The sequence below is a fragment of the Diospyros lotus genome, chromosome 5 (genome assembly GCF_014633365.1).
Source record: "Diospyros lotus cultivar Yz01 chromosome 5, ASM1463336v1, whole genome shotgun sequence".
Taxonomy (NCBI): domain Eukaryota; kingdom Viridiplantae; phylum Streptophyta; class Magnoliopsida; order Ericales; family Ebenaceae; genus Diospyros; species Diospyros lotus.
The window spans coordinates 33,151,814-33,295,992 of NC_068342.1; the positions used below are offsets into that span (position 1 = coordinate 33,151,814).

Consider the following 144,179-nt stretch of genomic DNA (forward strand, 5'->3'; position numbering starts at 1 on the left):
CTTTATCAATGTTAGAGTTGAATTTACCTTTAAAATAATGAATGCATTCAAGTTGAAATTATTTATCGAATGGGAAGAAAATAGTACTTTTGAGAAAGAGGGCATATTTTATTAAAATAAAGCAAGAATGCAAAAGAACAAATCTCAATTAGAGGATATCGAATTATTGATAGGGAGTTTTGAGATTACCTGATATCCATATGTGAGATAGATATTCCTCTAATCTTTGGAGCTTATAGAATTCTAATCAAACCATGTAAGTTATGTAAAATAAACCTCCCATTTAGCTCCCAATTTTCCCTTTTCCTCTACTTGCAAGGAGATCCTAACTTTTTTCAAGACTAGATCACCTTCTATAAAATCTCGCCCATGCACTTGTTTGTTTTGATATCAAGCCATTTTTTGATGATATGTTATTTGGTGAATCCCTACAACTTTTCTAATTTTTTCAATGAAATCCAAATTTACCTAGATCAAAAGTGCATTCTTTATAGGTGAAAAAGAGATGATCCTATGGCTTACTACCTCGATTATACGTGCACAATTTTTTGAAAAATTGTGCACGTAAGGATTTTAGGTGCCCTCATGGTCGACGCCAAGTGAAGAAGTATAGAATTTGAGTTAATCTGAAGAGTTCAATCCACGATTAACTTAGCAATTTCACTTTTTCTAGTTGTTGAATTCTTTTTTTTTTTTTTTGCCCTTCTCATTTTGTTCTCTCTTATAGCATTTTTTTTTATCTTTAAATGATTAAAAGATCCCTAATGACGACTTAATTAATGATTGCCCTTATCTTTTTGTGATGGAATTCTTATTCTTTTCATTAATATCTTCCAAAAATTTGTACAGAAATATAACAAATAAGGCATAAGCACTCAGCAAACATGCGTCCACTACAGATTTACAACCAAAGACGCTTCCATTTGTCTTCATTTCATCCCCCCCTTTTTTTAATTTAATTTAATTTTTCTTTTTCGGCTCGAAGTTTTTTGACCCGATTCTATTTGCAGTGGGGTCGGATATACCAGCCACGGCGAGAGGGGAGAGGGAGGAGGAGTAAAGGGGTTTCGGCCGGCGGCGAGGATCCTTCGCCGTTGAATTCGACACGGCCGCGCACCGTCTGTGAGTTCAATGATCTCTCCCTCCCTCTCTCTCTCTCTCTCTCTCTCTCTCTCTCTATGTATATATATATATATGCATATTTTTTTTTCTTTCTCTTCTCCGGCGAGCTTCTTATCTTTTCCAGCGAGACCTCATGCTCGCGCACACGGAGCACCTGTTTATAGAGCTTAGTTGGCCGCCTAATGGGCCATTAACGCTGCCCAGAGTCATGCCCCAACCAGTGGCTGTACTGGTGATGGCCATACCCATTTCATTTCGTCCAAGCAACCTCTGCAATACAGAGGATTGTGTGTGGCCGGTGGGGCTAGGGTTTTCTCTTCTGCAACCCTAGCGTTGTTGAAGCCTTAATCTGCCGGGCTCTCTGGGTTGAACCCGTGCTTTTGGGTCTTCTGTTGGTGTTGGGTCAAGGCTACAGCTTGTAGTGGTTTGGATTGAATACATTTCGTTGAATTTAGTTGGGTTTTGGATAACGAGATAAACAGGATTCTCCGTTTTGGTTCTGGTGCTCACTATTAGAAAATTGAAAAAGAATGTGAAGCAATACACCACAGTAGGGACTTTCTCACTTTGGACTTCATTATCAAATGGAAAGAATAAGGGGTTGAAGAAAAGGAAGCGTAGCGAAAAAGGGACAGAATATAGCTTATCAGAAATTCAACTTTCTGAAGCTTTTCTTTATCTAGAAGCAGCAATAGTCCACTACTAATAGCAGTTTCTAGTGGTAACATACGCTCAATTCCCTCCATCCTGCTCCCTCTCTTTTGACGCATTGCTTAGCTTTTCCTTTTGTGTAAGGTGGAGAACGGGTGAGCATCTTCTTTGAATTTTTTTGTTCTCAATTTTCTTATGGCCTCCGACTCCGAGGGTGACCCGACCAAGTTGCACAGGTAAAGTTGCTCCTTTTTAACTAGAAGGTTATAGGTTGGAGTTGCAGAATCAGTCTCTTTACAAAGCAAGGGTAAGTCTGTTTACAAAAACGACCATCCCTCGTCTCTTAGAAAGCAGGGAGTCTTGTGCACTAGGGATGCGCTTTTCCTTGTTCATTTGCTGTGTTGTTATTCTTTTTGCAAAGTTTAATGGTATCCATTACTTGATTTTTAATGTTTAATTGAGAGGCAAATAGAGGCTCATTAGCTCAAATATTTTGCTTAATTATACAACTATATAGTGACACTAGATGAAGGTAAGTTAATATGTAAATTAGTATTTTTAATAGAATGTGTAAGCCCTATCAAGAATTTTAATTTGCTAGGAACATAATCAATTTGGAAAAAGAAAATAGATATGGTGTGTGGTCAATAATAGTCTCATTAGAGTGGGAATAGAACTTTTCTTTTTGTTTGGAAAATCATTTGCAAATGTTGATATTTTAATTCAATGGTGTTTAGGCTCGGTACTTTTTTTTTTCTGTGGTAATAGTTTAACTGATATCTCTGCTTTTAAGTTCATATTACCCTCAATTTGCATTATGCTTTAGGATGAATTAATTCTGTTTCTATATTTTTTTAATTAATTCTGTTTCTATCATTTAGCCTTTTTTGTTACAGGAAATTTCTTTCCTTTGCAGACTCAGCCAGTAAATTGAGTAACCTCCTCAACACTTTTTACTGTTTGAGAGTATTTCTCCTGTTCAAAGTTGGTCCAAAGCCTAATTAGAGGGGGGTTGCGTTAGGCAGCCAACAGCCAGCGTAAAAAATAAAAATAATCAAACCTTTGATCATAAATTCTAGACAATGGTTGGAAAGCTAAAATTCCTATAACCAACCCACTTAATAGGATTAAGGCTTGTGATTGTTGTTGTATTATTGTACAGGGAATTTCTTTTTGCAATATAGGTATGCCTTGTTATCCACATTTTGGCCTGGCTATATGATTATTATCCTTTTCTAATCTTTATGATCTTTTTACACACAATGGATTTGTTTTATCATAGAAAGATTCCATTTGATATGTAATGCAATTGATTATCATCAAATTCCCACTAGGGAAACATTTTTATTATTTTTTCTTGATGATTTAATGAATTAATAATTTGGATTATGTTAGGGTTCGTTGGTGCCCTTTTCAATTTCAGCATTTTTTGTTTTTGCTTTCAAGATAGCATTGGATATCCTGTTTTTGGTTTTTAAAATTTTGGAAACAACAAGAATGTTTATTCACATTTTTCATTTCATTTTCATTTTCATTTTCTTCTCATTCCCATTCCTCCTTGTTGCCAGTGGTTCTTGGTGTCCAATGACCTGTCTCTGGCAAGATGCTGAACTTTGGGTGATTCCTTTAGCAGATCAGACCAAACTTTGGCGATTCCACCAGCAATGGGAAGGATGAAAGAAAAATATAAAAGACAAAATAAAAAACAAGTGCAAGTATTCAAACATGTTTAGTTTTCTTGTTTTAAATGAAAATGAAAACAAAAACTAAACATAAAAAAATAAATAAATAAATAAAAGAATGAAAGAGAAGAAAACCAAAACTGAACTCTATTAAACTGTTTGTTAGCTTTTGTTTGTTCCTTATCTTTCCTTTAGCTTTTATTTGCAATGTTCTTCTAGCATCAAAATAACGCTTCCTCATACATCAAAGTTTTATGAGTGTATCTCCTAACATTATATTGTGCTTCTAATAGATCCCAAGAATGTGGATAGAAAGTCTTTTCTTCTTTATCTTTTTACTTTCTTCGTTCTTTTATTTATGAAACTTAACCTGCCTCTTATGTTTTTGTTGATAGATCTTAAATGAACCTTGAATTAAGATGGAAACTATTTCTGGGTTGACGGCATGTTGTTCAGGTTCTGCTAAACCCAATTTATCTTTGATTATGTTTTAATTTTTCACACTTAATTACGTATGTTTTGTTATTGGTAGGCTTAGTCCATCCAAAACTACCATTCCAGATTTGGAAATGTAACAGAAGCACACCTAGAGATTCCAAGGCCATCCCACTGGTGTCTAACAAGGTAAGTTATTACTTATTTTGCTTTGTTTCTAATATTAATTGTTGTTGGTAGGCAAATGGTGCCAACTTTGAACATATATTTGTGAATAATCAGCAGATTCCTAGAGCAAAGATTCATTATTCGCTTGCAGCATGTACCTCCACCAAATATGTCTCCTATGCAGGGAGAAATCATCATAATTTGAGTTCTGGTGATGACTTCCTTGAGGAGCCATTTTGGTTAACTTTGATAAAAGAAGCTATTTGGTACGTGCTTATACAATTGCTATCTAGAATGGAATTGATGGATATTGATTTTTTCTTATAAAATGATTTATGATTTCTCTTCTTTTAGGACCTTGAAATCCTTATTTCTCTTCCTGCTTGAGCAGCCTAGCCAACTGAAGTACATAGAGTGGCCTGGCTTCCAGAGCACGGTTAGCTTCTTGAGTTCTACCTCTATTTTCAACATGTCATTCAACGCCTATTTGTCCTCTAAGTTCTTGTCTTCTTGGTAGAAAAACTTTCCACCCTTCTGAATGGAGACTTTTATAGATTGGTCTGCTGGTTCTAGATGCTTTAGGATTTTGTATGCACCACATGGATAATAACCATTTCTTGTAATCTGTTTTTGACATGCATGTCCTAATCTCTCTGACCTTACTAGTACCTGGTGGAAAGGAGATTTTGGGTTGAGCAAGGCATGTCATTCAACCTATTTTCAACATGTACAAACTATGGGCGTATATGAGATGAAAATGTTAAGGTGAATGTGTGAGTATACAAGAAAAGACAATAAAAAATTGAGATTATATGAAGCTATTGTGACTATGTATGGTAAACTGTCAAATGTTGCTCAGTTTTTTTACTGGAACTTCAAAGTTGACTGGCTATTTTACTTATTTATCCTTTGGGAGAGGGGTGAATGAATAACAGCCTAGTGCTCTTGTTGGATGACTCAGCTTTGATGACTTGTAAATTGTTTGAAGTGCGTCTTAGAGAAATAAGATAGACTATCAATTTAGGATATATGCACGTTGCCATTGTCATTTTGATCCCGTTGTTAGAATGGGAGGTCTAAAGTGTTGCTCTTTTTTTTTTTATCGAATGGTAAAAATTAGATAGATCAAAAGAGAATGTATAAAGTACTTTGGGCATACCCAGGAGAAACATACAAAGAGGGCCAAGACTGATGGCCCAAGGCATAAGAATCCAAATGGACTAAAACTTGAGGATAAAAGTGTAAATGGCTCTGTATACACGAGTTTTAATCATGAAAATAATGCTTGGAATACACGGCCTTGAGCCTTCAAAAATCATGCTAGTCCTAGCAGTCCATAAATGGTAAATAGAACCTGCCAAAGCAATCTTCTTAGCTTTACTTAGCCAAGAGGATCCCCTAACTTCCTTTTTAATCCATTTTATCGCACTAGAGATAGTGGACATAGCACGTGAGATACCCAACCAGCTCCTGATATTGGACCAAACAGCAGCACTAACTGGGCACTGAAAAATGGTGCTCTTGTTTGGAGAAGAGCAGGTTCAAACTCTTGCTCTTGGTGGGTTGCAGGAGCTGAGAGTGAGTGTTTTGCCATTTTGTGTGTTGAGTGAGTTGATATTCTTCCCTCATTTTCTTCTATGTGCGTGCAGCTGAAAACAGCTTCTCTTACTCTGGTTCTTGTGGCGCTTCTTATAGTCGCACTGGCATCGGTTGATTCTGCCCTCTGCTATCTTCTGGCTTTGCTTATACGTAAAGCCACCCCCTGAGCAGCAGTAGTGGTTCCTGAAGAAGCTGCACTGCACTGCACTGCCCTTCCCTGCCCTGCCTTGAGTCATCTAATTTGCTGGCTGCTGAATCTTTCTGGTCGATAATGTATTATTATGCCAGCCAAACACTTAGGCTTTGGGTACTCCAGTTGTATGTATCTGTCTCTATCCATCTTTCTTTGTTCTTTATTCTGTGCTATTTTATATTTTTATTCTGTAAGCTGATAGAACTAGGACTACTAGTTGTTGACTATTTGGGATGAGTTACTGTTTACATAATAATTTATTTGATAATTTAATGGTTGCTTAGCATAACATATTTAGTTTGATTTCTGGATTTTGAAATGGTGGAGACCCCTTGTGCAAAATGACCAAAACATCCTTGCATTTTGATGAGATTATGCTCGACTGTAGTTGTTGACCACATGGGACAAAGACTGCCTACAGTTTGCTCATTTATAGGTTGGTAAGCCCATATGACCCTAAATATAAATATAAATATAAATATATATTTTGTTATGCCTCGATGGGGCCCCTACCAATAAGCCTAAATTTTAAAGAAGCCTCTCAGGAACTGGCAGACCATACTGTGAAATATCGAAAGTGTTCTACATAATGCCATTGCTAGAAGCTCTTTTAATTTAATTTTCTTACCAAAATATACAACCACTAGAACCACACTTCTGATATTATCATCTTATTGAAAATTAAACTGTGTTCTTTTCTTAAAAAAATGTGTGATATCCGCATCCCCAGTGAAAAGTAGACCACGACATCATCTATTGCACGATATTAGAAAGATTAATGAACGACTTTATTTGTATAAATGACTTAATAAGAGATGATTTAGCTCACTCATCCATGCAACATTCCCTTTCAAATTAATAACCATTTTATCCAATTATTCTTCTTGTCACATCATTGCATGGACAAAATTAGTACGGCAGCCTAGAAAAAATACTCAAAGATTCACATGGAATATCAAAACTTGAATTAATACAACTTAAAAGATATAATTATTACTAAAAGACAATATTTAATCGAAATACAGTAATAAAACTAAAAAACAAATCCCACATAAACTGTGTCAGTTATTTAACTGTGTCAATTATTTAACTCTAAGTATGTATAAACTGTCATCGCATTTGATTTTACTCAAGAAATGCATCATGAAAAAAGATTTGTTCCTGAAAATTAATCGAACAAAACTTGGACATGTCAAGTGAATCAAAAAACAAAAAAAAAAAACCATTCAAAAAAAAAAAAAAAACATTGAATGTTTCTTATAACGTGCCCCGTAGAATAGAATAGAAAACCCCAAAAAATGATTTGCCTCTTAATAAACCACCACCACCATGTAGAAGAAGCTGCTGGCACATGCTCTCACCTTTTGTAACTTCATTACCGGATAAAGGGAGATGGAATAACAAAAAGATTTTTAAGAGTCATCATGACAATACAGTAAAATTCTTAAAAGTGTATTTTTTAGCACCCCAACTGAAGAGACTTCTGCTCATAAAAACTTAAATAAACAAACCAACCTAAGGAACCCAACCTACCTTATTGGTTCCACCAAGTCCTAATTCTAACAATAATTACCTCCCGACCATAAGTAATGTTCCACATACCCCAATGTCAAACGCGTACATAAAAATCTAATAACAATCAATATTTCAATCCTCGAAACAAAATCTGTGGAAAATCACAGACAACACTGACCCAGCAAAGACAAATATAAATATATATATAAATCTAGGGCTTGATTGGAATGAGATAATAATAGTTGACCCTGTCCTTAGATTTAAAACCTGGAGAAGGGGAAAAAGAATACCCTTTGAAACCACAACCCTGTACACCATACCTAAATCCAAACCATCAACTTCTGCTTTAACTTCCAAACCCATTGCCACTATGACACCTAATCCATGGACAGCCTCGAAGGCTACAAAAAATCAGGCTTCAAGCTTCAATAAAAACTAGGAAGCAATCTGACCCCTGTCGTGCTAGTGAAAATGCCGACAGCCCTTCGGTCTTCCAAGCTCGAATGAGACAGCTCCTCTATATATAATTGGACAATGCACGGAATGACAACAATACAAAGCAGGTATTCAGCTCTGAGGTAGCATGGTGGAGACAGCATGCCAGCGTAGGGGGCGACTCCAAGAAATCTTCTTTCAGAGCTGATATTTTGATAACTTGTCCTTCACTGGGGGCTCCAAAGCAGACATGCACTTGTCCCACGCTCCATCTAGCATCTGGATAGATATTGATTGATGTGTTCAACATCAGTACTTTGCTGTCTATGTCAAATTCTTATTAATTTTGTTACCGTAGATGAAAGTCAGTGCAGCTTTCACTATGCAACTATTTATATACTAGTTGATTCTTAGTTTATAAACCCCAGGGCAACATCGTAACCCACTATAAGATCTGTGGACCGAAAGGAAACTGAAGGATGGAATTATACTGAAATTAAACACCACCAACCTGTTTATAACCGTGCAACACCTGGCAAACTTCTTTGTGTAGATCCTCACTCCTTATTTCCTATTAACAGATTAAGGACGCAGACATAAGTAACTTGACATTTTTTTATTTACTTTCTCAATGTATCCAATAAAAGAAAAATAATGGATCACTTACATGCCAACTTGCAATAGCTTTGCACATGAAAACAAGTGAACTCAAAGCCCCAGACGGGTTTGCTCTAACCTGCAAGAAATTGGTAACATTAGAAAGCACGAATCGCATTTCCAATCTCAATATAACTGGAAGATGGAGAAAGGCATAAGCATACCAGAGCACATAGACCTCGGAAGGCATCTTCCTTCTCAATATCATCCCGTATCCTGTAACAATTTGCTAATCATAAATGGCTACTAGTGATACAGAAAACGCAGAATATGCAGAAGGCAGGTCATATTTAAAAACCAACAAATAAATAATCTAGAGAGGATTTTCAATTTTAGCAATCCACATGAGCATGTATTATTTCACTCCAAACTCTAGCTTCAGTCAATATAAATGTATTTAGAGCATAGTTGTTAAATCGAGATTCGAATCGAGAATCAAAATCCTTATTTTATGAATCGTGAATCGAGAATCGAATCGTAAGATTCGGTACACATTCTCAATTTCAACTATAAATAATATATATCCATAGAAAATAAATAATGTGCCCACCATGATCAATTCTTTTAAATATAAATAGATAAATAAACTTCTAAATATATTTGCTAAGTTTAAAATTATACCAAAAGGCAAAAGTATATTCATGTTGCCTTTAAATTCAAATTACACCAAACCAAACCACTTTCAAAATAACAAGCTAGAAGGAAAAAAAAAAAAAAAAAACTACAACTATAAGGTTACTAATAAACTCCATTGTCCATAATCTTTACTAGTTATCAATCATCTTCATCTTCAAGTTCAAGAGCATCATCATCTTCATCATTTTCATCATCTTCTTTGTTTTCAAAGATAGCCAAATCAAATGAATATTTGATTAAAGTGCACATGCAGACGAAGTCACACGAATCAGATGAATCGTGCTATTCATGCGATTCACGATCGATTCGTCCGATTCATAATTGATTCTAAGGGATTTTCGATTCATTCTATAAATTCGACTCGATTTCTATATGAATCGAGTTGAATCGTGAATCGTACGATTATAAGGGATTTTATATTCACCTTATAGATTCGACTCGATTTCTATATGAATCGAATCGAATCATATGATTCGAATCGTGAATCGTAAGATTCTAACAACAGTCATAAAGGCTCATAATTGCCCACAAAATTTGACATCAACATATGAACATAAGCATTACAAGATATATTCTATCAATAAAATTCAAAACAAAAGACACTTCATACCAAGACAAGAAAAAAGGATTATTTTTCTCATTCTCATTCATATTATGATCAATAGTCAGACTCAACCCCACGTGCCTCCCAACCAAAGAACCTAAGATCCAAACCAGCTTCACAACCAGAGTGCTAAATTTAAACACATTGTTGGAAAGCTAATGGAAGCACCACACGGGAGCTACAAGCTGACACAAGGCGGTAGAACAGGATCAAGTGAATCTTCTATCAGCCACATAGTTCTCAATTTAGGAGGGTCAATGATGAAGACCACTTGGGTAGAACCAGAACATGCAGGGGATAGATCATTTTGATTTCGTCCATCCTACTTTTCAGAATATAGGCCACCAACCATGATTTCTCCTTTTAATAGACATACTAATTTGCTAATCCAGAGTTACCCATTAAATACCCCCCCCCCCCCCCCAAAAAAAAAAAAAAAAAAAAAATACATAAATAAATACCACTACTATGTAGTTTTACTATTACTGAGGTTAATACCATTACTTGTGAAATCCACTCTCCACCATTTTACTTAGAGATCATTCCTAATTTCATTTCATTAAGTAAAAACTAAATGTGTAAATAACAACATACACCAAATGACAATGAAATATCGCATGCAAAAAAGACAGTGCAAATAACCCACAAAAAAAGATATATTTCTTGAATCTCAAATCTATACAAGATTGAAAATTAAGGTAAACACCTACTACCCTGATTAATGCCTTATCTTTTACAGTAATTTTCACAAGTGCTAACCCAATTTGGAAAAAGAAATAATGTTGTAATTAGCACATGGTCACATAAAGCTGAACTGCACACCTAGGAACATATATTTTGAGAACTTGCAGCACTGACATTCAATTCTTGGGTAGTTTGTAAAATTCAATAGCCAATATGGCTACTGGGATCATTGTGTAGTTTCTTTTTTTATTTTTCCAAATGCTAATATGTTTTGTCACATGATAAACTGCTTATCCAGGCTCAGAAGAGGTTAATTTACCCTTTAATAGGGAAGGAGATACTAACTGTAGTATTTTTAATTGGGAAGGTAGCAGAAAAGAGAGAAGCTGCAGCAGGAGAAAAAGTGGGTGGGGGATAGAATGTTAGGAATGATAAATTAAGATTGAGAAGTATGCTAGGCATAGACTTCATCTAAGTTCCCATGCATGCCATAAGCCTCTTCTGACAATGCTACAAAATAACATGAAAGCATGCCCTTTTTCCTCAGCCAATGAATCAAACTTGCTTAGTTTTAAAACCAAACCATGCCTAGTCCAATTTGATGTTAGTGTGTGGAGCCTAATTATCACCTTGGCGCATATTACCCTTACGCATATCGGCCTAATTTTGCTTATATTGGGGTGGTTATTAGAGAGTGTTTGTGTGCGTTCTTGTAATCTCCAATTTGGTTATAGTGAAAAACTTGCAGTGGCGGCAGTGGACATAACTCTCACATTGAGAGTGAAACACTATAAACCTCGTTTGTTCTTCGTGCTTGCTTTGATTATTTCTCTTATGCTATTTAGGATTAGGACTTTAATCCTAACATTTGACTCTTCAAGAACAAGAACCTCTTATTTTCTTCTAATAAATTAACATTCAGGCTTTTGCTTGTTAAAGCATTTGTTCTAGATTAGAGCTTGTAATATGAGGGGTATTTTATGTAATATGTTTGCTGTTATGTTTCTAGAAGGATTTTATTATTTTTCTAGGGCTGACCGAAGTTGTTGTAACTGCTCTTTGGGCAGTCGGTTAGGTTGAAGTCTCCCGCCTTATATGCTTATATATAGAGGCCGTGGGGAAGACTTTATGGTATGCTTTTCTTTGTGAGTTAGCAAGCTGTCTTGGGATAAGATTAAGCAGTGAGGAAGAGGATATATCTTTCTTGTACCAACTCTATATAGCTTTCAGGTTTATGGGCTAGGTGAGAGTTGATTTTCGAGTGCTTTGTAATCTTGTATTAACTTTCAAGATAGTGGAAAAGTGGGGGCGAAAGCCAAGCTGGATGTAGGTCTTCTTTAAGACCGAACTAGGGTAAATTTCTTGTGTGTTGTGTGTTCTTGATTGGTTCTTGTTTTGATTTCTGATTACTAGTCGTTTGCGAATTAAGGAGAGATTTCATTTGAGTGTTTTGAGTGATCCTATAAGGGTGAGATCTTGGTTAACAATTTGGTATCAAAGCTGGTCACCTCTGGATTGGATCAACGCCTAAAGAATCTCAAGTCGCAGAAGGCAATCTTGGAGGAAAATCAAGAAATGGCGTCGATTGCCTCTCAGTCAGATATTGACAAGTTCGATTGGAGCAATGATTTCGGCCTTTGGAGAATCAAGATGGAGGCACTACTTTGCAGTCTTGGACTGGAAGATGCGCTGGATCAAGAAGAAGCAGAAAAGGGAGAATCAACCGGGAAAGAACTTCAAACCCTAACCGCAGAACAGAGTGAGGCGCGGGTGCAGATCAAGAAGAAGGCCTATAGCCTTCTTATTCTGAGCCTTGGAGATAAAGTGCTCAGGGAGTTATTTAGGTTAAAGTCTGCGGCAGAAGTTTGGAAGAAATTGGATGATCTATACCTCAAGAAGACCCTATCTAGCCGGTTATTTCTCAAAGCCAGGTTTTTCAATTTCAAAATGCATGAAAACCAGAAACTCCAGGATCATTTAGATGACTTTAACAAGCTATGTTTAGACCTAGAAAACATAGATGTTAAGTATGAAGAAGAAGACAAAGCCTTAGTTCTCCTATATTTTTTACCCAAGTCCTATGAGAATTTTGTAGATATTCTTCAGCATGGTAGGGATAAACTATCTTTAGAGGATGTTATAGGGGCTTTAAATTCTAAAGATTTGAGGATAAAGATGGATAGTAAATCATCTCCAGCAGATGCATTAACTGCAAGGTCTAGAAATCCTAAGAAAGACTCTAAGAACAAAGGTAAATCTAGATCTAAATCTAAGAATGGGAAAGGGCCGATTTAAGTGTTATTATTGTCAACAAGAGGGTCACATTAAAAGGCATTGTCCTAAGAGGAAAAAGGACTACGCCGAAAAGGAAAAATCTGAAGGTGGGGTAAATATATGTAATACCGGTTATGATAGTGTTGATGCACTAACTGTTAGTGACAATTATGACAGCCAAGATTGGGTCTTGGACTCAGGCTGCTCTTTCCATATGACTCCTAGAAAGCAATGGATCCAAAATTTCAAGGAAATTAATGGGGGAAAGGTTCTATTAGGAAATGATTTTGAATGTAAGGTCCAAGGGGTAGGAGATGTAAAATTAAAGATGCATGATGGGACTCATAAAACCCTCACTGTAGTAAGGTATGTCCCAGAACTTAAGAGAAACTTGGTTTCTCTTGGGGAATTGGATAGATGTGAATATAAATACAAGGGTGAGGGTGGAGAAATTAAAATTCATAAAGGCTCCCTAGTATGCATGAAGGCTGTTTTAAGAAATGGAATTTATTTTCTACAAGCAACCACTCTAAGTGGTGAAGCTGCTAGTGTAAGTTGTAATTCCTATGATAAGGCAAAGTTAAGGATGCAAAACATTAGTGAGCAAGGGCTCAAGGAACTTGCCAATCAAGGGATATTAGAGATAGGTCAGTCCCTAAACCTAGGCAAATGTGAGTCCTGCATTTATGGGAAGGCAGCTAAGGTTAAATTCAGCAAAACAGCCATCCACTCATCAAAGGCACCCCTAGATTACATTCATTCAGACCTATGGGGCCCAGCTCAATCCATGACTCATGGGGGCTCTCGATACTTCCTATCCATTATAGACGATTTTTCAAGAATGCTTTGGGTATATGTTCTAAAGTCTTAAGGATAATACCTTTGAATCCTTTAAGACTTGGAGAAAAATGGTAGAAAATCAAGTTGGCAGAAAAGTAAAAGTTATTAGGACTAATAATGGGCTAGAGTTTTGCAATAGGGACTTTGATCAAATGTGCAAGGAGGGAGGCATAGTTAGACATTTGACAGCCCTTGGAAACCCTAAGCAAAACGGATTGGCTGAGAGGATGAACCGCACCTTGCTAGAGAGAGTAAGATGTATGCTCTTTCATGCAAGTTTGCCAAAAGCATTTTGGGGTGAGGCTGTGTCTACAGCAGCCCATATCATTAATAGATCACCCATTGCAGCCATTAACTTCCAAACTCCATATGAAAGGTGGACAGGTCACAAACCTAGCTTATCACACCTTAAAATCTTTGGATGTTTAGCATACGCCCATATAAAACAAGGAAAACTAGAGCCTAGAGCCAAGAAATGCCTATTTATAGGCTATCCCTCAGGGGTTAAGGGTTATAAGCTTTGGAATCTAGAATTAGATGGTCCTACAACTATAGTCACAAGGGATGTGACATTTGATGAGTCTTCTACCATTAAGTTTAGCAACCTTAAATCTCAGCATAGTGAAGAAAAGGATAAGGAAGCTGTCCAAGTTAAAATCCCAGGTGTTAGCCCAATAGATACCCCAGAACCATCTGAAACTACATATGAGTTTCAGGAAAATAATCCTGAAAATGATCAGGCTATTGATCAAGCCATAGAACCTTCCCATCATGATGAAGATGAGGAAGACAGTGATGCAGATTCCAACTTAGGTGATAAACCTAATTTTGACAGATATAGTGTTGCTAGGGATAGGCAACCTAGGGTCCGAAAACCTCCCAAGAGATTCGATTATTCAGATTTGGTAGCTTATGCATTTACCAGTGCAACCGAAATAGGAGGGGAAGAACCTCTTACTTCTGAAGAGGCAATGTCTTCTAAGGATGCTGGAAAATGGCAAGGAGCCATGAAGTCTGAAATAGATTCTTTGAATAAGAATCAAACTTGGAAATTGGAAATTGGTTGAAAAACCAAAAGGGCAGCGCATAGTAGGCTGCAAGTGGTTGTTTAAAATCAAGGAAGGAGTTGGGATTAACCCTAAGCCTAGGTATAAGGCTAGGCTGGTTGCTAGGGGGTTTACCCAAGTTCAAGGCATTGATTTTAATGAAGTTTTCTCTCCTGTTGTGAGGCATACATCTATAAGGGTTCTTTTAGCCATAACAGCCCACTTAAATCTAAATTTAGAACAGATGGATGTTACCACTGCTTTCCTCCATGAGGACTTAGAAGAGAAGATTCTAATGGATCAACCTAAGGGTTCTGAAGCTAAAGGAGAGGTGGAGAAGGTATGTCTGCTTAAGAAGTCCTTATATGGACTTAAGCAGTCCCCAAGGCAATGGTACCGCAAATTTGATACGGTTATGATTAGCCAAGGGTATTTGAGAAGTTCCTATTGTAGTTGTGTGTACTATAAGCATGTTTCCCCTATCATTTCAGTGTATTTACTCCTATATGTGGATGACATGCTTATTGCAAGTCAATCCCATCAAGAAATCCAACTTCTAAAGAAAAGATTAAAAGCTGAATTTGAAATGAAAGATATACCTATCTCATAGAGACACTCAACATAGGAAGATATACCTATCTCAAAAGTCCTATTTAGCTAAGGTGTTATCCAAGTTTAAAATGTCAAATGCAAAGGCAGTTGGTGTGCCTTTTGCACCTCATTTTAAATTATCTTTAGATCAGTCCCCTAAAAGTGAGGAAGATAGGAAGGAAATGAGTCATATCCTATACTCTAGTGCGGTAGGAAGCCTAATGTATAATATGGTATGTACTCAGCCAAATTTAGCTCATCCTATGAGTGTTGTGAGCCGGTTTATGGCAAATCCAGGGAAAATTCACTGGAATGCAGTGAAATGGATGCTTAAATATCTAGTTGGAACCCTAAATCATGTCCTAACATATGGTGGTGCTAAGATAGGAGTTCAACCTAGTATCCTAGGCTATTCAGATGCAGATTATGCTGCTAATATAGACAATAGGAGGTCCACATCTGGTTGGATATTCAGATTATGGAATTCTACAATTAGTTGGAAATCAAGTCTCCAACATGTTGTAGCTTTGTCTACAACCGAGGCAGAATATATAGCCCTTTCGGAAGCTTTTAAAGAGGCTATATGGCTTAAGGGTTTAGTTAGTGAACTCCAAGGTTTAGATGTTAAAGCAACCTTGTTATGTGATAGTCAAAGTGCCATACATTTATCTAAAAATCAGACTCACCGTGAAAGGACAAAGCACATAGATGTTAGATTTCATTTTATAAGAGAAATGATTGAAAATAAATCTGTTTTCTTATCCAAAGTGGCAGGTGAAAACAATGTAGCAGATATGTTTACAAAACCAGTTCCAGCAGCCAAACTTCATCATTGTTTGAAGATTCTTCAGTTGGGGCAAGCAGGAAACTGAAGTTTGTAGGAATTGGGAGAAGCCTAATCAAGTCAAATGGGTGAAGAATTTGTTAAAGCATTTGTTCTAGATTAGAGCTTGTAATATGAGGGTTATTTTATGTAATATGTTTGCTGTTATGTTTCTAGAAGGATTTTATTATTTTTTTAGGGCTGACCGAAGTTGTTGTAACTGCTCTTTGGGCAGTCGGTCAGGTTGAAGTCTCCCGCCTTATATGCTTATATATAGAGGCCGTGGGAAAGACTTTATGGTATGCTTTTCTTTGTGAGTTAGCAAGCTGTCTTGGGATAAGATTAAGCAGTGAGGAAGAGGGTATATCTTTCTTGTATCAACTCTATATAGCTTTCAGGTTTATGGGTTAGGTGAGAGTTGATTTTCGAGTGCTTTGTAATCTTGTATTAACTTTCAAGATAGTGGAAAAGTGGGGGCGAAAGCCAAGCTGGATGTAGGGCTTCTTTAAGACCGAACCAGGGTAAATTTCTTGTGTGTTATGTGTTCTTGATTGGTTCTTGTTTTGATTTCTGATTGCTGGTCGTTTGCGAATTAAGGAGAGATTTCATTTGAGTGTTTTGAGTGATCCTAAAAGGGTGAGATCTCGGTTAACAGCCCACATACAAATACTAACATCAAGAAGCCATACACTGATTTTCAGTGAAAAGGTAAGAACTTACATTGATAAGGCAATACACCATGGTTTCATGAAATGCTCCATATGTGGAGATACAAGTTCTGGACAAACCCAGGCAAGTCGTCCAAGTGTGATGGCACTATTTTCTATAAGTGACTTGTTGAGCTCCTGATAGAGCATAAACAGTTGTAATTAGAGACAATGCAATCCACTAATATACCAAATACCACAAGCATGTGCATGCACATCAATGCAAAAAGCAAAAGACAGACATTTACCTCAGCATGTTGAAGAATTGGGACCAAGGATGAAATGACTGTCAACACTATTGGAGAAACTGCTTGCCGAACCTGAGATGTAGTAACTACAATACGTCAAATACTTCTGGTCCATGAAATGTTACTACTCAATAATCAACTCACCCCAATTCTTGTTGATTCAAAAAAGAAACCAACAATAAGCATATATATGCAATTAATAAACATGGAACTGAAATGTGCATCTCAATCTGATTTCAGGTTAACATGCCACATTTGCATATCAGGCATTGTCAATGGGCAGTTGTTTTACTTATTTGTGTGTGTGTGTGGTTGGGGTGGGGCGGTGGTTCCAATAGTGATGGGGTACACAACATACGTAATTCTTCAGACCCCAATGAAAGCAGAATTAAGTCCCAGGTCTCTCGCACAATGGTTCCAATAGTGACGGGATGAACATGGGCAAAATTCCCCCAACCCCAATAGGGGCGGAAGTTAAGCTAGCTGGTAATTCTAAAACAAAGGATGACTACGATCTTAAACCAGAGATATATTTATATACATACCCCACATGGTTAAAATGTAGATTAGTTTCAGACATATTTTTAAAGAAAAAAGTATACCGTGTAATGTTGTTTCTTTGAAAAAAACATACATAAACCCTCTCAGATTAAATCTACCAGCCTGATTCACTAGACTTTTATGGCAAAATTTATGGTCATTCCTGCAAATAATTTATGAATCACATTGCCTCTTCATAAAGAAAGAGAGATTACTGAGGATTTCTGTCAGGAAATCAAGGCAGGATATAAGGTTTAAGAAGTACCTTGAGTAATTTATGTGATAGTAAATTCCCTTTAAAGCTACAAGAAATGTTTTATCAACCAGTTATACAAAAAAAGAAAATTAAAAATAAAATCATATATATGTGAAGCCTTGAAGGTGGTCAACACATATGAAATGAAGACAAATAGATGCACTTGTGAAGAGAGTGGATGGAATGAAAAAAAGATCGTAGCAAAAAGAGGTAGGAGGAAGATCAAATAAAACTTGGCAACCCCAGCTACTGACGGCTAAGGGTTGTTCTATTGCATCTCCAAAACAAATCATTTACTACAGTATGAGTGTTCATCGTGACATGTATAGCTTTCGAGAAAATAAATTTATTGACTAGGTTTCACCAATGTCAAGAAGCAAATAATGTAATACACCAACTTACATTATTTAACAAGAATCAGCAAAAATAATGAACCATAAAACGCATCCAAACTTCTCTGACTGAAACTATGTTTTAAGCCAGAATTAGCCAGCTCAAGAACAGAGAATACTGCATTGAATGGTAATATTCATCATAAAGCAAACAAAGAAGGATGAAACTACCTTAATTGCTAATTCTCCAATTGCCCAACATGCATTGTTTGCAACGGAAATAGTTTCCTTCAGCCTACGAGTGTTCTGTACGAATACTCAGCTATGTAAGTAATAACACTGCCAGAAGAATGGTCAAAACAGAAGATGGAATAAGTGAACTTACCAGCTGCTTACTGGCAACATCAAGAAATTCTGATAAACGTGGCTGCAAATGAATAGGACAAACCTAACCAAACAGAATAAAGGGTATTATTGATCATTTTGAAATAAACAATAAAAAACAAACAGAATTTTTCAATTAGCAACAAATTAAAAAACAAAACATGTAATCAGCAGACAGAAAAGGCTTTCAGAGGCACCTATCTCCCCCCCCCCCCCCCCCAAATGGCCCAGCTACATCTAGCAGCCCATGTCTCAAGCACACAATCAGGCCCCTTTACAGGGATAAAAAAAGAATAAAAAAAAAAAACAAACAAGAAACAAGAAAAGGAAAACAATTTCTACTTCATAGTCTAGTGGGCAGTAGTATAAACTATAACATTATGGCAACAACAGAATCAAGGACTATTCAAGCTAATAGTGGAGGCAAGAACAATTGCTAGCTGTTAGGACAATGAATAAGAGTACTGTATTCCACATGTACACTCAACTTACCCTTGCAAGGTCACCAAGCAATGCAAAGGCACTTTGTTGGACATCTGAAGCATCATCCATGCAACATTGGAGAAGCAAGTCCCTCAAATTACTTTGTGAAACCTGAAATTGATATATTAACTAGTCATGCTATCAAAATAAATTACACACAAGCACAAAATAGTCACTGGCAGTCATCACAACCAATCCACACCGTTAAAGAGCATTGTCAATCTGTATTCTCATGTGCAACAGATCTTATTCGCACAAGTAAGTAGGAATCCAAAGCCCTCAACAGACTTGATAATGAGCATTCTAAAAGATAAATTCTGAAATACATGGACAGTACTATAACCAAGAACAATGTTTGCATCTTCCTGACATGATAGATAAAGACGTATAAGGCATTTGGCGGGAGAAAAGAAGCATCATGGTCAACAATAATCAACTTCTACTGAATAGATTATCGCGCTAATCCATATTGCAAAGAAGCACTGGAACAGAATGCGGAATCCGATATAGAAGTGGATGTAGAATATAATAACTTGAAAAAATAAGTAAAAAGGACTCGTATACATAGGATAGAGAAAAAAAATAGTTATGTACTTTTAATTAGAAATGTTATGAAGATAATAACCAAAATATTGAAAAAGTATTGAAAAAATACATAAAAAATTGAAAAAGTATCACTAATCTAACATGAACGTTCTATTTCTTTGATAATATTGATAATGTATAGAACAAACTGAAATAATACCACCAAATAAATAAATAAATAAAATAGATAAGTAGCTATTCATTCAACATACAAACAAAAAAGAAGAAGAAAATAAAAATGTAGATACTTCGTTTTTGAAATCATAAATTTGTAATTAAGCTCAATTGAGTTTTTACTTTCTTACCCGAAAACTAAATATATTTGTAGATTTTATCCAAAGAGAATTCTAAAACCCCTGTTAAAAATAGTCATTTCCTCAAGCATATCCACGTTTATCTTTGACATGTCCCAGAAAAGTAATAAAAATAGGGTGACCAACATAAATCCAAAGGTTTCCAATTGAATATCCATGTTCAATACACGTTGCACATATAATGAAGTGCCTACGCTTCTGAGCCATATTGTAATTTATAAAGAACCACTTGGTAGCCCGCAATATTATGGAACAACCACCACCAAAATGTATTTTCATAATTTACATTTTTGATGGAGCATCATTCAGCAAATGCTAAAACCATTTTGCAGTGTGTGTGATGAAGGGGAAGGATTGGTGAGTAGAGGAATACCAAGCTCTCTATGCCACTTCCAAGACCTTCAGTAAGTCCAGAGAGCAAGTCCAGAGAGCACACCATGAATTCTCTATCATATTGAACCCCAGCTGAAGCTGGATCAACCTGCAACCGAGGTCATCAATGTTAGCAAAGTGCAAGCCATCAGGATGTTAGCTCTAGAGAAAATAATGTTGCAAGCAAAGATAGTGGACACAAGCAGACTGCAGAATTTGTAACATAAGAAAAGAAGATGAATTCAAACCAATCATAATAAAGATCAATTCTCGATAGATTGCTAGAAATTGTTGGAGAAAAGCTTAGTTGGTGATGAGTTGAGCATCCTCCTAGAAATTGTAGTACATTCTCGCATCAAATTATCAATATAACTTTCATAAATTACCTTTGCAATTGAAACAATATAAATTTGCTAGATAGTCATATGCAGCACTCAAACTCAGGCAAGGTAGTAGGTTTCTTTTGGGTGGGGGGTCCTACTAGTATTTAGAAAAGCAAGCATTTTTCTCTTCAGCAGTAGGAATACTGAACCTTATGCTAAAGGTAGCATCCATTTAAAAACTTGAAAAAGGAATTACTATTGCAACATAAAAAATTGGAACATTTAACTATCAATTAAAAATTCTCAGAACATAGGTCATCAATAATATAACTCTATTGACATTGCCTTTGCATAAATTAGTATTCCTACTAGATGCTGAAATCTCCCTTTATCCACAGCCTTTCCACTAGAATTGCCCTGCAATTTTGTGTTAGGATCTACAGGTATATTTGCTCCTTTTCCCCCTAGCAACCAGTTTCAGCAAGTAAGTCTAGCACATATTTCCGTTGGGACAAGAAAATCCCTTCCTGTGAGTAAGCTACTTCAATGCCTAAGAAATATTTCAGTAGTCCAAGATCTTTTATTCCAAATTCTCGAGCCAAATTCCATTTTAGAAGACCCTATTCATCTAAATCATTCCCAGTTACTACAATATCATCAACATAGATGTCATAGCCTGTCAAGACCCTAGGGTGTCCTTGGGTTTGAATAGGAATTTAGAAGAAGAAGAAGAAGAAGAACAGAATTAGAGGGAGAGACAGAACAAATTAAGGAAAAAAGAAAGAACGAGAGAGAATGAGAGAAAGAGGAGAGGGATTGATTATTCATTCAACCGATATCCCTCCACAATGCTGTAGGTTCCTTTATATAGAACCTCTAACTAATTCAGCAACAACTCTTTTAACTACTTAACAGCCTAACAAGTAGCCCAACACAAGTTGTTATACAATCAACCCATTCCCACCTATTAACCAACCAACTCCTTTAGTTAGAGTCTAACAGTTTACAAGGTTAATATGTTAGAAACCGGCCAACCAAGTAGCTTCGATTCTGCCTTCTTTGATCCATAGAGTTGCAAGCGCAAACTCCTCCAAGTTGGTCCACACGATCAACCCTTTCCACGACGCCTCGAGTAGTGCTATCAAACCCTAGGCGCCTCCAATGAGAGATCCGAATTTTTCCTCTCTTTTCAACTTCATAAGTGGCATATTTATAGAGTTAAAAAACCCTAGTTGCGCCTTGGAAACCCCTAAACAATTTAGGCTCAGCCCTTAATCATATTGGGCTGAATCTCTCTTTTAAATTGTGAAACGGGCTCGACCTAAGTGTGTGACCCCTTAGGTCCACCATTGGGCTAGATGTAGGGCCAATTCTATTGGGCTATATGAAGGCCCAACTGAATAGAATAATTAAACTCTTTAATTAAACTTATGGCCTTCATAATTAACTCATCTCATGGGCTTCTTAATTAAACTCTTTAATTAATAGTTTTAGAATTAATCAAATTAATTCTAAAACCCTACATATCATGGTTAACGTCTAACAACATGCCATGAATACCTAGCCAACGATGAAAAAACATGGACCTTTTCAATTGCAAATACCGTGCAGTAAAATTCTTTCATCAATCTATGTCCCGATTGAATTTAGAGTATGGTTTTATGACGAAACCCTAATCATTCAATAACTATGTATCCATTCCAGATTTATGACTTAATAGGTGAAATCAAAACACGTTTTGATTTCCACCTCACCTTGGCCAAGGATTTTCTCATTCATGAAATTATCGAAATACATAGGACATCTTCTCATCTTATCGATAAGTGATGAATCCTATTTCAACATTCATAAGCCTTCATATGTGATAAGGTTACGCCTAGTGATAATTTGTTCATGACTCCATTGAAATCCAAAAAGAACCAAAGCGTAACCAGTCAAATATAAGACTACCATGATGTCTCAAGTCTAAGGATCAATCTGCACTATTGCAACACAGAAATTCCAATTCGACATTAAAATAACCATTAAAAATTCTGTAGCGGGTCAGTTCAGTGTACTTATTCTTATAATAAGCACCCACATATATGCACTAGTGTCCCCACACCAATGTCCATGAAACGAGACATTCTCCTAATTGAGCATGCATCATATGTGCTAGTCTATCCGAGTTATTAGTGTCCAATCCTAATAACTCTATGACTAGAAACATTTAAGATCAAGGCTTGTAAGGAATATGTTTTATGATCGTCATCTCAATAGACAACCAAATTCCATGAGCCTATTTGATCTATGGACTTTGTCAAGAATGGATTACAATAAATAATGACAACCATCAATGACAAATAAAAACATAAATGCCTTGCAATAATAATTGATTGTTCCTAAAGAATCAAAATGTAAAATACGATCAATTACATGTAAATATAATTGGCTTGTGGGGCATAACGCTAACATAATACCCTCCCAATTACAGTACTACCCCCTAGGGTTGTGACATAGCCTATGTGTTTGATGAAGAGGGTATGATCCCCTCTACTTTGGTGATAACCCATAGATGTCATAGCCTGCAAGAATCTACCAAACCAAGACCGTGGGAATTGCTTGAGCCCATACAAGGCCTTCTTAAGTTTATACACTTGCTCATGCCCTGCTCCCTCATACTAAAATCCTAGTTGTATATCCATGAAAACTTATTCCTCTAAATCTCCATGTAAAAAAGCTTTTTTAACACCAAATTGTTGTAACTTCCACCTATAATTGGCTGCCAATGAAAGGAGAACTCGAACAGTAATCATTTTGGCTACGAGAGTTAATGTTTCAAAGTAGTTTATGCCATAGAACTGTATATAGCCCTTGACAACAAGACACACCTTATACTTGTCAAGTGTATCATCGGCTTTGTATTTCACATTAAAGATCCACCTTCAGCCTACTGGTTTTATCCCCTTGGGTTTAGATACCAATTCCTAGATATGATTCTTTTTAAGAGCTCTAATCTCCTCTAACATGGCCTCCTTCCATTTGAGATCTTTCAAAGCCTCTTCCACTAATTTAGGAATAACAATTGCATCCAATGAAGTGAGGAAGCCTCTATGGTTTGGCAACAGGCGATGGTAGGATAAATAATTGGCCAATGGGTGTTTTGTACAAGTTCTAACCCCTTTTCTGTATAGCAATGGGTAGGTCTAAATCTATAGGTTCAATCTGAGGAAGATATGGGTTTGAAGGGCTGGGAGAATCCTCATGATGTGCTACTTCCAAACTACGATCAGGGTCTAATGTTGGTGTTGGTTGTGGCTCATCAATGGATTGTCTTCTCTTGTACACATAAGGAGAACCCTTGTATCTAATAGGATATAACAACTTAGTTTCTGCCTGTTCCTTGCTAGGAAAAACGAAATGCATCAAAGAAGCATGCATAGGGAAAGTAGAAAGAATAGAATCAGCAAGCTGATTAGATTCACTAGGACCCGATTGTGTTGTTTCAAAGATAGGGACTAGATGCTCAAGTTCTAAATCAGCATGTCTAAGAAATTCCTCCTGAGGTCTAGATGGAGAAGGATCAAATAATGATTGGGATTCAATAAAGATCACATCTTTTGAGACATAGAACTTGTGAGTGGTAGGGTAATAACATTTATAGTCCTTTTGAGTAAGAGAATACCCAGGAAAAACAATCTAAGAGCCTTAGGATCTAATTTGTCCCTATTTACTTTGGGTACGTGGACAAAACAGACACAACCAAAAACTCTAAGAGGTAAAGGAGTATGAAGATTAAGATCAGGGAAAAAAGATGCTAAATGCTGGAAAGGGCTTTGATTATTAAGCACCCTAGAGAGAACCCTATTGATAACATAGGTGGCTATTAACATAGCTTCACCCCAAAAATGTTTTGGGACATGGTGATGATGGAGAAGGGTCCGGGTGACATTGAGAAGATATCTTATCTTCCTTTCAGCTACTCCATTATGTTATGGAGTATCAAAGCAAGAGGATCCATGAATAATACCCTTTTGTTGGAAGTAATGATGCAGTCCTAAACTTCCTGATAGGAGTGTCAAATTGAGTGTAAATCATTTTGCAAAAAAAAAGTAAAACATACCCAATGACAGCCTTATCTTTTAGAAGAAACACCCAACACATACAAGTACAATCATCAATAAAGGATATAAACCATTTTACCCCAGAACAATTTATCTTAGATGGCCCCCAAACATCATAATGAATCAAATTAAATGTTTTTGAAGAAAATTTATTGTTAATTGGATGAGAGACTCGATGATGTTTAGCTATAATACATTCATCACATTGAAAGCAACTAGGATCTAGAGTATTGAACAAAGTAGGAAACATTTGTAGTAACAAAACAAATGGGGGATGACCTAATCTAAAATGATGCAACCAAATAGTAGAGAGATCAGAAATAGATTGGGAGGAACAAGCGATTCTATGATGTCTCCTTTTAGAACAGTTATTCTTTCCTTCCAAGATATAGAGCTCATTGTGTTCCTTAGCCACACCAATCATCCTCCCCGTGTCCTTGGCCTGAAACTTACACTTGGGGAGAGAAAATAGCAAAACAATTGAAGTCTTTAGGCAGTTTATGAATAGAAATCAGACTTCTTGTTAAACTTGGAACATGAAGGACTTGATTGAGTGGTAGCCAAGGGTTAAAAAGAACATTGTCTTTTCCAGAAATAGGAACAGAGGCTCTGTTTGCAATGCTAATTTGTTTAGTGGTTTCAAGGGTTTTATAGGTTTCAAAAACATGGAGATGGGTCATATGATCAGTGGCTCCTGAATCAAAGATCCACATGTTATTCCTATCAGATTTAGAAGCTGAAAAAGTCTCATAGGTTAGGGTTTTACCTTCCTGCACCAGTGAGCAAGATGCTCCATCTTGGAATGTTCGAAGAAAGACCTTTAGCTTGACTAGCTCCTCTGGATTTAACTGAGTAGGATCAGCCTCAATTGGGTCTCCTTTGTTAGCTACTTCCTCTGGATCCTTATTGGAGAGATAACTTTGATGCTTCATGTTTTTGAAGCCTCCAATCCATCTCAAAATTGCTTCTATCCCATGCAATTTGAAGCATGTTTCGCTAATATGTCATGGCTTCTTGCAATAAGTGCAACACTGCCCCTCGCAATTAGAACTACGGTTTTGGACCGTTGGTTTTCCAGATTTGACTCCCCCTCCTTTGTTGCTAATCATGCCGAACCTTCAAAACTATGTTCTGTAAGCAAGGCACATCTTCGATTTTCCTCACTCTTAGTGATAGCAAAAACTTCATTTAAATTAGGAAATTTGTCCCTACTATGAACTTGAATCCTTACTTGATCGAACTCAGGATTTAGACCTGCTAGAAACTCAACAATCTGGTCTCTTTCGAAGATCTAATTGAGGGTGGCAACATCCTCACTACACACCATCTTTATAGCTTGATAGTGATCAAGCTCCAACCATAACCCTTTCATCTTATTGCAGTACTCAGTGATTGTTGATTAACCTTGTTTAGCAGAGCTTATCTTAGATCTACCTCCAAAATCACCGAAGCATCCTTGACCTTGTAGTATGTTTGTTGAACTCTCTCCCATATCTCCCTTGTCGTGCTCAAGAACATAAAATTCTTGCTGATATCTGGCTACATAGCACTCCACAGTCAAGACATGATGCGAGAGTCTTCCACATCCCAGGCTATGAAGGCTGGATTTGCCTCCTTTGGTGGAAGTCCTATTAGGTGGTTGCCTTTCCCGCGACCTTTGAGAAACGTCTTGATAAGTTGAGCCCATTGAAGATAATTCCTGCCATCTAACTGATAGGACTAATGAACACTAGGTAGTTCACCAACTACATTAGATTGATCAACTGGAATTACATCTCCAGATGTTATGGCACGGGCATCAACTTCAAAGGTTTCAGACAAGATCTCCGGACAAATTGAAAGAAGCAATAAAGGCTTTGATGAAAGGAGAGGAGCTTTAGATAGAATGAAGAAGGGGTTGTGCAATAAAGGCACTAGGGTTTTAGGTGTATCAAGTTGAGATCGAGTGCTCTAATACCATGTAAACAAAAAAAATACTTCTCCTTTCTTAATAAATCCAAAATACATGAGCAAGGTCCTCTTATAGACGATAGGAACGACCCAAAAAGAAACTATACAAATTTAGAAACAATAGACCCTATAAACATTCCATCTACAAACACTACCGAAAAACATATATACATTTTTAAGAAAGCTATAGTATTAAGAAAGTTTCCTAAGTTTAACTTAGGAAACTTCTTAATCTATCAGGGCAGTGGCCTCCTTGATTGATCTGTTGCTCCTTGATTAGCCTGCCGTCAACCGGATTGATATGGTAATGATATGGTAAGATACTGTCATGCACATGCACGCATAGATTCCCATATATCATGAACATACCAGCTCATATAATCTCACTATTCATAACAAAATGAAAAACAAACAAGAAACCAAGCACAAAATCCCAGATATACAAGTCCCTGTCCAGCACATCTTTTCTAACCTTTTACCATCACTCATCATAAAAATCAAACAACTGCAACTTGATGTCAAGAACAAGGCCTAAGTTTTTAGAACGCATAGATGTGCCATGACCACACATTTCTACATCATGACGTTACGTATTAATCCAATAATAGCAGTGCAGCACCTGGCGCTCCCCTCCATTACAGGGCTCAGAAAAAACTGGATGTACACAGCCTTACTTCGCAAGCGGAGGCCTTTCACTGATTTCACCACGTGTGTCCAGAATATTGTTCCAAAAAAATTTAAACTGGTAGAATTTATGATCTACCAACCTAATGAGATTAAGACTTGTGACTGTTGTAAGAATTTATGATGCACAACAATTTAGATTGTATATCGCTGACCATAAACAATTAGCAATTTAAAATATGCTGTCCAAGTGCATAAGAAATCATGAATACTGAACATGTGCAAACATTTTATAATGAATACTGAATATGTACAAACATTTTATCTCAAATCAAAATGAAAATATCGGAGCAACTCACTTTTAGGCCAAAATGGGAAGTAAGATATTACTGATTATGGCATTTGAAAGGATAGGCCACTGAGAAAGGGAATACGAAAATCTCAAATTAGTGCATACTTAAATGGTTTTTTTAGCAGCGAGAATATCATGAAGGTGAAACCAGCTTGACCAGTATAAGGTGCTTTGGAGGGTACAAAAAAGGTTTGATTGGTTCCTGCCTCCATCCAAGTTGAGAATGTGGATGTGTGCCATTGGTTCCAGAGCCAATCACAAGTAATAGACAAATAAAGACAGCAGAAAAAGAAGAATCTATTTCTAGTTTATTACCAAAAACTGAAAGAAAGTTCCACACCAGCAGAAATACAAACAACATAGACAAGTTGCTGTCTTTAAGACTCCATGAAATGTTTTTTTCTTAAAGACAACATGCTACCACAGTCCTAAAGAATGATACATCAGAGAAACAAGATACTCAGTCAGACATAGAGCAACTATAATCCTCTTGAATGAATTAGTCAGAATGATTTGTAAAACAATAAAATTCTCAAGTTCATGGAAACCTTTGCCAATTGTTGGGACTGGATAATGTTTATGCACCTCTGGAACACAGGCTGAGAAAACTGTGAAAATCCGGTACCCAATACCTGAAAGAAATTACAGAACTCATTACAGTATTTTAGCATTGTAACTGCTAGTTACTGTTACTTTAGCAGAACACCCTGTTACTATGTATAATAAATAAAGCATTTCTAATCAATCACAAACCTGAAAGGAAAGTAATAGCAAAAGACTTTAAGAATGGCAAAGCATAATAGGTCTAGCTACAATACACAACTTAGTGAAACCCAACGAATATACAAGTACAATGTAAAACAAATCATTTCAGAAGTTTTGTACTCCTAAAACTAAATTAAAATGCCATTACTATTAGTTTGGGGACCTTTAATCTACCCACGAGTTATAAATTTAAACTAGCTTTTTCTGGCTAAATTCATACCATGTGCCTGGCTATAAGTAATACTAATCAATAGAAACTCATTAATACACCTCAGTTAGATTCTGTGATGGTACACAGAAATAGATGTCCAAACAGATTAACAAGCAACATTAAGAAAAGGTCAGACAGGTGAATGATTCTTCTACAAGAGATCTGAAACTTTAGCTTCATGGTCTTGTTAATCAAGGACCCGCATATAAAATCACCAAAAGACCCTTTGGTGACTACGTATTTTGGAAATTCTACAAATCCAAATTCTCCAAAAATTTATCCAAGTTATTATTATTTTCCACACAAATAAGTCTTCTCCTGCAAGCAGAAAACTCATGCTGCCCAGGCTGCCTGACTGGCATGCCCACAGGGCCCCTATCTGCACAACAGGCAGCCACGCTTCAGGCTGCATGTGTGGTAGGCAGCCTATGTGTTCCATTCCAACATCCACTTATGTGCCTTACCTCAAATTTTGCACACTAACATTATTTCTTATAAACTTCACTTCACTCGAGTTGTTCTCTTCCTAGGTACAAAAGGCTGACCGTGTAGAGCATCCCTGCCCACATGATGGCATGTTCAAGTCAAATCTGTTAAGCTCAATGGTAGGATAATAAGATTTTAATGATAACAAAAATGTGTTTAAGGTAAAAATATATTTAATCAGCTCTTTGTGAAGAAAAAGTGTTTTTTTCATGGCCTTGTATCTTAAGTCGACTGATGGTGTAGCTTAAGTCAACTGAAGTAAGGCAATATGTTTGTTTCTGACTGTATGTAAGTTCGGTTGACCCAAGTATAATTTAAGTCAACTGAAGTTGGCTAGAATCTTGGCCTTTGATCTTAGGTTGACCGTGATTTCGACCGAAGTGTGCATAAGGTTGCTAGATGACTTGCGTCAATCGAAGTGGAAACTTTAGTCAACTAAAGTCCAATGGACTTCTCTGTTTGTCTTTGTTTTCTTCATCTTTTTTGTTGCTTGTTTAAAAATATATTCAAATAGATGTTTTTTTCTTCTTATACTTTAAAATCAAAATTTGACTAGTGTATCTTTTTCTCATGCAAAAAGTAAAATCTTGTCAAGCCCTTGAATTAGGGCTGGGCAATTTTAAATTTGAATAGAGCAGAATGCGAAGAGAGAGAGAGAGAGAGAGACAGAGAGAGAGAGAGAGAATGGAGAGGAAGGAACTTGTTATTCTCTTCGATGATCCTTCTTCTTAGTGTTGTAGGCCTATTATAGAGCCTCTATCAACAATAACAGCATCTCTAACAATATAACAACACAGCTAACTAACATAACAACAAAATAGTAGGCTGTTGTACAGTTAGCTAACCCCCCTAACCACTTAACCCCCATCTAATTAGCAACTAATGGCTCATACAAGTGGTTACTACCAGCCATTTACTGATTTACAACTAGGGTCGTGACAAATCTCTTTTTGGAGAAAATGTGGTTTGACTTTAGATCTGTTCCCCTTTGCAGATTTTGATTTTTTTGTCTCTAACTCTAATTAGCTTTTTGTCTCAAAAAGCTTATGTTTAATTTTGATATCAAGTTGTCGTCTCAACTTTCTCTGATTGGCTTTTGTACAAAATATTTTTCTGATGTATTTGTAAATAAAGATACCTACAGATGCTAGAATGTATCAGTTGCAATCTGGAAAACCTTGAAGATTTTTTGAATTTCCAAATTGTTTTTTGCCAGTCAAGAATAACATGGAAAGTGTATTCAATCTTATTTCCCTTTGAAGGGATAGCTGAATTTATATACAGGGCTGCATATCAAACTAGGAAGTTTCTAAAAACAAAATAGGAGAGTTTCCAAATTCAAATTTGGAAACCAATGCAATTTAGGATACAACAAAATATAGAAAGAAATTACAGCAACCTATCTTCTAGAAGATACACACTACGTTTAGAAAGAAAAGCCAATCAAAACGATTTGATCTTGCTCGAGAATGAGGGACAAGATCAACTTCTCATCGTTAACACTCCCCCTCGAGATTTTGAGTGAATGTCATACATTCTAATCTTGCAAATCAACCTTTGACATGCAGCTGTAGGTAATCTTGTAGTTAACACATATGCCAATTGGTCACTTGAGGATATATATGGGGTAGAAATTAGGCAATTGTCCAATTTCTCCTTAATGAAATGCCTATCCACTTCAACATGTTTTGTTCTGTCATGTTGGACTAGATTGTGAGCAATGTTTATTGCTGATTTATTATCACAATAGAGCCTCATAAGAACTGTCCACTTAATTCTAAGATCATCCAACAATATTTTCAGCCATAATAACTCACATCCCTAGAGCCATGGACCTGAATTCAACTTCAGCACTTGATCGAGCCACTACACTTTGTTTTTTGCTTCTCCACGGCACAAGATTACCCCTAGAAAAGTGTAATAACCAGATGTGGACCTCCTATCCACAATAGACATAGCATAATCAACATCTGTGTAAGCCTCAAGTGACATAGTTTCTACCTTAAATAGAATTCCTCTCCCAGGGGTTCCCTTTAAGTAGTGTAAAATCATATACACTGCCTTTAAGTGAGTCTCTTTTGGATTGTACATGAATTAGCTGACCACACCTACTACATAGGCAATGTCTGGTGGAGTATGAGCTAGATAAATAAGCCTCCCTACCAACCTTTGATAGGATCCCTTATCAACCATGCTATCTTCCAGAACTTCCCCCAACCTATGGTTAGGTTCAATTGGAGTGTCCACTACCTTACAACCCAGGCTTTAGTAAGAAGGTCTACTATGTATTTTTGCTGAGAGATATAGATTCCTTCCTTTGAATGTGCCATTTCTATGCCTAAAAAGTACTTCAATCTCCCCAATTCTTTAATTTCAAATTCACTTATTAGACATTCCCTCCGTTTATTCATGTTGCCTTCATCATTTCTAGTGACTAAAATGTCATCCACATACACTATTAGCACTGTCACTCCCTCTGTCGCCAAGTGGTGGATGAATAGGGTATGATCCCCTTGGCTTTGCCTGTATTCCATACTAAGCATTACCTTTGTAAAACGACCAAACTAGGCCCTTGGAGACTATTTTAGTCCATATAGGGCCTTTTTCAATTTGCACACTACTTTGTCCTTGGTTATTGGGCCATAACTTGGTGGTATTCCATATAAACCTCCTCTTCTAGATCCCCATGCAAAAATGCATTCTTCACATCATATTGCTGTAGTGGCCAACGTAGATTAGCAGCTAAGGATAAAAGTACCCTGACTGTATTCAACTTTGCAACCGATGCAAATGTATCAAGGTAATCTACCCCATACACCTATGTGTAACCCTTAGCTACCAAGCTTGCCTTGCACCTGTTTAAGGACCCATCTTACTTATATTTCACTATATAGACCCACTTACATCCCACTAGGTGTTTCCCTTTAGGCAACTGAACAAGTTCACAAGTGACTCTTTTCTAGGGCTGCCATCTCAACCTCCATGGCATTATTCCAATTGTCATTCCCTATTTCTTTAGAAAAAGTTTTGGGAATGAGAATGGTATGAAGGCTAGTGAGAAAGGCTTTATGTTGAGATGACAATTTGGAATAGGATAGGAACAAGTGTAAGGGATGTTTGGTGCAAGTTCTAGTGTCTTTCTTAAGTGCAATAGGCCAATCAAGATCCCACTTAGAGGTTTCAGTTTCAAGTATGGATTCAATAGGTGCAATAGGCTCAGGTATTAAAGATTCAGTAGACGCATTACTTGGTAAGTTGTCAAGAGGGTTGTCAGAATTGCCAGTGCTGGCAGTAACAGGACTGGGACTTGAATTGGATGCTGAGGCTTGCATAGGGGAAGGAACCAGCCCTTTTCTCCTTAAGCATACTTGCAATGGATGAGGAGTATCTGGTGAAGGTTTCCCTAGTGTCATACCCAATGAGTCCTTTGGGATAACTGATGGGGGAGAGAAAGATGATAGGTCAGGAAGGGTAAGAAACTAATCCTTATCCTCTAGAATTGGACTCTCCCCTTGAGGATAAGGATGGCCAAAATAAGAGGTATTCTCTACAAAGGTTACATCAACTGGCACAAAAATTTTCTTGGAAGGAGGGTCATAGCACTTGTAACCCTTTTAAGTAGAGGAATATTCAATGAAAATACACTTTATTTAGAGCACGAGGGTCAAGTTTACCTCTGTTAGGAGAGGGGACATGGACAAAGGATACACATCGAAACACCTTTGGTTTCCAACAACTAGTAATATGAAAATCAAGGAAGTTCTTGGTTAGAAGTTGAAGTGGACTGTGAGATTCAAGGGTTTGTAAAGGCAATCTATTAATAATAAAGGTGGTTGTTAAGGTTGCTTCTCCCCAATAATATTTAGGAACATTATGGTGGAATAAAAGAACTCTAGTAACAGGTAAGAGGTGGCCATTCCTCCTCTTGCCACTCCATTCTGATGAGGAGTATTAGTTTCAGAGGATTCATGAATGATGCCTATATGTTGAAAGAAAACATATAGGGATTGATTAAAACAATCCTTGGCATTATTATATCTAAATCTTTTAATTTCAACCCCAAACTAATTCTTAATCATGTTGTAGAATGTAGGAAAAATGTTGCCCACCTCAGATTTATTCTTTTAACAGATACAAGCACACTACCCTAGTGCAATCATCCACAAAAGTAACAAACCAACGTGCCTCAAAAATATTGGGGACAATTGAAGGGCCCCAAATATCACGATGGATTAGAGAGAAAGGAAGATTAGTTCTTTTATCAGGAGGAAAGGACACTTTCTTATGCTTTGCAAATTCACATACAACACAATTTTAGTCTCTAAAAAAAAGAGGTGACTAGGACGATAATGGTGTAGCCATAATTGATCCTTGTTGGACTGAGCAAGGCATGACACAGGGGAAGCTTTCTCCTCTTAACCTGCTCACCCAATTCCTCAAGATAATAAAGTCCAACCCTAGCTCTAGCGAGCCCAATCATCTTCTTCGTATCCTATTCCTAAAACTCACATAAAGTTGGGTGGAAAACAACATTGCAATTACCATCCAATGTGAGTTTTTGGAAAGCGATGAGGTTAGTGATTAATTTAAGGACATAAAGGACGTTTTTTAGGGTGAGATGTTCATTAAAAAGGACACCCTTGACCAGCAATAATGGTTAAGGAACCATCTGCCATTGTGATTTTTTTGGAACTTGAACAAGAGCTATAGGTGATGAAAAAGTGTGAGGAATGAGTCATGTGATCCGTAACTCTAGAGTCCGTGATCCAAGAATTAGGGTGAACTATTTCTGAAGCATGTAGAGAAGGGGAAGAGATACCTGTGAGTGCCAAAGAGTAGGCACCTTTCTCAGCCTTCTTGTCACGAGACTTCAAAAGGCTTCTCAAGTTTTTAATCTCAACTTTGTTAAGCTCCCGGGCATCTCCCTATTCTAGACTCCTCTACTCAGGTGGTCGATGGTTGCTGGCCACACAAACGTGTCCTTATCCTTGGCCCCAAAGTTGTCCTCCTTTGGATGGTTTTCCACAGAGTTTCCAATATTTTTCTATGGTGTGCCTGGGCGTTTTACAATAGGTACACCAGAAGGAGTCCTTGTCCACAGTCTTCTTCTCCTCCCTAAAGCCTTTACTTTGATTAGGGGCCTTCAGAGATACTAGGGCAGAGCTTTCTATTGGAAAGTTGTCCAACATTACTCCTCTTCTTCCTTCTTTTGCATGAACTATAGAGATTACTTCATTTAGAAAAGGTAAATCCTCCTTACCGATGATTTGAACTCTTATTGCATTGAACTCCATATTGAGGCCTACCAGGAAATCATGCGTCCTATCCTTCTCTACAAATCTCTTTTGTAATGTAGCATCCTCACTACACTTTCATCCTAAGGCATTGATAATGGTCCAATTCTTGTCGCAGTGTCTGCAACAAGTTTGCATATTCTATAATAGACCATGTACCTTGCTTGGTGGCTGCAACTTTAGTTCTTATTTCATAGATTTGTGCAGCATCGTGAACCTTGGAGTAGGTAAGCTTTACTGCCTCTGAAATATCCTTGGTTGTTGTTAGGAACATGACGATATCACTAATCTCCGAGACCATGGAGTTCCATAGCCAGGGCATCACTAAGGAGTCCTTTTCATCCCATGCTACAAACGTGGGATCACCCTCCTTAGGACTAGTTCCCAAAAGATGGCGTAGCTTCCCCTTTCCCTTTAGAAACGTGCGGATCAGCTAGAACCACTTCAAGTAGTTCTTACCATTCAACCAGTAAGACGCTTGAATATTCTGCAATTCTCCCCCTTAACCTACATTATTAGTTCCAACAAACGGCATCTCTATTGTACCACAGGAATCAGTCAAATCCAGCATAGGATTATGAGTATTGGACATACTGTCCTATGAAGAAGATTGATGAAGGCCACGACAATAGTCACAAAGAACAGTGACTGGATTCACAAGGCTCTGATACCATGTAAAAAATAACGTGAAAAGTGTATTCAATCTTATTTCCCTTTGAAGGGATAGTTGAATTTATATACAAGGCTACCTATCAAACTAGGAAGTTCCTAAAAATAAAATAGGAAAGTTTCCAAATTTAGATTTGGAAGCCAATACAATTTAGGATACAACAAAAGAAAGAAATTACAACCTATCTAATAGAAGATACACACTACGTTCAGAAAGAAAAGCCAATCAAAATGATCTTATCTTGCTCGAGAATGAGGACAAGATCAACTTCTCATCGTTGACATGCCCCTCTTTGTAATAGCTAGTTTTCTGGAGACATATATTTATAGGGTAAGTTTGAAGGCTCAATAGATATAACAAACTAATTGAAACAGCATTCAAACAAGAGTCAAAAAGTTCAAAGAGCTAGAAGTGTGATGGCTAGTGGAATTCTCAACATTGGTGATTAGTTTGAATTTGTCTCTATTTGTAAGTTTGTGGTTTTACTCACTTGTTGTGTGTGGGATTTGTATTTGCTAGCAGTATGCTAATGGTTCTTTCTTAGGCAAGAGATTGTACGTTGGTTCTAACTCTAATTAAAAGCTAGTGTTATATCACTTAGTGAAACCTCAAGCACAGTCTTGAGAGAGATTATTAGGCTCTTAGAGCCGAAGCTCTATAAAAATTCTCGTGTTATTTGTGGTTGCTTGATGTTATTATTGTTCTTATTTCTACTACAATCACTAATTATCAATATCACAATTTAAGAGTTTTCAACAAGAGCTAAAATCGTAAATTTCCAAAAAACCCAATTCACCCCTTGCCTTGGGTATTTTTCTGGGCCACAACATCCTTGTCCATCTCTATAATCCACCCACGTGCTTGCATACTTGTTAATTCCCTTTTTGTTTCCCAATTTGCCCACATAATATCCCAGAACGGACTAGTCAATTTTGTTTTGGTATGTTGCACACCTTGGTGGCAGCCACAGCCTGTCCATTGCTGCTTGTGATAAGCACACATTGACCCACCTCTCAACCATACACCAAACCACACATGCATTATCCACCAAATTTTGCACGTGCTAGGGTCCCTAGGCCTCCGAATGCCCACAAAAAATCCCACTGAACAATGCCCAGTATGGATTTGTCATGAGGCAATATCACAGCCCAGCTGTCTGAGCAGGTAGTATGCCCCTCATGCATTATTTTCATTTTTGGTACGAGGTTATCCTTGACCTTTATCTCTGCCCCAGTATGGAACATACAAAGGCCCATCTAAGAAAGCTTCCACCACCAGTAAGGAGCATACAACTAGAATATTCCCAAAATAGAGCATATACACCCCCAGGTCAGGTCAAGACAAGCCACTGCAGAAGCCTGTGCTTCAGTCATCTTGCATATCCCATGCAATATGCATGACTGTCTCATGGATGCTTGGCTCCTCTAATACATAAAATACACGTTCAGGATGATTTATCAACTCAGTAAGAAATGCAAACTGCCATGCAAATACTCCCCCCCCCCCAAAAAAAAAAAAAAAAAAATCTAGGCATCCCATATCATGCAATGCAAAGCATCATACCCGCAGGACTCCAGCTTGAGGTTCATTCATATATCCACCCTTGGCTCACCTGCCCCTCAATGGACTCACACAAAAGGTCCAGAAGGGTATTACTAAAATAACATCTCAGCCCCCATGCATTATCACTTATGCATTCCTGGTCCCCTGGTAACCTGGCTGGTCAATGGAGGCTCCGCTCACAACCTGAAGCCTTCCAAACATGCTGTAATGAGCAATCTGTATGATTAAGCCCTGAACATGCCTTCTATTCCCCCCCTAACTTGGCCAATTTGTAGTTATAGTAGAGTGCCTCCACTAATTCAAATTTATCTCCAAACACTCCCCAATATCTCAGATAATGGAGGAGAAATTCCAAATCCCCACACCCTCGCCCCCCAAAAAATAATAATAATAAATAAATAAATAATGTAGTGCGACCCCTACAATTGGAAGAAGTTCTGGCTACCTGTCTCCAGCAGTGTGCTTGGGTGACCCAGTTCGGTAAATTTTTTAATGCTCAAATGGTAACCAAAATTCAATCTACATGTACCCTTTATTCATCTACAATACCTCGACATACTGCCAAAATTTGGTAACAAGATTCATTCATTTGACCACCAAAAACACCGGCTAACTTGGCTTTTCAACCAACCTGCACTTCCCTCTCTTCACAAACCAGGTGCTCACTCTGTTTCCTAGGTGCTCTTCTGCAAATTTAGACCCAATTTTCTCACTAGGAATTTAATCGAACACCTGGAGCCATTCCATGAGTTTTGGCATTTGCCAATTACCCTCATGGAAATATAACCATATATCCCCTCCAACAAATATCATCAAGGTCAGCCCATGTCCTTAAATGGCATCTTCTACTAAGTCTCCCAGGCACATGCAGAAGATCAACACTTCAAACTATCAAAATTATTCAACCGCAGTTGGCACCTTTTACCAGATGAGACTAGGGAATTACATTATAGACAACCACAATTGGCATAATTGTCAAATGAGAACAACTTAGATTTCTGCTATGTCAAAACATAGATGAAGTACACAGGTTATGTCAATATTTTGCCATGTAAAATTTTACTGATTTCCTGCTTGCAGACTGAGAGGAAAATCATTTACTCCCATACAGTTGAATTAAGAAGGTCCTACAGAAGCTTCCCAGTCCAATGACCAGATGATCCAAAGGTGATTCTGTCACTAGGTTTAGTACAAAACATTATTATTTTCTGTGGAACTCAGTACAACCAGAGTGTCTGTGACTTGTCTGCTCCTGAGGCACTTCTGGCTTGAAGGAAAATTTTGGGAAAAAATCAGCTTATTCCTATTGGAGAGGTGGATAATGTGCAGAGCTGGCTGCAATTTGAGGGTACAAGATTGGTTTATGCCTATTGTCTTCAACTGGGGGCATCATTCAAATCTAAACTTGTTTTGCATGTGGCGGTTGAGAGATTTCAGAAAAAGGTCGGGGAGATGGAAGCAAGGACCCCTGTCCAAAGGAGGGAGAATCATTTTCATTTAAGTAATATGTCTGCTCTTCCCACATTGTCTTTCTTCACCAATCCCCTTTTGGTGGCAAATTGATCAGAGAAAATGCAAGGATATATCTTTTAAGTTGGGACTTGAGAACAGCTCAAATATGATTTGAGTAGACTGCAATATCCACACTGCTTAGTGCTTAGGATGGAGGCCTAGGCATCAGAAGGCACATTATTTATAATCAAGCAGTTCTTTGGAGTCCCGAGCAAGTTTCCATGTCATTTACTTAGGATGTGGTTGCAGAGATCTAATCAAGAAAGAGCAGCGATGTTGAAGAAGATTGCTAGGAGCAAAGAAGGGCTTAGACGGGTGATTGGATTCCCAGGAAGCTTCCACAACTCAATGGTGGGCCCCCTTGGAAGTTATTAACAATAGGTTGGATGTTTCCAGACAATGCTAGAATGTTGCAATCAGGGCATAAGTTATTCACAATAGGTTGGATGTTTCCAGACAATTCACGAGTGTTGCGATTGGGGCTTGACATCAGGCAAGCTCTGCTTGTTCAAGCATTCAAGAAAATGGAAGCTTCATTGACTTGATAATATGCCGCATCTGGTCCGGCAAGGGGCAGGAATATGACAAAGAGGGTTGCACCAAAAACTAACAAGTTAGGAATGACGTTCTACTGTGTTCTACAATGTAAAGGTGTGTTTCCCCAGAAAATAAAGGACAAAAAAAGTCCCAAATGAGAGCAGCACTCATCAATTTCTCAGCAGCTCATGGTAAAATTCTCATGACAGACAATTTTACCCAACAGGAAAACACTATGGAAATTGATGCTGCATGTGCAAAGAGGATACTGATCGGGAATCGTTTACTCAAAATATAAAATGGCATGTATTTTTCCAATGGAATGCGGTCATAAGATGAAGAGGATTGCTTCAAAATATACCAAGTTGTAAATGAAGTTTTATCATATGCTCCGCAAGTTAACAACGAGGTTGTGCCTCCCTAGAAGGAGATAAGCAGAAAAGAAAAGGCCAAAGGCCCTAAAGTTACTCTTTGTTTGGACAGCAGCAGATGGTAAAAGTCTCATATAGATAATTTCATCAAACCGAAATGAATTATTTAAATTGATCTTTCCATGTACAAAGATGATTTCGAGGATCACTAACTCGTCCATAGTAAAGTGACTAAAGTGTTGTGCACTCGGATTTGGAGGATTTTGGTAATCTACGGGTGTCCCAGAAAAGGACAATGAGTCCATATTATGCTGGAATGGACAAAGTTGGAAATAAGAGGCAATGTATATGGAAAATGAAACCTTTGTTTTATATTGGATCATGAGGGAGGAATCCACAGTTTTTTCTTTTAGTACAAATCTATTCTTTAAGTTACCTTAACTGTTCAAGTAGTTGGATACACAGGAAAGCTTTATACAGAGCCCTCAAGGCTAATCTTATTTTTGAAGTTTTTATCCCATTTTCACTTTATTTTACATGTTTACATTACTTGATCCTGATTATAAAATTCATTTATTTAGGTAAAATTACAGCATCTAAATGTCAAATTAACCAAGTGTCCCAAAACCACTGCATCTAGGCTACAGGATCTGTTTAATGGTTAGCAAACTACTTAGTACCTTAGGCATCTGTTCTATGCAAAGAATCTACCATTTGAAACAGTACAAATCAGAACTAGGATAATAATTGGTAAGAGCTTGCTAAAGCTTTTACCATATGCTTGTCCTCATGTGCAACATTGTTCCTGACAAACTAACTACAACTTCATATCAGATAACAAACTCCATACTTAACCAGGATAGCTTGAGTTCATCGGTTACAGATACCTGTGCTATAGATGTAAAGCACTCCAGCAGTGGGAAAAGATCTTTATCAGAATCTGAAAGTTGTTGCCACTTCGCAATTAACGGTGGCATCATAATTTCAAGGTACTTGGGCTGCAAATTAATATTACAAAGAATCAGTGTCCTAGATTATTAAGGCAGCAAGCAAAATGACCTTCATACAGCACCACACTTGAAGATGTGACTGGAAAGAAGAGCATATACATGTACACATTTGTATAAGGTATGCAAGTAACACATACATGAACCCATTAAACTTAGGCACACCTACAGAATGATAAAGAACCCAACTTACTCTACCATGATAGACATAAATAATATCATAGGAAACAGACTACCTCATTTAGTTCTCCCCCAACAGCATCTGCTAGAGTTCCAATAGCATCATACACAATTCTGAGATTCCGCCTCTGGATAAAATCATATACAAAAACAAAGCTAAGAAGAAAAAAAAGAAACAGGGTTCGTGGAGGAGCAAGGTACAGAACATAATGTAAAATAAAAATAAAAAAAATAATAAAGTAGAAATCCATGTACATAATAAAGGAAGATGAGCTCGGAAAGTATAAAATACAAAAAGAGAACCTGATATTTTCCAAAAGCACACATTAAGTGCTGCAGGATAACTTCCAAGCGTGGAGCCAACTCTTCAGCAGCTTCCTGAAGACAAAATAAATCACTCTTAGAATTTAAAAAGGACAAATACAAAATCTCATCTCCTTGTCTGGTAAAAAAACCTCTTCAAGAGTAGCAAAAGCTGAACAAGCAGCCTCTTGAACACGCTTGTTATCATCCAATATTCTTCTAAGAAGCCCCATTAGGACCTTATCAAATTGCTCACGGCCTTCTTGATAACCTATACCCTGAAAGAAGAACAACCAAATTACCGGCTTCTGAGTTTATTCTGACAGCTCCAGTAAGCTTTTAAGGGTAGTTACTGTATAGAATAAGAAGACACGACTCACATAGGAAGCAAACTACAAAATATGTACTGAAAAGAACATAAAAGTATATCTCCTTCAGTTACATTGTACCAAAACATGCCAGGCTAAAACCCTAATGAGGTGATCATACAAATTTAACTCGTTACATTTCCAGACACACTTCAAATCAACATCTGAAATGAATAAAAAATGAAAATACACTTCAAAATATAATTTAGTCATACCTGAACAATAAACTTACTAAACCGAGAAAGTGTCCAACATGAGATGCTTCGTATCAAGGGAAACTTATCATCCAAACGTGGAATAAGAAATGAAACAATCTGCATGTGTTTTTATATCTGTTAGAATCTTAAACGAATTGCATTAATATTGGAGCAAAAAACAGGAAAGTACAATTGCAGAAAGTCCCATCATTACACATCAATTTTGAAATCTTGCCAGTCCTCAAGCAAACATTTTGAATGAAACTAAATATTTCCGTTATAATATATAAACGCAACTGAGAAGCACCGAACAAGCAAGCATGAATAGAAATAATTATCCATAGCTAAGAAAATATGAACTTCAAGAACTGCTGCAGGGAAAGACCAAATAAGTATATAACCGAACAGACAGCATCCGTAAAACTTGATTGCCAACTGCAAAAGTAAATCAGGGTATATCTACTATTAAGGTAACCTCTGGTAAATGGGGATAAAGACCATTGATGCAACCCTCTGCTATGGCACCAAGAGCTAAAACTGCAGCCTCCCTATCTTTCCAGGCTGCATCATCAATAGTGGGTAACTTAGCCTGCAGAGACAAGCAACAAACATAAATATTTGGCATCATCATCTGGGAACATGAAATAACTATTTCAATAAGTATGTGTATCTGACAGAGCAAGAATCATTTTAACATATTTAATGAACAACCAGTTCACATGCCTCTCCAACCAAAAATTGGTGACAATGATAGGTTTGTTCATTCTTTACTATATCATGCTACTATTCTTTTTCTACAAGAGTTAATCCTGCTACTGCTCTACAGCCATAATGAGTGAACGTCAGTGCAGAAGTTCAAAGGATAAGTTCTTAAAAATCAAACAATTAGGAACAGCAAGTTGGCTTTGCAGCTTTCAAGCCACCAGTACTTGAGTAGCAGGACACCTTTAAATTCTTATCCACTATTGGTCTCAAGTTTGAATAAAAAAGGGATGCATAAGCTAGCCAATAGCCAGCATAGAACTCATCGGACCAAATAAACATGAATTCTTGGCAAATTAAAAATCATTGTGGTGTAACCATTCACAGCAACGTGTAACAGTCATGTGTAGTAACAAATGAGCTAGAACCGTTGCATTGGCACCTGACCGCAGTGTCAAATAAGCAAGGGTGATAACCATTTTCAAGGACAGATGCATGTCAAGAAGCTAGTCCAAGATCATAGATTAAGGATTAGATCATAGAATATTGGGACCTTGACATAAAATCTATGGAAGTGGTGGATGTGATAATTATGAGAAAAAATAATGTTACATGCCCCCAAGACACGAGATGGATTGGAGATAAGGCTAAAGAATGGATAGAATCTACATCTAAATTCTGGTACTCAAGGAAGGGTCAGGCAAAGAGCAGAGTGGAGATTATTATGGATAAGACTTTAAAGAATGGTGTAGTGGACGTCAAGAGAATGTGAAATAAGATCATTGCAATTAAAGTTATTCTAGGAGAAGAAACTATAAAAATTGTTAATATATATGCACCGCAAGTTGGGTTAGGAGTGGAGATAAAGTAAAATTTGGGCAGATTTAGGAGTGTTGGTATAGGAGATACCTAGAGAAGAAAATATCACCGCGGGAGGCAACTTAAATAGTCTTGTGGGAAGAAGAGAATGGGCACACAGATGTACATGGAAGTTATGGATTTGGAGAAAGAAATGAGGGTAAAGCTATTTTGAATTTTGCCAAGGCAAATCAGCACATCTCAGCACACACTAAGCTTAAAAAATGGGATGAACACTTAATCACATATAAAATGGTGTATCAACCACCCAAATCGACTACTCTTTTATGAGGCGAGAAGACCACTTATGTTTTGAAGACTGTAAAGTTATACTGAGAAAATGCTTGACCGCTCAACATAGACTTCTATTCATTGACGTCCATATCAAAAAAGAGGAGAAATAATAACACAAAGAAAGCCCAAGAATTAGATGGTGGGATTTGAAAGGTGAAAAACAAATCATTTTCAAGGAAAAAGTGTGGTAGACGTGATTGGACCATAGAAGGAGAGGTTGTTATTCAAAATAACGCAAAAATAGTTCTAGAAGAGTAAAAGGGAGAGTCCCAAATTCAAAAAGAGAGGAAGAGGTACAAGAGAAATGAAAAGGACAAGCTTATAAGACTACATAAATTTCAAAACGAAGAAAACTTAAAGAGGTATAGTTTGGCCTAAAAAAGAAGCAAAAAAACAATTAGTGAGAAAAAGTCAAGAGATAAAAACAAACTAGCTAAAGCAAGAAAGAATAACAATAGATTAAAGCCAAGTGAAATGCATAAAAGAGAAAAACCAAAAAGTACTAATAAGTGAGGTCCAATACAGGAGAGACGGGAGTATTTCTCAAAGTCATTCAATGAAGGTAGAGAAACAAGTATTATATTGGGACATCTTAGTAAATCTGAAGAAAATAGCAACTAAAATATATTATGATTTTAATTAATATATGTTTATATTTGTATGAACTTTATATAAACTATTAAATTTATATAAAGAAACTATATATATATAAACTATTGCGTGTGTATATATAAATAACAACCCAGCGAAACCCAAACAATAAGTTCCAAATTTGGAACCCGAAGAGAGAGAGAGGACAAACAGGAGGAGGCAAGGAAACACCAATCTGCTGTGGTTGCTGCTGCTTTTGCTTCTGGCGAATGGTCTGAGGAAGGTAATGACAGAAACAGGTGACCGGTGAACAATGAACAGCGACAATGGTGAACACTGGCAAGAAAGATGGACATTGTTTGAAATTTTCAGATTTGTTTGAGGGTATATATGTCTTTTTTTAGTCAACATCATCTTTTTATGTGTTGGAAGATTGGCAGGATCAAAACAGATCGGGAAGATTCTCAATAGTCAATACTTCCTTTTACATAGCTGATTTCTATTTCAAATTATTTCCTAGTTTAGAGATTTAGTAGTTGATAGTTTCCTTCATTTGGTCTTTTCCTTTGGCCTATATATTGTTCTCATAGCTAGGGTGTTGTAATCACTTGTATTAGATTAGCTTGGGTTATCTCGGGAGAGTTTCTTTAGCTATTAGCATTTGTATATCTCTTGTTTTATTCTAGAAGGATTGTTTCTAGAATGGTTAGTTAGCAGATTTGTTAAATCAGTTAGTTGATTGTAACTTCTGGTAGTTTTAAATAGCTTTCTGTTTTCTGCCTCTATGCTGGATAAATAGAGGTCGGGTGTGAGTCCTTAGCATAGGCTTTTTATTCTGTCTTGGGATGTGAGGGAGAGAGGAGTATGTGCAGGTTTTACTTGAGTACTAAGTGGGTATATCTTTGTATTTTGGGTAGGGAAACTCTCAACAGCTCTGGGTATAAGGCTAGTGAGATTATTGATGCATGTAATCCTTCAAGTTTCATTCAAGATAGTGAAGATAAAGTGCCTAGGGCAGTTTGGATGTAGGTCTTGTTAAAAGACCGAACCAGGATAAATTTCTTGGTGTTCTTGCTTCTCGGATTGTGCTCTTGTTTTCTGTATTACCATCAATCTTGTGTGTCATCAAGGTGAGTGATTCTGAGAGTGACTTTTCGTTGTGAAGAAGAGTGTTATTGAGAGTTAGAAAGTTGGGGGATTATTCCAACATAGGGATTGTACCATCGGAGCATATATTATCAATAAACATAGAGATTAGGATATGGAGATTAGGAAACCCTAGACATTGTCCAAGTTCCAATCCCCCTCGCCAACCGGTTCCAAAATCCGACCAGCTGACATCTACACACGCACTGGATTCCCAAGCCACCGTTGACGTCGCTACTGCAGTCAAGCCTAGTCACTAACGTCAACACACGCACTACATTCCCAAGCCGCCGTTGACATTGCTGATGTAGTCAAGCCTCAATGCCGTTGAAGCACACCCCGATCCCAAAGTAGTCACCTCCATCACTACTGGAATAGGTCTAAGCATTGCCGCCATCACTAGCTATCATTCCTACCAACTTGCCATTGCAACCCAATCATCTTGATACACTGTCCACCATCACCTTCCACCACCAAATGAAAACCCACTTTGGCTTCATGGCAGACATCCCTCCATTGCCAACCAATTTGGAGTTCGCACATACCTCCTCCAACCACAGCCCAAACCCTAATCCAATCATCCCAACCTCTTTTCTTCCAATGGTCCCAAGCCTACAAACCTCTAACTTTAATCTCGCCATTCAAATCACCCAACACAAAATCAACAGGGTGAACTTACGTGAGTGGTTTCAATCAATTCTTCTAGTCATTAAAGGGAAGGGGAAGATGGGCTACTTGACGGGCGAAATTGTTGCTCCATCGGCAACTGATTTGGCATACAAGATGTGGGAGGCTGAAAATCCCATCGCTATGGCATGGCTAATCAACTCCATAGAACCGAAAATCAGGAGGACATACCTGTTCTACAACGTAGCCCATGAGATTTGGACAACGATTCAAGAGATGTACTCTGATCTCCAAAATTCTACTCAATGCTTCGGATTCAGTCTGCCATCTGTAACACTCGACAAGGGATTAGGCCATTCACCGAATATTTCAACATTTTAATTGAGTTATGGCAAGAAATGGATTTATTCTACACTATTAAATGGAAATGTTCCGATGATGGTCTTCTGTATAACCAAATGTTGGAGAAAGGATGGATGTTTGATTTCAAAGAACTAGATAAAGTCTGAGGGCGTATTCTCAGGATAAAACCCTTGCCCTCAATCAAGGAAGTCTTTGCCATGGTACGAAGGGAGGAAAGTCTAAGGCAAGTGATGTTGGATCCAAGCCCATTACAAGAAAAGACCCTACTAGGATTTGCCCTAGTCACCAATTGAGGAGATGCGAGCAACTACTCCCGACCACAATGCCCAAAAGAGAACAAATCTTGGTGCGACCACTATCACAAGCCCTACCACATCAAAGAGACCTATTGGCACCCTCATGGGAAACCTACAGATCGGAAACCCAAAAGTTAACATAAGCAACATGCGACAGCACATGTAGCTTAGTCCTTTTCAAACCCAAAAAAAAAAAACTGACTACAGCTTCGTTCACTAATGAGCAAATGGAAATGTTAAAGAATCTACTAACTCAATCCCGATTTGAATCAACTGCTCCTTCCACTTTTGCTGCCAATGTCGCCCAAAAAGGTTCCTCTCAATCCTTTTCATTTTTGTCAAAACAAATTTCTAGCAATGAAGGGATTGTTGATTCAGGGGCCTTCGACCACATGACTAGGTCATCTTCTCTTCATATCGATAGTGTGTTGGAGAGGTAAAAATTACTATCACTGATGGGAGCTCTTAAAGTGTTCCTAGTATTGGAAATCTAAATTTATTTGGGTTAAAGCTCGACTCTATCCTTCATGTCCCCAACTTACACTATAATCTCATTTCCCAACTTACACTATAATCTCATTTCTACTAGCAAGTTAACCAAAGATCAAAACTTTGTAGTAATGTTTTTTCCTACTCATTGTGAATGTTAGGATTTATCTACTGGGACAAGGACTGATCAGATATCGTGGCAGGATAGTGGTGGGGAATGATCAAAGGCTCAAAAGAAGGATTCTGCAATCCTTGCATGACTCCCCCTTGGGGGGCCATTCTGGAATTCAAGATACCTACCACAAGGTAAGACATATGTTCTTTTAGACAGGACTCAAGAAGGAAGTAGTGGAATTTGTGATGTCTTGCCCTACTTCGGTGCAAGCACGAGCATATGGCCATACCAAGACTCCCCCAACCATTGGCCATCCTAGAACAGGCTTGGGAAAGGGTGTCTATTGACTTCATTGAAGGACTACCCAGGTCAGAGGGCAAGGATGCTATATTGGTAATTGTGGACAGATTAACAAAGTTAGCATTGTCCATGGCATACCATCTAGAAATGGATGGGCAAACGAAGAGAGTGAATTAATGTTTGGAGTCCTACCAATGATGTATGTGTTTTGCCAAGCCCAAGAGTTGGAGCAGATGGCTATCTATGGCACAGTGGTGGTACAATTCAAGCTCCCACAGTGCCAACAAGAAGTCTCCATTTGAGGCATTATTTGGGTACCCAGCCCCTCTCCTACCTGCCCTAATGAATGCCCCCACAACAGTGTCTATCATGGAAGAGTATTTACAACAAAGACAGAGAGTGACACAACTCTGAAGAAGGAACTAACCACAGCTCAAAACTAGATGAAGCAAGTGGCGGATAGAAGGAGGAGTGATCCGAACTTTAATGTGGGTGATAAGAGTATATCTGAAGGTCAAGAGGTTCCTCCAACACTCTTTCTCATCAACCCCTGCCTCTAAGTTGAGCCCCAAGTACTTTGGGCCATATATGGTGCTTGCTAAAGTGGGCAAGGTAGCTTACAGGCAACAATTGCCTGAAGGGACAACCACTCATCTAGTGGTCCATGTGTCATTACTGAAGAAAGCAATGGAGCCTACAACCACAACTAGCCCCCATCTTCCCCCAGTAGATGAAGACAGAGAGGTGCCCATGGAACCCCAAGTTATTGTGGACCAAGGGATCACCTACAAGGATGCTATTCCCCTAACTGAAGTGTTGGTCCAATGGAGCCACCTGCACCCAGATAATGCAACCTGCGAACACCTACCAGACTTGCTAAAGCAATACCCCCAAGTAGCCCAACTACTGTCCTTTCTTGGGGACAAGAAAGATCTCAATGAGAGGGGAAATGTCACGACCCTAGAGGGCGGGCAAGGGCATGAATGTAAATAGTAGTTAGTGGAAAGACTGTAATTAACCTGGTATTATAATAAGCCATAGCTATACTAAATGGTTGCAACTCTAACAACTTGTACCCTTGCGGTTACAACCATAAGGCTGCCTGTAAAAGGATAAGAGGCACCGAGGATGGGATTTATGCAATCGAATAGAACATAAATCTTACCCTCCAAAATTCTCTCTCTCTCTCTCTCTCTCTCTCTCTCTCTCTCTTCCTCTCAGTTCTCCCTCCTCCTTTCAAATTCTCTCTCTCTCTCCCTCCAATTTGAATTCTATAGCTACTTAATTTTCCCAAACTACATGAGTCTCAGATCTAAGACTTATCACAGATCTTTTATTGGCCCCAGCTTAAAAGGTATGTGACTGAGTATGTATTAGTTTGTGACACTTGCAGCCGTTGCAAGTATGAGATAGTAGCCCCATCAAGCTTACTACAACCCCTACCTATCCCTACACAAGCATGGAAAAGTATAAGTATGGACTTTATTGAAGGCCTGCCTAAATCAGAGAAAGTGTTAAACAGAGAACTCTAATCTTCTAAAATCACTCAAAAACCTCACTGAATTCAAACAACAATCAAGACAGAAAGTAAACAATACAAACAAAATTGGAATATAAAAGAAAATCAAACTAGATTGCAGCACACACGATATACCCTGGTTCATGCCATTTACATGGCACTACATCTAGCAATCCAAGAAGCAACCAATCCGCTAGAATCGTATGAGAAACCAGTACAAGAATACCCCTATTTCACCTCACCTTGCCTCTCGAATACAATACTCTAACTGAAGACAACAAGAACTACAAACTCACAGCTCTTCCTCTCACCTCTCACTGTATCCAAACACAAGGGAAAGAAAGATACAATTGATTGATGATAAGACTGACCTCTGCACCCTTCTATTTATAAACTAAGGGGGCGAAACTACCTAAGGGAAAAATAACTAACTCATAAAAATCAAAACTACCCTTAGTAATTACAATTAGTTACATTTAAATCCTATTAACTAACTGCTGCCAAATCATCTCATATTTCTTCCTAATTTCTCCCATAATTCCAACATTCTATTACTTTGGGCAAAACAGTAACAGAAAGGATTGTATTCGAGTAGTGGTGGACAGGTTTACCAAATTTGCACACTTTATTGGCTTAACCCATCCCTTTTTTGCCCAAGAAGTGGCCAAGGTTTCCTTGGATCAGATTATGAAGCTGCACGAAATTCCCAACTCAATAGTCTCTGATAAAGACAAGATCTTCACCAACTTATTCTGGCAGGAATTGATGAGATCCCTAGGGGTGAAGATGAAAATGTCTACAGCTTACCATCCCCAAACGGATGGTCAGACTGAACAGGTGAATCAGTGTGTGGAAGGATACCTATAGTGCTTATGTTTTTTGCATCCTAAGGGGTGGCATAAGTGGATTTCGCTTGCACAATGGTGGTATAACTCCAACCACCATGCATCAATCAAGAGATCACCCTTTGAAGCATTGTTTGGCTACCAGCCCCCACTACATCCAACAGTAGGGGAACATACTATAGTGGCAACTGTGGAGGCATATTTAGAAAAAAGGCAAAGAGTGATGTAACAACTTAAAGAGGAACTTGCGTTGGCTCAAAACCGCATGAAGCAATAGGCAAATAGAAGGAAGAGTGAAAGGGAGTTTGATATGGGGGAGAAAGTATATTTGAGGCTCAAGCCAGCCCATCTCAAGACAATTGCTCGAGGGTAGATAACCAAATTGAGCCCCAGGTACTATGGACCCTACCTAATTAAAGCTAAGGTGGGAAAAGTGGCATATAAACTACAACTACCTAAGGAGTCAAGGATTCACCCAGTCCTTCACATCTCTTTACTCAAGAGATCAGTGGGGGCACAACAGGTGGCTTCCAACCTACCTCAATTATCGAGAGAAGTGGATGTGACAACAGAACCCAACTCAATACTAGACAGGAGAGTTTTGTACAAGCATGGAGCCCCTATCATACAAGTGCTGGTGAAGTGGTCCAACCTCCATCACAACAACAACACTTGGGAATATTTGCTTGGCTTATTAAGGTAATTTCCCCAAACAGCCAGCCTACTCAACATTTCTTGAGGATAAGAAAAGTCTCAAACAAAGGGGAAATTTGTCATGGTATAAGTACTTAGAAAGAGAATGTACCAAGCAAGTGGCATGGCCTCCACGTGCAAACGGTTAGAGAGTTGGGTAGTTAATTCTAGAAAGGGTAACACTGTAAATAAAGCTTCCTTTTGGCAGGAGCATGTGGCCGCGAGATCCTCTATATAAAGGACCCAATTACTTGTAATGAGGCATGCTGAAAATTGAATTCAAATTCATTCTAATTTCTCTCTCTTTCTCGATTCTCTCTTTCTCTCTCTCATTTCTATCCGTCCTTCTTCAATTCAATGGAATTTTTCACGAATTCTTGAGAATTACTTTCAGATCTCTCAAGATCTAACACTCTTCAGGATCAAAAGTGGAAGGAAGTTGTAATGGAGGAAATGACAACGCTAAATGAGAACAAGACTTAGGATATTGTTCCTCTGACCAAAGGGAAGAAGACTGTGGGGTGTAAGTGGATCTTTACCACAAAATTGAATGTTGATGGACATATAGGCAGATACAAGGCAAGGCAAATTGCTCATGGGTATACACAGACCTATGGTATAGATTACGAGAAAACATTTTCTCTCGTTGCCAAGTTGAATTCTATTAGAGTTCTTATCTCTCTTGTTGCCCGTCTGGATTGGGACTTGCACCAAATGGATGTGAAGAATGCCTTTTTGAACGGAAACTTGGAAGAAGAAGTATATATGAGACTCTTTCCTAGATTGAAAGGGGATAAAGCAGGCATGGTGTGATAACTAAGAAAGTCCCAAAGTGTGGTTAACTCAATTCAATGCAATTATGAAGCAATTCAGCTACATTCAAAGTCAGGCTAATCATACTCTCTTTGTAAAAAGGTCGAAAGATGAGAAAATGACTATACTGATCATCTATGTAGATGATATGGTGATTATTGGGGATGACACACAAGAAATCATCAGACTCAAAGATCAATTGCAAGCAAAATCCAAAGTGAAAGATCTCGAGCACCTACAATACTTTCTTGGGATGAAAATTGCTAGGAGTAAAAAGGTCATCTTTATTTCCCAAAAGAAGTACCCCTTGGATCTACTGAAGGAGACAAGGAAGCTGGGAAATTCTTCACTGGCTAAAGAGTAATCCAGGAAAGGGTTTACTATTCAGAAAGAATGACCAATAAGGTGTTGATTGCTATATAGATGCAGACTAGGTAGGTTCAATTGAAGACACAAAATCCACCACTAGGTATTGCACAAGAGTATGGAGAAATGTGGTGACCTGGAGAAGAAAGAAACATACAGTGGTTGCAATTAGTAGTGCGAAGGTTGAATATAAGGCAATCGCTCAAGGGGTGTGTGAATTAATCTGAATTAGTAGGTTGCTGCAAGACCTATCTATTCCAATGGAAGGACCTATGAAACTATTCAATGATAGTAAATATGTCATCAGCATAGTTCATAATCTTATTCAACGCAACAAAATGAAACTCGTGAGGATTGATAGAAACTTCATCAAGTTATAGATCGACAGTGGAACATTCACTTTGCACTACATTCCAACAAAGCAGCAGGAAGCTAATCTTCTTACAAAAGCCCTGCCAAAGCAAGACTTTGAAGCAAACGTTAGCAAGTTGAAAATGATGGATATCTATTCACCAGATCAAAGGGGAGTGTTGGAAGATTGGCAAGATCAAAACAAATCAGGAAGATATCAATATTTCCTTTTACATCATTTCCTTTCATAGCTGATTTCTCTTTCAAATTATTTCCTAGTTTAGAGATTTAGTAGTTGATAGTTTCCTTAATTTGTTCTTTCTTTGGCATATATATTGTTCTCATAACTAAGGATTGTATCATCGGAGAATATATTATCAATAAACATAGAGATTTCATTATGCACAATTTTTAAGCTTCAAAAATAAAAGTCGGCCTCCCATAGCTTTTCGTAAACGCTGATGTGAAGTCTTTTAAGCTAGTTAACATTTTGGTTGTTTAAGCCGAGCTAAACAAGGTAACTTTTTTAAAAAAGCTAATCCATAGCTTTAAAGCAAGTGTACACTAGCTTTTAAGTCTAGCCAAGCACCCTCATAACAGTAAGATTTTATTAAATATAAAAGGAAAACAGCTATAAGACCAACTTTGTCATATGACACAAAATGTCAGGCAGTATAGCATCAACATATGCAAAGTACGAGCACTACCGAGATAAGGATGTTAAGATGGATATGCAGCCACACAAGAAAAAATAAGATTATAAATGAGGTTGTTTGTTATAAAATTAAAATGAAACAAGATTAAGATGGTTTAGTTACATGAGAAGAAAGACCAACATGAGGAGAGTGGGTGGAATTAAACAAGTATTTAGCAAAAAAGGTAGAGGAAAACCAAGAAAAACCTGATAGGAGACACTTAGGTTTGATATTAATTACACGAGTTATAGAAGATAAGGTCCTAGATAGAAATTTACGGAAAGCTAGAACTCATGTGGCCAATCCAACATAACACGATGGAGGCTTGGTGTTGTTTTTCCATTCCCACTTAGGTATCACAGATCCATATTAGATACTAAATATCATTTTATAAAGAACACCTCCTTTTGATAAGTAACTACAATAAAGAAAGGAACAAACAGGTGTGACCATGCATGGTGTACTCCAGGCAACTTTCAACTAGAATTTAAACACCTTATAATTCTCAAGTTTTTCCAACCTATTAAACTGAGTAATTGGCACATATCATGGATACAGAATCTTATTATGACATTTGGTGTCTTGTGTTCCGGCACTTCCATTTATCTCTAACTGATATGATTGCAGAATAAGTGAATGAACAGGTTTTCAAACAAATTTTGACGCAGAAGGAAAGAAAAATTCCCTAAGGCTGTGTTTAAGAGAGATATAGCAATGGAATTGAATGGAATGAATTATAAATCAGTGGAACTGAAATAAAGAAAATGGAATAAAAGATTCTTTCTCCTTGTTTGGGAGAGGATAGGATGAAAAGTAATGGAATTGGATGAAGTAATGGATAGGCTGAGCACTATTAGTCTTCTTTCCATCCAAGCTCCTCCAATTTAGGGGAGACTAATGTGCTCATATTAAGAAGATTGGATGGAATCCATCCAATCCCTTTCCATTCCATTACTAAAAGGCCTTCCAAACAAAGAGAATCTATTTCCATCCTTCACCATTCCATCCTGAGTTCCATCCAATCCCTTTCCATTCCATTACTAAAAAGCATTCCAAACAAAGAGAATCTATTTCCATCCTTCACCTTTCCATCCTGAGTTCCATCCAATCCCTTTCCATTCCATTACTAAAAAGCATTCCAAACAAAGAGAATCTATTTCCATCCTTCACCTTTCCATCCTTTGACATTCCATCCAACTGCATTACTTCCCACTCTCCCAAACACACCCTAACTCATGCCAGCAAATATGTTGCCTGTACAACACAAGAAAATACCCCACAAATCCAACTTCACAATTTTTACATTAGACCGTGTAGTAGAATTTAAATCATTAAAAAGGTGAGTAGCCTGGCTTTGCCTGAAATAAAAAGGGACACAATTGCTCAGCAAATCGATGGCAAGACCCCACCACACCACCACCCACACCCACACACAAAAATCTCCAGCAAGGGTAGCAGAGGTAAAGAGAAACATAAACTGCTACAAAAAGTTGAACTGTAGCTACAGATAGATAACTACCTGAACTATAGGCATCAATGGTGGTAAAATTTCATCACCAAACACATTTGAGAGCATATCCAAAGCAGCTGCACTGCACTTCCGTAAATTCCAAATGTTGACTATGTCATCATCCTGCAATTAGAAAATCTGAAAAGGTTAACAGAAGAAGTTCTAGACAGTGACCTCATTTTGCCAACAGTAGTCCAGATAAGTAATAAAAACATCATTCACCAGAATATAAAAGCAATCAGAATTATATTGGTATATCAAAAAAGATTCTTCAAGGAATCTAAATGATGAATGTTAAGAAAAACATAACAAGTTTGGAAGCGCACCTCATCTTCTGCATTCTCAGATCCATGCAAACGTGATGAATGAAAGCGGGGCCTCAGATCCTGTGCAGAAAGGTTTTATTAAGATTATGTCTATGAATATAACAGACTAAACAGGATTCATCGATACAGGGAAAACAAAATATCCAGGTAATTAACAATAGAATATGTACCTGATCTCGATCTGGCATTGACCCATCTTCCTGTAATACATACAATATTACGAAAAGAATGAATCAGAGTATCAAGGATAAAATGAAAACAGACCATGGCCCAAAAAATCTAACCTCCGCATCCACAAGGGACTCATCATCATCGGCATAAACCATGTTTGACAACAGAACCTACAAAATTGTAGCACATATATCATTAACATTTGAATATTCTTCAGTTAAAATGTGATTAACATTTTGAAGAGAAGGGCGGTGGCTTGCAGCATACTGGAATTAGGCGTGGCAAGAATTCTCTTAGGTTATCAGGTGGTAACTGAACTTCACAATATGCAGACCTGTGAGGAATGATCATCGAGTTAGAAAAGCAACCATGAAATTAACCTGAGAGTCAGAATTCAACCAAATATCATAAGTCGGAAAACATGATTCACGAGTAATTAGTCTGAGGAATATAAGTAAAGGTATCTTATGCTCTCCAGGAGAAAACACAGGAAGAAATTGATATGATATGAATACTGAAATGGTCAATCAAATCTTTGAAATGATTAAAGCTTTCCAACTAATTGACCATCATAAACTCTTTATTATTATTGGGATATAATTTTGATGTCTGGTCTTTGTCAATGTGGGATTGCAGGACATCCACATCTAACCTATGTGGTCGCATGCTTGGGGCAAAACTCAAGCTCTGAAATCATAAATAAAGGCTCCCAAACTAATTGGCCATCATGCCATTTGATTTAGCAGACAGGTTCAGTCAATCATTATTTCAGTTATCTAGTTAGTCTTTTACATCATATACTCATTTTGTAAGATTATTAGGCCTATTAATGATGTTTGTTTTGTCTTGCAATGTGGGATTGCAGGGCATCATCACATCTCATCACTCATGTAGCAACCCAGTCCGACATATGACTTTCTCAAAAAAAAAAAAAAATTGTAGTTAAATACTTAATTATGAGAAATTTGATATTTCGGATTAATTTTAAGTCTAGAATGTGTTGGCTTGCATTGGAAGCATTCTGATGTGATTTAGGCTCACAAGAAAAGAAGAATTGAAATCTGAAGGCATTCAGCCAACTAAGAGGATCAACCCAGCTGACCGAGATGGAAATGTCACGAACCTAGGGTTCGTGATAGGTTAAAGAGGAATTGGGCAATGAAATCAGAATTGTAGGAGGGGGAAATGGGGGAAGAAATCAGTAGAAAGGGAGAGAGTAATAGAGAGAAATGTAGAGAGGAAATCAGAGATTCAATATTAATTTCAGCATACCCTCTCTTCTTACAATGGGCCTTTTTATAGGCCTTAGCTAGCTCCCTAACTAATTTCTAACAGCACCCATGTGCTCCTAACAAACACCCAAATATCTCCTAACAAACTAATATAACTAATTACATTATTGCCCTTCTAATTACCCTTAGTACATGACAGGAAACCCAAAGTGGCATAGCTCACTGGATTGATTCAGTCAACTGAGAAGCACAACCCATTTGACTTACATTTCGAAAAATGAGGATCATAGTGCAACTCAAGTCAGAACTGCACATAACTAACCTGGTTACAAACATCTGCTTTTCCTGCCCCAAAAGCTTAAAAGTAAAGAGCATAACTCATTGGTCCATCAGATTATTTATTCAAAATCTGGGCAGGTCACCAGCTAGAAGAAAGTCAACTGTGTTCTTATGGATGATGGAGCACCCTCACAGCAAGCGACAATTATGAGCTCAGGCTAAGATTTTATTGGCCAGCACAGAGGATGTCTTACTAGTGCCTTCAAGATATTTGTCAATTTGAAGGGCATCAACTGTCATTTGACCATTCTAAACTTGATCCCAAGGAAGAGATCACACTCATAACTAGAAAGGAGAAGGTCATGGAGACTTCATCGATCCCCGCACAAAGAGTTTGGCAAGTCAAATCATGCTTGATGGCAACTGGCCACAGTTGGGGAAGTGCTGATGCAACAGTAACATGCATGCCCACAAAGATGATGGCAACCGGTAGTCCCTATTATTTCTTTAATTGCATTTTAGTCCTTGTTTGTAACCGCCTTTATCTCTTATAAATAGAGGCAAATAGGTTCACGGATAGGGTATACAGCATTCATTCTTTTTATTTTTATCTTGCACGGGCTCTAGAGAGAATTGAGAGAGAGCTTCGCTCGGTCCTTATATTCTCAAGAGGGAGGGCTATTGTTCATAGCCAAGAGTGTGCAAGAGGGAGTGTTATATCCTATTGCTTTCTAGTGGATTCTGTCAAGCATCAACAATCTAGATGTAGGGCATTTTATGCTTGAACCAGGATAAATTCTTGCCTCTTTACTTTCTGTTACTGTTTTTGATTTACTCTAATATCTGTCAGTCTATTTCTATTTCTATTCCTATCGGGTGAGATTTCTCCGTGAGAAAGTGAGGTTCCTTGTGTGATAATTGGTCCTAGATTCAACAATTTGCTATCAGAGCTTAAGATCACACACAATCACTTTCAATATTCATCCAAAAACCCTTAGAACAGTCTTAGAAACCTAAGGAAATGGCTTTGTCCGGTTCCGCATCAAGGTACGATATTGGAAATTTTAATGGTTCAAATCATTTTTCTTTATGGAAAATAAAAATGCAGGCCCTCCTCACTAATCTTGGATTAAAGGAGGTGCTAAAAGAGGAATCAAATGATAAAGGAAAAGTAGGGGATGGGGCAAAGACGCTCTTGGCAGATCAGAGAGTGGATATAGAGGAGAAAGCTTTTAATACTTTGATTCTCAATTTAGGAGATAAGGAATTAAGGGAAGTATCTAAGATAACTACAACTTTAGAAATCTAGAAAAAAATTGGATAGTCTCTATCTAACAAAAACCTTCTCAAGTCTATTATATCCAAAGACAAAATTCTTTATATTTAAGATGAAAGAAACTCCGCCTGAGGATGTTATCTATTGCCGGTACCAAGCTCAGAAAAAGGAGAAGGGTTATGTTAGATAGCCAATGGCCAATGTAAAACCTACTTGGATCCAAAACATGAACTCTAGACAAACTATGAAAAACCGTTGGGGCATAACCCTTCATAGCAACGCACTACATTGCCCGCGTGCAGTGTTCTGAAAGGCGCTAGGAGGGCGCCAAGCTGGGGCCTAGCGCCTAGACGAGGCTTAGGAAAACTGCTGTTTTTTTTTTTTTTTTTTTTTTTAACTTTCTAATGTAATTTGATGTTATTTTCAATTAAATTAAAGTTGAAAAGCATCAATAATGCAACATAAACCAATAATACAACAATAATTGACATTGAATGATTGAATTAAAATAGACAACTAGCTATTAGCTAACAAACAAAGCCAAGAGCCAAAAATAAGCCCAAGCAGCACCACTGTAACAGCAAGCAGCAACAAAGACGCTTGCTTGCAAGTTATAAATATTAAATTTTTTAAAATATTAATAATAATAATTAATAAATATTTGAATAACAAATAATCAAATATTAACATAAATACTAAATTAAATAAAAAAAACAAAAAGAAAACAAAAGAGAGTAAGCAGCAGGGTTGTTGCTTACCGAAGGAGGCGGAGGGTGAGTGAAGAAGATGAAGCTACAAGAGACAACCAGAGTATAGCGGTGTGCGAGCACGAGACGGTGGCGACGGCAACTCTGCAACTACAAGAAGAGACGGTGGCAGCGGCGACTCTGCAACTACAAGAGACAATGGTGGCGTGCGAGCACGAGAGAGGCGACGGCGACTGTGCAATAGACTGTTGGTGGCAGTGCACGCGAGAGAGAAGGGGAAATCAACGAGAGATAAGGGGTAATGGGTAAGGGAAAACAAAACCCTAAAAAATTTATACTAAAATGCTTCACGCGGCCCAGGCGGCCAATTAGGCCATAATCGGCCAGGCGGTTCACACGGCTAAGCGTCCACCTTGGCTGCCTAGGCGCCGCCCGAAACCGATTAGCCGGGCCGGCGCCTAAGGTGGCCGATTTGGCCACAATCGCGGCGGCCAGCGGCCACCTAGGCCGCATTTTAGTTCACTACTCGTGTGTAGTGTCAAGTGAGCTAGGGCCGCTACATCGGCGTTCGGATGTAGTGACAAATGAGCAAGGGTCCTCACATTTGCTTGGACGGATGCGAGTAAAAAAGCTAGTCCACAATCAAAACCAAAATCAAAAACAAAATCAAATTGAAAGTCAAAGCTAAAATCAAAATCATAGATTAGGATTGAGTCATGGAACATAAGAACATTAACAGACAAAGCTATGGAAGTAGTAGATGTGATGATTAGGAGAAAGATTAATATTATGTGCCTTCAAGAGACAAGATGGGTAGGGAGAAAAGTAAAAACTTTATCATAAACTGGATATAAAATATGGTACACAGGAAATGATCAAGCGAAAAATGGAATGACGATTATTATGGATAAAAGCTTAGTAGATGAGGTAGTGGATGTAAAGAGAATAGGGGATAGGATAATTATGGTGAAGGTTAGTCTAAGAAGAATGACTATGAATATCTTTAGTACATATGCACCACAAGCGAGGTTGAGGAGATAAAAGTAAAATTCTGGGAGGACCTAGAGGGACTCATACAAATGATACCAAGAGGAGAGAAAGTGATTATAGGAGATGACTTAAATGATCACGTGGGTAGAGACAGAAACGGCTATAGAGAGGAACATGGAGGGTATGGATTCAGGAAAATTAATAATGAGGGTAAGTCTATTCTAGATTTTGTTATGGCATATGAGCTCATCATAATCAATACTAGGTTCAAAAAAAGGGACAAACACTTAAATCACATATAAAAATGTCATATTAAGCACCCAAATAGATTACTTCCTCATGAGACAAGACGATCGGTTATGTTGTAGGGATTTAAGGTGACTTAAATAGATTACTTCAATGATGGTGGGGAGACAAAAGTTAGGTTAGGACATCTTAGTAACTCCGAAGAGAACGTGATCTATACATTTTATCGATGCATAAGTTAAAAAGAAATAAGGCAAGCATTAAAAAAGATAAAAAATCATAAGGCAGTGGAACCGAATAATATACCAATAGAAGCATGGAAATGCATGAGAGAAGAGGGCATCTCTTGGCTAACGAAACTATTTAACGCGATCCTTAAATCAAAAAAGAGGCCAGATGAGTGGAGGAAAAGTATTTTGGTTCCTATATACAAGAACAAAGGAGATGTTCAAAACTGTGAAAATTACAGAGGAATTAAGTTAATGAACCATACCATGAAACTCTGGAAAAGAGTAATAGAGCAGAGGCCTAGAAAAGAAACAGACGTTTCGAAAAATCAATTTGGTTTCATGCTTGGTAGGTCAACAATGGAAGTTATATATCTATTAAGGCGCCTAATGCAAAGGTATCAGGATCATCAGAAGGACTTGCATATGATGTTTATAGATCTAGAAAAGGCCTATGATAGGGTCCCTAAAAAAGTATTATGGAGGGTTTTAGAGAAAAAATGAGTCAGAATAGCCTATATACAAGCCCTTAAGGACATGTATCACGATGCAAAAACAAGGGTCAAAACATGCGAAGGGGATACTGAACCGTTTAAAATTACAATGGGACTGCATCAATGTTCTGCACTAAGTCCATACATATTTCCTTTAGTAATGGATGAACTCACTAAACACATTCAGACAAAGATGTCATGGTGTATGCTATTTAAAGATGACATAGTGTTGGTGGATGAAACAAAAGAGGGAATGAACACTAAGCTTGAGTTATGGAGAAATAATTTAAAATCTAAGGGATTTAAATTAAGTAGAAGGAAAACAGAATATATGGAATGTAAATTTAATAACAATGCAAGAGTAGAGGATGCTAAAATAAAATTAGAAGACCAAATCATATGAAGAAAAAACCATTTTCGATATTTGGGATCAGTGATTCAGAAAGATAGAGAAATTCACGAGAATGTCACGCATACAATTAAGGTAGGTTGGCTAAAATGGACAAATGCATCGAAGGTGTTATGTGATTGTAAAATCCAATTAAAACTGAAAGAAAAATTCTATAGGACAGCTATAAGACCAGTTTTGTTGTATGGCTCAAAATATTGGGCAGTCAAATACCAGCATGAGCAAAAGATTAGCGTAGCGGAGATGAGCATGCTAAGATAGATGTGTGGCCATACAAGAAAAGATAAAATTAAAAATGAGGTTATTCCTAATAAGGTAGGAGTAGTGCCAATCGAGTAGAAGATGAAAGAGACTATACTAAGATGGTTTGGTCATGTGAGAAGAAGACCAAGAGACGCTCTGGTGATGAGAGTTGATGAAATGGAACAATTAGTCAAAAAATGAGGTAGAGGCAGAGCCAAGAAGACTTTAAGAGAGACATTAAAGTTTAATATAAAGTGTATGGGCCTAAATGAAGATATGACAAAAGACATAAATACATGGAAGTCTAGAATTCATATAGTCGACCTCACATAGTGGGATAAAGGTTGGATATGTTGTTGTTTTATTTAGGATGAAAGAAAATCAAAAGTTGCAAGATCATATAGATGAGTTCAACAAACTCTGTCTAGATTTAGAAAACATCAGTGTCAAGTATGATGATGAAGATAGGGCATTAGTTTTATTGAACTCTTTGCCTCAATTGTATGAGCACTTTGTTGATATTTTGCAACATGGCAAGGATAAATTGTCTTTAAAAGATGTAATAGGAGCTCTAAATTCAAAAGACTTGAGGTATAATCAGGAAGAAAAATCCTCCAGTGGTGATGTATTGACAGCTAGGTCTGGGAGTTCCAAGAAGGATCACAAAGGAAGGAAGAAATTTAGATATAAGTCAAGAAATAGGAGAAATCCATTTAAATGTTATCATTACCAAGAAGGGCATTTTAAAAGAAATTGCCCAAAGAGAAATAAAGATTTCAAGGAGAAGAATGCCTCGGATGGTGGAGCATCAGTGTGTGAGTTTGGGTATGATAGTTCTGATGCACTAACAGTGTGAGAGAACTCGGTGAAGAAAATATGGATTATGGATTTCAATTGTTCCTTCCACATAACACCCAATAGACACTGGTTTGTAAATTACCAGGCCACTGATGGGGGCAAGGTCCTTCTAGGACATGATCGTGAGTGTAAGGTCTTTGGAATAGGAGATGTACGGCTTAAGATGCATGACAATACTTATAGGATCCTTCAAACTGTAAGACACATTCTTGAATTAAAAAGAAACTTAATCTCTCTTGGTGAATTAACTAGAAATGGCTATAGTTTTAAGGGAGAGGGAGATACACTTAAGGTATCCAAAGGATCCCTAGAGTGTATGAAGGCCAGCCAGTAGAACGAAATATATGAAGCAGCAGTGGCAAGTGATAAGGCAGCTACAATATCAAGATTGTGGCACCTTCGGATGGCTAATATAAGTGAGTTTGGCCTTAAAGAATTAGCCAAACAAGGGATGTTAAAAGAAAACCAAGTGGCAGGTTTAGATAAATGTGAATCTTGTATATATGGAAAGGCCACTAAGGCAAAATTTAATAAAACATTATACACTCATCTAAGGGACCCCTAAACTATATCCATAGTAATCTATGGGGACCTACCCAAACTATTACTTATGGTGGAGCTAGGTATTTTTTGTCCATAATTGATGATTTCTCAAGAATGGTATGGATTTATGTTTTGAAAACCAAATAACATACTTTTGAGGCATTCAAAACATGGAAAACCATGATAGAGAATCAAAAGGGGAGGAAGATAAAAAACCATTAAGACTGACAACGGCCTTGAATTCTGCAATAAGAAGTTCACAGACCTATGTAAAGATAGTGGAATAATTAGGCATTTGACTGCACCAGGAAACCCTAGACAAAATGGCCTTGCCGAAAGGATGAATAGGACACTCCTAGAGAGAATTAGGTGTATGCTATTTCATGCAAACCTATCAAAGGCATTTTGGGGAGAGGTTGTGAATACAGCAGTCTATGTTCTAAATAGGTCTCCATCAACAGCTATCGATTTTAAGACCCCTTATGAAAAATGGACAGGACATAAACATATCCTAAAACACCTAAGGGTATTCAGGTGTATTCAATATGCCCATGTAAAACAAGGAAAGCTGGAACCTAGGGCACAAAAATGTATTTTTATAGGATATCCAGCTAGGGTAAGTAAAAGGGTACAAGCTATGGAGTCTAGAACCTAAAATCCAAAGGATTATAGTTACAAGGGATGTCATCTTTGATGAGAAATCTGTAGCTAAAGGACTGCATGATAATGGTAGTAAGGAGCCAACATCTACAATAAAAAATGTAGATATAGAATGGCAGGAAAATATACTTAGTGTAGAAGCATCAGGCTCTCAAAGCCAGGGTTTGGAACATCAGATAGATCTAGAGGAGCCCATAGCTGACCAAGATTTTGACCCTCAAGAAGAGAGAAAGGGGGGATCGAATGTAGAAGATGAACTTGACTAGCGTAGGTATAATGTTGCTCGAGATAGGCAAAAAAGGAAATCTAAACCCCCTAAGAGATATGGCTTTTCAGACCTGGTTTCCTAATGCATTTACAAGTGCATCGAAGGTAGTAGGGGAGGAATCCCTAACTTATGAGGAAGCTATAGCCTCTAAGGATTCAAGGAAGTGGATTGAGGCTATGAAATCAGAAATTAATTCATTAAGAAAGAATGAGACTTGGACCTTAGTTGAAAGGCCTAAGGGACAAAGAGTAGTGGGTTGTAAATGGCTCTATAAAATAAAGGAAGGAGCCGGGAAGGATTCTAAGCCTAGATATAAAGCTAGGCTGGCTGCAAGAGGATTTACACAGGTTGTAGGAATAGATTATAATGAAGCCTTTTTCCCCTGTGGTTAGGCACACCTCAATTAGAATACTCCTTGCAATGACAGCCTATATGGACTTGGAGTTGAAACAAATGGATGTCACAACTACCTTCTTACATGGAGAATTAGATGAAAAGATTCTCATGGAGTAGCCTAAGGGGTTCGAGTCTAAAGGAAAAGTAGAGCAAGTTTGCCTTCTTAGGAAATCCCTATATAGACTAAAACAATCCCCACATCAATGGTATAAAAGATTTGATATTTTTATGATTGAACATGGGTTTGTTAGGAGTTCATATGATTGTTGTGTATACTTTAAGCAAGTATCAAACAACATATTCTTGTACCTCCTATTGTATGTTGACAATATGTTGATTGCAAGCCAATCAAGGGAGGAAATCCAGCAGTTAAAGCTGGACTTAAAGTCAGCTTTTGAAATGAAAGATTTAGGAGAAGCAAGGAATATATTGGGAATTGAAATTAAAAGGGATAAAAAGATAAGAACCCTAGGACTATCACAAGAAAATTATCTAAGGAAATTAATCCAAAGATTTAGAATGGTTGAGGCAAAAGCTATAAGCACACCATTTGCCCAGCATTTTAAGCTATCAGCAAGTCAATCTCCTATAAATGAGGAAGATAAGAGAAATGAGAGATGTACCATACTCAAGTGCTGTAGGAAGCTTGATGTACAGCATGGTCTGTACTCGGCCAGATCTTGCACATGCCATGAGAGTGGTTAGCCAGTTTATGGCAAACCCAGGGAAGGCTCATAGAGTGAAGTTAGGTGAATGTTCAAGTACCTAAGAGGATCATTAGGCACTGGTTTGGTTTATCATGGAGCAGAAAAGGGAATAGAAGCCAAAATCCTAGGATACTCATATGCAAACTATGCAGCGAATTAGGATACGAGAAGCTTGTCATGAACCTAGGGCTTAACCTAGGATCAGTTTGGGAATCAGAAGAATCCGATTCAACTACGACCAAGAACAGAAGCAAATTAGGGGGGAATTTGAAAGAATGCGGGAGAGATTAGAAGAAGTGTTAGGGGGATTAGAAGAACAGAAAAGAAGGAGATGAAGATCAAGGAAGGGGAGAGAATTTGGAGCAGGAGAAAACATATTTCATTTCATTAATTCAAGTATGAAAATCTCATCCGTTTACATAGCCTTATATAGACATATTTGCTCATAACTAACTGCATAACAACACCCATGTGTTTCTAACCAAATGCTAAAATATCTAAAATATCTTCTAACAACTATTATAAACCTATTACTATATTCCCCTTCTATGGATCCTTGGTGTCAAGCCTCGAGTATGAGGCTTGGGCAATTCTCGAAGAATCGGGAATTTGAGAAAGAGAAAGGGAGGGAGGATTTGAATTAAGAAGAGGGAGAGAGAAATTAGAGAGGGAAAGATCTGAATGTATTCATTGATAGATCCCATCCTCACATACAATGCCCTTTTATAGGTTCGCCCAACTGGTTGTTATTACAACCGATTCCTACAAGTGGCTTAGGCGGAACCGCCCCGCACATGCAATCTGTTATTACATTCTGCTATTACCTCATATAGCTATGCATCTATAGTTTATTACACTTAAGCCATTAGGCTTGTAACAGTCCCGGCCCCTTAAAATCTTCCTTGTCCCCAAGGAAGGTGAGTAGTTTAGCAACACATGGGAATTCATTCAACAGCTGGGGAAGGTATTCCCAAATGGTATACTCAAGGTTCGATTGGACCACTAAACCAATACTTGGATGAGAGGTACAGGGCCCTGATGGACTACTCTCCGATCAATGATGGCTAGTGGTTCCTCGTCGTCGTCGGCCTCTTCGGCTGTAGGAGGTGGTTCTGAGCCCACAGTAGCATTAGACTCGATGAACTTCTTCAATAGGGAGACATGCGGGCGACATTCCACGTGGGAGGGTAACTACAGTTTGTAGGCGACTTGACCCACCCGTTCCAAGATAAGAAATGGTCCGAAGTACTTAGGACTGAGCTTGGTGGGGGTGACGTTGGAAAAAGAGGACTGTAGGAACCGTCGAACCTTTAAGAAGACCCGATCGCCTACTTCGAAGTTTCGATCACTGCGTTTGCGGTCTGCGACTTGTTTCATCTTGTTGTTAGCGGTAGCCAACTCTTGCTTGAGTAGTGAGATCATCTCCTGGCGGTCTTGCAAATACTCGGTTGCGTTAGTTCACGCCCTGTTGGTACCCGTCGTGGCAGGCATTATAGGTGTCTGGTAACCAAATAGAGCATCAAAGGGAGTCTTCTTGATAGTGTTGTGGTAAGTTGTGTTATACCACCACTGAGCTAAAGAAAGCCACTTACCCCAACTCTTAGGCCGAGCAAAACACATACATCGCAAGTAAGATTCCAAGCACTAGTTGACCCTTTTAGCCTGCCCATCGGACTCCGGATGGTATGCTGATGACGTGTAGACTCACCCCTAGGTTCTTGAACAATTCTTGCCAGAAATGGCTAGTAAATATTTTGTCTCGATCTGAGACGATGGATTTAGGTAGGCCATGCAATTTGGCCACTGTATCAATGAACACTCGGGCAATCTCCTGGGCTGTGAATGGGTGAGTGAGGCCAATGAAGTGAGTAAATTCGGTCAGCCTGTCGACCACAACTAGAATCGCGTTTCGGCCTTCTGATTTGGGTAAGCCCTCGATGAAATCCATGGATATCTCTTCTCATGCTCTGTCTGGTATAGCCAATGGCTGTAACAATCCTGGATAAGCCACTTGTTCATGCTTGCATCGTTGGCACGTCATGCAAGCTGCCACAAACTCCATAACTTCTTTTTTGAGGCCAGGCCAAAAGAACATCTGTCGAACCCGGTAATAAGTAACTCTAACCCCTGAGTGTCCACCTAGTGGAGAGCTATGTAATGCTTGTAAGATCTTAGCTCTTAGTTCCCTGTCATTGCCCACGACCAACCTGCCCTTAAACCTGATCAACCCATTGGCCATAGAATACCCCTGTTCATTGGTGTGCCGCACGGCCAATTGGGTTTGGAGGGATTTGGTCCACTCAGACTTCTCATAGCTTCCAGTAACTTCTTTGACCCAATCAGGCACCATGGCAGTGAAAGCCTTACATTCCCCTATTTCTGATCTTCGTGACAGAGCATCTGCCACAATGTTCTCCTTTCCCCGCTTATACTGTATCACATAATTCAGGCCCAACAATTTGGATATTCCCTTCCTTTGCAAATGTGTATGCAGCTTCTGTTGTAGGAGGTGTTTCAGGCTGTCATGATCGGTCCGTATTATGAAGGGGGCTCCTTCCAAATAATGTCTCCACTTGTTGATAGCTATGATCATGGCTAATAGTTCTTTTTCATACACACTTAGCCCTCGGTGTCGAGCAGCCAGTGCTTAGCTGATGTAAGCTAGGGGTTTCCCTTCTTGTGTCAACACTGCTCCTACCCTGATGTCGCATGCATCAGTTTCCACCACAAAAGCCTTAGAGAAATCCAGCAACGCCTGAACTGGGGCTTGTGTCATCGCCTTTTTTAGGGTGTTGAAAGCATGCTCAGCCTGGGAATTCCATCCAAAGTTGTCCTTCTTGAGTAATTCAGTCAATGGCTTACTGATCACTCCATAATTCTGTATAAATCTTCTATAATACCTGTTAAGCCAAGAAATCCCCTCAGCTCCCTTATAGTCGAAGGCTTGGGCCATTCCAACATTGCTGTAATTTTACTGGGATCGGTACAGACTTCTCGGCCAGAAATGATATGCCCTAAATAATCCACCTCATTCTTTGCAAAGGAACACTTAGAGAGTTTAACAAACAATTGATTAAATTTCAAGATTTCAAATGTGGTTTGCAGGTGGGCTAGGTGTTGTTTGAGGTTGGGGCTGTAAACTAAAATGTCATCAAAGAAGACTAAGATAAATTTCCGCAAGTATGGGGCAAATAGGTGGTTCATAAGGGCCTGAAAAGTGGCCAGAGCATTGGTGAGCCCAAATGGCATCACCCGAAATTCATAGAGGCCTTGGTGTGTTTTGAAGGCTGTCTTATGGATGTCGGCAGGGTTCATTCTGATTTGATGATACCCTGCCCTCAGGTCTAGTTTAGTGAAGATGGCAACCCCATTTAGCTCGTCTAATAGGTCTTCAATCAAGGGAATGGGAAATTTGTTTTTCACGGCAAGGTTGTTTAACTGCTTATAGTCTATGCAAAAGCGCCACGTACCATCCTTCTTTTTTACGAGAAGAACGGGAGAGGCGAAAGGGCTTTGGCTCGGTTGGATAATGGACGTTTGGAGCATATTTTTGACCTGTTTTTCAATCTCAGCCTTCTGGTAAGGGGGATAACGGTAGGCTCGAACGTTTACTGGCTCAGAATTGGGTTTCAAAGGTATAGTATGATTAAACAGACGGTTTGGGGGTAGGGTGTGTGGTTCCACAAATAATTCCTGAAATTTCATAAGCAATGGACGTAATTCAGTAGGGAAGGTTACCTTTGCAAAGAGGTCTGTGGTGGGAGGGCTCTCCTGCTCATCTTTTCCCATCGTTTGAATGGAAAATAGCTGGGATATCTGCCCTTTCCCCTTCATTAGCAGCTTCTGTAATTTTTTTCCTGTGATCATATTGCATTCCCCTGCCTCGAGGCACCCTTTTAAAGTCAGCTTCCGTCCTTTCAAATCCAGTGTGACTTCCAATTTATTGAAGTCGAAAGTCAGAGGACTTACTATCCTCGTCCAATCCACCCCAAGGACGATGTCACAACCTCCTAGCTCCAGAATTCTTAGATCCGTAGAGAACTCTTCCCCTTGCATCAGCCATTTAAACCCTACACTCTTATGGTTGCTGTACATTTTATTCTTGTTAGCTACCGTTACAGATAAGGGAGAAGTATTTACCAAGGCACACCCTAGTTCAATGGCAATTGCTTCATTGAGGAAGCTGTGGGTGCTACCACTATCAATCAACACCATCATTCTTCTCCTGCCCACTCTCCCTTCAACCTTAATGATTTGCCCCGCATGCTCCCCTTTCAATGCATGAAATGAAATTTCCCCTCCTTCACCGACAAGATCTCCTTGAGGAACTTCTGCCTCTGTTTCTTCAAGGTCTTCTTGCTCCTTCTCTAATATTTGCTCCTCACCATCCTCCATGTTCAGTAGCTTCCTTCTACATTGATGGCCAGGACTATAAGGATCTCCACATCTGAAACAAAGTCGCAACTGTCTCCTCTGTTCCATAGTGGGATTTCTGATCGCCACGGCTTGCTGACTTCCTCTCGGTGGACCTGTACCCCCTGTCGCCCCTATCTCCCACGCATGACCACTAGGAGGTAAACTAATTAATGGTCATGTTCGAGAGGAGGCCCTATTCCTTTTGTAGATGGCTTCTAACGTCAATTCTTGTAATCTGGCCTTTTCTGCTACCTGCCTAACCGTAAGTGGCATCATCATCTTCACCATGGATCTCAACTCATCCTTGAGCCCACTAATAAAGCTGGACACAAAATATTGCTCAGTAAGTGTTGGTTGGGCGTTCCACATTAAGGCTCCTAACTCTTCGAATTTCTCCAAATACTCCGTTATCGTCCCTTCTTGCCGAAGTTTGTTGAATTCTTCTATCACATCCACCATATTCTTCTCTCCAAATCGCCTGCACAATTCTTCAGCAAATTCGATCCATCTCACCCCAATTCCTTGGTACCTAAACCACCCTTGAAACCAAGAATCAACCGTATCATTAAGATAGGCTGTGGCCAATGTAATTCGCTGAGTCTCAGCCACATTATAATATTGGAAAAAACGTTCACACCGGCAGACCCACCACCTTGGCCTTGTCCCATCAAATAATGGTATCTCCAGCTTTGGCATTGGCGTGTGAGTACCAGGTTGTAATTGAAATTCCCTTACCTGAGGATCCGTGTCAATTCCATGCACTCCTTCCGACTCCGCTTCTCCTGTAGGTCTCGGAAGTATTCCAGATCCGTTCGAATTCGGTCTAGCTCCAAATCGTAGGGGAAATTCCGTTGGCAAATGGAATTGCGATAAGGATGATAGCATATTAAACATGCTATTGATCCTTTGACCAAACTAATCCATCGTTTCTTTATGCCTTTCCAGCTCAGAGTGCATATCCTCGCGAGAAGTCGCCAATTCCTCTCGCATTGCAACCACATCTTCCCTACTTTGGGTGATAGCCTCGTGTGTCTGCGACATTCCTAACTCCAGTGCTTCCATTCTGGTTTCCAATTGTTTGAGTCTCGTTCCTTCCGCCATCATCTACTTCGCACTTCCTTCCACGAACACTGCCGAGGCCGCTGGCTCTGATACCAATTGTCAAGCCTCGAGTATGAGGCGTGGGCAATTCTGGAAGAATAGGGAATTTGAGAAAGAGAAAGGGAGGGAGGATTTGAATTAAGAAGAGGGAGAGAGAAAAAGAGAGAAATTAGAGAGGGAAAGATCCGAATGTATTCATTGATAGATCCCATCCTAACATACAATGCCCTTTTATAGGCTCGCCCAACTGGTTATTATTACAACCGATTCCTACAAGTGGCTTAGGCAGAACCGCCCCACACATGCAATCTGTTATTACATTCTGCTATTACCTCTTATAGCTATGCATCTATAGTTTATTACACTTAAGCCATTAGGCTTGTGACACTTGGGTCATGACAAAGATCAACCATAGGTTATGTCTTTAAGATTTTGGATGCCACAATGAGTTGGAAGGCAAGTTTACAACATGTTTATAGCCTTATCAACCACTGAGGCAGAATATATTGCCATAACAGAGGCAATAAAGGAGGCTATGTGATTAAAGGGGCTTCTAGGAGAATTGCTAGGGAGGGAGGTAGATACAACCCTAAAATGTGACAACCAAAGCGCAATTCACCTAGCAAGAAATTAGGCACACCATGAACGCACAAAACACATTGATGTGTGTCTGCATTTCATCAGGGAGATTCTTGACAAAAAAGAGCTGAAGATAGAAAAAGTGGCAAGAGAAGACAGTGCAGTGAACATGTTCACCAAGGCCATTTCAGCTACCAAGATGAAGCACTGTATGAAGCTACTCAACATAGCTTGAGGAAGTCTAAGCAATCAAGCTTAGAAGGAAGCCAGAAGATGATAGAAAGAAAGCAAAAGCAGAACCTGGAAGATCGAAGATTGAAGGCTCAACTATGCAAATGGTGGAGAAATTTGTTAGAATTTGCATTAGTTAAGCATTCTAGTCTCGAGAGAGGGCCATAGAATGTAGTTGGGAATAATTTTGTATGTTTATATTTTATGTGTTTAAAATGTAACAAAAACTAACTTCTAAAAGTTAATAGCGGTAGTCCCTGTTATTTCTTTAATTGCATTTTAGTCCTTGTTTGTAACCACCTCTATCTCTTATAAATAGAGGCGGATAGGTTCTCAGATAGGGTATTCAGCATTCATTCATTCTGTTTTTATCTTGCACGGGCTCTAGAGAGAATTGAGAGAGAGCTTCGCTCGGTCCTCATATTCTCAAAAGGGAGGGCAACTGCTCATAGCCAAGAGTGTGCAAGAGGGAGTGCTATATCCTATTGCTTTCTAGTGGATTCTATCAAGCATCAGCAGTCTAGATATAGAGAATTTTATGCCTGAACCAGGATAAGTTCTTGCCTCTTTACTTTCAGTTATTGTTTTTGATTTACTCTAATATCTGTTAGTCTATTTCTGTTCCTATCGGGTTTCTTGTGTGATAATCGGTCCTAGATTCAACAATAGGTAACTACCATCTTTATCAAAATTAACCAGCAATTTATCTTATCTCACTTTATATTAAATGCAATTAAAAACAAAATGACCATGTAAAAATGAGTATACTGCCAGCTAGCTGCTAACAGGCTACAAAGTAAACATGAGTGCCTAGATGAGTCCATACAAATCATAATGAGACCATGTATTTCCTGTTAAAAATTCTATTTTCCAAATTTTTATACAAAATTGCCTACCAAATTACGTGCCAATCGTATTTCGAAAACATAAGTTACTCTTTTTAATATGGATAAATAAAACTTCTATATTTCAAAGTGAGAAGATTCAGATCTGCCAACATCATTCTTAGTATAACTTTACAAAACTATCTTATTTGTACAGTATTAACCTAAAAAATATAGCACAAAGGGAAGAATTACCAAAATTCACAAGCTTCAAGGGCAACTTCATCATCATGATCTTTGTTGACTTGCAACATGTATTCAATTACATTCCTTAGATGTGGCTGCATATAGCATAATTATCACATCACCAACAACAAACAGGAAGCAAAGAAATAGTTTAAACTTTAAAGCACATAGTGTAACGTAGTAAGAGGTAAAATTAAATAAGTGACTCATATTCATTCAAATTTTTCCTTAGAAACCAGTGAGCTATGAAAAGTAGTTGAGCATCCACACACACAAAAAAAAAAATTTGAAATGAAAGAACATTAAAAATATTAGAAAGGGTACTACAGCATAAAAAGATTATTCAAAATAGAAACGAATACCTCCAAGACAGACGGACGAACTTCAATTAACTGAACAAATGCCCCGCAGACCTATTTAACAAACATGAAAGCAAGAGATAGATGAATGCCAAACAAAACTGAAAAACAAAACAACAATAACCATCCCAAATTGCAAACTAAACAACCATTCTTGAGCAGAAGCATAACATTTCTCTCAAGAGAAGCACTACAGCACTACACAAATCAATTCAGGTGTTTATATGGACAATATGAAGGGGGAAAAAGCTAATATTTTAATAACAAATACCAATGCCTAGACCCCAAACATCCCACCATCCATCATCCCCCTTCCCCCTAATAACGGAAGCATCGGAGGGACAGTTAAAATTCAAGAGTGTGCAATAATTCCGATACTGATATATCAATTTTTCAGACATGATAACCAAAGAATAAATACCAAAAGGGCTCAATAAATATTAAAACTTTTCTTTATTTCTTCCATTAAACAGTGTACATGTCTCAACTAATTTTATCACTGTAAGGATCATACAAGCAGATAGGCAAACAATAAGAAGGGACCAAAACCTTGCCGAGCAAATGCATCAATCAATTGTTGCATGACAAAGCCAGCATTACAAATAGTTTGCAAGTGGCACAAGAAGAAAGAAAGAAAGAAAAACAAGACCTTCAAACAGTATGCAACATAACACACAAAAGGAAGGCTTCAATTATAGAAAGCAGTAATAAAAACAGCAGCAAGAAATATTACGGGTCATGCCACTTGCAAAAATTACTTACCAACTTCCGAATATCTGCCACAGGATCATTTGCAAGAACGAATAAACCTTGTAGATAAGTATCCATGGACATGTATAAAACCTACATGCAGGCATCAAACCATCAAGGGCCAGTTGGATTATTTCTCATGAAACACAGAACACAAAACAATAACAAATACATAAATTAAATTGAAAAAGGTAACTCACTTGGGGCAACAACATAATGAATTGATTTACAGAGGCCAACGCAAGTTTTCTGAGTGAGGCATGCTGTGACTGAAAAAACTGTTTGGGGCAAAAACATATCAAAATACCAAAAAAAAAAAAAAAAGAAATAAAGAAAGAATGGAGCTAAGTTAGTAGTTCACATCCTATAACAAGTATCACCACACGACTTTGGCAGAAGAACCAATTCCTCACCTGCAAGAATCTAGGAAGGAATACATTGATTGGCCGTTCAGTTGATACAGGCAAATCAGAATCGAGCACTTGGGGAACATCCTCACAAATCTGCACTACACCAAACCATAAATGTGTTAAAGAAGAAGTGAAGAAAAAGAGAAGCAGTATAGCCTGTCAAAAGACTAGACTCTGTTTCATGGCACCTTAAATTGTCATTACCACTGTTGCTAATTACTATATGCAATACCCCTCCACCTTTTCTCTACCAAATTTCATCCTAAAACCAAAGCATACTTTTCAAAAGAAGGTACAGTAATTGGCAAGAAGGTACGGTATACTACAACTTTTCACCAAATTTTCTTTCAAATGCATCAAGATCATGCCTTCAACTTCTTGTAATACAAAAAACCAACTCACAAGTAAATTATTGCCACAATATACAAAATTTTCCCTGGGTAAGATTGGTCTCCCTTAGATCGATTAGGCTTTAACACAATAAGATAGTGAAACTTACACTGTAACAACTTGCTTTTCTTAATTTATTTTACATGACAGATTTGGAAAATATCTAGCTGCTTGCTCAGCTTCAGTCTGATCCCTTGAAAGGAATTATCCTTGAAAATCCCTTGAATATGCCTATTTGCCAAATAAGTAAACACCAAATAACAGAAGTTTAAGGCTTTTCTGCATTTTATACATGCACACACACACACCTAAATGTTAATACATAGCTGTATTAGTATAGCACATAGCTATACTAGCATGATTAATGTAAATGTAAATTTATGTATATTCTTTGACTTTGTATAGATATAATAAACTCAGTAGCGTATAGTCAGACTGACTAACACCTTTCTACATGGTATAAGAGCGCAACCCTATTTTTAAGGGCAAATTACACTCAGCACCCTGATGTTTGGCAAAAAAACATACACCGCTGACATTAGAGAAATGATAGTGACCTTCCCTAACTTTACACTCTAGCTACACTTTCCCCTCTATTGTTGTTAAAATTGTTAATCTGCTGAAAATACCCTCAAATTCCCTCTGTCTCCCTTTATCCTCCTCCTTTGTCTAGTGAACTGGCCAAAATTTGGTAGTTTGTCAATCTCTCTCTGGTTTAGCAATGGCTAAACCATAAGCCTATTGGAGTTTTTTTTTTTTTTTTTTTTTTTGTGTGTGTGTGGGGGAGGGAAAGGAAAAGATAGGGAAGGAAGAGAAAAAGTTAGGGTATTTTCGTCATATTAAAATTTTTAACATATGTAAAGTAAAAATAGGGGAAAAAGTGCTAGAGATGTAAAGTCAAGGGAGGTCTATGTCATTTCTCAAATGTCAAGGGTGTTTATCTTTTTACCAAACTTGACGGTGTTGAGTATAATTTATCCATTTCTTAATCAAAAACCCTAACCCAATTCCTAATACAGAAAACTTGAACCTATTCACAATACAAAATTTGTAGTCATCAGCCACTGGTCATGCATCCCTCTCTGGTTGCACCTCTTCCCAGCTCCAACAACACCTCACGATCATGTCCCCTCTTTAATCTTGCACTCATGTTCATTTCTACATCTATGTTTGCAATCATGTTTGTTCATAATGTGTTCTAGATATAACTTCCCATATTCATCGCAACTTATAGATGACTCAAATCTAATGTAACTCAGCTCCAACGCATTTGTGTGCAAATCTTCCTTGAGTCAAGTTCTGAACTTAAGAGTTCTCAAATCTAACACATGCGACTCTTGCCTGCGATTCCGATCTTGCCATCTCTAGTTGCATCTAGATCTCGAGTATTCAAATCTAACTCTAGTTGCTTGAGGCTCTCCCCATTTCTAGTTTCTAGTTGTGTTGCTTCTTGTCACGACCCAAGGGATTTACTAGGGCTAAAACAATAATTAGCCTATTTTACATTTTACTTGTATTTTCTTCTATTTGTATTTTTTTGCTAGTTTGTTATTTTCTATGGAATAGCTACATAAAGCTACTGAAGTCTGTTGGTAGGATATGTTTTGAATGATAATTGAATGTAGTTTTCCCTCTCATCAATTCTCTCTCAAATTCCCTCTCGTTTCTCTCTGGTTTCTCTCTAATCTCTCCCTTTCTCTATCCTGTCTGCAACTCTCCCTCATTTCTATCTATTATCTCCCCCATTTCTATCCAATTCTCCCCCCAATCCTTCTATTCTTGGTCTTAATTCCCTCGAATTCTTCCGAATTCCAATCCAAACCCTAGGCTAAATCCTAAGTACATGACAATTTGGTATCAGAGCAATCAATCCTCAATCGTGAGTTCAGAAATTTCAATAGTTGTTTCAATTCAATTTTGAAGGAATCAAAGCCATATTCCAAGCAGAGCAAATCGATCATTGGAAGCAAATTCAGACAATGATTCCTGGTTATTGACAGACGATCGTTTCCGATGAATCTGATCTGATTCTAAAGGTATCGGCTATCATAGCAATTAGGTTCGGAGTTTGGAAGGTGGATTTTGGCGGCAATCTAGCCAGGTGAATTCCAATCGGCTCTAGGCTATTGCTTCTTGGCGTGGTTAATTTCCAACGCAGTACTCTCGCTTCAAATTGTGGAGGAAAAACAGAAGGTTTGATTGTTGAAGGCGGAGCAGCAGGTTGATTTGCTGTTGTTTTCCAAGTTGTTGTAGTCAACAAGGAAGGCAAAGTAGAGCTGGTTGATCATGACTGTGGTAGGCTGTTTATAGAGACAGTTTCAATGATAGAATTCCGGTGACTTTGGAAGCTACAAGGCGGGCGATCTCAATTGGAATTGAGAGGGAGCCAAGTGATTGCCAACGAACAAAACAACGAGTGCGATTCAATAAGGCGATTTCAATAACTTTCTGTGCAAAACTTGGAAGCAAAGCAAGAGGTTGACTCTCGACAACAAATTTCGGTAATTCTTGCTCGGAATTGACGTGCAAAGCAAGGTCAAGTGATTTTCGACTTGAATCCGGCAAATTGTATCGACTGCATCAGAGTCGATCAACATAAGAGGCGGATTCAAAGTAGTCGATCGCAAATCGGGAAGCAATACCATAAGGCGACTGCTATGAAGCATATACTGAAAGGAACTAATCTCAAAGGTGGATTCCACTACCCTCTATCTTATCTCTCTCACAGACACTCACAGCCTGTCTCTCTCCTTCTCTCTCTCTCACAGACCAACCCCCTCCCTCCGTTGTTCTCCGCTGCAGCCAGGTCTCAAAGGTATGTGATGTTTGTTGTGTATATGTATTTGTGTGTTGTGTGTGTGTGTGTTTGATGTTTGTTGTGTATATGTATGTGTGTGTGTGTATATCTATATATATATATAGGTGTGTGCGACGACCGCCCTGTTTTTATAGTATGTGTGCGACGATCGCCTTGTTGGATTAGGATTTTAGTTGGATTTTGTTTACAAAGATTAGATGGATTTAGATTAGCCAAATACTATAAATATGCTTAGGATCTAGAGTTTGTAATCAAGTTTTTCTTAATCAAATTTCAGTAACCTATTTGGGTTTTCTTAGCAAAACAATCTTGTTTTTGCGTCTTCTTGAAAGCTAAGTTTCGGCCATTGAAGTTTGCTCTTTCAAGAGTTTATTTTGGTGTATTTTCTTCACACTCGTGCTACACGCTGCGTCAGGTGGTATCAGAGCAGTTCATCAACCAATCAGATGGCCAATCTTAAAGGTAACGGTAGCAACCAGCCACGTGACGGTGATTGGAGGTTGCCCGCGGTTTGGAGAGCAATCGAAGAACAACGGGAAACAACTCGTACAATGGAGCAGCAATTGGAGCAAATCCGCAACCAATTGGACATTTTACAACGACTTAAGGATAATCGGAAACAGATTAATGGCGTGAATCAAGCCGGCTACGTTAAACCGGGAAGACCAGCCATTAGTCCTGTCCTCATTAATCCCAGAAGACCAATGATGGATGATAGCGACGATGAGAATGATCTTGGTCGTATGATAGCCAACCCTAGTTGTAAAGGGGTTAGGAGGAATGCGCAGCTACACAACCATTGGGGAAACGATGAGTATAAACTACTTTTCGATAAGTTTGGAGCTCGATTTCGAAGATTATGTTGTCCCAGCAACCTCAACGTCTACAAACTCAGGTCTGATTTATGCTGCTAACATGATAGAAACTCTAAAGTTATTGACTCATACTGGGGTATTTTCCAGTCCCGAGAGCTCAGGCATTGCTTCGCAACCCAATGATGGTGGCGTTTCTTCTGATCGGCTTATGACTATAAAGGAGATAGAGGCCATGGTAACAAATTCTTCTACAGTTTATTCAAGTTCTGGCATGGTTGAATCGAAGGCAATAGGAACATATTCACCTTTGCGATTACAAAAGCAAGATGGTCACAGGGGTCTCTTTGTGGATAGAGGTGTTGGATCTCCCAGGCTAGTTAACTCGGATAGTGTAACTACTTTCGGTATTAATTTGAAATTAGATTCTAAAACTAAGAATGTTGTAGCAGCTGCTGCTATAGCTGATCAAGTGCTTAGACCAAAGGAGATGTCAGATCTCGGATCTGGCAATAGCTCCCGCTACAATTCAGACAGAATTGCGCACAAAAGAAATACCCGAAGGCAGTGAAAAGTGGGGGGGAAATAGAGAAGGAGAGAGAACGGAGAGAAATAGGTGAAGGAAATGTGATTCAATTTGTATTTTCAGATACCGCTAAAGGAGAATGAGTTGGCTTATATATCCTCCTCAAGGAGGCGCCAACATTTGAATTACAATCAGCTAACTACCACTTCTACATAGCTTCTACACACTTCTAACTCCAACCGCCTACTTCCCTTATTACTACATTACCCCTTCGAATAACAGACCCCCTCGCCCCTGTCCGTGACAATTCCCCTCCCTTTCAGTTTCTTCTTGTCCTCAAGAAGAGGTTTAGAGGAGGCCGATTGCCCTTGGAAATTGCTGGAGTAGGTCTAGGAGATACTCCCCAGGTGTTGTTTTCCGGATGGAGGTTGGTCCAACGGACGAGCACCTGGGTGAGGAGAAGATTTCGTCTGTAAATCACGCATTTGTCCACGATGGCGATAGGTTCAGCTGGCTGTTGTGATGCTGGAACAGCCGGAGGGAGAGATGGTTTGAGGAGAGAGACGTGGAAAACAAGATGAATAGAAGTCGCTGCTGGGAGTTGTAAGCGGTAGGCCGTTTTGCCCACCCGAGCTAACACTTCATACGGCCCATAGAATTTAGGACTAAGTTTAGAGATGGCCGCCGGTGCAAGAGTCTTCAATTGAGCATGCTGCAGTTTAAGATAGACTCAGTCCCCAACTGAAAAGCTTCGGTCACTTCGTTTTTTGTCACCATATTGCTTCATGCAATTTTGGGCGTTCGCCCATTCCCGTTTTAAAGTCTACATCACTTGTTGCCGCTGAGTGAGATAATCATCCACTGTGGCTACTAAGTTAGGTCCACCACTAACCGGAAGCAGTGGTGGTTTGTAGCCAAATAAAGCCTCAAACGGGGTCATTTTCAAGGACGAGTGGTAGTTGGTGTTGTACCACCATTGGGCCAAGGGCAGCCACCTGTGCCACCCGACAGCCTACACCAAGCACACGCACCTAAGGTAGGTCTCCAGGCATTGATTGACACGTTTCGTCCGTCCATCCGTTTCCGAATGATAGGCCGAGGACATGTGGAGCTTGGTCCCTAGAGATTTCATCAACTCCTTCCATAGGGGGCTAGTCAAGACTTTGTCGCGATCAGAGACACTGACGCGAGGCAAGCCGTGTAATTTTCCAACCTGATCCAAGAACACTCGCACCACTTCCTGGACTGTGAAGGGGTGAGCGAGACTTAGGGCTATATTTGGTGAGTCTGTCCACGATTACCAGTATGCAGTCTTTACCTTCTGACTTGGGTAATCCTTCTACGAAGTCCATACTGATGCTAACCCAAGCTTGCTCTGGTTGAGGCAATGGTTGCAGCAGCCCTGGTGGGTGAATGTTCTCATGTTTACAGCGGCTACAAATGTCACAATTCCTAATATAACTCTGCTCGGCCTTCTTCAACCCCGGCCAATAGAACAATTGTTGTACTCGGTTATATGTGCTTTGGACCCCCGAATGACCTCCTACAGGTGAGTCGTGCAAAGCTGTTAGGATCTTCCTTCGTAGCAGCTCATCATCCCCGATCACCAGCTTCTCTTTGTAGCGTAACAGCCCATTCCTTAGCGAATAACCCGGTTTGCTCGTGGGGTCTAATGTTAGTTGCTCCATTAGATCCCTAGTCCACTCTGTGTGCGCGTAGCTGGCTGCAACCTCAAGGTGCCATTCTAGTATGACAGAAGTCATGGCTGCCACTATTCCTTCCTCCATACAGCGAGAAAGGGCATCAGCTGCCTTGTTCTCGTGTCCTTTCCTATATTGAATAGTGTAATCAAGCCCCATTAGTTTAGACATACCTTTCCGTTGGAGGTGTGTGTGTAACTTCTGTTACAATAGGAATTTCAAGCTTTCATGGTCAGTGCGAATCACTATCTTACTCCCTTCTAAGTAATGCCGCCATTTGTCGACAGCTATCAATACTGCCAAGAGTTCCTTCTCATACACACTAAGACCGAGGTGCTTTGGGGCTAAAGCCTAGCTGATGAAAGCTATAGGCCTCCCTCCCTGAGCCAACACTGCTCCCACTCCATTGTTGCTGGCATCGATTTCCAGAACAAACGGTTGATTAAAATCGGGAAGGGTCAATGTAGGGACCTCACACATAGCCGTCTTCAGTAGATCAAAGGCATTTTCAGCTGCTTCATCCCAATGAAATCCATCTTTTTTGAGCAACACCGTGAGTGGCTTGCTGATGATGCTGTAATTTTTAACAAACCGCCTGTAATAACCCATGAGACCCAAGAATCCCCGCAAACTCTTCACGATGGTCGGCCGTGGCCAGCCATTCATAGCAGCAATCTTTTGGGGGTCAGTGCTCACCCCCTTCTCCGATATAACATGGCCCAAATATTCCACTTGGGTTTGTGCGAAGGCACATTTGGACTTCTTGATGAACAACTTATTGAATCTAAGGATTTGCAAGGTTAACCGTAAATGCTCTATGTGTTTTGGGAAGCTGGGACTGTAAATTAGGATATCATCAAAGAAAATCAGAATAAATTGGCGGAGATAAGGTTCAAAAATCTGGTTCATGAGGGCTTGAAAAATTGCTGGTGCGTTGGTTAAACCGAAAGGCATAACAAGGAATTCGTAGTGTCCTTGGTGGGTCCTAAAGGCTATTTTGTGGATATCTTGGGGATTCATACGGATTTGGGGATATCTGGAGCAGAGGTCAAGTTTGGAGAAAACTTTGGCTCCATGTAGCTCGTCTAGTAGGTCCTCTATGATAGGGATGGGGAACTTATTTTTTATGGTAAGGGAGTTGAGTTGGCGGTAGTCTATGCAAAACCGCCAACTGTCGTCCTTCTTCTTGACTAAAAGAAGAGGAGAGGGATATGGGCTAAGGCTGGGTCGAATGACTGATTGCTGAAGCATTTCTTTGATCATGCGTTCGATCTCAGCCTTTTGTTTTGGGGGATACCGGTAGGGACGAATGTTAACCGGTTCTGAATTGGGTTTGAGGGTTAGGGTATGGTCAAATGGTCTAGGAGGGGGTAGAGCTTTCGGTTCCTCAAACAAATCCTTAAATTCATCTAAGAGTTCATCAAGTAAGTCCAGTTGAGTTACCTCCCACGGAATAGAGCCCTGTTTTGTTGCGTCCAGTTTGATTTTTCCCCCACAATCCAGCTCGTCCTCCTCTGCTCGATTATTTGTATTGAGAACAATTGAGCCACCTGTGTCCACTTGCTCTTGAATAGCTTATGTAGTCGTTTGCCTGAAATGAGTTTACAAGTACCCGCCTCTGCACCGCCACTGATAGTCATTCATTTCCCTCCTTTGTCGAAAGTGACTTCCATCTTCTTAAAATCAAAGCAAATGGGGCTTACTTCCCTCATCCAATCCACGCCTAAGACCATATCACAGCCCCCTAACCGAAGAAGTCTTAGGTCAGCTTCGAAGTCCTCCCCCTGCATCTGCCAACAGAAACCCATGCAAGCAGACTTACAGATCACCTTATGTCCGTTAGCCACCGTAACTGACAATGGCAGAGTCCCTGTAAGTCGACAATGGAACCTCTTAGCCACCCTTTCATCCAATAAGCTATGTGTGCTTCCACTGTCAATGAGTATAGACAAGTCATCCTTCTGTGCCTTACTATCTACTTTTATGATTTTACTTGTGGATACTCCCCTTAGTGCATGGAGAGAAATCTCCATTTTCTCTTCGTCTCCCTCGTTCTCTTGGGTCTTAGCTTCTTCAACTTCTTCTTCCCCATCCTCTGTACCTTCTAGCAATAGCAATTGGCGTTTGCATTGATGGCCTGGCGTATATTTGTCTCCACACCTGAAACAGAGCCCAGCTAACCTCCTCTGTTCTCTCAAATTGTTCCCAAACGATGGGGATGGAGCTGGTAGAGCTAGCGCCTTCCCATTGGATCCCCCTGTTCCTCCTTCCTTGTTCCACCCCCTGTTAATCTGTTGATTAGGCACTTGCCAACCTCTACTAACCCCTCTCTGCTTCTTCAATATGGCCTCCACTGCTAGTTCTTGCAGCTTAGCACACTCAGTAGCCTGTTGTACCATTTTTGGTTGGAACATTTTCACTATGGGGCGGATTTCCTCGCTCAAGCCGCTGATGAAGCTTGACACGAAGTAACCTTCGGTGAGTGTGGGATTGGAAATTAACATGAGTGCCTTCAATTCCTCAAACTTCTGTTGGTAGATTTGCACCGATCCACCTTGTTTCAGTTTATTAAATTCTTCTACTACGTCTAACATTCCTTTCTCCCCAAATCTTCCACACATCCCTTCCACAAATTCTTCCCAAGAACACTCGTCTCTCACTCCCATCCACCCCTGGTACCATGCATCCCCCACATCATTAAGGTAGGCTGCAGTCGTTGTTACCTTCTATTGTTCGGCCACGTTGTAGAGACGAAACACTCTCTCACAACGCCTTACCCACCATCGCGGATTCTGGCCATCAAATAAAGGAATCTCCATACGCGGCATCAACGTCCCGCTCTGGTTCAATCCTTGTGCTACGCTTGATCTCCTGACGCCCGCGATTTCCTCCATCATTGGTTGCTCTGCTTCCAATTCCGCGGGTCCCTCCGATCTGCCATTACCCCCTAGATCGTTCAGGATTGGTTCCAAATGTTCCCTCGGAGGGAACTCCGGAGAGATTCGTACCTGAGTTTGGCGTGACAACATCAGCATAAACTGATACATGTGATCCCGGAGAGTTTGGTTCTGTTCTCTCATTTGCTCCTCCAACCGAGCAGTCTGTGATCGACTCTCCTCCCGCCATACATTCAACGCTCCATCGATCCTTCTTTCCACCGAACTTTCAAACGTGTCCATCCGATTCTGCATCTCCGACACCGACGCAGTCACCTGCTGGAGCTGCGCTTCCATATGCTTCATCTAAGTGCCGTCTGCCATAACCCTCCCGATCGCCCACGAACGTGCTCTAATACCAAATTGTCAGATCTCGGATCTGGCAATAGCTCCCACTGCAATTCAGACGGAATTGCACGCGAAAGAAATACCCGAAGGCAGTGAAAAGTGAGGGGGAAATAGAGAAGGAGAGAGAACCGAGAGAGAAATAGGTGAAGGAAATGTGATTCAATTTGTATTTTCAGATACCGCTAAAGGAGAATGAGTTGGCTTATATATCCTCCTCAAGGAGGCGCCAACATTTGAATTACAATCAGTTAACTACCACTTCTACACAGCTTCTACACACTTCTAACTCCAACTGCCTACTTCCCTTATTACTACATTACCCCTTCAAATAACAGACCCCCTCGCCCCTGTTCGTGACAGGAGGATTCAAGCATCAATATTTTAAGTGATGGAGAGACTACTGGTAGTCATGGAATAAGCCTCTATTCGAAACAGTTGCAAAAGAATACTTCTCCAGGCAAGAAAAATCTACAGATGAATTCGAAAGCTATTGAGGAGTCAAAATCAAGAAAACTGATGAAAAGAGAAGGACCTATGATAAAATTTACCATATTAGAAAAACACTCAAGATGGAATGTTCAACGTCCTCAATCTAACAATAATAATACAGTGGAGGCAGATGGCAACAAACATGGCGATGGTTGGACCCATGCCAACCCAAATATGGCTAAGAAGGGGAGGAATGTCTTTGCTCATGTTCCCTTAGCAAAAAAGTTCAAACAGTTCAGAAAGGTGTCAAGCAAAGGTTGCACAAATAAGAAGTACAAGGCGATAGCTGACAAGCATAGAAAACACAAGGTATTAGAGATTGGAGATGAAGTCATGATATTCTTGAAGAAGGAACGGATTCCAGCAGGACAACAAAACAAGCTCAAGCCAAAGAAGTACGATCCTTACAGGATTACAAAGAAGATAAATGATAATACTTATGTTGTGGATTTGCCTAATCATATAGGTATTTCCAAACATTCAATGTGGCTAATCTCTCTTCATACTTATAGGATGTGGATTTGTCCAAACATGATCAAAATTCGAGGTCGAATTTTTTCTCAAGTGAAGGTGAATGACGCGGTCACCAATCAAGACCCGGCCCAAGTCCGACCCGACCAAACCGGAACAGTATCACCGGAATAGTAACACCGAAACAATATTTTAATACTTCTTAAGTTTTAGAATTCTACTTGATTTAGGATTCAATTTCATGTTTCTACTTGATTTAGGATTCTACTTCATGTTGGATTAAGATTTTATTTTTATTAGGATTTTAGTTGGATTTTGTTTACAAATATTAGATGGATTTGGATTAGCCAAATACTATAAATATGCTTAGGATCTAGAGTTTGTAATCAAGTTTTTCTTAATCAAATTCCAGCAACCTATTTGGGTTTTCTTAACAAAACAGTCTTGTTTTTGTGTCTTCTTGAAAGCTAAGTTTCGGCCATTGAAGTTTGCTCTTTCAAGGGTTTATTTTGGTGTGTTTTCTTCACACTCGCGCTACACGCTGCGTCACAATCTTATAAGGCAAACTTCAACTTTGTGTACCAAGCTCTAGGGGCTTGTTTAAGCCCATAAAGGGACTTTTTCAATCTACATACATGTGTGGAAAATTTGATTAACAAATCCATCCAGTTGAGTCATAAAAATTGTTTCATTAGATCACCATTCAAGAAAGCATTATTAACATAGACTTGTTGAATGTCCCAACCAAGAGACAGCTAAGGAGAATAAAACCTTGATGGTAGGAGCCTTTATAACAGGACTAAATGTCTCAGCATAATCAATTCCAGGATTTTGAAGGAAACCCTTATCTACTAATCGAGTCTTATGCTTAAGAATAGAGCCATCAGGATTGTATTTAATCCGAAATACCCACTTGCGGTCAATCAAATTCATTTTAGATGAAAACGGAACCAGAGCCCGTGTTTTATTTCTTTGAAGCGCTGAGTACTCGTCATTCATAGCACTAACCCACTTAGAGTCTAAGAAAGCCTCTTGAACAGAAGTAGGTTCAGAAGAACTTACTAGGGCATGAGGTGAGGAAACAACAAGATGTTTAGACTTAGATCTAGTAATCATAGGATGAATTGAAGGGGCAGGAACAGCTTTAGACCTTGATGATTTTGGCAAAGGAGATAAATGATTAGTAGAATTAAGTAAAGAATAATCTCCAGTTGCATGTAGAGGAGAGCCAATAGGTGAAAGATTATTAGGAGTTGAGAAAGAGGACTGTGATACCCGAGAGTTGGAAGAACCGCTAGGAAAAGAATCAATAGCATGAAGAACAGAAGTAGACTAACCAATGGAGCTTAACTGAGGGGAATGAGTGGATGAGTTAGAAAACAAATAAGGAAAAGGAAATTCATCTACATTAAATTGAACATGTCTTGACACATATACCCTTCCCGAAGGATGCAAGCACTGATATCCAACTTAAACATGGCTATAACCAAGAAACATATACTTGGTAGAATGAAATTGAAACTTATGCTTGTTATAGGGTCGAAAAAAAAGGAAAACAAGCACATCCAAAGGGTTGCAATTGCATGTAATTAGGTTGTTTGTTGAAGAGAGCCTCAAATGGAGACTTAAATTTTAGGGTTGATTCTGGTAAAAGATTTATGGTGCAGACAACAGTTTTAAATGCTTCTACCCAAAACTTCAAGGGCATATGAGCATGGACTAGCAAAGTAAGACCCATTTATGCTATATGTCTGTGTTCTCGTTCTGCTACACCATTTTGTTGGTGTGTATGAGGGCAAGTGAACCGATGTTGAATACCACAAGAGGTAAGATAGGGTAAAAAGGCCTAAAATTCACCACCATTGTCAGTTTGAAGAGCCTTGAGTTGAAATTGGAATTGCAACTCAGCAAATGTACGAAAGGTTTTGAAAACAACTAAGGCATCAGATTTTTGTTTTAATGGATATAACCATGTATATCTAGTGCAAGCATCAACAAAGACTATGTAATACCTATACCCCTTGGTAGAAAGAACTGGGGCAGGACACCATAAATCTGAATAGACCAACTCTACGGGAGCCTTTGCAGTAATTGACAATTTGCAAAGGGAAGTTGATGCAGTTTACCTATTTTATAAGAATCACAAAATGACATATTCAAACTTGAACAAGGAACACCAACTTTATTCAATATCAACTAAAGTACACAAGATGAAGGATGCCCTAGCTTGGCATGCCACTATTGATAAATTGTATGAATATTTGAAGATACACGAAAAAAAGACAAACAAGACAAAGAGGACAAATCTCGTCCTTTACATTTATTTGAAGAAACAGCATTGGTAGAACTAGAACTAGCAACTGGTGTTCTTGACTCAACAGAGAAAACTCTGGAATCAACATGACCAAAAATGCTGGAGTGAGCTAATAAAGACCGTCTTTAAGAATCCCTCGAAGTAGCACTAGTTTTGATCCCTTGTCCTTGAGAAAACAAGAATCAGAGTGAAGCTCACCAATTAAATTGTGATATTTAGTAAGCTGAGAAACACTAATAAGGTTCTTTTACATGTTAGGAACATGAAGAACATTAGGTAAAAAATGAAAGATTTAGGAGTAGTTTAAGTATACAACTAACTAAGGCCAATATTAGAAATAGAAAGCTTCTTACCGTTGCCAACTACAACCTTGTCACTACCATTGTAAGGAGAATGGAGAGAAAGATGGCTAAGGTTGGAGGTTATGAGGTTGGTAGCTCCGAAGTCTACAATGCAAGAAGGTTCATTGTGATAGGATGAGATAGAAAAAAAATGAGAAGTTTCTAAAGGTTGAGGCAAATAGCCATAGTAAGTTCTAGGATCAGACCCTAACTCAATCAAGTAGGCTTCATTAGAACCTATGGGATGACCTATAAATGAATGTGAACCAGATTGCGGCATACCTCCTCCTTTACCAAACTGTGAACCAAAATTTTGAGAGAAACTTCTTTGGAAATTCCAATCAAATCTATGATAGCACCTGTCTGCAAAATGACCAGGCTTCCCACACAATTGGCAATATATTCTCCTGCTTGAGGATCTGCCACATCCTCGTCCTCCTCTAAAGGAACCTCCTCTATTTGGAGAACCACCTCTACTCAATCCAGTCTCATTTCTAGACCATTGATAGGCTAAATTTACATTTACAAATTCAAGACCAAAAATAGAGGAGTTAGATATATCCTTGGCAGCAAGCCTATGTTCATGCATAAGTAACAAGTATTGAACCTTTTCTAAGTTGATTTCAACCATTTGATATGTAACATTACTTACAACTGTTTCATAATCATTGTCCAATTAGTGTAAAATTGCCATCAATAATTCTTTGTCATTTAAAGGTTCTCCAATTACAGCTAGGGCATGTCCTAAGGTCTTGATTTTTAGAATATAATCATTTATCAACAAATCATTCTTTCTTATAGATCTAAGTAGTAGTTTCAATTGAAAAGATTTGACAATTGTCTATTGTGAGTAAAGAATTTCAAGAACACTCCAAACTTCAACAAATGATTCGCACTGAATAACTTGAGCCAAAACTTCTTTCTCAATAGTAGAAAACAACCAGCCTAAAAGTAATTGATCTGACCTTGTCCAATTTAGGTATTTAGGATTTACAACATGAGCCTCGTGATCGGAATTTCCTACAAAACCAATACCTACAGCAAAGCTGAAGCACTGCATGAGGATCCTTCAAATAGATCCAGGAGGAAAGTGATGATGCTAGGTAGTGGAGGTCATTTAGGGTTGAAGATGAAGCCTAATCAAAGTACAAATGGTTGGAGAATTTGTTGTGTCATATTAGATTAGATTAAATGTAAACAAGTACTATTGTATTGCTGCATGGTTCATTTCTGTTGTAGTGTTAGAATTAATCTCTCTTCTAGAAGGGGCAACTGACCAATTAAGTTAGTTCGGTCAATTAGGCAGTCAATTATATCTTGTAACCCATGCCCCTATATCTTATAAATAGGGGTCGTGGGATAGGAGTAAGAGCAAAGCTTAGTGTGCCTATTTCGGAAAGGATAGTTTCCGGTTTCTATCTTGTATTTTGGGATTGAGTGCGAGAGGTAGGGAGTGGCTGGGAATAGCTTGTATTCTCTAGGATCCTAATAGCTTTCAGTTTATATAGGCAAGGGGGATTCCAGTTCTTGTTGTAATCATCCTATGGATGTTTCAAGATAGTGGATTAAAGAGGTGCTAGATGTAGGTCTTGTTTCCAAGACCGAACCAGGATATCTCTATGTGTTCTTGCTGTGTTTTTATCTGTTTTGTATGTTTCGAATATTGGTGTGTACTTAAGTGTGTGAGTGAGTCATTTGAGTTGAGAGAATCAAAGGGAAAGCTTCGAAATACTCTAACAACATATCTTTAGAAATTTCACTTTTAAAATTTTATTTTCTTAGATTGATGGATATCTTAATTATTACAAAAGATAAGGCCATAAACAAAAATGAACAAAAAGATAGAATTCATGCAGTCAACCCCACATAGTGGGATAAAGGCTTGGTATGTCACTGTTGTAGAACAATAGATGTCATTTCTGTCATTGTAAACTTTACGCTAGTCATGTGAGTTTCACATTAACAGTTTCTTTTAGAATAAGTATAAAATGTGTAGTTTGACATAATTCAAAAAAGGTAATTGTAGTATTTTTGGATAAAAGCATTAAGCAATCCAAGAAGATAGTTTGGGAGGTTCCTATAATTTTCCTTCCTACATATTACAAGCATTTCGTGTCATCAAGGTAAACTAATTAAGTAATGGATTATGCAAACAAGGGTAGCCCAGAAAAAGACCCTTTTCACAAAAATCAAAAAGGTACAGGTACCAGGGCATTCTCATTACAACAATAATTGCTTGCAGTAATAGATTGTTACAAAAATGAAGTAAGGAAATCAAATTTTGAGAGGGAAATGAACAATCAGCAGGACATACCTTGGACAATGCATCCATGGCACCTTCCATGTGATTCAATTCATTACTATCCAGCAACCTAACAAGGGTGTTAAGCAGTTCAGGCCATCCAACAATCCCATTTATCTGAACAAGTGCACTTATAATGGTACCAGCTGTAGATCTTATGTGCCTATCTGATGCTCCCATACAAGGCAACAATTCTGATTTTATAAACTGCTGATATGGAGGAGCCATGGACTTAAAAGCAGTTCTAAGGTTATTTTTCAATAGCAATCCAGCAGCCTGCCGAACCTCCATTGGCTTGCCCTGATTAAGTGTTAAAAAGAGTTTTATTGACAGCATGACTAGAAGACAACAAAATAACCAACAGCAAAACTTGTGCAAAGAAATTTTTTACAAATACCAAACTGTTCCTTTGCAACAAACTATTAATAGACTGTCTCCAATTATTGTAAAAATAGTCAATCTGCTTGTGAAGTAATATTGGCAATCAAATGAGTTGAGGAGCACCAAAAGCAAAGAACAAAGCTGTATTCTGAGTAATATCAAAAGTAAGATGAAAAGCAAAAGATAACTTTCTTTCTTTTCTCTCTTTAGCTAACAGGAGAACTGGCTCTTGGAGCACCTATTCCCTTGACAACCTATGGTTACTTGGTTAATGAGCTAAATGCTTTTCAATTAAAAAAATAAAGAACTTCTATTTTTCAAAGTATTTCTTCCTCAAATCATTAGCATCACAATATACACACTTGTCTATTACTATCTATTACAACCAAAATCTGCACTCTATGACTAACGCACTGCTGCATGAGTACGACTCACTTTTAGTTTTTGAAATCCGTTGCTTGAAAATTATTCCATAATTCCTTAAAACAGCCATCAACATCCCAACACAAAAATGAACTATGAAAAGTTACAGCAACTCCAATTTTTCTTCAGGCATGTGATGGAACCTAGTGCAGATTTAAGCCACCACATGCAGAATGATTCTTCAAACTAAAAATCGTAAGATAACTATTTAAATTAATTTCTTAATTAGTGCAGCTCCAAATAGGCTTCTACTTGGTGAAATATTCTTGTCTTAGTTTAGAACCAGGGAGCACGCACATTTACATGATATATACAAACATATATATATATATATAGAAAATCTACAACGTTTACGAACCATCAAAATGTCATAGTAGAAATTAAATGTAGACGTGCGTACAAAATATAAGAATGGTCTTTAATTAATGGATTGAACATGATAAAAGTGGAGCAAGTCATTCACAACCCGAAAAAGTCCAAACATTTTATTTGTTGTTTGATTAAGCAGAAAGCACAAGACACCGGGGAAGAAAAAGTAAAAAACAAAATAACAAGAAGATGAAGAAGAGATAGACAACATGAGGAGCAAAAATTACCCACTTAACCCCCAGTGCAGTAACCAATTCTACAAACATTACCCACGCATTAACCGCTCCCCGATCAATTGTCTGATAAACCCTAACCTAACCTAATCAAACAGGAAAGACCATGATAACCCCACTGAAGCCCGGGCCCAAAAACAATAATCAAGTAACAAACAGGCTGATTTTCTCGAAAACCAAACAATAGGGACTCGTGAAAAAGCTACCTCGGCGCGGGCGAGTATGAAGGCGAGGTAATTATTGAAATCGGGAAACTGAGAGTAGTGCTGGAGTTGCTTCCAAATCTGGGACTTATCGGAAGTCGGAGAAATCTGCTGCTCGAGCAAGCCGCAGATCTCCTTGAACCCTTCCTCCTGAGGCTGCCACGACGCCGTCGCCGCCATGTTCGCCGGTGGATTCAACTTATTGGGCCTCGGAAAGAGTTGAAGGGAAGAATGATCTCGATGTTTCGCTAGGGTTAGAGAATTAGAACTGTGAGCCGGGATAGGGGCTTGGGAGTGGAGGAGAAGCAAAGGGGCAACGACAACGGCAGCTGTTTGAAAGGATGCGAGACACAGAGAGAGAGAGAATTGGGCTTTTCTTCACTGGCTGGGATTGGGATTGGGTGCACGCGCGTCCACCGTATCAATCTTTGTAGACATATCAAGGACCGTTTAACATGCTTCGATCAGAACCCGTTTCCATGGATTTGGTTGATTTGGTTACGTGTCGCCGCCTTTGTTTCCATTTGCTTTTATTATTCACTGGATGGGAACAATAATTCTCCACGTTGCTGTTCGATCATGGGTTTCTTTTTAGTATTTTCATCAATGTTACCAGTAGTACTCGAGTATTTTTTTAAATTTTTGGTTCGGTTGTGTGATTAATTTGATTATTATATTTTAAAATTTAAGACTAAATTGATAGTTATACTTTAAAAATATTTAAATAAATTATATTTTCATATTCAAAATCATATTAGCCATTATGGTAAATGTCTCTTTAGCGTCGTCCAATCACATTTTAATTCTGTTAATAATGTTCGCTTTATTTTAAATCATAATTATTGTTGTTTGAATAAATAATATAATTTATTTATTGAAAAAAAAATATCTCAAAACTTCAAATACTCTATAAGAAATAAAAATATATGAGGGTATAAGTTATTTCTTGTGCAAATATTATGATACCTCAGGGCAAAATCATCAAAATCAGAACAAATTGCAGAGTTGTTAAATAGGTAGAAAATGACTTAGAAGGATAGATCATCATCTTATAGAATAAATTGATGAGAAATTATGACAATCCCTAATATCTTGGAATTAGGATTAATCATCATTTATTAAAAATTTTTAAATAAGATTTCGAACGTATTGTTTTTACGTCTTTGTCATAAGAATACCCTGTGGGAGGATTTTTAGAAGACCTTGTGAACTTCCCTAAAGACTCCTGGCCCTTTTTTTTGTTAGAGGTTGTCGTAAAGGTCTCCTAAGCCCTTTTGTGCGGCTTTAAACTTTGTATTTTTATTTTTAACTTTTGAATTTATCTTTCATAGAGTTTCTAGAATGGATCTTAATCCATATACACATTAATAATAACCATACAGTCATAAACATGATGGACACAATTATAATTTATGCCTTTTTAAAAGACAATAACTTATTTAATACTTTTCAAAACTATACCAATCAATTTGAAACATGGAGATTGAGTATAATAAGTGAAGCTGAGCAAGAAAGGTGAGTACACTAGAGAAAATGACATAAATGCATATGTTGTTCCATTAATGCTATCTATCTGTTTTATGGATAAAGTCGTAAATGAGCTGAGCCATTTGCGAGTGGCTCGATGCTCGACTCATTAAAATCTTTTTCGAGTTCATTTGTCAAGGTAAATAAGTCAAACTTGAACTTAACTTTAAATCTGGATTTATAAACGAGTCAAGCTTAACTTCAATAAAGTTTGGTTTGATAGCTCCCAAGTTGGCTTGAATAAAGACTCACGAGTTGACTTAATTATATGCTCGCAAACATGCTCAATTATAGACTCACGAGGTGGATTGTTTAGAAACTCATAAGTAGGCTCAATTATTGGCTCGTGAGAAGTCCGTGAATAGGTTTATTTATAAATATATTAATAAATTTATTCATAATCTTATAAAAATATTATTTAATATAAAATTATCAAACTTTAAATTATTATAATAATATCATTAATAGAATGTGTTGATAATAAGATATGTTGTGACTTAAATATTAATCAACTAATGTATGAGTTTAATAAAGTAATTATCGTTTTAATCAAGTAAAGAAATATTTAGTTGATTAACAATTAACAAGTATTGTACTTCAATTAACTAAAATATTGAAATCGAATAAGACAAACAAAATTGAAAAAAAAAAATCCAAAAAAAAAACTTGAAAAATTGAACAAACTAAAAAAAAAAAAAAAAAAAGACGGACAAAATCAAAAAGTTATGACAATAAATTTTCCAATAACTCGAATAAGATTTGTTAATTACTCAAGTAAACAATAAAGTTGCACAAGTAGTCCTAAACATTACTTGACTAATAAAAATGATTAGTCAATTATTTTTCGAAATAGGGAAGGATTGAAAAACCCTCCATTTATTAATCAACTATCATTGTGATTGTATGCTAGTAATTTAGTTATTACTCAATGAATGAGTAATATTAGTCAATTAATCTTTAGAGTAGAGAATGAGATGATTTTCGAGGTATTACTACTTGAATAATGAGCAATATTAGTCGATTAATTCATGAAACTACATAAGTAATTATTATATCATGCTCGATTAACATGCAATATTAATTGAGTAATCTTTTGATTACTCGAGTAATTGGTCTGTTCAGTTATTTCAATTTTTTTTAACACGAAAACCAAACTAAATAGAGATAAATAAAATTGCCAAACTTGAAAATCGAACCGAATAGACCCTCAACTTGAACAAAATCAAACATGCAATTTTAGTCAATTTGGTTTGGTTATTTTGGTTAAACCAAAATTTTACTCACCCCTAAAAATAACAGAGTAAATATATTTTTCAATTAACTTTGATTTAAGAGAATCTATTTAACTGGCCTATGTTTTAGAATCTATTTAACAATACTTTAACTCTCAAACAATCACAAGCTCATCCTTCCAAAGTGAATCATTTATTGATTAAATATCCAATAATACTCGCAATCTTTTTCGCATTACTAATGATCTATCATGAGAAAAAGGACTGAAAAATAAATTAATAAATGGATCAACACAGTTTAACTGGGATGATCAGTAATAGAAGGCCACAAGAGATCTGTGGCAAGTGGCCAATACAGCCCACAAGTCGCAAAGAAGGCTATAGAGGGCCTCGCGAAAAGCAACCCCACAGCTCAGCTATGCAGTTAAGTGCGTAACCCCCGCGGCCCAACCATGGGGTAAAGAGGGCTATCTTGCGCAAATTCAATTGCATGGTAGCAAAGGTGTCCCCACACAACCCTACCATGTAGTCGTGGGCTTGTCGAGGACAGGGTCGTCGTGCCTCAGTTGCGACCCCAGTCAAGGCATCGATACCAAAACATTTCCTCAAATACGCAAGGAGGGTCCCATGCAATGCGCAAAATAGGATAACTCTTCACATCCTAAAATTCCTCCAAATATTCAAGAAAAAGATATGCAATTATACATAAAGAATTCTAATTCTAAAAGAATCACGGAATGTGGGGATAAACGTTATCTATTAGAATCCAAATCCTAACAGATTAGGAAATATTGAGAGTTATCTGTAAGAATCATAATACTGGACTACTTAAGATTACTCAATACCCCTCTATAAATAGGTAAACTAATTACAAAAAAGGTACATCTCTTATACTGGTGGAAATTCTACTTTATAATTTTTTATATCTTTACTGTTTGACTTAAAGAATCGGAGTATGCGTGGGGACCTACACCCGCCATCTGACTGTTTCTTTCCTTGTAAACTTAGGCGGCCAGACGATGATGTTTCCAATCAAATAAATTTATTATTATATTTTGGCAACAACAATTGGCATCGTGTATGAGAACTGTACAAAAAGCCAACGAAATAGTCTACAATGACCTGAACGAAAAGCACCACTATTCAACAGAGTCAAGAAGGAGAAGAGGGTCCATCCATGAGGTGTTTACTCGGGGCACGAGATGGTATCTCTGCCCCACTAGATCGCCATTGATAACCTGCTTCACATCACTTGAGATCTTCAACCTCAAGGCCCTTCAGGGGCCTTTTTTCAAAGCCAACTAGAATTCACCCCTAGGGACCTCTGGGAACCTTTGCTCAAGTCTGGTTAGGAATCACTCCTAGGGCCAGTATGAAATTCACCCTTATGGACCTCTAGAGGCCTCTTCCCAAGTCCACCTAGGAATTCAATCCTAGAGACCTCCAGGGGCCTTCTCCCATTACCAGTTGGGAATTCACCCCTAATGACCTCTAGGAACCTCTTCCTAGGGACAGTTGGGAATCCACTCACAAGGCCAGTTGGAAATTCATCCCTATGGACCTCCGGGGGCCTCATTCTAGGACCGGTTTGGAATTCACCCCCAAGTATTTTCGAGGGCCTCTTCCCAAGGCCAATTGGAAGTCTACCCCTAAGGCTAACAAGAAACTAGCCCCTTAGAATTCATAGACCTATCTAAACAAACTTTTTCCATGGTACCACAGGCGGAGTATGAAGTCTTGCAGCGCCATCATGAGAAGGGATGCAGGCACTGCGAAAAGTTACTAGCTTATTACAAAATATAGCCTCGCACATGACACTACTATCGACTCTAAAAAAGTTTGCATCCGACCCAATCTCTCTTCAAGAAGCACAAGAAGGAAGTCATGAAACTACCATCGGAACCCCAAGAAACTCAATCATAGCCCATTTGTCTTCGAAGAACTCGAGCACGAAACCTTTTTCCTTATCGAATATAGGATATATAAAGAAAGGGAACACCAAGAAAGAACAAGGGCACCCAAAGGGATCTTCAGAAAAGAAAATACCTTAAGACTGTTGAAAATACGTCTACTGACGAGGAACGAGCTCTACCAATAGGCCTTGTGAAAAAGATAAATGAAATTGAGGATCGATCGGCATCTAGTGCTTATTAAACGATGGATTTGGAAAGAATTATCGAAAAAGTCTTAGAGAAGAAGAAGTTTCTACTCACGCTAGAAGACCACTCTAGGAAGAGAATCCCTTTTACCTCGACTATCATGGAGAAGCCTTAATCGAAAAAGTTCAAGATGCCCCAAATGAATGCATACTCCGAAAAGGGTGATCCACACAATCATATTCAAAACTATGAGTCCCTTATGGTACTACATGGATGGGAAGATGAAATTATGTGCCGATCCTTCCCTTCAACTTTGATGAATCATGCTTGAGCATGGTTTAGGACATGGAATGTAATACCTTAGAATTTTATAAAATCATATATTTGAGGAAATAATATATTTCCCAAAGGATTATGAAAGTCTTAAGTAAAAGTACAATTTTTGAATTAGAGTCAAAGTGCAGTCTTCAAAAAGTCCAGGGCAGGAGTGCAATCTTTGAAACGGTCAGGTCAAGGTGCGGTAGCACAAAGGCTCGAGCCAAATTATAATAGTACAATCCTTCAGGCTGAGGTATAATTGTTGAATACTCGTAACGAGGTTGCTAGAGAAACAAATTGGCTAAACGGACCGTTGGAAGTCATGATGAGGTTCGTAAATCAAGGCTCATAGGTGGCGGGGTGTGTGGCATAAAACTATTGGCCATGTGAAAGCCATGATGAAGCCTCATTAATGACCCCAAGGTGGCAATACGGGATTAGCTGAAAAACTCTATAAACAGCCATGAAAACCCAACCCAAAGCCATTCCAAATGATTTTTGAGCAAAAATTGGTTAGTTTGAGGAGATTTGAGGTGAGGAACATGTTCTTGAGAATGAGGGGGAAATTTTGGAAGAAAAAAGAGAGAATTCGGTGAACAAATGAGGGAGAAATGGCCTCGTCGAAAAATTTAAAGCTCTGGAAAAATCTGGGCAAAAATACTGAAAAATGACTAGAAATGATAGTTTGAGATTATAATCCAATACAGGGGAGAAAGAGGTGTAGGAAAAAATAGGGAGTGAATTGAAGTTAAAACGAGGGAGAAAAGGCCTAAAAAACTAGAAGAGTTGCTCATTGTTGCTAAAGAAGATGGCGACGCTTGCAGAGCACGCACTAGAAAAGGTTGCGTGTGCAAGCGCGTGGCCCACCTTCCAAGGACACGTGAGACCTTTTTTCTTCCCTGAAATGTTCCAAAAAAAAGTAAGATAAATTAATTAGAACATATTTATGTAAAAATATTTAGTATTTATTTTACCAAAATTCGTATTTACTATAAAAAACCCAAAATCGACAAGTGTAAACAGTACTTCCAAAGGTAAAATAGCAAGGTAAGTGATTCTTGCATGTGTCTTGCTTCATCTTGATCATCTTTAGTTTCATTTGTATGTGGTTTGTGACTTGCATATTATGCTTTTCCTTTATCGAGCATATTACTTTCTTTTATCATGTGTCACGACATTCTTGTGGCTAGTTGGTGGGTCATCATGTGTGATCGTACCCTTGGTGAAGCTGAGGAGTTTGGACATCCTGATCACGTGTGTAATACCCCAAGCCAAAATAAGTGAATATATTGTTAATGTGTGAAATATTTCATACTTTGTGATGTTATAAAAGTTAACATTAAAGATCTAGAAGTCAGTTTAATGATTCTTAAACAGCTAAGTCAATGGAAGGGAGTACCCCATAACGTAAAAGCCTAAAGAGAATGGTATGTTATTGAAAAACGTTTTGAGGCAAGATTTATGACGTGAAAAAGAATCAAAATAGAGACTGTTTTTAGCATAGTTGCGATGGAAGAGAGAAAGTTGAATCATCATAAGGGACTTCCAAAATGGCAACAAAACCCTGAGAGGATTTAATTCTTACATAAGAGATGACCTCGAAGTGCTTCGAGGATGAAACACCAGGATTTACGGCAAAAACTCGATCTTGTGGAGATTCGGGCCTAAGTGTAATTTTTTAATCTTGGCCAAAAATGGTAAAATGAAACCTAAGGGATAAAGTGTGAAAGATGAAATTTAGAGGTTCGTTATGGAATTTTCAGAAACTCAGAGGGCTGCATGGGAAGGCCCAAATGAAATTTAAAAAAATGAATGAGCCAAAATGAAATTTTGAAAAATACTAGCAATGTGAACACTGCTAGTCGCCGACCGCCACCATCACTATCGGCCAACCACCTATCGTCGTCAAGAAGGACGTCCTAGGGTTAGAATGGGCCCTAGAGCATGGTGGATCGACTGGGGATGGGAATGGTCCAAGAGTGGTCGTGATTTGATGAAGGTATGGCGAGGGATGGCTGTGAGTTACCAGAAAATCGGGAAAGGGTGTTCGAGGCAAATCACGATGTGTTAAGGTGATTTAAGGGCGTATAAGAGCATTAAAGGCTTGGATTTGCAAAGGAATGGCTCATTTTGGCAGAAAAAATGGGTATAAATAGGGGTTAGAGGTGGCCAAAAACTTCAAAGTTTAAATTCAGAAATCTGAGAGTTTGAGGAAGAATTGAGATAGTAGGATAAGGGGCTTTTGTTCCCCATGTCTAGAGGGTAATTTTTGGTAAGTTTGGGAGTGTTTTGTATAAGTTTAGTGGGTTTTTGGGCTTTGCCAAAGAATCAGGAGGTTGTTGGAGACGGACATTTGGGCCTGCGGTTTGGGCTTTTCCAGCCGTGCCTTCAAGCCCAAAGTGGGGTCATTGAGATCGCCTTGAAGAGTAGGCTTAGGTAGGAGGAAGGAAATCCCCATCGGAGCATTTCTGAACATTGACCAACGAAAAAGTTATTGGAGAAGAAGACCCATGTGTGTTGCACACGTGGACTTCACTCGCAAGCCATCCACTAACGTGTGAGGCCGCGTGAAGCCCGGGGTAAGTTTGAATTTCTTTTAATGTTTTTATAAATTTATTTTATGAATTATGGTTTTGAAAAATTTAGGAAAATGTTTGAGGAGGTGTTTATTTTAAATTTATTGAGGGGAAAATAGGAAGAAAAGAAAAGGAAATTATGAAGAAATTACAAAAAAAATAGATGTTGATATTCCTTTGAATGAATATGATGTTTAGGGATTGTTGAGACTTGAAATTGAGTAAAAGTACGATTATTAAAGGCCTGACATGAAAATTGAGATTCGGCATGAGATTCAAGGTGTTCTGAGTCTTTTGTTGGAGGTAAATGATTCTAACCAAACTCAGCTTATTTTATGAAAAGATTTGGTCCACGAATGTTTGGAAATAGTATACCCAAAAAATCAATATGATTCATATATACAAGTACATTCCACAATCTATCTGACTTATTGACATGCCCTGATATGTATACATCACGTAGATTGCATTCACATGTCATGATGATGAAATACGCATATGTTCACAATGATATTATTGATCTTCCATCGCATATATTTGACAGTACGGACAGGCATCGCTGCTCTAACACGAGTGCCCCCATACGTCTCAGCTTGGTAAAGAGAATGTAAAAATGGAGAGTAGCAATAAAGTGTGGTTAATGCCTCGTCTGGTCAAACAAAAAGAATAAGGACATTTTTACATTTTGCATACATACATGAAATATGAATATTGTACCCTTTCTTAGATGATTTAGCATCTAACTTGGGTTATGCTCTTAGAACATTCAAACGTTCCAGTTGGAGTTTGGTGTTAGTGTTGGTGCCCTAATGCTAGATTTAGATGACATTTGACATTTATATTTATGGGACTATTGATGTAATTCTTGCAATATGTAATAAAATATGTTTTCAAATTTAATGTCATATCTTCATTCATAGCTCTCTAATCATTAATATGAATGAGTTCTTAGATTTACTATTGAATGCCTTATTCTTAAGTGTTAAGAATATGTGACAATTGACCTTTGTAATAAGGATGTCTTAATGGTTATTCACAATCCTTAGACTTCTTAGATGAAGACTATGATTAGTCGAGTACGAACTGCCACATGGGATACTACCTTTGATTAATATAAGATGCTAATGATCAGTGATGATGAGTCGTATGCCATAATCCATGAGATGGATATAATATACATGTGGGTAGGTGTTAGTCGAACATTTATTGAATGTGACGCACATGATAGATCACATGGTTCAGAGGATGTATTGTCTATCACAAGCTTCAATTGTGTTACTGGTCCTTTGACCAGAGGCAACATAGTTGTCTTGTGTGCCAGTGCTAGGGATTTGGCATTACTAAGAACCATCTGATTATTGAGTGGGAAAGGCACTGTGTGGTCCCTGTCTAGTGGCATATGGAGACATGTGATTGCTAATGAGATTCATCAACCTCCGCCCTAAGATGAACATTCTATGCGATCAGTAGTGGTATTGATTGTAGAAACCCCTGGCCTGGGTACACTTCATTGGAAAGTGTTCCAATGTCGGAAAGAGTTTCGATGTGTTATCTCTATCTTACCACACTGATTTTGGCATAGTCATCTAGTTAGTAAGTTTGATCAGTCCATGACTCTCACTCGATCGGGATGATAACTGATGGAGGGATTATAATACACAAGAATCAAAAGCTCAAATAGGTTCTATTTTGAAGTAAGACTTCATTACTGGTAGGATCGCCTTGACATAATGCTAGTTGTCACTCGGGGTCTTTTGGGGTACTTTGAGGAGATGGAGAGATCCTTATCGTAGACCCAAAAGTGTTTGGTTAACGACAAGATGGTTCACGTTTCCTGATTGATACTTAGTAGTGAACCTAGAAGGTCACATATATATCCGGGTGTGATAGTTGACTAAGCGATTAAGGCTAAAATCGTCATTAAGAGTTAATGACGTTGTCGTTAAGGGTTAACGGATCATGTTCAATGATCAAATTAATGAGGAGTAATCGTTAAGAATTGACAGGCATGCCGTTAAGAGTTAATGGGGGCCTTAGAGTCATTATGATATAATTAAAGTGCTATTAAAAGTTAATAGCGGGCCTAGATGTTATTTCTGGAAAAAAAAGGACAAAATTGTTGACAATTCCTTGCAAACTTTCGACAGTTTCTGTCGACTGTGTTGACGAATTTCACGATCGTTTGTCGATTCATGAGGTGGAAAGGATGGGCCCATGGCCAAAGGAGATGAGGGAAGCACGGAATGCGTCTTCCTGGACTCCTCCATGTTCCCATCCCGATTTTGAGATCCCTTGTCTAATGTGTGAGTGATTTGGGCAGATAGTCTTTGTTCGTTTCATTTATAAGCAATATGAGAGAAGAAATGAAAAAAAAGGTTGCATTATGATTTCTCTCCCAAAAACCCTAGCACGAATGCTTCTCACCCTACAAAGCCTAAACCCTCTCTAATTAGCCTCATTCCATTGTCCTCTTGCTTCTTCATAGCTATTGTAGCTATTGTTCTTGATAAGTGAGACTATCAAGCTTGAGGGGGCCATTTGATTCAAATCCATTTCATTTCCACCCCTAATCTTCCTTACTTTCTTTGTCTAGCACAAAGAGAGAGTGTTGGGATTCACCATCTCGCTTGAGCGTGGACTGACTAGACCTCCCATGCTTTCGAAAGTTAGTTCAGTCTAACCAAAATTTTTATTCAGGAGCTGTTTGGAGCAAGGAGTTGCAGCCATTAGAAGGATTTCAACCTCTACATCGATCTTCAAGTGTTGAAAGATATACATACTAAACCCCCTATGGCATGATTTAGATTTGAATAGCATATGGACATCAAAACGGGTCTTGTAAGGGCATTTTTGGTTTATATTTTCGCTGCCATTTCATTGGTTTTTCGAAAAAGTTTTGATAAACCCTTGCATTAATAATCCAATAGTTGATGTTTTTCATCAGTGGTATCAGAGCCTTAGCTCGTTTCCATGTCCTATGCATTTGTTTTGTGATTTGCATAACTTTCGGGTGAGTTTGTTAACAATTTTTAAAGTTGCAACATCAAAGTGTCAACAATGTATGCAAGAAATGTCGACAGTTCTAGGCATTTACCTTAATGAACTGTCGATAACATTCTGAAAACTGTCAACAATTTAGAGCAAAACCTAGAAATTATTGACAATTTACCTTGCAACTGTCAACAATTTCAAGCACAATTTTGTTGTTTTGGGTTTTTCGGTTATTGTTTAGATGCAATGAGATTGCTATGATACAAAACCAATTAATGCTCGTGATATGAGATATCAATGACTCAAAAAATTATGCATATTACATTAACAAGGATATTAATTAAAATCGCCATAATATTCAATGAGATTGAAATGGGAGGGTGATCATGGACTTACTCAATGTGATTGTGTGGATATATGTATGAATGGATGAATGATTACAGGTATTTATTGGTCTATAATAATGAATTTTCATTCTATTTTTGGGGAATGTAATGAGATATAAGTCTCCTTGTATTTTCATTTTTGTAGGAAAAATGTATAACACAAATTTGTTGTAAAATGGAGGACCCATCAAGAGTTGGTGACCCGAGGAGCAAGAAGGCCGCAAGGAGATTTCCCATGAGATGGGTGCTGCTCGTTGAGTAATTGTTCCCTAATGACGTTATTAATTAAGTCTAGAGGTTCGGATTTAATCAATAAGCTAAAAGTCCATGATCACCCCACTTTATATGCTTAAGTTTATTTGTGTATAAGATGCATAAAGGAAAATTTAATGCATGTGCAAAGTGAAACCTCAAAAATAAATTATGAATTTATTTTGAATGCATGAAGTTTATTTGTGTATGAGATACATGAAGGAAAAACTTAAATGCATGCTTAAAGTGAAAATTCTCCAAAAAATAGATTATAAATTTATTTTGTATGCATAAGTTTATTTATGCATGAGATACATAAAAGGAAAAACTTAAATACATGTGCAAAGTGAGACCTTAAAATAAAGACATAAATCTTACCAAAATGTGCAAACTAATATTACATACGATAAATAAGATTTATCATGACCATCAATTGTCGTAGGAATTCGTCACTCGATTAGATATGCCCAACATACCACCAAAGCGTGCAGGGTGCATTCCATGAGAGTTGATTGAATGGCATATCTAAGTATGAGATGTTGCTGGTTACCCCACATGGATATGTCCAACATACCACAAAAGTGTTGAGGTCATAGACGTTTCAAGTGGATCGTTGGTTGAGACGATAGGTCTTGTCTATGCATGTCATTCTCTAACATACCATCAAAGCGTTGAGGAATATGTGGCATATGGCTCAATGGATCGAACCTCACATGAGATGTGATAGGCAAGAGTTGCCTACTCAAATATGTGGGTATCCCAACATACCACTAAAGTGTTGAGGGGTATTCATATCGGAGAGAATTCGATCACCCACCACGAGTCCCCTTGGGGATTCGCATTTACCACCATGGGAAGTGTGGGATTCGAAAAATTGAGTGGGAGGTACCATTTGATTTGAGACCGAAACTAAGTGGATTTTACAAAATGGCACTTTCAAACGCTATCGTGCATCTTTTGGACAAAAACACTTTGACTGGACCTAACTGTAAAGATTGGCTTCGTCACCTAAAATTGGTTTTGGGTATGGAGAAAATTCTTGATGTCTTGGAACAACATGTCCCTGTATCTCTTCTTGAGGGTTGCAGTGAGGAGGAACGGGTTACATGTAATACCCTAAGAGCCCAGAGAGATTAGTATATATTGAGGATAGTGTAAGAAAGAAAACAACACCAGCTGGATACCTTTTGGGCTAAATATTTGCAAAGAACACCCAAGTTAAGCGTGCTTGACTTGGGTAATCCAGGGATGGGTGACCCCCCTGGGAAGTTCGCATAGGCCCATCAGGATAAGTTGTTCCGGTCCTTCCTATCGCTCGAACTGGATGTTACAGGTGGTATCAGAGCCGACCCGGGCCATGTGTTGGGACCGTGTACTAGCCAAAGGCTGGGGGTACTGGACTGGAGACCGTGTACTAGCCTAAGGCTGGGGGTACTGAACCAGGGACACTGGACGGGGGAGAGCTAGGACCAGTTGTAAGGTCGCATGACGAGGACGTCATGTTCTTAAGGGGGGGAGAATGCAATACCCTGAGAGCCAGAGAGATTAGTATATATCGAGGATAGTGTAAGAAATGAAACAACACCAGCTGGATACCTTTTGGGCTGAATGTTGACAAAGAACTCCCAAGTTAAGTTGTTCCGGTCCTTCCTATCGCTCGAACGGGATGTTACGTTACATGGGAAAAAAAATGAGAAATCAAGACTTGAGGGCTAGGATGTATATCTTGTTGTCTATGATCAATGAGTTCCAACGACAACATGAGCACATGAGTGACACTCATAGCATGATTGTGAATCTGCAAGAGCTCTATGGGGGATATAACTGAACAGTTAGATATGAGATATCTAAGCAACTGTTCAAGGCCAAGATGACAAAAGGCACTGATGTGAGAGATCACGTACTCAAGATGATCAATTTGATTGGTCAACTTGAAGTACTAAACTTCTATATGGATGTCAAGCCACAGATTGACCTTGTCCTCCAGTCACTCCCAGAATCTTTTGCCTCATTTATTCTCAATTTTAATGTGAACAAGCTTGAGTGCTCGCTCCCAAAGTTGTTAAACATGTTAACAACTGCACAAGCACAGATCAAAGGGAAGAGGCAAGAAGGAGTTCTTGCAATAGACTCATCTTCAAGATCTTCTAAAAAGAAGAAGAGTTCTTCCTCTAAGAAGAAAAAGCTAAGGCCGAAAAGGGAAGTTTCCAAGAGTAAGCAAAAGGAAAAGGGATCGAAGGGAAAGTGTTTCCACTGCCAGAAAGATAGGCATTGGAAGAGGAACTGCCCGAAGTATCTCACCAGCTTGAAAGTCAAGCGGTTTGAGAATCAGGGATCAGGTACATTTTCCTTACATGTCATTGAGATGATAATTGCGATTGGTCATTCTCCTATTTCTTGGATTCTTGATTTAGGTTCAACTTCTCATTTTTATGTTTGCATGCAGGATCTCGTGGAGAGTAAGCTGCTTGAGAAGGGAGAAGTTGTCGTCCTTCTGGGAAATGGAGCTCTTGTAGAGCCATTAGCTATAGGGACAACTTTTATTACTTTTAATTCTAGGCATATATTAACTCTTAAAGACTCTTTGTATTTACGTAATGCTTTTCGGAATGTAGTGTCCATTCCTAGACTTGTGAGGGATGGTTATGAACTATTTTTTACTTCTAATGTATGTCATATTCATTATGGTAATGATGTGGTTGGCATGGGCATTATGGTGAATGGTCTTTATGTTTTAGAGTTGCATGAAAATGTCAGACAGATGGACGTAAATGTTGTGTCCACTAGCAGCGGGAAGCATTCTCGTGATAATGGTGTTGACCTTAAACACTTATGGCATCTTAGACTAAGCCACATAAACGAGAGAAGGATTAACAAATTGGCTAAAAGAGGATTAATTGATCCAAAAGGTTCTTAACAGGGAACAACTTGTGAATCCTACCTTCTCAAGAAAATGGCCAAGTCACCTTTTGTTGGACAAAGTGGGAGAGCTAGTGAGTTATTAGGGTTAATCCACACAGATGTATGTGGGTCGTTCTCTGAAATGGGAAGAGATGGTTATCACTACTTCATAACCTTTACAGATGATTTGTCACAGTATGGTTATGTGTACTTGATGAAGTACAAGTGAATCCTTTGAAAAGTTTAAGGAGTTTAAAGTTTAAGTGGAAAACCAGACTGGAAAGAGTATCAAGATACTTCGATCAAATCGAGATGGTGAATACTTAAGTACGAAATTCAATGAATACCTCAAAGCTAATGAAATAATTTCCCAGTTAACTCCTCCTGCAACTCCACAGTTGAATAGTGTTTCTGAGAGAATAAACGTACCTTGTTGGACATGGTACGTTCAATGATCGCTTTTTCCGATCTACCATTATGACTGTGGGGCTATGCTTTATGCACAACTATTTATCTCCATAATAGGGCTCCTAGTAAATCTGTTGAAAGTACACCATATGAGATATGGACAGGAGAACAACCTAGTCTTAAGCATGTTAGGATATGGGGTTGTCCTGCTTATGTAAAGAAACTCAAGACAGATAAGCTAGAATCTCGTTCTTGCAAATGAAGATTTGTGGGGTACCCTGAGCATAACAAAGGTTACTACTTCTATTTTCCAAGTGATCAAAGAGTATTGATTAGTAGGGATGCCATATTTTTGGAGAAAGAGTTTCTTCAAGGGAACGACATCATGAAGAAAATAGAATTAGAAAAAGTGTCTTCTTAACCACAAAGCGAGTCCAACGGAGAATTCAATCCAAATGTGGTAGGTCCTAGTACTGTCATTCCACATGAGGCACATAGATCTAGTAGAGTATCTCGCCCTCTAGAACAATATGGTTTCATGATAGAGGAGATATAGGAAGTGTTTCTGTATGGAGATAGTGGTCAAGATGTTAATCCTACTAACTACGATAAGGTGGTGTCAAACATCGACTCCAACAAATAGCTAGAGGCTATGTAATAAAAAATAAAGTCTATGTAATCCAACCAAGTTTAGACTCTAGTAGATCCACCTGAAGGAATAGTTCCTATATGGTGTAAATGGATCTACAAGAGAAAGATTGGTCATGATGGGAAGGTGCAAACCTTCAAGACACGACTGGTGGTGAAAGGAGATCGTTAAAAGAATGGTATTGACTATGACGAGACGTTTTCGCCATTCATGATGCTTAAATCCATCAGAATGATGCTAGCCATAGCAGCACACTACGATTATGAGATTTGACAAGTGGATGTTAAAATGGCTTTCCTGAATAGTTATCTTGAGGAAGATATATTCATGGAGTAGCCTCATGGTTTTGAATCTTCCAATGCAAATCAAGTGTGCAAACTTAAGAGATTCATTTATGGTTTTAAGCAAGCCTCAAGGTCTTGGAACATTCATTTTGATAATGACATCAAAGAGTTTGGTTTCATTAGAAATCCGGATGAACCTTGTATATACAAGAAAGTCAGTGGGAGCACACGAGCCTTTCAAATCTTGTATGTGGATGACATCCTCTTGATGGGGAATGACATTGGATGAACCTTGTGTATAAAAGAAAGTCAGTGGGAGCGCACGAGCCTTTCTAATCTTGTATATGGATGACATCCTCTTGATGGGGAATGACATTGGCATGTTGATGTCAATTAAACTGTGGTTGTCCAATATATTCTCCATGAAGGATCTAGGAGATGTGACCTATATCTTCGGAATTCGCATCTATAGGGATAGAGTGAGGATATTAATAGATCTCTCCCAGAGTTTGTACATAAAAAAGATGTTAAAGAGGTTTACCATGAAAAATTTCAAGAAAGGTTTCATCCCTTTCAGGTATGAAATGCATCTATCTAAAGGGATGTCTCCTAAGACACCCGAAGAGATAGAAAGTATGCAAAAGATCCCTTATGCCTCAGTTATGGGAGTCTTATGTATGTTATGCTATGTACAAGACCTAATATCGCATATGTTGTGAGTGTCACGAGTAGATATCAGTCTAATCCAGATATGGAGCACTAGACAATAGTGAAGTGTATCCTTAAGTACTTGAGAATGACTAAGGATTTATTACTGATGTATGGAAACAGTGATCTCCATGTTGACTGGTTTACTGATTCAAATTTTCAATTTGATATGGATGATGGAAATTCTACATTAGGGTTTGAATTTGTGTGTAACAGAGATGCAGTTAGCTGGAAGAGTTCCAAGCAAGAAATAACTGCAGATTCCAGTATGAAAGCCAAATATGTTGCTGCATGGGATGCTGCAAAGGAGGCTATTTGGATGAGGAAGTTCATTGCTGAACTTGAAGTGGTGCCATCCATTGAGTTATTGATATCTTTATATTATGACAATAATGGAGCCATTGGACAAGCAAGGGAGCCCAAGTCTCACCAAAAATCTAAACACATCAAGCGATGTTTCTATTTGATCCTAGAGATCATAGTAGGTGGAGATGTGCAGCTGCAGAAGATCACGTGTAGCGGCCCTCTCCCGGATCATCCCGCTAGCATAGGAAATCCGAAAGGAGGTCGTCACAAAATGGACATAGAAATAATAACTCGGACTTCTCACCAATTCCTTTTTTTTTTTTTTTTACTTGCTCACTGATCATTAGGAGCCAAAATAAAACATCTCTACATTTGCTCACTATCAATAGGAGCTCAAATTAAATATTACACACCCTTAACATTATCATCTTGGGCTTACCGCCCATACATTCTTCAAATAAAGGGCATTAAGGTTCTAACAACAAATTGAACCCTCTATTTCCTGCCCTCAACATTACACCCATAGATCTTGAGGCTGGGACATCCCTGTACACAACTAAACCCGGGCTCTGGCCTCATTGGACTCTCCCTCAGCAATAGCTTATCCGTTACCTAGAATGACAGGAATAAGCAAGGTGAGCCACAAGGCTTAGCAAGTATATATATATATTACAACAATAAGGACAATAGAGTCAAGGCATGGATAAACCAAAATGGAATAAACCCGACTTCCCAAGTACGAGTAACATTTCCCATTAGATCCCATTATTATTATCATTCCCATGCCATCGTCATTATGCATTTCATGCATCATTTCATTTCTCAATCATCATGATCATTTCCATGCCATTGGCATTATGCAATTCATGCATCATTTCATTTCTCAATCATTATGATAATTTCCATGCCATTGGCGTTATGCAATTCATGCATCATTTCATTTCTCAATCATTATGATCATTTCCATGCCATTAGCGTTATGCAATTCATGCATCATTTCATTTCTCATGAATATATATAATTTTCCATGCAGCATATCACCCCTTAAGGCCTTTCATTCACATGCATGCATACATATACATAGAAAAATCATTTAGCCATTCATTTGGCTTGAGCATCGCCTACTGGGTCTATGGCCACTTTTCCCGCGTCAGGCGCTCTTTAGGATATCCTTTTCTCACCCCGCAATACATAATCGCCGTGCAAAATAATAAGTGCACAAATAATAATACCATGCAATGCTCATGCAGGTTTCAAATGAACATATCAAACATGCTTCATTATTAGCAATATTCTTATCATAATCATCATGCGCACTTAGACATTTCAAGATTATATCCTCACATGAGCTAATGATATTTTCATCACATGATTTCGCATCATTCATTGAGATTAATTTCCATACCATAAATGATAGTACCATGCAATGCTTATGAAGGTTTTCAAGTAAATATATCGACATACTTCATTATTAGAATTGTTCTTATCATGATTATCATGCACATTTAGACATTTCAAGATTATATCGTCACATGAGCTAATGGTATTTTTACCACGAGATTTAGCATTATTCATTGGGATTCATTTTCATACTATTTCTCGACGCCAAACAAGTTGATTACATGAATTCACCATTAGCAGCTCATGATTTTTATTTTTAATTCTCACCATTAATTAACTTCCCCATTTTTGGAACACCTACATATCCACGAGATGGTTTTTGAAGCCAATTAAGACATCACAAGAGCTTTGGGGAAGAATTTCAAGCATTAGAAAAGAATCGGACCAAAAAGAAAGAATCATTGCATTCTGTTGGTTGACCGAATAAAAGAGTTAGTCAACCAATGAAAAAGGCTTAGTCGACTAAATAGGGACTTGGTTGACCGAGTAAAAACACTTGGTCGACTAACAGAAGCTTAAATTATCACTTGGTCGACCAACTGAAACACTTGGTCGATTAACAGAGGCTTATTTTATCAGTTGGTCAACCGACTAAAACCACTTGGTCGATCGACTGAAATACTTGGTCAACTAACAGAAGCTTAAATTATTACTTTGTCGACCGACTGAAACCACTTGGTCGACTAACAGCCCACTTGGTCAACCCACTAAAACACTTAGTCGACCGACTGAATTACTTGGTCGACTAACAGAAGCTTAAATTATTACTTGGTCGATCGACTAAAATAGTTGGTCGACCGACAGAGGCCTGAAAATTAAAAATAACAACGATAACCCACAAAAGTCAACCTCCCAAGCAAGATACACCAAATCTTGCTTCTCTAACATTCCTAATCAATCAAGTGTCATTCCTTTGAGAATTTAGGGTGAACTAAACCCTAATGAAAACTCACAAAAAGACCCATTGATGATAAAACACCAAGTTAAGGAAATGAGAAAATAATCCACCAATCAATATAAACCCATGATTAGATCTTCTAATAAAATAGAAGGTTCGAAGACAAGGGAACCAAGAAGGAAACCAACTTGACCCAAGGGAAAAAGAACCAAAGGCTTACATTAACAAGGAATATCAACATGAACTTGCAATGAAACAACATCGGAGGAATAATAACTTGCATTTAGAATGAGAGCTTGCCTCCAAAACGAAACAAGGAGGTAAGAGAACTTGCATAACCAAAAAGAAATGCAAGAAGAACTTGCCTTTGATCAAGAAAAACCCAATGGAGAATAATGCACCCAGCTGCAACTTCACTTCAAGCTTCCATGGACATCAAAATGGAGAAGAAGAAGAAGAAAAAGAAGAAGAAGAAGAAGGAGAAGAAGACTGATCGAAAGAAGGGGAAGGGAAAGAGAAAAAGAAACAAAGAAAAGAAAGGAGCACGGGGGAGGGATGGCCGCCCATCAGTTTTCCAACCACTCCCCTTGTTCAAATTACCCTTTTGCCCATCTCTTTTACACACACAATTCAAAATATCAAATGCCCATTTTTGGAATTTCTCATTTCTCTTATTTCTTTCTCCTTTTCTTTATTCAACCTCATTATGAAATTCTCTAATTGCCCTCACCTTTTTCAATAAAGCAAGGACCATTTGGTCACTTTGCATTTTACAATTCTTTTCTTCTTTTCTTTTAATCCACAAAATACAAATATATATATATAATTTCATTTATTAAATTCCATCTCTCATATTTTACACATGGGCCTAAGCCCAATTCAAAGATCCACTCATACACTTACATGTGCCCAAGCTTAACTCATTGGCTCAATTAATTATAATATTCCATTTCCATTAGCCCACCGAAAGGGCCTCAACATAACATTAAGCCCAATGGGCTTCACAACCATACAACACTTGCAATATACAAAAATCTCCCCTTGGGCTCAACCCAAGCTTCCAAAGCCCAATCCATTAATTTAATACATCATTTATTTATATAAATTTTACCACATAAAGATATGCACACATATATATAAATATATATAATGCTCGTGCCCACTATACTAATTGCCCAATTCATTTAGGCCCATGGGATTTCTCTAAACCCATCACATTCATTGACCCTAAACACTTGGCCCAAATGGGCAACCCAATTCATGAATTTAAATACATAAATTTTTACACTTAAGAATGTTTCCCAACATTCAATTTAATAGAGCAAATCTCCAAATTTTCATAATTAAAATATTTACAAACTTCTAGACCCACTAACGGGTCGTTACATCACGTCATTAGAGAATGTCACAGACCCACTGACCAAAGCAATTTCATAGAGTATCTTAATCACCATCTTGAGAAGATGGGAATTAGATACTAGCAGACGATGCAATAAGGACTTGTACTTTGTAAATTAACATTAGTGCAAGTGGGAAATTGTTAGTGTTGGTGCCCTAGTGCTAGATTTAGATGACATTTGGCATTTATATTTATGGGATTAATGATATAATTCTTGCAATATGTAATAAAATATGTTTTCATATTTAAGGTCATATCTTCATTTATAGCTCTCCAATCATTAATATGAATGAGTTCTTAGATTTCTTACTAAATGTCTTATTCTTAAGTATTAAGAATATGTGACAATTAACCTTAGTAATAAGGATGTCTTAATGGTTGTTCTTAGTCCTTATACTTCTTAGATGAGGACTATGATTAGTTGAGTACGGACTGATACATGAGATACTACATTTGATTAGTATGAGATGCTAATGATAAACAATGGTCAGTCACATGCCATAATCCATGAGATGGATATAGTATACATGTGGGTAGGTGTTAGTGGAACATTTACTGAATGTGACGCACGTGATAGATCACATGGGGTCAGAGGATCTATGGTTTATCAAAGGCTTCAATTGTGTTACTAGTCCTTTGACCTGAGATAACACAGTTATCTTGTGTGTCAGTGTCGGGGATTTGTCGTTGATAAGAACCATCAGATTATCGGGTGGGAGATTCATTGTGTGGTGCCTGTGCAGTGGCATATGGAGACATGTGATTGCTAATGGGATCCATCAATCTCCGGTATGAGGTGAACATCTTATGCGATCAGTGATGGTTTTGATTATAGAAACCCCTAGCTATGGTACAATTGATTGGAAAGTGTTCCAATGTCGGAAAGAGTTCCTATGTGTCATCTCAATCTCGTCCCACTGATTTTGACATAGTCATCTAGTTGGTAAGTTTGATTAGTCCATGACTCTCACTCGATCGAGATGATAACTGATGGAGGGATTATAGTACACAGGAATCAAAAGCTTAAATAGGTTTTATTCTGATGTAAGACTTCATTACTAGTAGGATCACCCTTACATAATACTAATTGTTACTCAGGGTCTTTCGGGGTACTTCGAGGAGATGAAGAGATCCTTATTGTAGACCAAAAGTGTTTGGTCAACGTCAAAATGGTTAACATTTTCTAATTGCCACTTAGTAGTGAACCTAGAAGGTCACATGCATATCTGGGTGTGATGGTTGACTAAGCGATTAAGGATGAAACCGTCATTAAGAGTTAATGAAGTTGTTGTTAAGGGTTAATGGATCGAGTTTAATGATCAAATTAATGGGGAGCAATCGTCAAGACGCATGCCGTTAAGAGTTAATAGGGGCCTTAGAGTCATTATGAAATAATGAAAGTGCTATTAAAAGTTAATAGCTGGCCTAGATGTTATTTCTAGAAAAAAAGATAAATCTGTCGACAATCCCTTTGGAAATTGTCGACAATTTATGCCGACTACGTTGACAGATTTCATGATCGTTTGTCGATTCGTGAGGTGGAAAGGTTGGGCCCATGGCTAAAGTAGATGTGGGAAGCAAGGAGGCCGTCTTCCCGGTCTCCTCCAAGTTTTCATCCCGATTTTGAGGTCCCTTGTCTATTGTCTAAGTGATTTAGGTGGCTAGGTTTTGCTTGTTTCATTTATAAGCAATATGAGAGAAGAAATGAAAAAAAGGTTGCATTCTGATTTCTCTCCCAAAAATCCTAGCCCGAATCCTTCTCAGCCTACAAAGCCTAAACCCTCTCTTATTATCCTCCTCCCATTGGCCCTCTTGCTTCTTCATAGCTATTATAGTTATTGTTCTTTATAAGTGAGACTATCAAGCTTGAAAAGCCCTTTTGATTCAAACCCATATCATTTTCACCCCTAATCTTCCTTACTTTCTCTGTCTAGCACAAAGAAAGAGTGTTGGGATTCACCATCTCACTGGAGCGTGGACTGACTAGGCCTCCCGTGCTTTTGGGAGTCGATTTGGTTTAACCGAAATATTGTTTGGGAGCTGTTTGGAGCAAGGAGTTGCTACTACCGGAAGGATTTCAATCTCTACATCGGCCTTCAAGTGTTGAAAGGTATAATTGCTAAACCCTTTACGGTATGGTTTAGATTTGAATAACATATGGACATCGAAACAAGTCTTGTAATGGCGTTTTTTATTTATATTTTTGTTACCATTTCATTGGTTTTTCGAAAAAAAATTAAAAATCCGATTAAACCCTTGCATTGATACTCCAATAGTTGGCGTTTCTCATCACTTGGTGCGAAGGCATGGAAGTAGATTTGATGTAACGACACAAGATGTCGTGGGTTTAACAAGTTGTCCTTGCATTTTGCTTATTCATGAAGATTCATATATGTTTTAGTCATGTTGAGAAACTTATGTTCCATTGATGAATAGTCATGTATTATAAATTAAGTTTGAGAAACGATCATGTAATACTGTTATGATTCAATGTTATTTTGAGGTTCGATTCTTAGCTTTCGTAATTGTTGTTTATGATAATTCTCATTTGAGATAGATGAATGAAAATTTTGGTATCGATATGAATAATGATATGGTTTAGCGTTAGTTTTGAAAAGAAAAATTATTATCCCAGAATTATCCTAAGTTATAAAACGCTTAGAAAATAGGGTGTTACAACATACCCTCGGTGGGGCTAGGGAGTTGGATATGATGACTGGCGGGGATAATGGTGACCGGAGAAGATTCCATGACCTACTGCATATTGCATTTGCACGCACATACTTTTTTTTCTGAACCACTCACTAAGATGTTTTATATCTCATATCTGCATATTTAAATGTGCTAGGTACCCTAGAAACAAGCAAGAGAAAAGGTAAAGAGAAAGTTGAAGCTTAGTTTATTTTTTTGTTAAACATGTACTACAAATTTTGTATGAACATAACTATAGTGCAACTTTGGGTTTTTTTGTCTATTTCTAAATTAGACGCTATATAAAGAGACTACTATTATGGGTTTATTTTAGGACTTGTGCATCACAGTTGTATAAACAAGGGTTACGGTAAGGCTTGGGTTTATCTTTATTCTGTTGAGGGTTGTGTGTAATGATTACTATGTATATATCTCGAATCATGCACGGTGGACCTTATATAAGGGAAGCTGCCATGATAGGAGTTTATTTGTTAGATTCTTGGGGATGTATGTTACAATTGTACCTGTACCAAGACTACATAGAGAAAATCCTTGTTATATAGCTTTTAGTTAGCTTTCAAGTTCGATCATTTGCTTCTGTCTGTAAGGATTTCCATAACGCTCGTGTGTGATATTAGCTTATATTTAGCATCATTGTACATTGGAAAAATGGGGTGTTATAGGGAACTGGTGGATCATGAGCCTAAGGGAAAGAATATACTAATTACCATAAAGGCCAATGACATAATTTAAGCCAAGAAGAGCAATAAAGGAACATAAAGTTCTTTTGACAAATCCAAGAAGCATGTTTCATCGTTCAAAGGTGGAAAGCTTCAAAAGGAATCCATATAACCACCTTGGAAAAGTATCGTAGACAGGATTAAATGTATATAGGTCATTCAATGATGCATGAATAAAATAACTTTCATTTTGTGGTAGTTCCCTTTTATGTATTTTGTCCTTCAAGACAATGAACACATTGAAAAAGGGAAAAAACTCTGAGTAATATCGCATGTCACTTTACCTGCATTTATAAATTTTGCGTAATTTTACTGTTTATGTCATAATAAATGATTAAATTATAATTATTATTATCAATTATTGAGCCTTATTTTGCAATGGAAGGAATTGAACGTCGTCACGCTCAATGTGCCAATTAGAAAATCTGTAATTTGTTATCATGCAATTTTGTGTGTTATTCTTAATTTAAATTACTAAGTATATTATTTTCTATCAAATTCAATTTAAGTGGCTAAATGCATTTATTAAAGTTTTAAAAATTTTTAGTAACACTTAATAGGATTTAGAACACAAATTAGTTTAATGTAAGGTTTAATTTATATGAGATTCATTCTTGGCCCAATAAGTGAGAAAAAAAATAAAGAAAAATAAAAAAACCCCGATTAAAACCCAACTTGGTCTAAAACTTATCAAACCCTCCTTCTACTTTTCCCCTCAAACTCACGTCTCTCTCCCTCTCTCAAACTCACGCCTCTCTCTGTCTCTCTCTCACACACACACACCTCTTGGCTCTCTTCTCTCTCAACTCACACATCGCTCTCTCATATCCTCCGCTTGAAGTAGAAGAAGGTAATTTCCCTTTTGATTCAATTTTCCCAAATCAACCCCTTAATATGATGTGTATTTTACATACAATATATATACATAGATGTGGTTGTATGCATATAATTGGTTCAATTTTATATCAATTGGGTATTATAGGCATGCAATTTTGATGAATTTAACGGAATAATAGGGTTGTCCAGATTAGACAGCCTTTTGCCCCTACTTTAAAAGTTTGTCACCTATTATATATGTTGAATTTTAGGGTGATTCAAATTGAGAATGTAGCCCTACGAGTTATCTATCATTTGGACTTGGAATGACATCATTCAGAGGCTCGTAGAAGTTTTTATGAAAATTTTCGTATACATGGGCAGATTTTACCTAAGGACAGTGTTTTGGAGGATAGAAAAATGTTTTGGTATCCCAAACTTTGTTGTCATGAGCTCATTTTTAAATATGACGAACTTATAAGAGTTTTGTACCTTCTTTGTGAATTTTATAATTTTATGACATCATTTCCTATTTCAAAATATTTTTTTTCTAAATCCATGCTGCCCAAGCAGAAAAATCTGTCTTTAAGTTAACCCAAGTTCTAGCCTCTGTTTGTGGATTTCAAAATATTCTGAGAGTTCTATAATCTGAATTTTAATGTGATTTTAATTTAGAATGTAGCACTATGGGCTATTTAGCCCACTGAATTGGATTCACACGAATTCATGTGTTAAATTTCAAGTTATGGTTGTTTTCGTAAAGGCTGACAGTTTAAATTTGTGATTTGGTAGTGTTTCACTAGTAGGTCCCTATTGTAAATGTTTTCTTTATATCTTTGCATTTAATACTATTTATAAATGTAGTGTTATGATAAATTAACTTAAGAAAATATAGTAATGAACTAGAGTCATATTTAGAAGGTAAGGATTATTGAAATTTTTGAAAGGAATGATAATGAACTAGGATTTTTTTGGCACATTGACGTCGTGGACAATTAAAACTCCTCCACTTGCAAATCCAAGAAGTGAACTCTAAAGACTTTAGGTAAGTAAGCTCCCCCTAATTTAAAGTGAAGTGAACATTAACATATCTAGGTTTAGGTAGAGGCACGGCCCATGGCCCACTGGGCCCAGCTCGTTGGGACTCTATGAGCCGAGCCCAAGAGGCCTTTATGGGCCCAGTCAGTTAGGCCCTTATGGGCTGGCCGACTAAGCCCACAATTTTGCAATTTACATGTTGCTTTGGTTGTGAGTTGACATAAAGGCAAAGCATGTCACAAGTCTTGTGACAACTCATTATGTTTTTATAAAGATCATATGCTAACTGCTAAGCTTGCCAGCCTTGCCATTTGAAATTGAATATTCACCCATAAGGGCTGCCTGACAAATGTTCCCTAACCTTTATGTCACAACGTTTGAAAATTTGAAGGCTGGCAGATATAACTTGACAAGGCTGGCAAGGCTGAGTCAGGCTGTCATCCACGTTTTCCAGGCTGCCTGACAAATGTTCCCTAACCTTTTTGTCACAACGTTTGAAAATTTGAAATTCACCGAAGTTCGAATTTTTCCTAACATTTGAATTTGAAATTCAAATTTGCAAGTTCCCTGATTGTCTATAAATAGGAGAACAAATATGAGTTATTTTCATTTGCTTTCGAATTCCATGCAATTCTGTTGTTCAATTGTTCTTGAGTTTTCATTTCTTAATTCTTACTTATTTTTGCCTTCCTATTTTATAAGTTTTATACATTCACAATTTAGATATTATTCTTATCAATAATAATGTATTTCCTTCGTCGCTCAAAATCCACCCGTTTTTCTCGTGGGACTCCTTTTGGATCTATGGATCCACCACAGTCTAGCACATCTAACCCCATAATCCCTCCACCTCGTCGTCTTCAGCCCGAATCCCCAGTGGATTTCATTCATGATTTGTATAACACAAATTATGCAGATTAGGATGAAACACTTTCACCTGACTCACTAGAAGAAGATGACAACATCAACTTTGCTGGGCCTGCTTATTTTCCACCCCCACCAACACCTAGAGAGAACGAAGAAGATGATGCAGGTCCGTCAAATGTGGGAACTATTAGTGTTAGGAATATAGGTGATATGGCATACACCAAGAGGGGGGGTGAATTGGTTATTTTAAAAATTCTTGATAGAACTTGAAAACTTTTTTACTCAAATGAGGTTTTAGTGATTTAAAACATAGAACATATGAAATGATAAATGTAAAGCAAGAAGAATAAATTACACAAAGGATTTATAGTGGTTCGGCTTAAACCAAGCCTAATCCACTACCTTAGCTCCCACTAAGGATTTTGAACCAATTCACTAAAACCTCCTACTTACACAAGTAGGCCCTCTAGCTACACAAGCTAGGAAATACAAGAAGTGTACAATTGAAGAGAATCTAAGAGATGAATCTCTTAGTTACAATGTCTCTCAAAAATGATACAATGCTTGAATGAAATTATATAAGTTAAAATCAAAGCCTTGAAGAAAGAAAATTAAAGCACAGACAATATAAATACAAATGTGTATACGATGTAAGCTCAACTCATTTCCTTTCCATACATTTTTTTTTCTCTTGATCATCCTTGAATTGTATTTATAGGCTTCCCAAAAGATTGAAGAGAAATGTAGTCGTTTGTGACCGTTGGAGTTTGAAAAACTAGCCATTGGAAGCTTTCTGCAAAAGATATAGTCGACAGAAGAAAATGTATAGTTGACTATTTTTACATGTAAAACAAGACATAGTCGACAGACAAGAAGGCATAGTCGACTATCTTATAACACAAATTTTTCATAGTCGACAGACACATAAACATAGTCGACAAATGCAAAAATATGAAGAGGATTTTGAATTTTATGAACAAAAATAGTCGACAGATGAAAAGCCATAGTCGACTATCCTTACATGATAGTCGATAGATGCAAAAATAGTCGACAGAAGTCTCAAATAGTCGACAGATCAAACTAGCATAGTCGACTATTTTCAGACATAGTCGACAGCACTAAACCACATAGTCGACTATCCATAGACATAGTCAACAGAACATAAACACATAGTCGACTATTCTTTTTATAAAAACTGAAACGATAAATGATAACATGAAAAAGAATATTTTGAATCATAAAATTCTTTAACATTGAAATCTCATAACTTTATTTCATCATCAAAATACAATTGTTTTTCATCATCAAAATTATATCAAATTGCAAAACATTAGTTAGGAAAAGACAGCGAACAAGTGCTGTTTGGAACTATTATGAAATAGTTCAAGTTGAAGGCGAGAGTGAAAGGGCCCAATGTAAGGTATGTAAAAAACGTCTTGTGTGTGGCGATGGAACAAATCATCTAAAAAGGCATGGACAAAGCATGAGGAGGCAATGGCCTGTAGTGAAAAAGGTAGTACACAAACTCAATTAAATCTTTCATGTAATATTCATCGCTATAATCTAGAATTAGACAAGGAGTGTTTAGCTAAAATGATAATTGAATCAGAATGCACTTTTTTGTTTGCACAAGATCTCGATTTTAAGTGGTATTGTAAAACTGTACATAATTCACAGTCTAGAGGTTTCTCTAGGAACACTATTAGAAATGAAGCAATGAGATTATTTTTAATATATAAATATAAGCTAAAAAATGTATTTAATCAACTTACTAGTAAAATCTCACTTACGTCTAACATATGGTATGACGGACTAACAAATAATCATTATTTATGTGTGACAGCCCATTGGATAGATGACATGTGGGCTATTCCAAAAAGAATAATTACTTTTAAAGAACTTATAAAAGCACACAGTGGAAACTACATAGCTCAAGCGATATCACAGTCCGTATTAGATTACAATATTTTGAGAAAATTATTTACTATTTCTTTTGATAATGCTAGTAATAATAATGTCACAGTGGAACGATTAAAACTTTCTGTGTCCTTAATTTTAGGGGGGAAATTGTTTCACAATAGATGTCACATTTTAAATCTATGTGTTCAAGATGGTCTTCGTGTAGGTTTAGAGTCATTAGAAAAAGTAAAAAGTTGTTTAAAATTCATACGCACTAATACGTCTAGACTTAGAGAATGGAAACAATTAGTTCATGCTTATCAACTGCCCTATAAAAAATTTCCAAAAGACATTGAAATTAGATGGAACTCAACATTTTTGTTATTACAAATGATAACACCATATAAAGAACTTTTAACAATGTTTTGGAATAAAGAAATGCCCCCATCTCATCACATAACTGAACTTGATTGGAATTTGTTAGATATACTTATTTTTATATTAGAACAATTTTATCATGCTACAGTTACATTTTATAGTTGTAAATACCCAACAACTCATATTTTTTAAGAGAAAAATATAGTATAGTAAATTGTTTCAATGAATATAGAGAATATCAAAGTTACATGCCATTTATTGACCCAATGGAAGCAAAATTTAGGAAATATTGGACGCAAATTCCACCACTTTACCTAATAGCTAGTACGTTAGATCCCACATAAAAGTGGAATGCTGTAGATGGTTTTTTAGATTTTTATGGCAATGTTATGAATATTGATACAGATGATATGAAATATGAAGTTAAACAATTAGTATATGAAATGTATAATTTGTACGAATTTTATTTTAAACTTAGACAACAAGTTGAAGACTCATTAAAACAAACAAAATCCAAAGGAAATTTAAGATTTGAATTTTCAAAATTTTTGAGAAGTAAACAATAAAAAAAAAAGACTACAACGTCAAGTAGTACATTTAATGAATTAGACTTTTATTTAAATAGAGATATACAATTTTCTGATCATGAAATAAATAATTTTGATGTTTTAGCCTGGTGGCGCCTAAACCAACACACATATCCTGTTTTGGCTGCCATGGCCCGTGATGTACTAACTCCTTCGGTGTCCACAGTGCCATCGGAGTCTGCTTTCTCTGCAGGTAACAGGGTGTTAGATCCAAAAAGATCAAGATTATCACCAAAAATATTGAAAATGTGTGTTTGCTTTAAAGATTGGCTCGATGTGGAGTTCGAACAACAAGGGATCGAGTTAGTAGATGAATCAAATGAAGATAATGTTGATAACTAGCTGAAGCCACTTTACCTTTGCAATTTTGTACTATTTTCTTTTATTTAATCAAAAATATGTAAAAATTTAATTGAACTATTGTACTTCCTCACCAATCAGTATAGGCAATCGTCATTTGAGTGATGGGAGTTTTTTGCTAGCCGCAAGATAATGATCTTGCTGCAGCAATGGATTTAAAAATTTCCTACCTCTAAAAAGAGACTAGGATTATTAGGGATGGTTGCTAGCTCATATAAAAAAGGTAAAAAAATTATTTTGTTGAACTTCTTCACGTGATGGCTTGAAGAGAGAGGAGTAGGCCATTTGTTTACCAAATAGTTCGAACCTCTATAAATTGCAGTGTCTCTTGCTCATTTATTTTTTTAATTATGTTATTTTTTATTAATTATTGATATTGGATGCTAAAAAATTTACATTTAGCAATATATATAAATAATAACCATCAATATATTTAAAATTTTAAAGCTAATTTTTTTATATATTTAAATTATAAATAAACATTCTTCTTTTTATATGTGCATGATTTTTCATATCAATTCACAAGAAAATTTATAAGGCATATAGAATTTTGAAATATAAAATGATGAAATAATATTTAAAAACTTAAGATAGAAAATTGTTTAAAAAGAAAAAAATTAATTTTTATATATGCATTATCTAGATATTTATATATGTATATATTATATGCATTATTTTTAAAAAAATTATTTAAAAAAAAAAGAAGAAAAATGGGTCGGGCCCGGCCCACTAGGCCCTGTGGGCTAAGGGCCCGGCCTGGCCTTCTAGCCCACGGGCTGGCCCGGCCCCCCTACAGGGGGGCCGTGGGCTAGGCCAAGCCCTATCCACGACAAAATGGGTCGGGCTGGTTTAAAAAGCTCGTGGGCTGATCCGGCCCGGCCCTTTTGACATCTCTAGGTTTAGGACTTCTAAATTTGGGATGTTACACTTCAGTAGACAAATGAAGCTTTGAACCGAAGCGCAATGGTGCGAGAACAATCCAAATGCTAATGTGCGAAGGCGCAAGAATGGTCCTAAAATTGAAGCGCAATTGCGTGAGAACGGTCCAAAAACTAAAGTGAAAAGGCATGAGAACGGTCTAAAAACTAAAGCACAAAGGCAAAAGAATGGTTTGAAAACCAAAGCGCCAAGCGAAGATAAAGGTTTAAAAATTGAAGTGCAAAGGCATGAGAACGGTCCAAAAATTGAAGTGCGAAGGTGCGAGAATGGTCTAAAAATCGAAGTGCAAAAGTGAGAGAACGATCTAAAAATCAAAGCGCGAAGGAGAGAGAATGGTCCAAAAATCGAAGCACGAAGGTAAGAGAACAGTCTCAAAACCAAATCGTAAAGCTGCGAGAACAGTTTTAAAATGGAAGCACAAAGGCTCAAAATGGTCCAGAAATCGAAATGTGAAGGTGCTAAAAAGGTCCTAAAATTAAAGTGCGAAAGGGCAAGAACGATCCTAAAATCAAAGTGCAACGGGGCTCAAACGATCCTAAAATCGAAGTGCAAAAGCACGAGAATGGTTCAAAAAGTCAAAGAAAATGCAAGAATTGCTAGAATGATAAAGGAAAAACCTAGCATCAAGAGTACAAACTGTGTAAATCAGATTATGGGTCGAAAATGCTAAAAGCACAAAAATGATATAGGGTAACCCAGAATCAAAGACGATAGATGTGCAAGAATGATCAAGCATAAGCTAAAGTTGAAAAACACAGAATGTAAATTCAGCAGTGTAAGTTTATCGTTAACAAATAACTAAAGAGTAGGGGAGCAAGCATAACACCTGTCCCACAGTTATAAAGGACCGGGGAGCGGCCATGACACCCCCTCCTAGCGAAAGCAAAAGTGTAAGAGGTAAAAGTTTTGAACAATTCATGATTCAAAAGCTAAATTACAAAATTTTATATATTGTGTGAGGTACTAACATGTTAAACAAAGAAATAATTGTAAACTGAGAATCGGGAACACATAAAGCATGAGAACGACGTAGAAAATCGAAATGCAAAATTACAAAAAACAAACTAAGGCAAACTCGATGTCAAAAAGTATGGGGATGCACGAACATAATCTGAGGACCATCGTTCGAGGAAAAATGAAGTTAGGAGTATCGACAAATTATGGAGAAAACCATTAAGATATTTGAGGGTCATCTGCATCAATGGACGAAGGATTCAAAAAACGCACTCGGATGATAAGATGCCCATGGGCCCTCATGGAATTTAGACACAAACAAATGCCTCGTCAAAGCCAAACGACTAGGGAATGGTGGCACAATTCTCCCCATTGTGAAGTCTTATAACAAACTGGACCACATAAGAGACTAGGGAGCGACAATGTAATCTTCCTTAGTGGAAAAGTTCTATAACGAAACTAGTGGTCCACAAAAGACTAGGGAGACATATTACATAATGTCCTTTCTCCATCCCAACCTCACATACGTCATCACCTCAATGCAATCCGATGATTTACCCGGGACCAAAAGTCGAGCTACACTCCGCCTAAGCTCTAATGGTTTGAGATTAACGATAGGCGGAGGACCAAGTGTGAGCTCTTAACTCCAACCTCAATCCAGACGCTCATTATGATCTCAAAATCCTCGTCACTTTTTGGTTTGATCTTGGTTTTCCCTACATTTAAACTAGAGAGCCGGTGACAAGAAATTAAAGTGCGAAAGCTTGAAAATGGATCGAAGCACAAAACGAGTAAGAACAACCCTAAAAATTAAAATGATTAATGTAAGAGAAACAAGGTTATGTCATACCACAATTCATTCTTCCATCCGAGAAGCTCAAATGAAATAATGGGGAGCAATTGATTTGTCATGAGAAAAAAACATCAAAAAATAAATTAATAAATGAATCAACACAACTTAACCAAGATAACCTAGCAACATAAGGTTGCAAGAGATCTGTGGCAAGTGACCAATATGACCCACAGGCTAGCAAAGAAGGCTATGGAGGGCCATGCAAAACTCAACCCTGCGGCTCAGCGCCTGGCTGCGCAATCGTGCAGGGGTAGCCCCATGATTGTCCAACCTCGTGGCCTTGGACACAACCACCGTGGCCCAGCCACGAGGCCAAGGGGACTACCTCTCGAAATCTAGCCTCATGGCTACAGGGGTGGCCCCCCCAGCCCTACCACACAACTACGAGCTTGCCGATGTTAAGGCTGTCGTGCCTCGATAATGGCCCCAGTCGGGGCGCTGCTACCAAAACATTTGCCTAAATACTGGGGTGTCCCACACAGCACACAAAATAAAATAACTTCAACATCTTAAAATTCTTTTGAATATTCCAAGAAAAGGATTAAGGAATATGGGGATTAAGGGTGTTCAAAAAAATTGGCTCACCTTGAAAACCGACTGAACTGCAATGTACCGCACCGTGTGGTTTTTTTGGGTGAGAGTTTGGCATGGTTTAATAAAACCATAATCCGCGCTGTTTGTGGTTTGAAAATTTCTCGCTTCGATTTTGAACGGAATTGCCAGAGAAATGTTGTATTAATAAAATAAATAAAATATAAAATATAAAAGGCATGTACCCCTAATACCTTCCATTTTATTTGAAACATTCTTCTTCTTTGAGTTTTCTCTACCAGAGGCATAAACGACGCTTACCACAAAGAAACTAAGGTACAATGAAAGCTCATGCTTCTATCTGCTCGCCCTCCATCTTTCTCCCCCCTGGTAAAGTTCCTGCTTTTGGACGAACGCTAGTGAACTAAGGTACAATTCATCTCTCTCTCTCTCTCTCTCTCTCTCTCACTCACTCACCCTAGCGATTCCTTCATCTGCGCTCCCTTGTTTGATTTTCTATCTCAGAGGCCTCGCCCTCGGTTTGGATTTTGCGATTGATTCCTTTCTTCAATGCTTAGGCTTGGCAATGTGTGTGTACTGTGTGGCCATGAATGGTTAATATGTATTATTTATTTATTTGTTCATTTCTTTTATGCAGGTTGCTTCATCGCTTCACTTGTGACTACTAAAGGGACAAAGTGTGTGTGTGTGTGTGTGTGTGTGAGAGAGAGAGAGAGAGAGAGAGAGAGAGAAAGCTTTTGCTTGGGTGAGTATCTTAATATTCTGAGTGATTTTCCCTTTGATTTTCTTTTCTCAAATGAGTTCATCTTTCATTTCTGTGGCTGGCTACATCTTCGAGCTAGAAGCGATATATTTCCACATCTTGCATTTCTTGTTCTGTTCTTTCCTTTTTCTTTTTTATTATTTTCTTAGAATCTGTACCAACAATATTGCAAAATAAGCTTTGCTTACCTTTTGGTTATCTGTTTCACTTTTCTTTTTCTTTTTTAATTTCTTGTTGCTACTATTGTTATTAATATTTTTAATATTCTTTTGCTCAACAGTGTCCCTGGCTAAGTGTTGTGATTTATATTCATAGTTTGTGGGTAAACTCAAGTAGATTCTGGATCAGTGAAAATGGGGTCTGTAGAGTTTGGGTTGTAAAATCTTATTGATATTCTTTAATTTGGGTAGTTAATGACATTAGTTTATTTGCACCAATCAAATCCATGTAGTCACATTTCCATAAGACCTTGAGTGCAGTTTCACTGACAACGAGAACTTAATGTTCTGATAGTTGTTGTCTCCTATCTAAGTGTGCTGACTTTCTTATACCAAGGAGTATATTGATATAATTTTTTTTTAATCTTGTCAATATTTTAATGTCTTTTTTTTTTTCTTGTATTAGTGTTGTTGTGTTTGTGTAGTGTGTGAATATATTTTCAATGTCTTGATTATTAGATGGAAGGAGATAGTAGCACCAATCCTTCATGTGTGAGGAACCTCAATGAAATGGTTAATACCCATGATTCAAGTCGTGGTTCTAAATATCCATTGCCTCCGAAGTTTAAGGCTAAAGCTGTGAAAAAAAAAAAAAAACCTAGGTAACTATCTGAAGTATGGGATCATTTTACAAAAAATGAGGATGACCCTTCTAACCCTAGAGCTGTGTGCAACTATTGTGGTAAAGATTATGCAAGAGATAGTAGGAAATATGAGACAAGTACTCTTTGAAACCATGTAAATAATGTAAGAAGAATCCTTATAGATTAGAAGATAAGAAGCAGAAGATTTTACGTTTTCAAAAAAATAGTGACAATGAGGATGAAAGTGTTGCAGGTAGTAATCTTCTAGTTGTGGGATTTAGTCAAGCAGCTTGTAGGATTGCATGTGCCAAAATGATTGTCATTGATGAATTGTCATTTAGGTTTGTGAAGCAAGAGGGTTTTAAATTATTTTGTGGTATTGCATGCCCTAAGTTTGATCCTCCTTCACGCACTACAATTGCTAGGAATATAATTAGTCTTTACAATGATGAGAAGAAAAAGTTGAAGTCATATTTGTTAAAGAATTCACAAAGAGTCTCCCTTACCATTGATACATGGACTTCAATTCAAAATGTCAATTATATGGTACTTATAGCTCATTTTATAGATTTTGGATGGAAAATACAAAAAAAAAATCTTGAACTTTTGTCAAATTCCAAATCATAAGAGAGAGACAATTGGTAAAACAATTGAGGCATGTTTGAAACAATGGGATACTGAGAAGATTTTCACAATCACATTTGACAATGCTTCTTCTAACAATGGGACTATCACACACATTAAGAAAAGATTGCAGATTTGGATGAGTGCTATTTGTGATGGAGAATTCTTACACGTGAGGTGTTCGACACATTCTAAACTTGGTAGTGGGTGATGGCTTAAAGGAATTGGACTTCTCTATTATGGTTGTACATAATGCAGTTAGATATATTAGAGCTTCTCCTTCAAGATTGTAAAGATTCAAAAGTTGTTTGAAGAATACTTGTAAAGAAGAAAAGGCTCTTGTGTGCTTGGATGTGCCAACAAGGTGGAACTCCACTTATTTAATATTGGAGCATGCACTGAGATTTGTTAATGCTTTTAAATTGTTGGAAGATGAGGATTTGCTCTATTTACAATATTTTTGTGAAGAGGATAAAAATGGGAAAAGACCTATTGGGCCACCAAATTCTAAAGACTGGGAAAATTGTGCAACATTTTGTAAGATTTTGAAGACTTTTTATGATACTACCCTCAAGTTTAGTGCTTCTTTGAATGTTACTACAAATAATTATTTTCATGAAATTCGTAATGTGCTTGGGAGACTAATAAAATGGAGTTCATCTAATGAATCAATCTAAAAAATTCCAGCAAATAATTGAAGATGAAGTGAGCTGTCAAAATTCTCTGTTCTAGGCCAACTTCTACAAATAAACTATTCCAATCTACAAGGCCAAAAAATGCGAGCCATACATGGTTGGAAAGCTCTATGAGTCTAGTTTCCAAAGTAGCAAGCGGCTCGTCAATCGGAGTCTTCTAGAGGAAGTCATGACTGATTTACTAGGGAAGGGTCTGCATGGGGTGCTGCAACAGAATTAAGAACTTCATTTAATGTTTTATGTCATTTTCTATGTTTTCCATATTTTCCAAGTAATTAGCCTTTACTCTCAGTCATTAGACTTTGAAACTCAGCCAGTGATGCTTGGGGGATCATTCTAAGATGCCCTTAAGATAGCTTTTGTAATGAAGGATTGGATTTTGAATGAAAGTTGTCTGAAAGCATTTTCTTTTCTCTGTATCCCTTGGTTTAGGGTAGTGAGATTCTAGAATTCTGCATCTCTTATTAGTTCCTTTGGGTGGTGAGTTTCTGTGTCCCTCGGGAATTAATTTGGGTGGTGAATTATCTACTTTTTCTTGGTATTTTCTTATTTTTTTTTTTCACTTCGGTATCATTTGAGATATTCTTGAGATCTTAAAATAAAGGATGGGGATTATGTGAAGGATTAATTACCCCTCAATAGTAACTAAAATAAGGACAAAGCATTACAGATCAAAGAATTGTGAAGAAAAAGTTGATAAGCTTGCCCATTAAATTTGACTTTGAATCTAGATGCTATTAAAGAGCCTAAGCTATCAGTTATATAACTGATGGGTTCTCTGCAAACTCATGAATTTTATCAATTTTATGAAGATATATGAGGGTGATACAAAAGCTAATAGCGAGCTATGCCCCTGAATTAAAAAGGGGCATTAAAAAAGATTGAATAGGATGGAAACTGTCTACACTGTCTTATATTTGCACATCAGATTGCTAAGTAAGGCTACACCAACAATCACAAGCCCTAATCCATCAAGTGGTGTTGATTATATGAATTCTAGACCTTCAGAAATCTCTTTATCTATTGATAGGGCTTAATTTTATATATTTTTACCTAATTTTAGTCTTAAGTTTATGCTATTTTTCCAATTTAAAGTGTGAGTTTATTCGGATTTTACATAATTTGAATTCCTTTTGTAAGAAAGGAGCAAAGGATATAAATATAAATATAAATAAGTGGGTCTTAAAGAAAATATTATATTAATCTAAACACTAATATTATAAATTAATATTATTAATTGAAGATTAATATTATAAGAATTAATTAAGGAGAAGGAATCGGAAAAAAAAAGAAGAAAAAAGATGAAGATAAGAGAAGAAAAAGATAAAGTAGGAAGCGGGTTGAGAAGAAATAATATAAAGGGCTAATCATGAAAATTATCCAATCTTTTTCTCAAATTTATAATTTTATCCAATGCTCTCAATTTTGGCAATTAGGTCCAGATTGGCTCAATTAAGTGCAATTTTATCCAAGATGTAAAATTAATTTAGAAAAAATATTTTCATGTTCACTTGACATACAGGCCAGATGTCATATGTTCTTAATGTTCAATTTGGGTTTGCTTGCCTTTATTATGAACTGAATTTATTTTCTAATGAATGTTATGGTATAGCCAAACCAAGACTATGTAATCTTCTTTGCTTTTAATGCTATCAAGAGTTTTCTATTTCGTGATGAGTATGTGTTATTGTTCTTAATGCCTATAAAAGCTTAATCACCTTTTGATTGTTTTTAGATATATAAAGGTAATCTAAAGTTAGACTCTATGTATTGGATTAAAGCAATGTATACCATGGATTGAATGAAAAGAAGAGATGTACAAACATGATTCATGCAGTAGTGATGAATGGATTCAAAAGTCCCTATTTACATTATTGTTTTTCATAGTATTTAATGCACTTTTATCTAATTAAATCTACATAGAGATATAGTAATTAATAGGTGGAAGATGATTTAATATATCTCGAGAAAGAATATTAAATAATTTAGAAAATTTCGCCATCTCATGAATAGAATAGAATTACTTCTTGATAGCATGTTAACTTGAACTTTAGATTGTGTTGGTTTGGTAAGCCTATGCCTTAGAAGCTTTTTGTTCTTGTTGATTTACTAAATTCAATTTTCGGATTATCATTGTTTTTAGTAGTTTTACTTTTGCTTTCAAAATTTTAAATTAATACTTTCAAATAAAATTAGGGTTGATATTTTTTTGAGTACTAATTTGTTACGATCCTTAAAGGAACGATAATCTAATTCATACTCATTTTTTAAATTACTTGGGCGATTAGTGCACTTGCCAATGTTGTTTTTACAATCTTCATATATATGATTGTATCCTCTATAAGATCATTATAACAAATTCCCAACTAAGGTTGTCGGTGGAAAGAGACCTCAATGGATGGTCCAAGGATTCATCGAAAGTAGTTCAAATTACTTTGAAGCAACCAAAGGTTACATAAAAGGCTTGTAAACATTATAGCCTATTATCAGGCACCACCCACAGTTCACAAACATTGATGAGTCAAGAGTTTCTAAAACAACTGAATGAATGGTCACTATGTTACACTAAAATCAACATAAATTTATAGAACAAATTAAGAAATAGTCTCATCAAATTTTTACAAGCCAGTTCACTTCAACAGCTACCACTCGGATCATAAGTCAAGATTTTTTAACAAGCACAAAGCAAAGTTTTGAGTCCTCCCGAAACGACCTCAACTGCACCACCATACCTTCAAGCAGATTATTCCTTTTCACCACACCATTCCAAGATGTCACCAAATTGTACACTAAAGATACTTTGCCATTCTGTTTAGGCATGTCCCACTTCCTTCGGTTTATCCTACACCTTTCTCCCGATGGTTCGATCAGCTGTGCTTCAATCTGTGGCAGCTTATTTCCAGTTCGTACACTGAGCAATGCCTTCTCTTCTGAGCTCAAAAACTCATTCACAATTTTACTCTCAGGGATAGAGAAACGCCCATTATTAACACTAACATCTGAGGCAAATAGCTGTTTTTCAATCACTAGAATGGGCTCTAAGCTCTCCATTTCCATATCTTCCTCTGTTGAAATTTCTTCCTCTATCGTCTCTGGCAATTCTGGCCGATCTTCTGCTATTGCTATAGCCACTGCGTTCTCACTTTCCTCCAGAATTCCTTCTTTGCCACATTTACTATGTTGATGTTTTAGATAAAGATTCTGAGACATACACAACCTCTCATTAAGTTTCAACTTTTCTTGATTGAAGGATTCAACTGTGGTTGATGACGATGAGAGTTTGCACTCACAGTTCTTCTCATTATTGGCATTAGCATCAGAGGCAAAACGTACTTTTTCAATCACCAGAATTGACTCTGACCTATCCCTTTTGATATGTTCTTCTATTTCGGCCATTTTTTGCTTCTTATTTTTATTCTTTTGCTTTGCCTCGACCTTCTCTATATGATCACCACATTGGCTCTGTTCTGTTTCTTTCTTTAATCTCCCTAGAACTTCTGTTGACCCTATGTTCTTCCTTTCCTCGAAACTTCCTTTATTGCCAAGTTTATTACGTCTACGTTTTGGATAGGCTTCCATCCAAGGCATCTGCATGCTCTTATTATTTTCTAACCTTTCTTGATTAAAGGATTTAACTGTGCTTGATGATGCAGGATTGCATGTAGACTTCTTTTGGGATAGTTTAAATGTGAACCCAAAAACTGACTTCTCATCTGTTGTTCCTAGTTTTCTGATATCAGAAGTGCTTTTCTCCAAAGGTTGCTCGTTCACAGTCACAAACTTCTCCATAGATGGCATTTCTCCATCGCCCAGTACACTAGTTGCAACTTTTGCGAGGAGTGAAAGAGGATTTCTTGAGACCTCTCTTTTTGTTTCTTCTTCCTTCTCTTGTGTTGTTTCTTCTTGTCTTTTCACATACTTGTCTTCACCCTCCAAAATGTCAATAGCAACAACAAGAAGCCATAGAGGGTTGGTCGAATCCTCTCCTTGGATTTGAGTTTGATCATCATCATCATCATTATTATTATTATTCAAACTAATAAGATTACCCAAATTGGAATCATTGATATCGGGATTCGTACGGGAGTGTGGTAGGACGTTACTAATTTCCTCACTGTTAAAATTATTCGTTAAATGGTCTTTGATTGCTTGCCTTTTTGTTGCATCCATCTTCTTATTCTTCTTCCTATTTGATGAAAAATCAAGAATAAACAACTCTCTGTTGCTTTGTCTATTCAAAATTTAATGTGAAATATGTTGCTAATTGATTAGAGATTTATACATACAGATTAAGAATCCTTTTCTGGATGGACTATGGATTTCTGTTTAGAATATGAATCCTTTCTGGATTTGGATCATATTATATATATATATAAAGTAGAGTGCAAAGTGGACACCGGATGATAATTAACCAATTATTGTTAGCCATTGATTTTTATTAGATGAGGCTAATCCAAAGATGGTCACAATGCCACATCAAACGTCCATGCAAGCCAAATTGATAGAGGATATATGACTTATTAGACAAGGGATTTGTTCATTAGTGCCTCTGTGGCTTACACGTGAGCATTTGTGTTCGTATTCAATCAATGAGTTGTTAATTTAAGATTTTAATTACTGATAAGAAAAAGTTTAGGATTTTAATTATTTTAAGTATTTTTTGTTCTTTTTTTTCTTCAAAATTCTTAAACTAAATCATTCATTAAAAGAACATAAACCAAACCAAATCAATTGGTACTGTTTGGTTGAATGGTTTTGATTAATCTAAAGAGTCTAGGGGCTAATTGAAAAGAAGAAAGCTTGTAGTTATCTCTTAATTCAAATCAGAACTTTACCACCTAATTAATGTTCTGTAAATTCTGGAGATAATTTATAAAATCTAAAAATTGAAAATAAAAAGGAAACTTGAAATAAAAATAAAAGTCATCCATTGCTATTTGTGCTACCTTATTTAATGGTATATTGAATTTCATATTCCAAAAGGAAAATGTGGGTATAAAGTGAAAGAAATATGAAAATTAAAGTTGAGAAATAATAATTATTGATATTAACGCTCATGTCGATATTACATCTTATTTAAAAATAAAAATATAAATGAGTAAATAAAATAAAAAAAATTAATTACTTGCCACTTCAAATATGATTTTAAATGATTTTTGAGGACAAATTTTTAATAAAAGGGATAAATATTGTAAGACCCACGCAATTTAAAATTTGATAGTAATAAAAATTTTATTATCTTACCCCTTATCAACCACATAAAAATTGTTACATACAAATTTTGCATATTTTTTACTAAGGTTGAAGGTGAGGCAAGGAGGGTTGGGGCGAGGGTACCCTATCTCTAACCCTAAACTGCAATACCCCATCCTATTCTCTCATAAGGTAGGAGTTTTCACCTCATTTCCCACGCTAAGAAGATAAGATTTGCATCCATGGAAAATGTTATTTGTATGTTTTGGGTTACACTTTGGGCTATACAATATATTTAAAATAACAAAAATATCATTTATCTAAGACAATGAGATGAGACGTGGTGAGGCTACGGGTGTGTAGTTCAAGATATAGCCCTTAATGTACAAATAACATGGTCGTTATATCCATTCTCTCGTAAGATTGACGTGGGGCTGGACCGAGTACTCCAAATCCCAAATAAATAGATAAAATAGTTATTTTCTTTATATTTTTGTGTATATTTTATATTTAATATAATAAATAATATATATATATATATATAAAAGGGGGAAGGATGAAGATGCTAAATATGATACTTGATCCTACTCCAATTAAAACTTAATCAAAGATTTTTCAAATTTGAAGTCAAACCTAATCAAACTCGACCAGCCCAAGTCCCAACCCTGATCAAACAACTTTTGACCTTGTCTCAATTGGAATCGGATAAATTAAGTACTCATAAAGAAATGTCATTTAAATTTTCAATGGACATGTTATTTTTAAAAGATATGATACTTAATCCATTGCCCATTTGTGCTACCTTATTTAATGGTATATATTGAATTTCATATTCCAAAAGGAAAATGTGGGTATAAAGTGAAATTAAGATTTGATTTATGTTCTAAAAAAAAGAAAGATGAAAATTAAAATTGAGAAATAATAATTATTGATATTAACATTCACGACAATATAAGATTATCAATATTACATCTTATTTAGAAATAAAAATATAAATGAGTAAATAAAATATAAAGATAATTACTTACCACTTCAAATATGATTTTAAAAGATTTTTTAGGACAATTTTTTAATAAAAAGGATAAATATTGTAAGGCCAACGCATTTTGAATTTTTATAGTAATAAAAATTGTAATACCTTACTCCTTAGCAACCACATAAAAAATTTTACATACAAACTTTGCATAATCTTTATAAAGTTGACAATAAGGTGGGGTCAGGCCTGGCGGGTACCCTATCTAAACCCTAATACCCCATCCTATTCTTTGATAAGGCAAGGTTTTTCATCCCATTTCTCATTCGAAGAAGATAAGGTTTGCATCCATCCTCTCATAAGATTGATGTGGGGTTGGATGGAGTACTCCAAATTTCAAATAAGTATATAAAAAAATATATTGAATATATATATATATATATTTGTATATTTTATGTTTAATATATATATATATATATAAGAGGTAAGATGAAGATGCTAAATATGATACTTGATCCTACCCCAATTAAAATTTAATCAAAGATTTTTCGAATTTGAAATTAAACCTAACCAGACTCGACTAGCCCCAATTCCAATTCTGATCAAACAACTTTTGACCTTGTCTCAAATAGAATTGGACAAATTAAGAACTCTTTTAATTGTCAAGTCTTAAGTTGGAATCCATTTTAATAAATTTCTTGTTCCAATTTTGCCATCACCAGAAATATAGAATACCAGCTTGCCCCTTTTAAATGTAAATAATTTTATTAAGAATTAATATAAAAGAAGCTAATTTTGTTTGTTACATGAAAGAAATATCCAAACTTATCTTCTAAAAGTCTTTATTTTTCTTTTTGGAACGTTAAGATAGCAAGTATTTTTAATTAATTGAGTGCCAATTAAAAATTAATATGAACATATTTATTATATATATTTTCCTATATATATATTACCTTTTCTGCGAATATCCCTATGTATTTCTAATGGACGTGTTATTTTCCTTTTTGGAAGACTGAATCTATTTTTCAGTTGACTGAGTGTTACGTTGCTTCTTGGTTAGATTGAATTTGTGGTTATTTTTTTAATAATATTTTTAATTTATGATAAAAAAAATCATTAAGTATTTCTGCAAAATAATATAGAAATATTTGCGATGTAAAATAAATATATCTGTGATATAACATATCTTTAAAATAATATAAAGATACTTGTGATATAACATATATAGGTATATCTGTGATATATAACACATGTATTCTTAATATAAGGTAAAGGTATAACATAAATATATATTCATTGTATGATTTAGGAATATTTGTGATATAACATAGAAGTGTTTATGGTATGATATAACATAATGATTTTTGTAATATAATATAAAAATATCCAAAGTATTACAGTTACTCGTGATTTAATAGACTAGAGTTTAAAAATAATAAAAAAAATATGATTAAAATCCAATAATTGAAGGTATTGGTTAATAATTTTATAAGAAATACCTATTTCTATTTAAACATTGAGCTTAATATTATTGGCAAAATTGTAATTTATGTAATATGATCCAACTTCACAATTCATGATTAAATTAGCTGTAGCAAATCTGCACTCTATTTTATTGACCCAAAATGACTCATTTCAACACTAGAGATAGAGAGAGAGAGAGACAGATTAAAAAAAAAAAGAAAGAAATGAACTCAAAAGTCTAAAACATTATTCTCTAATATATATGTGTATATATATATATATATATGAGTCATCAGCAGGCAAATGGGCATCAATGATTTGACTCATGATTGAACACAAAGTCACATATAATAATAAATTCAAGCCAAGAAAGACTAAACACCAAAGTACCAAATGTTATGTTGCATACAAGATTAAGATTTGAGGCAAACTGTAAACAGAGTAAATACAATACAAAATGCAACCAACCATATGAAAAATAAAGCTCACATGCGAAGTAAACAGAGTAAATGAAATGCAATACAACAAATGCAACCAACCATATGAAAAATAAAGCTCACATGTGAAGTAAACAGAGTAAATATCACCTTTTGACCGCTGCTGCATACTTTTTTTTTTAGCTATAAATATACTGAACAACACTTCAATCCAATCCACCAAGTAATTTTCCATCTGTCTGTATCTGTGGCTTCCTCTGTAGTAACATGCAATATTCGAGTCGAGCATAAGCTGCTGCTTGTCCGCAACTTACTTACAGAATGCTACACAAACTCGCGGAATTCCTCACATCACTTCTTTCAGCCTTCTCCTCCTCCTCCTCCTCCTATATTTCAAACCAAATAAACATTCAGTTCTATCTATCAACCATACAAGTTTCACGCAATATATATAATAATTAAACCCCCCCCCCCCCCCCCCCCCCAAAAAAAAAAAAAAAAAAAAAAAACAGACATTATAAACCAAGCTGCCACTTTAATAAAAGCCAAATTGAAAATGACACTTACTTCCAACATTATTGAAGAAACCCAATTGGGGGGTGGCCAGAACAACTTGGAGTAATCTGGATAATTAGCCAAAGAACCAATACTACCAGTTTCCAGATCAAACACGCCTACACCATCCCCACCTTCTTGCTTGCTCCAACCAGAGTGATGATCGGTGAAAAATATGCAGTTCCCTTTACACCCAGAAAAGTCTGAGGCCGAGGTTGAAAATGTACGATTATCTCCCAGAAAAAACATTCTATCCCCCAAGTTACCCACCCTAACCCACTTCTTTTCATCTGGAACCAACCTGAAAACCTTAAATCGAGCAGTTCTATCCTTTACATACCATCTGAATTGCTCATAAACTCTGACCCCACCACTCATATATCTATCAACTAGAAACAGTTCACCACAGGATTCCACCAAAATCTTCTTGTCTCCACCGAACACAGAATCTGCAGCCAAACTCACAACAGGGGATGCGTCCGCATTCACAATCACAGTCCTTCCAGTGCGATCAACTGCATAGAACTGTCCATCAAACAGTATGATATCATCATATACTGAAGGAAAATTATCCATTATAGTCCATTTTTTATCCCCAAACTTGAACATTTGCAGTTTCCCAGAAACATGAATTGTCAAAACCTTGGAGCTTTGAATGCCAGAAATGGAGCACGCTTTCAAACAGAAATACAACTTGCCAGCACTGTGGATTGTGTTCTGAAATGGGTGATGGTTTACATGCCGAAGAATGTACTCATGACCCAATTCAGAAACCTTAAACTTGAACAAATTGAGCCTTCTAGGAAAAGAACCTGGCAAGGGCCAGAATTTGGATCTGGAGAGAGGGTTCAAAAGGTAGCTTTGACGGGCGCCCTGTTCAACCTTGATCAGCCATCCATCACGGGAGGGGAGTGTTTGGGAATTGGGTTGGGGTAATCCAAGCTGGAAAATTGTGGATTTGCAGAGGTAGAAACCACTTGAAGTGTCGGAGATGCCTTGGTTTGGGAGGCTTGGCAAAAGGGAAGGCATTGGGTGGGGATTGTAGTCAACAGAGGACCGCCAGGTGGAGCACACTGATCGGAACCAGATGATGTCAATTTCAGTCTCGAGGTGCTCTGCAATTAGGCCTAGAAGTTCTCTAGGGAGATTAGACCAATCTGCCATGGACAATCAAATCTTTCTGTGATAAGACAGAACCGAAAGAGAGAACTGAAGGAATAAGATGAGAGGCACGCCACTGTTTTATAGATTCACATGAGAATGGGGATTGGAGAGAACAGGGACTGCTTATTCGGGATTCTGAAACATGCCAACTGGTGGACTTTCCTCCTTTGAGAACTTTTCACACTAAAAAACTTCAAGCCAATACCATCTTTTCCCTGAAACCTGACAAAAAAGTAACAACATACAGCATTCAAATACAGTGAAAAGAAGCTGGGGATTTGAACAAAGAGGCAAAACACCACACACATCAAAAGAATGTAATGTGCCTCCTCCATCAGACCTACTAATCAATGAAGAGGCAGAATGGTAATGTTGTAAATCTAGAATCTCTTTCGAACTTCATTGCAGCTTGACCATTTCCCAGTACAATGCGTGTCCTAGCGGTGTTTCTAATGCTTGAATCCACATTAAGGGCATGCTTTTGATGTTTACCCATTTCAAGTGAATCTATTTAGAACATTTTTCAATGCTTCTACTACATTTGGGTCAGGCTTCCCTCAAGTTGCTCAAGCCTTCACTTAGATTTGACACATCACTACAAAATGATGTGACGGTGAATAAAGTGCCAACTAACTCATCTTTACCAGATTATCTGCTAACCAAAAATTAACCTAATTACTATTTTAGTTATTAAGAATACAAAACAGACAAAAAAAACCTCCTAGGAGCTAATAGCCAAAACATTTTAGGAGCTAATCACCAAATAACAAAAATTAAGTTTTTCCAATGGGTTTTCAGCCTTGGTTCATTATACATGGTTAATTCCTTGTAATGTTTTGGCCAATTAGCTCCTAAAATTTTATGGGTGTCTGTTTTATATTCTTAATAATTAAATTAGTAACTAGGTTTACTTTTGGTTAGAAGAAAATTTAGGCTTTTAGGCTCATTATGTTACGTAACATGCTTGATAGCTTTCCCTGAAAAAGAGTTATGCAATAAGCTTTTAAAAGGATGTGTATTTTCTAATAAGTTGTTCTGACACTTCTAAGTCGCTCACAGCATCTACCACAGTTATATTATGGTCTGTGCATGTTAGTATTTCTTGGTTTATTTTATTCACATGCCACAATATGGTAAGATGTAAGGAGTTTTGGAATGTTCAATGGTTATTGTCAAATGTATTTCCTAGCTTAAGGTTTTAGGACTAGTATGTGAGAAGAAGATACTAGTGGATGGAAGGGAACAAGTATTTTGAAAAAGAGGTAGAAAAAGACCAAGAAAATTTTAGTGGGAGACACTTAGGTGTGATATTAGTTATAATGGCCTTACAAAAAATAAGGCAATAAAATGAAATGATTGTAAAGCTAAAGGCCTATTCTCTTTGTTGTTTTTAGTCCGTTTTGAGTTTTCAGTTCTTCAAAGCATTGAAAACGTGTTTCCTTCACTATTTTCAAAAACGTATTTTCGAAAACAACTGAAAATTTTGTAAAGAAAACCCAAAACAACTGTTGTTTTGGGTGTTTTCAGTGAAAACACACTCAAAACTCAAAAACACAGAAAACGCTAGCCCCACCCCAACCCCCCAAAATCTCACATATCTCTCTTTTCTCCCTCTCTATCTCTCTCTACTCCTCTTTCTCTCTCAAGCATCGACCATCAACTGCCCCTGCCATCTCTGTCACTGCCACGAGCCATCGTCGACCTTGCTCGCCACCATAGAAAGTTGTCGTCGACCCCCCCCCCCCCCCGGCCATTCAATCTTGCAGGCTCTCTCCCATCTCCTCTCTTTTCTCGACCGCCCCCCGCCATCTCCGTCACCTCCATGAGTCGCCGTCGACCTCGCTCGCCACCGTTGAAAGCCGTCGTTGACCTCGCCCGCCCCCGCTGAAAGTTGCTGTTGACCACCCCCCGCCATTAGATCTAAGGAGATTTGGCCATTAGATCTTGCTGGTTTTTTGGTATGTTAGTCGATGGGCCCTTGAGTGTCGGGTGGTTTCCTTTGATTGCCAAAAACCACTGGCCATGGTGGCCGATGGCGACTGGCAGTGTATATAGGTGTTGGCCAAAAATTAAAAGATAGATCTATGAAAATCGAACTGTTAAACTTGGCCCATTTTTGTGTATGTTAACCCCCTTGGCTTGGAGTTTTTAATAGTAGGCTCTGATCGTGTGAATCTCCGACCGACGGTGGTTGCCAGCGACGGAGAAGATGCAGGGCGTTGGAGAATAGAAGAAGAAAATGGAAAAAAAGAAAAAAATAAATAAACACAAAACAATTTTTCAAAATTACAAAGCAAACGCGTTTTCTAGTTTTCTATTTTAAGAAATAGTTTTTCAAAATAACAAAAAAAACGCGTTTTCAAAAATCTCAAAATACAAAACTGAAAATGAATTCAAAACTTAAAACTCAAAACTGAAATACGAAGAGAACACCACCTAAAATTCCTAAGGCCAACCCCACATAGTGGCATCATAAAGGCTTGGCATATTGTTGTTGAAAGCTTTTAGGACTAGTGTTAACTGAACAAGGTACCAGAACTTTGGTTCCAAGAGGTCCCAAGTTCACCTTGTGTTATATGTGCTTGCCCCCCTATGCAGCCTTGCTGTATACTCTTATTATCTCTGTTGATGCACCTTCTCTTATAACCAGTAGAAACTTGGCAAATTCCAACAGGATGTCTTGGTATTCATGGTATATTGATTAAAAAATTTAACTAACCAAATAATGGAAACATAGATTATTTTAGTATTCAATAAGAATATGAACATAGATTATTTTTTGAAAGATGAACATTAAGAAAGAAGAATAATACTTTAGATATATTAACCACATTGGACAATTTTGATGACAAATGTACCCTCATGAAAATTCCCAAAAGCAAATATGAACATTTTGAGAGAGAGAACTCTGTATGAACAAAGATGCAACATTTTTGTTTTATGCTCCAAAGTTACCAAATCACACAAAAAGGCTAGTCAACAAATATTAAACACTAATAGGAAAAGAGTAATCCATGAGATACACATTTTAAAACTGAAGTAGAAAAAGCGCATTTTGCAAAATCTGTTAATGATGAGGCAAAACAAAGTGTTCGCACATAAGCAGCTTAATCGTGCCATTGATTTTAAACATAGTAAAAGAATCTTCAGTTTAAGTAAGACATGATCATTTACTACTGCATATCTCTATACAAGCTCCAAATCCTACATTATGGTTACTAGTACTACAACCAAGAAAACTGCTACATAAAATTACTAGATTGTGGCATAAAGGTCTCTGGTCACAACAGCAGATACAAATTTGCACCACCTAGATGTCATTAGGATGTCATCAGAACAAAGTAAAAGCTAATGAGCTAAACAGATGAGCAACAAATTTACCTTAACAATTTTGCATGATCTTCAGCAGAATTCAACTCAAAAGTATGTTCCTTTGTTTCCTGAAAGAGACTTTGGGCCTTCTAAATAAGTTTTATGCATGGACCATGAAGAAGAGATCCTTTGCTGCCCATTGGATATTTTGCTAGTTCCCATGACTATTTCCATAATAGAAAAGTGACATCCTACGAAAGACCACATGTCCTTCAATAAGAGCAAAGGTGAAGCATAGTAATTAGCAGATAACTGATCAATTGTTAATACAGTATTAAAGTGTCCACATCCTACACTTATTCCTTTTTCATTGTCAAGTTTGATTTTGTTCAGTCCAATACAGATTCACAAGCTTTAAAATAGAAGTAAATTGAAATCCAAACATATGGAAAATTAAATGTTAAAAGAATTCTGGCTTCAGCGTTGAGAGAGAGAGAGAGAGATAGTGTGTCTCATTCCCCATTATGCCTTGCAGTTCAGTTAAGCAATTACAAGAAGTTGTGTTACAGATAGCAGTAAAACCTTCCAAATCTGCAAAGAACTCCTACAGCAAGCAAGAACTGAAGATCTAGGGCCAATAAAATTCAGCAAATGGCAAAGCATAGAGAGGATCTGGTTGTATTTACATGGGAAAAATGAATCCACTTATCCATGTATATGTTGAAGAACTGCAAATGCATTACTTGAATAGCAAATAATTGCCACGTCCATGTTCAAATAATGTAGCTAACTGAAGCCTCTATTTGATGCTAGTTAAAGGAAAATTAAATAAAAAACATAGTAACTGGATGAGCAGCAACTGCTGCATAAGATATACCCCTGCATATTTTCAGCTGAAATCCCCAGGGAAAAAAAAAGGTGCCCCAAGGAATCATTCCCAGATTCTCAGTGAGATGAAATAGAATGACCTCAAAAACACTAATGAACTACAAATAACAAAACTCACCTTGCCCGGTAAAATTTCAAAATTATTAGCATCAGGAATTCCTACAGAAGCTGTTATTTTTGCACATGCCTGACACAATATCACCACCTCCTACACACACACAGGAAAAATGAGCATGTCGGAATTCTGGGGTTTAAATATAAGGCACTGATTAAGTAGGAAAAACAAAGCCAAATATTTCTCAATAAGAGAAAAAGACACCTAGGCGGTGAATGAATCTCATTTTTTCCCCCCATTTTCACAACTTCTCTTATCAAAGTTGCAAAGAGATCATTTCTAACAGAACAAATCGTTGACATAGAGTGAGACTTTAGATAACTGAGGGCAAACCCAAATGCATAAATATATACATATACATTCAATGATCTTCAGATCTAAAGGTGAGCATATTTAAGTTCAGATCTTATCCCTGCCCGGTAATGATAGTTCTGCTAGCAAGGACCCACTGACGCCTTCACTAAGTGATGCCTGGAAATCAGGTTCGAGGGAACCCATCTGATGAATGTGGAAGGAATTGAACGCCAAGGGAGTGGGAACATGGATGGAACCGCGGTGATGGTGGGTTCCTATAAGGACTGAACAATAAGAGGGGTTTGAAGCATCAAAGACTAGGCAGACCAAAGAAGAGATTGAGGGAGGTATAAGGAGTTCCCGGCATTCGGTGGTGGGGAAGCAGATAAGGTTTTGAGGGAATTGTGTAGCTTTCAGTTGTGAAGAAGGAAGAGTGAGACGAGGAAGACATACCAAGCATCATGGGCGATGAATCAGGTGTGAAAACTCTTCCTCCACTCATTTTTCTTCACTGTTTAACTCATTGGGATCCTGGAAACCATTGCCAGCACCTCCAACCAGCTAAAGTGACCCTGGCAACAGCCTTCTGATCTTTGACTAGCACCTCCACACCCCTCAATCAAGCGTTTCAGGCCTTGGATTGCCTGAGCCAAACCTATCTGTTCTGCTGGGGCAGATTCAACAGCAAGAAAATGAGCCTTTCACCCAATTTGTACGCTACATGATTAGGGTCCACTTGGCCCGACTTGATCAAATAATGTCCGACCCGGTTTCTTAAAAAAATAAGTTTTTATTCTTCACATTTTGACCCCTTCTAATCATTTACTCCATAATCCCAAAGTTCTAGAAATAACAGGGAAACCTTAAAATTTCTAAAAATTAAAAAAAAAAATTGCCAAAAATGATAGGAAGGATTTTGGAAAATAGCAAAAGGGCCTTAAGTTTCTGACAATAATGGACAGACCCCTTAGGGTACCTTTAGGCTAGATTTTTACAAATTCAGAAGTTATATTGATATGGCATTATTCTGATTTAGGATCAAGACCTATCATTGGATTATATTTGTCGCATCCTCTCTCATAGGCAGTACAACTGGCTATGAACCAAAGCCGAAACTTAAGGAACACAAAACCTAAAATCATCACCAGTCATTTAAAACTAAAACTAACAATGATATATAAATACTAGAATGTTCCAAAATTACATGTCGAACAAATTAACTGAGATGGCCCTAATGTGTCCCCCAATAACCCGATGATCTAAATCTGACCCTGAGCATCTCATTGATCACCTGCAATTGTTAGATGGAATAGTGAAATCACAACTTAGTGATATCTATTTACATGCAATAAATCATATCCAAAAATATTGCATTTCCATATGTATCCAATAAAAATTGTTTTATGTCCAAATATTCCAGTGCATTAATATAAATCAACAATAATCTCAGGCCGCATGGTGTAGCAATAATGATTGTGGTATATATCCATTTTAGTACAGGGAACAATTAATCACAACCAATGTTTTGGAAATCAAACCAAGGTATAACTGGAAAGCAGAGAAGGTCAAGGACATTAATGATCCACGTCTAACAAAAGTTGGGAACTGTATACCTAATCATAGCAAAATATGGGTACTTTATTGAATTCTATATCAACTGACAGATCTTCTCTTGTAGTTGAAATGAAATCTATCTACCTACTCCTCTTTACTAATTGATGGATAATGTTTTGATCAATGATAAGAAAATTTGACTGAACTGGTTAGTTCAACTAGAAAAACTAGGAACAGGTTCTGTTCAAGCCTAAAAACCAACCAGAAAAAGTTCTGCTAGTTACTCAATGACTTGAGAGGTTGGACTGGCTTGGTTACTATCTCTAGCTTATTCAATCACCAATTTCCCCTAGTAAAATTGGTGATAATTTTGCTTACTTGTCCCACAGCAGACTGAAGTTTCTTCTCTAAGCTTTGACAACCATTGAGAGGGAAGGAGGGCATTGAAACATTTAGGGAGAGAGTTTAAATGGTGGTGGGAAGGGGAAGAGGTTCGAGTAAAGAGAAGTATGGCAGTGGGAATGGGAAAATGTATAACATAAAGAGGAGTAGATAAGTCTTTGTCCACAAGTACCCAATGGAGTCATTAGGAGCACACCAAGACTTTTCTCCAACCATTGAGAAACTAGATCTCCTTTGCATCACATTAGTAGTTGGATTCTAGTTGTGAGAATCATCTTGCCTCCACTATAGTAAATGGATTTTTTCCTAGACTTCACCACAATGGTCTTACTATATTAACCACATCCTTACACCATAAAATATGTTTCTCATAATTCACCACACATCAATTTTCACTCATGTTCTCAATTTAATTTAACATTTCAAGGTATCATATAATATAAAATAACAATTGAGAAACAGGTACATATCACAATAATAACCACTAACCTAGTCCTTGTGCAATATCCAAATACCATTATGGTGCAGGAAGTCATCCACAAAATGTAAAAAAAAAAAGAAAAAAGAAAGAGATAGAGCAGGGTTGCTAGCTATAAAAGTTGATATTGCTAAATCCTTTGATTTGATGGAATGGAACCTAATTACCCACATCCTAGGCAAGCTTGGATTTCCTTCTCAATACACTAACTAGGCATGTCAATGTATATCTACTCTCTAATGGCAGCCCCACAAGCAAATTTCAGCCACAAAGAGGTTTGAAGCAAGGTGATGAAGTTTTATTGTCCTTGCCTTTTTTTTTTTTATTCATTCTTGGTAATAAGGTTTTATCTAGGATACTTCTTAGAGCAAAGAAATCCAAGCCTTTTTAGGAAGTCAAATTTATTGGCCATTTGTGTAGTGATTGTCACTAGGGAGATTGCGTCTCTAAAAATTTTAGCTTTAGCTTTATATTTTTCTACTTCAAATGTATCCTAAATTTGTATGATAAATTACTTATTTGAGCAAGATTGTGCTTAGGTGACTGTGTGAATATAAATAATAATTAAAGCAATAAATAAAACAATCACAACATGCACAAAATTTATGTGCTTTGGCACCTTCAAGTACCTACGTCCACTTCCCCAAAGCAGCTTGCTTTGAGGTTTCACTATCACAACAATTGAGCTTCCCCCATTCACTCCGCAAACTCTTGCACTAGGTTTTATATTGGTGCACCTAAAACCCAACCTTGGTTTTCTTGAGCTAACCTCAAATCCAATTCATATAACAAGTATAAAAGATACAAATGTACAAATTAACCACTTTAATGGAAGATTTAAGCAAGTAAAGAACTCACGCAAAAATAGAAAGAATATAATTTACAATATTTGTCGAAGAAACTTCTCTTCAAGGACAATGGAGTGTTGCAGGCCCATGAGAAACCTTCAAATTGAGGCCACAAGATCTTTTTCTTGCTACTTTGAGGAAGTTGAGAAGGTGATTGATCTGGTTGAGCTCACAGATTCTTCCTCTTAAGCAGATTTGAACACTTGAGAACAGAAGAAGCCTATGTTTTGATTGTAGAGAGAAAACTAGGAAGTAATTTGAGTGTTTGATTGGACTAGGATGTATATGTTCTTGTCTCAATGAGGGATTATTTATAGCCCAAAATCCTTCAATGAGGTATTCCCAATGGCTAGAAAACTAGCTGTTACTAGCCACTGTAACTGGAATAAGTTTCAGCTGGTTTGATCTTCTTCTATTCTGTGCTTATTTACATTTCTGTCATTTAAATAAATCTCCGTTTACTTTAAGATATATATATGTGTACATAAATAAGGAAGTACCTACATTTGTATTCAATAAAAATATCCAAAAAAACAAAATCCTTAAGAATAAAAAGTTAGAATATGTTCCTAGTACAAATTTACAAAATTTCAGGAAGTACCTCCAATTTATGAAAAAATTCATTAAAAATAATTTTAATAACAGTCCATATGGAATAATGAAAAGGAGGGAAATCATTTTCTAAAATGAAAATATTTTCTTGCTCCTCCCCTTATAATGGACTAATCTACCAAAAACGGCCATTGTGACAGCAAACAAAGACAGAACAAAGGTGTCACTGTAGGTGACAAGATCCAGAGGGGTGGCAGCAGCATCTAGCATTGGCAAGAACTTGAGGAGGAAGACCCAATCGCAGCTTAAAAAAAGACTTTCAGACTTGCAGATTTGATCATTGCCAAGGGGAACTCAGCTCTGCGTGGAGAAAAAGAATGCTTTCTGCACTTTTATTTCTCGTAATAGAAATCACAGATCAAAAGTGAACAAAAAGCAGAAATCAGCCACTGGCTTTGGTGTTGCTTAGAATGAAGAATCAGCAATCA

General features: G+C 37.5%; 2 protein-coding genes across 4 annotated transcripts; one reads left to right on the forward strand and one right to left on the reverse strand.

Annotated features, from left to right (window-relative positions):
• The first annotated feature begins 890 nt into the window (after positions 1 to 890).
• LOC127801454 (uncharacterized) lies at positions 891 to 6,051 on the forward strand. Of its 3 annotated transcripts, none has more exons than XM_052336638.1 (6): positions 891 to 1,122; positions 3,851 to 3,911; positions 3,988 to 4,079; positions 4,173 to 4,324; positions 4,413 to 4,494; positions 5,754 to 6,051. In XM_052336638.1, the coding sequence occupies exons 2-6, from the start codon at positions 3,875 to 3,877 to the stop codon at positions 5,832 to 5,834; spliced, it is 444 nt and encodes a 147-aa protein (XP_052192598.1). In that variant the 5' UTR covers positions 891 to 1,122; positions 3,851 to 3,874; the 3' UTR covers positions 5,835 to 6,051. The 3 variants fall into 3 exon arrangements, with proteins under 3 accessions (XP_052192598.1, XP_052192596.1, XP_052192597.1); XM_052336636.1 differs by having other exon boundaries at positions 897 to 1,122; positions 5,708 to 6,051; XM_052336637.1 differs by having other exon boundaries at positions 902 to 1,122; positions 4,176 to 4,324; positions 5,708 to 6,051.
• Positions 6,052 to 7,474: 1,423 nt separating this feature from the next.
• On the reverse strand, positions 7,475 to 89,961 carry LOC127801452 (transportin-1). Its single transcript, XM_052336629.1, has 29 exons — positions 89,573 to 89,961; positions 87,973 to 88,260; positions 72,517 to 72,606; positions 72,304 to 72,381; positions 72,116 to 72,196; positions 71,357 to 71,407; positions 71,004 to 71,089; positions 54,330 to 54,396; positions 54,176 to 54,232; positions 54,062 to 54,091; positions 53,892 to 53,951; positions 53,575 to 53,688; positions 41,468 to 41,581; positions 41,011 to 41,109; positions 40,580 to 40,705; positions 40,428 to 40,502; positions 40,181 to 40,252; positions 39,825 to 39,935; positions 28,077 to 28,160; positions 20,178 to 20,285; positions 18,915 to 19,016; positions 18,424 to 18,486; positions 18,270 to 18,344; positions 16,911 to 16,982; positions 16,676 to 16,800; positions 8,622 to 8,673; positions 8,468 to 8,536; positions 8,312 to 8,371; positions 7,475 to 8,079 (listed from the first exon to the last, which is right to left on the reverse strand). Exons 1-29 carry the CDS (start codon positions 89,747 to 89,749, stop codon positions 7,999 to 8,001), a joined length of 2,667 nt encoding a protein of 888 aa, XP_052192589.1. The 5' UTR covers positions 89,750 to 89,961; the 3' UTR covers positions 7,475 to 7,998.
• Between the last annotated feature and the right edge of the window lie 54,218 nt (positions 89,962 to 144,179).

Bases quoted from the DNA above. Each gene is read 5' to 3' on its own strand.
- LOC127801452 (XM_052336629.1), bottom strand. From the start codon at position 89,749: ATGGCGGCGACGGCGTCGTGGCAGCCTCAGGAGGAAGGGTTCAAGGAG. The intron at 41,582-53,574 runs GTAGTTATCTAT...TTGTCTCTGCAG, and splicing joins CATTGATGCCTATAGTTCAG to GCTAAGTTACCCACTATTGA. The intron at 40,706-41,010 runs GTATGACTAAAT...TTCTTCTTTCAG, and splicing joins TTAGTAAGTTTATTGTTCAG to GGTATAGGTTATCAAGAAGG.
- LOC127801454 (XM_052336636.1), top strand. From the start codon at position 3,875: ATGGAAACTATTTCTGGGTTGACGGCATGTTGTTCAG. The intron at 4,080-4,172 runs GTAAGTTATTAC...GTGAATAATCAG, and splicing joins TCCCACTGGTGTCTAACAAG to CAGATTCCTAGAGCAAAGAT. The intron at 4,495-5,707 runs GTTAGCTTCTTG...ATGTGCGTGCAG, and splicing joins GGCCTGGCTTCCAGAGCACG to CTGAAAACAGCTTCTCTTAC.